This window comes from Ylistrum balloti, unplaced genomic scaffold (genome assembly GCF_031769215.1).
Source record: "Ylistrum balloti isolate Yb309-2 unplaced genomic scaffold, AGI_CSIRO_Ybal_v1 Utg370066, whole genome shotgun sequence".
Classification (NCBI taxonomy): Eukaryota; Metazoa; Mollusca; class Bivalvia; order Pectinida; family Pectinidae; genus Ylistrum; species Ylistrum balloti.
In genome coordinates, this window is record NW_026782111.1 from 32,309 (window position 1) to 176,487 (window position 144,179).

At 34.3% G+C, this 144,179-nt stretch overlaps 3 protein-coding genes across 3 annotated transcripts; 2 read left to right on the forward strand and 1 right to left on the reverse strand.

Annotated features, from left to right (window-relative positions):
* The first annotated feature begins 7,065 nt into the window (after positions 1-7,065).
* Positions 7,066-20,847, forward strand: LOC132549578 (centromere protein S-like). The gene is made up of 4 exons (XM_060213520.1): positions 7,066-7,110; positions 12,479-12,642; positions 13,658-13,724; positions 20,691-20,847. Exons 1-4 carry the CDS (start codon positions 7,066-7,068, stop codon positions 20,811-20,813), a joined length of 399 nt encoding a protein of 132 aa, XP_060069503.1. The 3' UTR covers positions 20,814-20,847.
* Positions 20,848-30,212: 9,365 nt separating this feature from the next.
* LOC132549613 (STE20-like serine/threonine-protein kinase) lies at positions 30,213-116,180 on the forward strand. Its single transcript, XM_060213560.1, has 21 exons — positions 30,213-30,551; positions 40,108-40,272; positions 45,296-45,494; positions 47,438-47,510; positions 48,262-48,338; positions 48,762-48,879; positions 49,662-49,743; positions 50,320-50,442; positions 51,123-51,230; positions 52,616-52,987; positions 53,751-54,557; positions 55,783-55,916; positions 102,071-102,194; positions 102,527-102,655; positions 103,568-103,711; positions 104,234-104,363; positions 104,566-104,690; positions 106,111-106,299; positions 106,533-106,658; positions 107,186-107,299; positions 111,944-116,180. The coding sequence occupies exons 1-21, from the start codon at positions 30,393-30,395 to the stop codon at positions 112,115-112,117; spliced, it is 3,672 nt and encodes a 1,223-aa protein (XP_060069543.1). The 5' UTR covers positions 30,213-30,392; the 3' UTR covers positions 112,118-116,180.
* A 3,558-nt stretch (positions 116,181-119,738) lies between these two features.
* LOC132549579 (uncharacterized) lies at positions 119,739-124,631 on the reverse strand. The gene is made up of 3 exons (XM_060213521.1): positions 124,525-124,631; positions 123,901-124,342; positions 119,739-120,944 (listed from the first exon to the last, which is right to left on the reverse strand). The coding sequence occupies exons 1-3, from the start codon at positions 124,629-124,631 to the stop codon at positions 119,739-119,741; spliced, it is 1,755 nt and encodes a 584-aa protein (XP_060069504.1).
* Between the last annotated feature and the right edge of the window lie 19,548 nt (positions 124,632-144,179).

Sequence of the window (144,179 nt, forward strand, 5' to 3'; positions counted from 1 at the left end):
ATTATGTTAAATGGTAAGCCTAGTAACTACTTTATTTTTGTCATGTCATGTTGTAATTCTTGTATACCTAATTTTCCTACAGTAAGCCCATGGGACCAAAGTTTTTGCTTAAACAGAGTTAGTGTATGGTCTGGTTTAAAATTCTGAGCAGTTATAATATGGGTTTTTGTCAGATAAATACGGTACTCTTTTCACATTCTCAAAAGATACAAAAATCACTGAACTGAATGAATAAGTAAATATTGACTGACTTCAGACTTGGGCTTATTGACAAGTAAATATGGTAAGTCTTATCTGAGGGTGTGGAATTTTAATGGGTCAGAACAAAGGCCTTGCAGAAAGGGAAAATTCTATATTTTGAGCAACATTTACACATAAGTAAGGAAGATACGTGGGTAAAGAAGCAAACAACAGACAAAAAAGTTTGTTACAACAAAGACATACTGCATAATTTTGAAATGCTTCATTGTTATTATACAGTGTGATGTTTTCTGTGTTTCAGCTGTATAACTTCTTTCACTGTCCTAAGTGTCAATTTGATGTGAAACATTGAAATCATATTTCATACCGGTATCTCTTGATGTTGACAAGGAAATTTTTGTTTATTTGTGTGCACTTCCTGGTGTGACTCTCAGTTGTCAGAGAAAAAAAAATTAATTTCTAACCCAGGGACCTTGTAGTTAGGTCTCAGCTTAGCTGGGTTCAACAAAAGTGTCTATGTCTGGTTTTTTGCTTAAACGGTGGTGGTCGTAGTGATTACTCCTTTCACTTAGACGACTTGGGTTTGATGCCAAGATATGCTGTGAAAGATATGTGGTCACTGACTAACTAGTCTAAATTATACTAACATTCTGTTTGACTTTCTCATAGCGGTCTAGATTTTTGACTCCAGAATTCAGAATAATTCAGACGAGAAGTTTGGTTATTCAATGACTATAACTGCACACTTTAATTTTATAACAAGATATCTAGACTTAGATGACTAGTGTTTGAGTTTCATTTTTAGTAATACTTAACATAATTTTACAGTGAATATTTATTGCCTTCATCCATCTTAGAATTACCTTAACAAAGGATTTCAAATAATCCTGCTTACCTTCCCCAATACTCATGTACAAACTCTTGTAAAACTTAACATCCTCTAACCCCTAAAAAACATATAGGTATCCCACATATGGTAGACCTTTTATCAGAAGCCTTTTACTGTAAAATCATTAATATTTGTGGGATGTTTATTTTCGTGTAATTTATGGTGACTCTTAATCTATGAATTTGTATGTTCATGAAATGATCAAATTCACAGCGATCATAGTACTAGTGGACATTGAGAGAAATATTTATCCATGAAATCAGTACAAATGAAAAAGCACATTTTCGTACAACCATGAAATTTGAGCCATAGGAAAATATATGATTTTACACTATCTGTAAACTTTGATTGATTCTGAGGATTTTAAAAGTGATCTTTCTGAGTTTAGACTCAATATTCTTGAAGTGATCATTCTGCATGTAGTTTGAAGATCTTAGAAGTGATTTTTCTGAGTCTAGATTGAAGATCTTAGAAGTGATCTTTCCGAGTCTAAACCGAAGATTTCAGAAGACCTGATAAAGACCTTAGCGTAATCCTTTATATTGACCGGAGACTGTATAACTCCACTCGTACCAAAAATAGTGGTAAGTTACTATTAATAAGTTGAAAATATAAAATTCTTGACCCTTCATTATTGCATTCCATAATTTTCATCAGTTCTTATTGTACCATAGCTGGTTTGTTAATGCTTTAAGCATTACCCTTTCATATTATTGTTTTTGACATTCTAAAAAAAATCCATACTACTGGTAAACACATCCCTATGAAATGTTTTTGCTGGTTAAAAAATAAGTAACATCATTTATTATATATGTTTCGTGTTGATGTATGATCACACTGTAAAGTTATTAAATGATTTCTAACATAAGCACTTTTTTCTTGTATTTTTGTACACATCATACATTCAAGGAAAAAAACAAACAAAAAAACTATGATTAATGACAAATTAAGTGACAGAGTCCATCAAATAGTGGTAAATATTTGTCCAGATAGATTTTCTGTACATATGAAAGCAGCTGTCTTCGCTTTTGTAGCCCCTTTTGGCTGAGTATAGCTTCATCACACTTTAATAGAGTGAATCGAAGGGAAGTAACTATCGTAGATCAGACTGCTGTCTTCGGGGTGATGCCTTGGGGACAACTTGGATTGAAACCAGAACACCGCTATCATAGATTTTAGAGTAAACTTTCAATCAAATGATATCTTGATCGTATGTAAATCAGTGTTTATCATTTCCACTAACACTGGAGTAGGGGAAAATGGCAGCCTGATAGAGCATAACTATGTCAAAACAATGACAACAACAGTCGTAAGCTTAACCCAGTTATTTGGTGCAAACATTTTTCTATTTGGCCTGTGACACGTTTACTTTATATGAAAATTGAAGATTCAATGTAATACAAGTAATTTGATTGGTCTAGAGCAGGTCTCTGGAGTAAAACTGGACCAATTGCTGAGTGATACGCTCCTTTGAAAATTACAAGGGAGCAACACTCCACTTCAAAGCAGTACAACAAACTGTTTATGGATCTGATATTTGTTTGATGTACATCAAAGAATCAAATAAGTCTTTTCATCTTGTCCACAATGTGTGCACATAGAACCTTTAGTTTTGCCATGACATGTTTCAGGGGTGCAGATAGTGATAGTGAGTGTAAACCTTGGAGTATCGATGACTCAAGGCCCAATGCTCAACCGACTGAGCTAATGTGGACCTGGATTTTTTTTCAGATAACACAGACTTTGAGTGGAAATATTCGGTCAGTAGCCTGTGGGGAAGACAGGCTAAGTTTGATGAAATGAATGAACTTACCCTTTCATACTTTAAAGGTCATAGGGGTCAAACGTGTTGAAAACATTTCTTCTGGATTCATGATAACCAAGAGCTCATTGTTGATGATATTATATAAAAAGCCAGAGTGAAGTAATATCGAGTTTGTTAAAGTTACAACCCAGGGGAATCATGATCTGTCCAAAGAAAAAATGAGGGTTGAAGGGATGGGATAGTTAAGACATAGGTGATGAATCCCGAAAATGTGTTTCATGAAAAGATCTGTGACTGAATGCCGAGCCCCATCCACTGTCAGTGAGATATAAGAAATACTGTTTTCTTTTGTGTGTAAATGTTCAAAGATTTTGTACCGATGAATTGTGAATGCTTTACTTGTGTGGGTGATCTTCAGAATTTGATTACAAATGAAATACTGATGAGTATACAGCAATGACCAGCAGCAGCCTGTATTTCTGTTCTTTAGTAACGCTAGCCACTACAAGCTAAGATAAGAGGTCCATGGGGCCTGTATTGCTCATCTGGATATTTCAGGTTTCACATCAAAAACTGTTTATTCACAATTGTAGTGTTACAATTTCAACAATGAAAAAAGAAGAATTGTGAAGTTAGAAATTAAATTTCATCAAAATATCTTCGTCCAAGCAAAAAAAAATATTTCGAACTTTTAGCTCTATCTCTCTTACTGAGTCTAGCTCCTAATGGCCGAGACCCAACATTAATACAAAATTGATTTTCTTTCACCTGAGGATAAGCCTGACCAAATTTGGAAGTAACGTTTACACTATGTTGTATTCCTTAATGGGTCCTGCCCCTCTGGCCCAATGGTGGTCATACCCACCACTTATGCAAAACAGAGTCCTCTTCACACAATGATGCTTCAGAGTAAATATGGACAAAATCCAATCATTCCTACAGAAAAAGACTGATTTTCCAGAGAATAATGCTGAGTGTTGGTAGATGTAAAATGTAGGTGAATGGACTTGTACTTAAATATTCGCTTTTGCTTCTAGTAACCATGACAGCAATGCCAAACAATAATTTCTAGTTTAACACTTGAACAAATGAAAATATACCAGAATAACGTCATTGGGAGAATATCTTATCATTTTGAAGACACGTGGGAGGGAATCATTGTGGAAGTGAAAAAATCTAAATCGGAATTAGTTTCGTCACACCTGCTTACAGAATCTGATTTTTAGAGCACCAGTTACCAATTGTGTTAACAAAACAATTGTAAATAATAAGATTTTTTTTATCCCTCCAGTCTTTTTTCGTCTTCATTAAAACATATTTGCAGGGTAATACCAATATCTACGTTCATTACAATATTATACAAGATAAAAATATCAGCACCGTATCCCGTTTTCCTTCTTCCTTTTTAATAGAGACCACTAATTGATCACAATGGCTACTTATTGAATAGCTACATGTTCAGGGTTTTTCGTCTTCGTGACTCCTGCCCGTCGATTGGACAATGCCTGGCGACGGGCAGAGTCACGGAGACGAAAAACAACCACCACTACAACCATCATCATCATGCAGGGTACTTAGACCATAAATGATGTCTTCGACAGTACAGTGAACCCTGTAACGAAGGCGACTGTTACACTAGAGGCGTATATCTGAATCCGATCTCTTACTGCACGTGTTACCTGATGTCGAGATCTCAACTCTCTCCCTCCTATCGATTGGTTTCTCATCTCCGATTGTGACATGTAATTTCCAGCGTATCTTTGTCTTTTCGTGCTATGTCAACACGAGATTTACACCGATCTATTTCTTTTGATATGATTACTTATTTTGGAGATGATAATTACGGTAGGTGATTGAGGACAAACAAATAATTAATTTTATCTCGCTATAACGAGATAGCATAGAGTGATAGTGGAATATCAAGACGTTAAATTAATATCACAAAGTAAATAAAACGAGATACTGCAATTAAAATTGTTATATCGAGATAATTAACTCGTTATGACGAGATTCTAAGTCCGGATAACGACATGTTATCTCGTTATAACTCGATAGAACTGATTATTTGGATGTCCTCAATTAGTCACCGTAGGTGTTGATCACACTCTGAGCGAAACTGTTTTTTTTCTTATCTATGTGCTATGTCCTCGTGTATTGATGGCGTTGGTGGAGAACATTTGGTTTTAATTAGGAACGTTTCCATTACACCAGCTCTCTGTCTCTGAGGGAAGGTAAACCTTCTTTTAATTTTTCCGTTTTATTCTAATTTCTATTTGATGAATTCAGCCGTTGTTGCACGCCGTTGTTTTCATTTGTCCTTGATGGTAATTATTATATTTGGTTGTGATAATTACAGGTTGATGGACGTCTCTTTATTTAAGGTACTTGAAAGATCTTTTGATTACTCCATTAACTCTAGGCCGATTCCGGTATGATTTGTTTGTTTTTGGCTGGTTATATCACCATGGGATCATGGACAGCCAATGTAGGCGTGATACCGCCGGTCTAGAGAATAGGGTTAGATAACCAAATCCATTGAATAAATTTGACGGTCTTCCAAAATGTTAAAAATACATCGATATTAAGAAAATTTAGGATCCCCCCTCCTCCTTATCTCTGTCCCCAACCTAACCAGTCCTACAGCTGCGACGCGCCTAGTTATATTAAGTCTTAACAATTATAGGTATTATGGTGGTATATATGGCTTAATACTATTTCATCTCTACTTACTGCAGTTATAGTGGCCGTAAACACCGTTAAATAAATAGATGAACAATCAAGGTACTTTTGAGTTGGGGTCTCCTCCTTAGAAGCTGACGGCTACCTCTTAAAATGACATACGGAGTACCTGTCGCATCCATCCAGAACAATTAAGGTAGCGTCTTGTCAAGGATACAACCACGTGAGCACATATCGATCAGTTTCTCAGCTTTCTGAGAAACATTAAACTGCCTGTATGTGTCTGAAGAAAAGCTCGCTATAACACGGCTTCCGAATGTTTCTGCAACTGTCTTTATTAGTGTTGATTGCTCCATACGGTTACAGTAGATGATTAACAGTGTCTGTGCCAAGCCATAAATGCTTCTGTTTGTCTCTTTTAAAATTATTTTGCTGCCACATTTGCGTCTGTTAAGATAATTTTGCTGTCAGTCTTCAAACCGTTTTATGAGGTTGTCACAAGTCATATTGAACGTTACTACTATCCGTGGTGTTATTGACGGTGATATGCATTTTAGTTTCATCGGCAAAATGTTTGGCAGTGCTGTTTACTGGTAAGTTAATGAAACATTGTCGGACCGATCACATCCAACTGAGGAACACCATTTAATTATAACATCTGACCATTTTGATGATTCACTTTTTCTCAACATTGTCGATATTTGTGCCGTTGAGACTAAAAGTATCTGACCCAGTTTAAGTCATTTTCCTTAAAGTTTGGTGTGGTCAAAATAGATGAAATTGAAAAAAAATGTTCTTCCCTCTATTTCTCAATGACGACAATCACTTGTTTTAAACACACGAATAGCCTTTTCCTAAAAATATGTTAGTCTTTGGTGAACAATGTGCTAGATTCCACGGACTCCACGGATATATATATATATATATCTAAGTTCGTGTGTATGTAAGTCTATGGTTCCATATGATATACTGTAAGATAATCCCTTACCATTTTCCATTACCCTTTTTATACAACGGAAGTCAACTGGCTAATTGATCTATAAAACACTATAATAAGCAGAGCAATTTCATCGTAGTAGAAATAGTAGTACTTTGGGGCTTGTGTGATAGATTTTTGATAGAATGAGTGTTTGTAGAGGTTTGCATGTATCTGAAAGCGTATGTGTCATGATGGCTTGAACGAGTGCGCGAGTCGAGAAGGAGGGTATATTCAGGATAACTAAAGTGCGACATTTATAAGTGTTTATTTTTAACAAGACAAAAAACATTCGTTTCATCTTTTAATCTATTTTATAAGAAGATTTGTTATATAAAGAAAGAAAATATTAAAAAAACAAAAATACACGAACGGAAAAATAAATGGTTTGTCCTGTCCTCGCAGAGCGTCGAATCTCCTTCTAGACCCGTCTTGTCAGATTCTTACCTCCCCTCTTGAAGAGTTCCACGTACCCGCGGAATCCGAAACAGACTTTTAGTTGTTGTTCACCAACACCACTCGTATATCGCATCTTACGCAGCTGTCTCCGGGAGCATGGCGACAGAGGATGATGACATGGAAAATCTTCAACACAAACAGGCAAGTTGAGCGTTCGTCTGTGACTTAAAGTATCACGCCTGTTCTTGCGATCGGATTTTGCCTGATGTAACAACACTAAAAATCCGGTATTTATACACATTCTGAAACCATATAAAATTGATGGTCTCGGTGTATAAAGAAAAGAAATTGTATAACTACTTGATTTTTAGTTAAAGCACATGTACCTCTGTTTACATTCCTGGTACAGGTGATTGTGGTTTATATTACATCACAGGTACTCAAATCCCGAAACCATTGTGATCGCTCTTTCAACATATAGACAGGTAGTTATATACAGGACCGTGGACTCCTACCCGACCTTTTCACATGATAAACACTACATAAACAGTCCATAGAAAAATACATATCAATTATTAAGTTGAAATATTTTGAATGAGTATAATTTTTTCTGTGTAATTTCCAAAGCAAGTCTGATACAATGTCACATTTCCTGACTATGATATGACAGTTCATTGTAAGATTGTAAGTGAATAAAAGCATAACCTAAACACTTATGGCTTCAGTGGGCATCCTGTTATTGTACGTGAATTTCAGATGCTGTCAGGTACTGGGGTTTTGATTCGGTTAATTTAGATCAGGGAAAACCACAAATTTATCAATAGTATGCAAACTAGTCTATTATATGCCAATTGGGGTATGGCTTTGTTAGCTGAAAGCACTTTAACCTTAGCTTTTTTCAATTTTTTGCACATGTCACATTTATTAACATATGAAACATCATGTAACTGCAATTAATATGATTTATTTGCATGTGGAAAAGTACCAAAAATCGCTGCAGTATGTGTAGCCTATGGTAAAACAGTACAGATATTATGGTTGCTTTTTGTTTGAAAATCATTGTCGGCTGAGCATTCTAGCAGTTCCATTTCTTGAAGGATTCTCATTAAACTTCATGCACTGATAAAATTATCTTGGACATGATGTTTGAGTTTCAGAGTTGTTGGGTAAAGGTCAAGATCACCATTAATATGATTAGAATATTATTGTCAGCACTCTACCAGCTTCATTCCTAGGGGGATTCTCATCAAGCTGAAACACTTATTCAGCATAAAATCATCTTTAACATGTTCAAGTTTAATGATTATTGGGTCAAGATCATCATTATTGCTTTTAGAAAATCATTGTCAGCACTCTACAGTCTCTTGTGACTTCATTCCTTGACAGGTTTTCATCAAACTTTACATATTGATAAAGTTGATCAAAATTGAACAATTATGAGTTTCTGAGTTGTTTGGTTAAAGTCACTGTTACTATTTTTAGAAAACTATCAGTGGCCAAACAGCTTCATTCCAAATGGAATATTGATCAAACCACTCACAAATGATCATAATATTTTGGAAAAGTTCTGGTTTCAGGATTGTTTGGTCAAGGTTTAGGTATCTTGCTATTGTTGGAAAATCATTGTCACAGTTCTAGTGGCTTAATTCTCTGAGTTTTTTTTTTTTTTTAATAAAAGTTCACATTCTTTTAAAGCACAAAATTGTACACTTAACTGTTTTTTTTCTATCTCCAAACAGCACCATCTTTATAAGTCATTACTAGTGCAGGACTTTGTGGGGTGTGGTAGGGGATATGCATATTGAAGAACAGCTAACTCTTTTTCCAGACAATTCCTTTTAGAAACTTTGGTCAGTTTCAGTGACACCTGTCATAAGTTGCATTTTTGAGGATCATTTGTTTATATCTACCCTGTCTTTACTGCATCCCTATGATATTAATGTACATCCATATTTTGTTTTTTTTCTCCAATTTTGAATGTTTTCAAATGAAAATTGTGAGCTTGAATGTCAAAGTTGTATGTGTATGCCTGTGATTGTCTGATGTATTGGAGCACCTGCCAAGAGTATTGGTTTTCCTGGAGTCTAATTTTCCCTGAAATTTTATACATACTCAATTTTATTATAGATTTGTTTTTATACTTCTCAAGGGTCCTTGGAGACCAAACTAGTGATGGTCAGTTTGATGGTCACTTTCACACTTGTCAAAATGTTTAGACTATAATGCAGAGAAAGTGGAAAAAATCTATTCTCAGTCTAGCTTTGATATACTTTTAATACATTTACCAACCCCCTTTTATTCTTTCATCCTTGTTTGATATTATAATAGATATTAAAGTAGCAACATTTATATTTACTTACATGTAGAACATGAATTCAACAAGTGCTTTTGAATACATAGTAAAGTTTGAGTTGAGAGAAAGAATTATGATGCTTTAAAAAAATGAAAAACATAAAAAAAGAGATATTGAGAAATTATAAACAAAAATTTGTTAAAAGAAAAATTAATGATATTAAGTATTACAGATTGAAATATTTGCCATTTATGTATATATATGTGTGTATAGTTGTTTTATAAGAAACTATCTGTCATATATATGCATCTTTTCATTGAATTAAAAAGAAAACCCTCAAACTGTTTGTAGTGGAGAACCTTGGATAGTTAGAACTTTTTGAAGTTTGGATCAGTATACTATTAAATCATATTAAAATTATTCTGTATCTCTTGTACCTGGAAAGTACCTGGAAAGGGTGATGCATGTACATAGTGTGGTGATGAGCAGTTCAATAGATCATGCACATGGACTCTAAGATAACAAAACTCTTGCTTTAGGCACGTTGGTTATGTATAGTCAATTTAGTCCTAGAAATTGGTTCATTCCTATTTATTTACACTTTTTAGGCTAAACGTACTCAGTACGCATTGCCTGTTGTGACAGCCTTTCAGACAAAATTTGCCGATCCTGGCCTTCTCATTGGCTGAAATATCGAAAAGAGTTAGAGCCCTCTAGCGACAATTTTCTGCGTAAATAAAGCCGCGATTTTTCAAATCGCTATTTTAAAAGCATCCAAAATTCGTTTATTTTTTTTTAATAACAATACGATTACTATATATTTCAATTAAGAAGCACAGTGTGGTTGAACTATTGATAAATTTTGAACAATATATTTTACGGAATTCTCGACATGATGTAAGCATACAGAACACTGTACGTGCGAGTTGGCGCCATGATAAGAAGCTAGCCTGGGGGCTTGGTTTTAATTATCAACTAACAGCACTTATAAACAAACAAAACTTACAAACAGAACATCAATTTTGCTTTAATCCTTGTCGTTGTGGCAAGATCGTCTTAATATCACTTTACCTCATTAGACGTCACAAAATTGGACTGTTCTTCCTACACGCACACCCGCCGATATGACACTTTTTATTCAGGATTTTCACACCTGTCGCCATGACACTTTTTCAAGTTTTTGAAGATAAAAAGTTTGCGCTTCGTAGGCTAAGTACATTTGGTGCTCATGATTTATGAATGATACATTTTTAATACTGTACTGATCATGATGTTGACTTTGTTATAACTTATATTTTTTACCTTTTAGTTTTATTTGATGAAGGTTGATTGTGCTGATTTCTCAAGGTTTGTTAATTTGTATCAAAGTTCCTTGAAATGAAAATATTCCTTCAAACAAAGCGCGTATAAAAACCCCACAAAATATTCATGTTTATTATTATCAATTAACTAAAACGAAATATTTCCATAACATGTTTATTCATTTAGCATGTCATGGTGACATTAGCTAATGCATTGGAGATCAGAAATAGTAGTAGCTATAGTGAAAATATTATAAATTTTGTATATATATATATATGGAAGTCTGGTTTAATCTCATAGAACTATGCCTTTATAGACATAATTACTGGAAGAAAAGTCTAACCATGATACTTCAAGGAAGTTAGGCATGGAAATACATTTAATGTAATTACTTACACTTTTATCTATTTGAAATGCTGTGTATACCTTATCTACTTTCCTCAACTGCAAATATAATTACAATAAGTAAGGACTATTACTTTGCAATACATTCAAAATAAAGAAGTAGGTATAAAGTCCTTTCTATTTGTTTAAATCCTCATATTGATAGGATAGCAATTTTAACATCTTTGGTATTTCAAAGGTTTTATTTAGTCAACTTCATCATAGAGCTATTTATCATTTGGCTTGTTGGCGATAAATATATGGTTGTGTGTATTTTGTTTGTTTATTCACATTATTGTCGTCAAATTTGAAATAGGAATTAAAGAAGATATAAAATCGCTTAAAATTAAGAAAAATAGCCTCTGGTTCTCTTATTTTAGTAATTTTTGCATTCCAAAGTGTAGGGAGTATGGGGAAAGTAATATAGCTTAGCGGTTATTTGTGAACATTTTTTAATACGTTTAGCCTCTCAGTACTTTCAGTACTTTGATTTCACTTAGGAACATGTGAGAAGGGAAATAACTCTTCCTTTGTTTTCAAATTTTTCTGATGTTATGACAGTTCAAGAGTGGATGATGTTCAAAATAGTCAAATATAAAACAGACATACCCTGATGCAGTGCTGTATTCTGTTTATTTAGTGTCTCTGTGACTTCTATCATATTTGTTGTCATCTGAAACCAAGATATGTATGTCAGATGGACCTCTCTATCGAAATGTCGTACACATTTTAGGCAGCTGGATATACAATAACTTCATATAGGCAGGATTTTCCTGCAGCTCTTACACAAGATGTTAGACATTTTGACTTGGAAATGTGTGGTGTGAGGATGCACATATATAGACTGTCAATATGCCTGCTGAAGGTGCAAGATTTGGAGGAAACTTAGGCTAGGAATTTCCTTCCTGGTTTATTAAGAATTGTAACTGTTGTTGCCTTAATTTTCTTTCTACCACAGCATTTGAAATTTTCATATTTTTTTAAAGGATGACTTTCACAGGACTCCCTTTCATTTACCTGTAATAGAAAAACTTGGGAATTTCTTCACTGTATACCCACCAATTATTTGCGTAGGCGAAGAGGTATTTCGTGCAACCTATGACTATTTGAATGTGTCTATTTTCAATCATTGTCATATCCTAAAAACCTTTCAACAGATTTGGTTCATATTTTCCCCATAGAATCATAACATTATGTTCTACACCTTATCATATCAAGGTGGACTCTGTAGTATTTGTAGGATTTTTTCTGGTCAGTCTAGAGCACTATTTCCAAAATTTGGATTAGTCCATTTATAAAGAGATATAATGGGTTCTCAAGATTTGAGTGAATCCCACAGGAAAATTATGTGTCCAGGACTCAAAGTGTTTGAGTCCAAAAATCACTGGCTCATCTCTGTCAAATTTAAAGATTACTAGCCAAAGGTCATATTTCACAATTTCTGCAGATTCATCAAACAATGATACTTGTATGAATATGGTAGCTGTGTCATTCATATCTTGGGTATATTTTTTAGTTAAACTCTGTGTTTCTCCTGTACATAATGGGGACACTCACTCTGAACATAAAATCCATGATTCTGTTCTTCAGAGATTAAAGGCATCTGTTCATCATACTGTGGTGAAAATTTGTTCAGAACTAGTACAGGACGATGAGGCTGGGATTACCATAGACAACTCAGTGAAGGCAGCTATAGCAGAAACCACATGGAGATATATTCAAGAGGTTACGCAGGATCTGGAAATGTTCGCTAAGTAAGTTTTCTATCATTAAAACCTTACAGCATCTGCAGTCAGAAGTTAATCTGGAATCTGGGGAATACTACTGTTTGTGAATAAAGGGGATTTTGTGGCTTAATATGAGAAATTGAGAACAGCATTTTTTTATGATTGCAAATTTGGAAATATAATAAGAAAATATAATTATATATATAGTATATTGATATTATTAACTCTTTTTTTTGTTGTTAGGGAATTTGCTAATATTCATCAGGGAAAACACTTTTTTCATATTTTTTATTTTTTTTTTTTTTTTCATTTTTCAAGGATTTTTGTATTAAAAATAATACATATACAAAACAAAATATTCATGCCTTCACACTTTCCAACTATGATCATCATGATCATCGTGATCATCATCATCATTATCATCAATTTATTGATTACATATCTCAAAGGGGATAACAAGCACTTTCGGGAATACTATCCTTTTCCTGTAGTAAAATTTGTCTAGATTAATCCCTGTCTGTCAGAGGGGTAGTTGGTGTTCAGTTGGTGCTGTGGTAATGCACTAGCATTTCATCGAGACACCCAGGGTTCAATGCCTCGAAGAAACATGAAAAAGGTATGGGGGTCACCTATCAACCACAAGGGGTTTTCCCCAAGGTACTCCAGTTTCTTCCAACAGGAAGACTCTTTGCATGCTCCCATTTTGCCTAAGAATGATTAATTCATTAAAATTAGAATAACTTGTTTTGCAATTGTTGAAAAATAATCATAAAGTTTGTGTTTAGTACGAGAAAGGGACAGTAGAAGAAAATTGTTCTTCTTTCAGAAAGATACTTTTGGTTAATTTTGGTAATGAGTATCCTTTGGTGAATTGGACTCGTGTTTTACTTAAACAAAAATGACTCCCATCGTGAATTTTATGATGCAAAATAATAAAATACATTTATATTTCTGTCATTCACAATGCTTTTAAACACAGATGAGCTTTAGAGTTATAGATTTATATGTGTTAATAAAATTCTACATATTGATTACATTTCAGACATGCAAAAAGAACTACCATTAATGCTGATGATGTCAAGCTTCTGTTGAGAAAATGTCCAAAACTTGTAAGTACAAAAGCACCTTACACTAGTGTGTATAAAGTCACAAAACATTTCAAGTCAAAAACAGGTGATATTCTGATACAGTTTTTACCAGTATGTGAATAAACGGTTCACAAAACATGTTTGTTTCTGTTTCACTTTTCATAATAACTGAATTTGGTTTCTTGGAAAAGACATGGAGTGTCTGCAAGTCCCCAAGATTTGAAAAGTTCTCTTTGTTGGAATAACCTGGTAGACTTTCTTCATATTGGTATATAATGGGATGGTATTTTCTAAAATGTTTAAAATTTTTGTGGTTTTACCAAAATGATTAAAATATCATTCCTCATGGAAGTCATGCAAATGAATGCTTGTTTTCTCTTTTTAAATAAGATGTTTTTTTTTCATGATTATATTCCAACTTCATAAACGGAAAATAAAAGAAGCCATCAATAATATCCTGTTGATATAATGCCAGATGCCAGGTTAAACACTGAGTGGTTGTGGTATATCGTATTTCTTTCACTCAGGTTAATTATTAGTCCCCTAACATAGAAACTTGTGGGGACTCTTGAGTCAGTGAAAATTTGTGAGTGCTCTGATGGCTTCATTCATTGAGGGACTCTCATCAAACTTCACACACGAATTAAGCATCAAGTTATCTTGGAAAATTGGAGTTTCATGGTTGTTGGGTCAGAGTCATTGTCCATTTTTTTTAAGAAAATTTATAGATCATAAAGGTGTAATAACTTGTAGGAGTCGATAGAGGACATGTATTGCTTCAGCAGTGCTCAGTAAGCTTTTTTTTTCAAAAGTTAGGAAAAACACAAACTTTGGAAAATAACTTTAGAAATTGAAAGAAATTATATACACGAGAAAAACACTAAAATCCAGTCTTGCAGCTTTTACTTGGGTAAGGTTTATAGCCTGCAAAATACAGTAACAACCAGGAGTTTATGTGACCTGTTTCTATCACAATAAAAGCTATTTTGAGGATGGATTGACCTGTTCTATGTTGTGATTTGTTTATATCATCAGTTTTGACATAATAATATCATGTTTAGTTCCACTAAGAATTATTCTAAATAGACAATTTCAGAAATATAGAGAAATATTATAGCTTATTACACACTAGGTACACAGTATCAATCACAACAGCTTCGGAGTAGTGTTTTGCTGTTTATTGCTAACCGTCAATCGGTTTTGCCCTCTCCAGGCTTCATCAGGACGACAATATTAAAATTTTTCAGACCTAAAGTACTAAAATTCCGGTACCCTATTCCATAAAACTCAACAATCACATTGGTAATAAGTATATGCGCGATAACTCAAATACTAATTCCCAATGTTTATTTTATTAGCCCACCATCTATTCAAATAGATGGTGGGTTATTCAAAACGCCCTACGTCCGTCGTCCGTCCGTAAACAATTATTGCTACAGCTATTTCTGGAAAAGTACTGGATGGATCTTTCTCAAATTTCATATGCAGGTTCCCCTTGGTCCCTAGTTGTGTATTGTACCTTTTTTGAACTGATTTGCATTCAAGATGGCCGACAGGTGGCCATCTTAGATTTTGGAAGTAAAAGTTTGTTACCGCTATTTCTGAGAAAGTACTGGATGGATCTTTCTCAAATTTCATATACAGGTTCCCCTTGGTCCCTAGTTGTGCATTGTACCTTTTTTGGACTGATTCGAATTCAAGATGGCCGACAGGCAGCCATCTTGGATTTTGGAAGTAAAAGCTTGTTACTGCTATTTCTTGGAAAGTACTGGATGGATCTTTCTCAAATTTCATATGCAGGTTCCCCTTGGTCCCTAGTTGTGCATTGTACCTTTTTTGGACTGATTCGAATTCAAGATGGCAGACAGGCAACCATCTTGGATTTTGGAAGTAAAAGTTTGTTACTGCTATTTGTTGGAAAGCACTGGATGGATCTTTCTCAAATTTCATATGCAGTTTCCCCTTAGTCCCTAGTTGTTCATTGTACCTATTTTGGAATGATTTGAATTCAAGATGGCCGACAGGTGGCCATCTTGGATTTTGGAAGTAAAAGTTTGTTACAGCTATTTCTTGGAAAGTACTGGATGGATCTTTCTCAAATTTCATATGCAGTTTCCCCTTGGTCCCTAGTTGTGCATTGTACCTTTTTTTGGACTGATTCGAATTCAAGATGGCAGACAGGTGGCCATCTTGGATTTTGGAAGTAAAAGTTTGTTACCGCTATTTCTTGGAAAGTACTGGATGGATCTTTCTCAAATTCCATATGCAGTTTCCCCTTGGTCCCTAGTTGTACATTGTACCTTTTTTTGGACTGATTCGAATTCAAGATGGCCGACAGGTGGCCATCTTGGATTTTGGAAGTAAAAGTTTGTTACCGCTATTTCTGAGAAAGTACTGGATGGATCTTCCTCAAATTTCATATGCAGTTTCCCCTTGGTCCCTAGTTGTGCATTGTACCTTTTTTGGAATGATTCGAATTCAAGATGGCCGACAGGTGGCCATCTTGGATTTTGGAAGTAAAAGTTTGTTACTGCTATTTGTTGGAAAGTACTGGATGGATCTTTCTGAAATTCCATATGCAGTTTCCCCTTGGTCCCTAGTTGTGCATTGTACCTTTTTTGGACTGATTCGAATTCAAGATGGCAGACAGGCAACCATCTTGGATTTTGGAAGTAAAAGTTTGTTACTGCTATTTGTTGGAAAGCACTGGATGGATCTTTCTCAAATTTCATATGCAGTTTCCCCTTAGTCCCTAGTTGTTCATTGTACCTATTTTGGAATGATTTGAATTCAAGATGGCCGACAGGTGGCCATCTTGGATTTTGGAAGTAAAAGTTTGTTACAGCTATTTCTTGGAAAGTACTGGATGGATCTTTCTCAAATTTCATATGCAGTTTCCCCTTGGTCCCTAGTTGTGCATTGTACCTTTTTTTGGACTGATTCGAATTCAAGATGGCAGACAGGTGGCCATCTTGGATTTTGGAAGTAAAAGTTTGTTACCGCTATTTCTTGGAAAGTACTGGATGGATCTTTCTCAAATTCCATATGCAGTTTCCCCTTGGTCCCTAGTTGTACATTGTACCTTTTTTTGGACTGATTCGAATTCAAGATGGCCGACAGGTGGCCATCTTGGATTTTGGAAGTAAAAGTTTGTTACCGCTATTTCTGAGAAAGTACTGGATGGATCTTCCTCAAATTTCATATGCAGTTTCCCCTTGGTCCCTAGTTGTGCATTGTACCTTTTTTGGAATGATTCGAATTCAAGATGGCCGACAGGTGGCCATCTTGGATTTTGGAAGTAAAAGTTTGTTACTGCTATTTGTTGGAAAGTACTGGATGGATCTTTCTGAAATTCCATATGCAGTTTCCCCTTGGTCCCTAGTTGTGCATTGTACCTTTTTAAGACAGATTCGAATTCAAGATGGCAGACAGGCAGCCATCTTGGATTTTGGAAGTAAAAGTTTGTTACTGCTATTTCTTGGAAAGTACTGGATGGATCTTTCTCAAATTTCATATGCAGTTTCCCCTTGGTCCCTAGTTGTTCATTGTACCTTTTTTGGACTGATTCGAATTTAAGATGACAGACAGGTGGCCATCTTGGATTTTGAATGTAAAAGTTTGTTACTGCTATTTCTTGGAAAGTACTGGATGGATCTTTCTCAAATTTCATATGCAGGTTCCCCTTGGTCCCTAGTTGTGCATTGTACCTCTTTTGGACTGATTCGAATTCAAGATGGCCGACAGGCAGCCATCTTGGATTTTGGAAGTAAAAGTTTGTTACAGCTATTTCTTGGAAAGTACTGGATGGATCTTTCTCAAATTTCATATGCAGTTTCCCCTTGGTCCCTAGTTGTGCATTGTACCTTTTTTTGGACTGATTCGAATTCAAGATGGCAGACAGGTGGCCATCTTGGATTTTGGAAGTAAAAGTTTGTTACCGCTATTTCTTGGAAAGTACTGGATGGATCTTTCTCAAATTCCATATGCAGTTTCCCCTTGGTCCCTAGTTGTACATTGTACCTTTTTTTGGACTGATTCGAATTCAAGATGGCCGACAGGTGGCCATCTTGGATTTTGGAAGTAAAAGTTTGTTACCGCTATTTCTGAGAAAGTACTGGATGGATCTTCCTCAAATTTCATATGCAGTTTCCCCTTGGTCCCTAGTTGTGCATTGTACCTTTTTTGGACTGATTCGAATTCAAGATGGCCGACAGGCAGCCATCTTGGATTTTGGAAGTAAAAGCTTGTTACTGCTATTTCTTGGAAAGTACTGGATGGATCTTTCTCAAATTTCATATGCAGGTTCCCCTTGGTCCCTAGTTGTGCATTGTACCTTTTTTGGACTGATTCGAATTCAAGATGGCAGACAGGCAACCATCTTGGATTTTGGAAGTAAAAGTTTGTTACTGCTATTTGTTGGAAAGCACTGGATGGATCTTTCTCAAATTTCATATGCAGTTTCCCCTTAGTCCCTAGTTGTTCATTGTACCTATTTTGGAATGATTTGAATTCAAGATGGCCGACAGGTGGCCATCTTGGATTTTGGAAGTAAAAGTTTGTTACAGCTATTTCTTGGAAAGTACTGGATGGATCTTTCTCAAATTTCATATGCAGTTTCCCCTTGGTCCCTAGTTGTGCATTGTACCTTTTTTTGGACTGATTCGAATTCAAGATGGCAGACAGGTGGCCATCTTGGATTTTGGAAGTAAAAGTTTGTTACCGCTATTTCTTGGAAAGTACTGGATGGATCTTTCTCAAATTCCATATGCAGTTTCCCCTTGGTCCCTAGTTGTACATTGTACCTTTTTTTGGACTGATTCGAATTCAAGATGGCCGACAGGTGGCCATCTTGGATTTTGGAAGTAAAAGTTTGTTACCGCTATTTCTGAGAAAGTACTGGATGGATCTTCCTCAAATTTCATATGCAGTTTCCCCTTGGTCCCTAGTTGTGCATTGTACCTTTTTTGGAATGATTCGAATTCAAGATGGCCGACAGGTGGCCATCTTGGATTTTGGAAGTAAAAGTTTGTTACTGCTATTTGTTGGAAAGTACTGGATGGATCTTTCTGAAATTCCATATGCAGTTTCCCCTTGGTCCCTAGTTGTGCATTGTACCTTTTTAAGACAGATTCGAATTCAAGATGGCAGACAGGCAGCCATCTTGGATTTTGGAAGTAAAAGTTTGTTACTGCTATTTCTTGGAAAGTACTGGATGGATCTTTCTCAAATTTCATATGCAGTTTCCCCTTGGTCCCTAGTTGTTCATTGTACCTTTTTTGGACTGATTCGAATTCAAGATGACAGACAGGTGGCCATCTTGGATTTTGAATGTAAAAGTTTGTTACTGCTATTTCTTGGAAAGTACTGGATGGATCTTTCTCAAATTTCATATGCAGGTTCCCCTTGGTCCCTAGTTGTGCATTGTACCTCTTTTGGACTGATTCGAATTCAAGATGGCCGACAGGCAGCCATCTTGGATTTTGGAAGTAAAAGTTTGTTACTGCTATTTCTTGGAAAGTACTGGATGGATCTTTCTCAAATTTCATATGCAGTTTCCCCTTGGTCCCTAGTTGTTCATTGTACCTTTTTTGGACTGATTCGAATTCAAGATGGCAGACAGGTGGCCATCTTGGATTTTGAATGTAAAAGTTTGTTACTGCTATTTCTTGGAAAGTACTGGATGGATCTTTTTCAAATTTCATATGCAGGTTCCTTTTGGTTCCAAGTTGTGCATTATACCTTTTTGGACTGATCCGAAATCAAGATGGCTGACAGGCATTTGGATTTTGAGAGTAAAATCTTGTTACTGCTATATCTGAGGAAGTCCAGGATGGATCCTTCTGATATTTCATAGATATTGGTTTCCCTTGGTCCCTAGTTGTGCATTGTACCTTTTTAGGACTGATTTGAAGTCAAGTTGGCCCACAGGCAGCCATCTTGGATGTCGACAGTAATACAGCACAAGCATATTGTCCATTATCCACCTGTAACTGACTGCTATCTAATAATACTTTGGGATCTTTTTCAAATGATATTTGCTAATAGGTGCTTAATAAAAATATCATGTGCCATCATTGAGTACATTCAATGAAGACCAGTTCATGAACATTTACAACACCTGTAACAAACAAAAAAAGATCTTCAAGAACTGAAAACAGATCCTCAAATGGTGGGCGCCAAGATCCCTCTGGTATCTCTTGTTTGGTGTACCAATCTAACATTCTCATAGCATAACGTCTCTATACTATTTACTGGAGTTCGTCAAGGCATACAGTAGACTTAGATTCTAACATATAATTGAATGCTTTATAGTCCCTAATCTCACTGCTTCCCTTTTCCTCCGGTATGGAAGGAATGGATCCTAATGCATCAGAGGTCTTATCGCTGAGAGCAAGGTCCTCTTTCGACATCTCCATGGCTTGAACCAATACCTGCCGGGATTTTGAGGATGGACCTTCCATAGATTAGTTGTTTACTGGGGACAACCCGGAACTTGACACGGTTCAGTTGTGCCTTTGTTAGGCATTCCAAAGGTCTCTTTTTTTCCTGAAGCCTTAACATCCTCTCTATTTTTGTCTGTTATTACCTCAGCCTCTACAGCATAGGTTGGATGTTCCTTTTTCTGATGTGTTAGGTAGTCATGATTTCTCCCGTAGGACCTCTTGTATTTGTACCATGTTCAAACTGCTACATGCATTGTGTTCACATGCCTCCGTAAACTACATGTGTAGGTTTTCCCACAGAGAATACAAGGTATTCTTCACATTTTTCCTTTATACTGTGTTTTGTTGGTTTTCACCATGTTAGCTGATTATATTTAGTCCTTCTGTTGCATTCTTAGGATACGTAAATCCTTATTACAAACTATTACCAGAAGTAAATTGTGAATTGATTAATTGATGCCTCAGATATTAAATAACACCCACTTATTGTGGTCGAAGAGATCATAAACAGCAAATCTATTGTGATATACTTACAATGTTTCAGCTGGAGCACATTTCAAGTATACACCAGACACATACTGAAAGCAGGGTGAAACAGAAGAAAAAAAGTACGACCAAGAAGAAAAGTAGCGCTGTACCTGTAGCTGACTCAGATGAGGAAAACTGATTACTACTACTGAACCAGCTCAGAAAACTGTTTATTGGTGTTGAGTCAACACTATTAAAAAACTCACACAACTCAAAGACCATTGAACAATTCTAAGACACTAAGTGTTGATGATACAATTTTGATAATGGTCTTGAATAACTTGAATAAGTTTTGTATACATACAACTAAACAATGAGTTACTGTGACTCATAGTTGACTCAATGAGGTATACTGGGAAATTCTGCCTTCATATGTAAAATTGCTTTGTTACCTCATGTACCCTTGAAAACAATGCTTATTTTATGTTTCACAGTGAAAATTTTGTTACATTATAAAATTCACCTGCTCCTTATAGGACCCAATAGTGAAGGTGAAATGGTGGGGAAAGTTTCCAAGGATGCAGTGCTGTAGGTGTTCTGAAAGTCATTTGGTGCCTGATGTAAATCTGGGTGCAGGTTAAAAACTTCAGTCTGGTTCTAGTATTATTGATTAATACAGATTTTCTTCCAATGATTACCAAGTAATTGAAAGTCTAGACACTTTTTCCCAGTTTGAATGTATGCCTTTGCCATTTAATGTTGTTTGGGAAGTCAAGGTCATTTTTACATCTACTAGGAAATATAAACAGATTCAGTGACATACGATGTCCTTGTCCTGTCTGTTTCATTTTCATGCTCCTCATTTTTTTGTTTTCAGAACATAACTTTGCCAACAGGTAAGCAAGGATCATGAAACTTTGTGTATACATTGAAAGATGTGCATTTTACCAAAGTTAGGGCCTGCGACCCCTTAATTACAGAGTTATTGCTAAGTAGATATAAAACTTTTGTGTCCAAAGCATAACTTTACTTTCATTTAACTAGGTTAATGAAACTTGGTGTAAACATTGGTTATACTAGGAGGATATGCAATGTACCAAATTATTGTCCTTTGTTTTTATTTTGTGTCCATTAGATTTTTTTTTGGGGAGGATTTATCATTTTTACTGATACCTTTGTTAATGAATATAGATAATAACCTTTATACAAAGATCAAAAGTTAGGCAAACATCATAGTTAGGCGAGTGTGTATTTAAGGAATTAAAGGTCAAGGTCACCAATTTCTATTTATAGATTTTGTTCAAACTGTAGGAAGTTGATCATTATATGAATTTTTTTGTTATAATAAATGCTTCATATATGGAAGATTTATATTAATTTGCTGTTAAGTAGGTAAACGTGACACATTGGCTGATATATATATATATATATACTCACACATACAAATTCAGGCTCTCGTTCTGTTTGGAACAAAAAAACCCAAATAATGCTAACATCAGGAAGGTGTTTTTGTTTGCTGAGACCTTAAATTGGACTTTATTATGTAAATGTGTTGTGTTTTTTTGTAAATTAATGTGTAGTCAATTTCCTGTCTGAACTTTATTTAATTGTTAACAATTCAGTTAGTGGTTTAAGGAATGTTACCTAGTATAATCTTCTGAAATTGAGATAAAACATTGAGACATCCAACATTGAAGTCATGGAATGAAATTACAGTTAAAATGAGACACCTATACATGACATACATAATGAAGATCAGGAAACTACGAATTTTCTTCTTTTTTTTCAGATATAAAAGTATATACAGAATGTTTGCCTTTTAGATGTTTTTGAAATGTCAATAGATTGTATCAGTTTTCGCTAGTCATCCAAAGAGTTTTGAATACATTTACAGATACTTATTTGAATACATATTTGGAATTGAAAAACGTTAAGTGAATACAAAATTTGTATAAACTCTTGAACAAGTGTTCAAAGAGGGTCTTTGTACCTTCCAGTGTATGATCTTTATTGGGCCTGAGATTTTACAAAAGCTACACAAGTTAGTAGTAATTTTTGATGCAAATTTAGATAAGATACAGTAGAGCTGAGAAATTTATAAAACTGCATCATACAGTTGGGTCATCCTTCAAGGACATGTCATTGATGCGAAGGGCCAAAATTTTGAAGTTATGGAAAGAAAAGTTAAAACCTAGGGAAGGAGCACTAGTCCCATTATTAAGTAAATTTCTTAATTTTCATGTCTGCTAATTTTAGGAGAATGTCAGTTACATGTGTATATTCTGAACCATATCACTTTTCTACTGTGGCATGCAGGCATTACCTTGGGGAATTGTCCACCAGTAATCTTGGGAGATTGTACAAAAGACACCATTGTATAGCACCTATTGATAAAAATTCAGATTAGATGTAGTATAGCCAAACAATAAATTAAACTGCATTATACTGCTGTTTGTCGTAAATTCATATTTACATTTTTTCCATTTAGATATTTGTTGTATGGCCAGTTATGTTACTTTAGTAATGGTGAAACAGTGCCAGGATTTTGTTAAAGGTGACCCCTAAAAATATTTCCATTTCCACTGAAGCAATGATATGAAAACAATAATAATGATTATTTTTAAAATCGTAAGTCTCAAAACCATTAATGATTTTCTGTTTTGTTTATATTATTGCAAAACAAACAACCATGAAAAATAACCTAAATATGAAAAAATGAAAAATCTCTCCACTTTCTCTTGAGAAACTGTATGGTGTGGCTCTGAAGAAAAAGAATTATCACTTCAACTATGAAAATTCAAAATTACTTCTGGGGATTCATAGGACATGCTGAACTTTGACCCTTACAGACAGTTTCACTTTGGAACACCAAGTTTTATTTTCGTTGTACTTTTTCAGGAGTCTTATGTAAATGTCTTTTTTGTTAATATAGTTTTATTGAATTGAAGGTTGGATTATAAGTATGTTGACAGATTGGTATTTTCTGGGTTTTTTTTCCCCAAACTTTAAATTTCATAATCCAAAATGGCCACTTTCATTCATCTTGAGGTAATTAAGAGACTTGGCATGTACATCTAGGACCAATTTTCGATGTGTTGCCAAAAGTTTCAAGAAGAACCCTTTCGCTTTTTTTGGAGAAAAGAAAAAAATATGTTTAAATCCAAAGTGGCCTCTTGCAGTCATCTTTAAGTATTAGTACTTATCATGCTAAAATATGACATGCACTGCTAGAACCCTGTTGAACTTGCACATGAAATTTCATGAGGATTGTTTCTGTATTTCTTGAATAAACAAGCACAGTATTAAAAAAAATCCAAAAGGCCATTTTCAGCCATTTCGAATAGCAGATCTTTTTAAGCAAACTTAAGACCCACATCATTCATTTCGATTGCTTTGAAAAAACGCCTCTTCATTACATCAGCAGAAATACCAGGTTGTCCCAATGTGGAGAAAAAGTGCATGTGGTCATCTACATGTAACATTTCTTATCAAAATAAAATAAGAACAACTAGGACAGTCCCATAATGATCATTAAAATGTCAAAATAGAAAAATATGGTCGCTTGCAGCCATCTTGAATGCAGATCATACTAAGAATATGGTACCACAACACGTATAGTTGTAGAAATCTCAGCCCATGCTAAACTTAAGTTTGAAGTTGTTAGATGTATCCTTAGCTAATTATTGAGGAAAAAGTGACCACAAAAAATTGTTTGAGATGGATTCAAGGGATGTCGCATTCTTACAATTGGAACCATGTTACAATCTTACGATAAAATTTAACATTATTAGCATTCATAAACCTACAACAACCAAAATACTTTAATATTTGTCAATAGCTTGCATTATCTAAAGTTTATAGCGAAAAGAGACAACCTTTGAAGACCTGCAACGATGAGAAAAACAAGAGGATGACAGAGCCCTATTCTTCATATAAAGTATTTACACAAAGTAAGTAATGAGAAAATCAAGGAATGATGAAGCCTCATTATTCATTCTAAGTATTTACACAAAGAACTGTATTGATGAGAAAACCAAGGGAAGACGGGACCCCATTCTTCATACTAAGTGGTTAAACAAAGAACTGCAGTAGTGAGAACACCAAGGGATGGTTGGGTCCCAATTTTCATACTCCATGACGTTGAATTATGTTCAAGGTCATAGTTGCTAAATATGTTAAAATGACTTATAACCAAACAGTCCAGGGTACAGATATTAGGTCTGTAGCATGCTTGGGCTTCAAAGTTTGATGATATAAATAACTTTGGCATGCTTTCAAGGTCACAACCGTCAGATATGTTAAAATGTTTAAATAACTTTTTCTCAATAACCAAAAGTTCCACTGTACTGGTATTTGGGCCTTTGGCATGTTGGGATGAAGGGCTACCAAGTTTTTTAAAATGAATTACCTTTGCTCACTCTCATGGTCACAGGGATAAAATTTGTTGAAATATTTAAATGACTTATTATCAATTACCTAAAGGTCCCTGGTGCTGATATTGGGTCTGTAGCATGCTGGAATGAAGGGCTACCACGTTTGTTCACCATGACTTACTGTCAAGATGACAGGTGCCAAATGTGTTGAAATGCGTAAGCAACTTCTTCTCAATAACTAAAAGGCCAAGGGTCTTGATATTGGGCATGTAGCATACTTTTTCAACAAGCAATATATCTGGAGTAATTGCATTTGTGTAGTGCATATATGAAGAATATGACTAAGTTTTATGAACCAACCAATGTCATATTTGTAGGCTGTAGTGAAGTTGAGCAATTTATTTTAGGCCTATTTGCCTCTTTCATATATAGGCCTTTATAGACAGATGGCCCTTAAGGCCTTTTTCTAACTTTTAAATGTTGGTCAAAAGTAAAGGTCAAGATCACATAAAATAGGATAGAAAGGTCTTGCCAAAAGGACAACACATTCCAAATATGAAAGCCATACCTCTCATGATGCAATAGTTAAGGTCATTTTTTATATAAAGGTATGTCAAATGTCACGGTCAAGGTCACATGGTGAAAAAATTTTGGTACCGCTAGAACATTCCCGTCACAAGAAACGCGCATGCATAAATGAAAGGCCTTCCTCTAACGGTGCAATCGTTATGGACAAGGTTAAAGTTGCCAACAAACAAACAGCACAAAACAATATGCCCCCGATCTTTCGATCTGAGGGCATAAAAAAATCGGAAAGATCAGTAATATATCTTGAGTATGCTGGTGTCGTGTGGGACCTCATCACTTAAACAAAATATACCAGTGTATAGATATTTCACCACGCAAAGGCTGTTTTTTTATGTTACAACTTTTGTATCCTCTTACAATATATCTGTATTCACCACGCTACTTTCACCCTCGTCCCTCTGAGACTTGTGGCCTAGTCTGTCTAAGTCGTTTCATGTCTTTATGGGGTGCCATTTTGGTATTTGGTATATTTTATGGTCCTGGTTGTTGAAAGGTTAGTTATACCCCTCTCCCGCAACGAAGTTAGGGGAGAGGAATACTGGAGTCTGTCTGTTCGAAGGCAATTCCTCTTAATTTTGAGGAGCAATTTCAATGAAACTACACAGGAATGTTGGCCACCATGCATATTTGTAGATGTGCATGCAGGAATTTTTAAATAGAATTTTTGGTCACCATGGTAACCATGTCACTATACATTTTTTTAAATGGAAATTTATTATCCGAACAATTCTTCCTAAGCCTGTGAACAGATCTCAATGAAACTACACAGAAATATTAGGGGCCATATGTGGATGTGCATGCAGTGATTTTATGTAATAGCCGTAACTCATCAACAAGTGGTGTAAAACTTGTCAATGCCTGTAAATGACACATCAGGTGTTTCCAGAACCGTTAGTATGGAAACATGATAGAGGCTCCTGATTGGTAGAAATTGAGATATTGTCCTATTGTGCTATAAATTTATATATCATTAAAAAAACATCAAATGTGATTTGAATGTCATTTGGTTGTTATGTTGAGTACATGAGACCTTTGATTAGACAGATCTTTCACTTCTTCCTAAGGCTGTAGACCGATTTCAATGAAACTACACAATGATATTAGGGACTATGTGTAGATATGCAAATTTGCATGCAGAAATTTGGGTTGCCTTTGGTAATTATGTCAACCTTGAACCTTTTTATTGATTTTATTTAAACTTTACCAAATGCTATAGCTTATAATAGTCTATGATTTGACAACCGTTACCATGGTAACACATTGGAGACTTTTGATTGGTCAAAATTGACTCAAAATGTTCTCCGATTAAGTTGAAAAATAATGTAAAAATATTAAGGGGATGACAAATACAATGGTACCATTTTCGAAAAAAAATGGTTGCCATTTGAATATGAAAGCTTCTTGGTGAATCTTGTTGTCAGTTCCAGTTAGAATTAACTATACAGTGCAGTAAGTGAAACACCCCGGTTGTTGCCACTGAAAAATAAAACAAAGGCGTTAAATACAGTGTTTCGAGAGAATTTTTCATCGGTGACACCCGCCATCTTGGTCGATTCAAACCGGTATCAGCCATGGAACCACCTGCCATACCAACAAGCATAAAACACGCTTTCATCAATAGTTTTACACTACCTAAATGACATCGAAACAATATGCATTTGCCTGGTGTTTAAAAGAAATTCTCGAGAAAGACAGGGAACATCCCCCATAAATAAATTTGCCCGTGAGAACATCTGTCCATTTTTCACAACCAAATAACTGGAAATTAATAAAAATTCAATGTCATCGATTCTTGCCTAACTTGGAGATGTCATGGAAAACTACATATACATCTGGCCTTTACCATTGTGTGATCATTTGTACAGTGGATGACTGATCATAGCCTTATCATAGTCGGGTACGGCTCAACGTCAAATGGCTGTTCACTTGACGGATATTACACTCTCGGTATTAAAAGGAAAGATTATTTTAGTTAAAATCAAAATACCGGCAAACAGCATGCAGCACTGAACCGAGTTGTTATAACATTTATGATTTTGTAGGTGAACCGACATCATCCATGTGGTCATCGTTTTCCTGCGAACCTCTGTCATTCATAACGATCATAAATGCTATATGACGACAATTTAATCTGAAAGTGTCCTTTGTCACACGAATAAACGACTTTTTACAGGAAGATAATACCATGATATAGCTTATAAACATTGTAGTGAAGTATTTGGAGCTTGACTGAGGTCTCCGATTTGCTCGGATTTCACTCGGTTTCCCGGGATAAACAAAAAATTAAAAATCTGGATTTTACTCAAACAAAAGTTTGAGATGAAGCTTGCCTAAAATAGTCAAAAGTTTGAGTTGAGATTGGCGTGTACACGTGTAGACTTAAATAAAATCGAAATGGATTGAAAATTGACTTAAAACTGATAATGTAAATGTTCAGTATTATTAAGATAGAAAAATAATTCATATGTTGGTCAGTTATCAAATTCATTCTCTTCTCGCGGAAAAAGAAACCGACACAAGGACAAGTCCCAGCTGACTGTCCCACGTCATTCAGTGATTGTCAATTTTGAAATAACAATCTGTACTGTTATAGTAAATCTGTTTTTTTTTTTTATTTCATCTTATTCTGTTCAGATAAATATAACACACATAATAGCGAGCGCAGCGAGCGCTTTATGGTATTGTGTGTGAGTATGATAATTCAACTCCAACAACCTGCCCATACGATCTACTTTAAACGGAAGTGTGGCAGGAACTTCATTACCCACAATACACTTGCCGCAGCACGCAATGAGAACTGCCGACCCGTTGAATGGATTAAAAATTGTTTTGACCAACAAAATATCGTTTTAAGCTCTCATGTAGAAATGAAATCATACTAAAAATCTTAAATATATCAGATGAATTTAACAAACATATACTTTAATGGTTTGAAACGTATATAACAAATATCTTGTTGAAAAATTGCAATTTTAACCATTCAAGATTTGAGCTCGATTGTGCTTCGATGTACCTGATCTCCGGTTTAATGTTCGAGACCTTTCGTCACTTTCCGTGAACGAGACGATGTGAATAATGCAGTTTGTTTGTGTAATATATTGTGGCTTTCATAAGAATTTTATTTAAAGATATATATTTATATTGATTTTCTTAATTACAATGTATAACAGAATAGCCTCAACAGGGTTTATAACTTTACCCTCTTTTTGCTACCAGGAAAAGTTAAAATTGCTTAAAGAACCGAAGGTTCTGAAGCATTTTATGATTTGTTAATGGACAGAACGAAAACTCTCAATAGCAAAGAGAAAAGAAAACGGCGGGAGAGAACATTGCGATTTTAATAATGAAAACTTGTTAAATATATAAGCACCACCTTTACAAATCCGACTAAAACTATAATATGTTTTCTTTCACCATATTTTGACAAAATCCTTTCTTTTTTTAAAGCAAAGATGATAGAAAGTCCTCTCTGCAATATCTGTAACTCTAAAAGGGAACCTCTTATGCATTTATTTTGAAGATCTTTTTTATCAATTGTTATAGTCTAGATATGTTGTCAGTGACTTTTTTAATACATTTATTGTTACCATTGAAACCGATGACCCTCATCAAAATTTCAGTTTTTCTGGGCCAATACTCTGACAAGGTAATTGCTCAAAACTGTTTACACTTAATAAGCTAGTAGACTCTTTTGCTATGGGGAAGATTGCCATTTAAATACTTTTTCTGTTACCATGGAAACATAGGCTAAACCACAAAACGTTTTTCAAACCAGCTATCTTAAACCATTCAAGGTAATTACCCGATATTGTACAGGCATCAAGCTAGTACTCTAGTAGAAGTTCTCTATTTCAATACTTTGTATAGGCATCAAGCTAGTACTCTAGTAGTTCTCCATTTCAATACTTTGTATGGAACAATTAGAAATAAATAGAAATTAACTTGTTGTAACATTGATATATATATGATTGTGTGTTTTTCTTTTAAACAGCTTCGCTAAGGGAAAGTGTCACATTTTGCGTTATCTTGTCGTCCTGGTTTTGTTCTTCTTTGTCTGCCTTCATGGTGTATGATTGTATGTGCATGACTTACTTACATATGGAAACTTTGTTATTTCAACTTATAAAAATCACACTTGTTGTAAGCAAGAGAGGGGTCTAACTTTGGGTGGAAACCTGTATCCTTTCTATCCCTTCGGGGAATCGAACCCCGAATGGCTAGGAAATAGACAGGTGTGTTACAACTGTGCCACCAAACCGCCGCCTGATCATGGTGATACAATGTTTTCTAGAAGAAGAAGATGTGTTGCTGCTGCTGCTGCTGATATATTGGTACATTTGTATGTGTCGATGTTTTATTCAAATCTTGCGAAATATACAACAAATAAAAAAAAACACGCTTCATTGCAAACATGGATCAGTCTGTCCAAAATGTGCACTTTCTTGACCAACTTGCGCTCGTTTTTAGGCAATGCCTACTTCATATTATATAAAGATAATTACCGGCCGATATCAGAAGGCGTAGCGTAGTATTTAGGAATAAAAGGGACATAACTTCTAGAAAGCACCTAAGCCGGAAGCTTATGATGTCATTTTCTTTCAACACGCATGCTCAAAGGGAGTAAATATGGCGACTTTCCGTTTAGAGATTTTACAGTCTGTCATATCCGTATCACAAAAAAAACTGTTTTACAGCAAACGATGAACTGGATTAGCTAGTGTGACCATCAGATCTATATATTTAACATAAACTGTGTCTAAGAATTAATCCAAATGTGACGGTACTCGACGAACTAAAAGCCACGTAGCCCTATCGAGATGTCATTTTTAAGCAGTTTTCGTAAACTTTTTCGTTTAGGTGGAGAGGAGACCAAGAAAAAGGAAGCTAACAAAAACATCAAACGGGACATAGATCCGTCACAAATTTGGGAGAAAGTCGGGGAGCTTGGGGACGGAGCATTTGGAAAAGTTTACAAGGTAAAATATTCGCATAAAACTTCTACGCATGGCTAATACTAAACATCACTGACCCATATTTAGTGTTGAACGAGTTCACTTGTCAAGTTGACACCGTGTTAAAATTGCATTTTGCCGGAAGGAAGATTATCATGACGTTCATGATTCTTTTCATAATTATGAAGTCCTTTTCTTATCGACCTTCATCCTGATGTAGATAAATTAATGAAAATTACAAATTGACATTGCAATGTTATTGTCGGAAACACATTCACTGACATTCACCGATACATGAATGGCAAAAACACGGTATTTAAATATTGGTTAACGCCCTAATCTTACCGTAACTTGGCCGAATACACATGGGCGTTGTAATGCTATTTTAGTGTATGATTCATGTGTCCTTTTTATGCAATTTGTGATATTAATCATGTAATAATCATGTGTAAAAGTGATCTTAGGCGTACATGCATGGTCTATACTATACTGAGACTGTACTGACAAACTGGACATTATGCATGCTTGTTTACACTTGAATGATTCCAAAACTGTGCCTGTCATTCCTCTTCTAACTAGGAAGTAAATGGTCTGTTGTGATAATTCACTACTGCATTTAATTCTAAAGCAAAATAGACTCTTTTTTTTCTTAAATTTAAAGGGAAGCAAGAAATAACAGGAGGTAGTAATAACTAAAAATAAGATATGACTGTCAACATTTCCTATTTTGAAAAAGCATGAGTCTCCCTAGTTTTCAATCCATATTAATTATCTAAGATTTGAATTATATTCACTAATTAGTAAATTCACTATAGCTGTCTTGCAATGCTTGAATCTATATTGAGTTTGTGCATTGCACATGCACCTGCTTGTCCTGCTCTAGCCGTAACACTGATACAGAGCTTAAATTTATTAGCATGATATATATGCATGCAGAACAGGACTTCATCATGTATATTTATAGTCAGATAATATTTTTTTTTTTGTTCAATTAATTGTTTTTCCTATCTCAAAGTGTTATGGTTTATTTCAATATATTTTCATGTTACTGGTTCTTTATCATAATCAGTATAATCTCAAGTATCAATTATAGCACGGTAATCAGGAATTTTTGGGATTTAGATGAAGAGAATACATTTGTCTTTCTGTTTCAAGCCAAAATAAAGCTTATATTTTAAGATATTGACCATGTTTTCTATTTATCTTGCAACATTGATGGAAAATCAGACTTGAAACTTCAACAGTTTTGTTGTTCAAACTGTGTTTACCTAATGTAGACGTAACACTGAATTTTGCCTTATGACAGATGCGCTGCATAGTTCCAAACTTCATTGGATATAACAACTATTGTATGAATTTTCATAGATCAACATGTTCAATACAACATGTAGAATTGCTTATTTCAACAACTATATATATTTCTAAACGTAATATTTAAAAAAAAAACCACATGTGGCAGGTACTGTTTTCTGACAACAGTTGTGCCAGTTGCAGGATAAATTTGAGTCTTAGACTAGTGCTTTTCCTGTAGGACCCAATGAAATTTTGCAAACCCACTGTTTTCTAAGTATTGGAACTCATTAAAATTTTGAAATCAGGTTCTATGTGAACCCAACACACTTTAAAAAACTCTTCAAAGATTTAATTTTGCAAGACCATGTGACATCATAGAAAGTGGATTTTTATTTACATCAACTGAGACATCCCCCTCCTCATATTTTTTCATGGAACAATAAGACCTGCAATCGATGGGTCTTGGTACTTGAATGTTTGTGTCCGGAATTCATGTTTTTCCAATGGGATTCATTCAAATTTGGAGAACCCATGGTATTTCTTTGTAACTGGACTAATCAAAATTTTGGAAAATGGTACTCTGGTCTAATCAGAAAAAAATGACAAAATTTGATGTGCACTAAGTGACAAAACAAAAACAAAACTGAGAAATGTTCTAAAGCATAATTTGTTTATATTCTGTTCTCAATGATTTCTTGATCAAACGCACGCTATATTGAATACAGTGTATGTATCCCATTGCATTCATACCACCATAGATGCAATATAAATGCTGTTCAATCCTTATAGGAAAACAAGGTTATAGTACATATTTGAAGAGTTGAAGATACATGTAAAAGGAGCTAAAAACTGCTTGAAATACTGCTTTAGAAATCATGATCATCTTCTGATCCATATAGAATTTCATATGTAAAAGAATTTTTGTTATATTTTTATCTTGCTTGAATTAAAATCCAAATCAGGTGTAGCATTTATCAAAACACAATATCCATTAAACCCCATGTGATCTTCAATATGTTGTCATTATTGTCTCTACTTGAATTACTTTTTGTCATCACATAACAACAGATATATTATAAAGGAATATACAAGTCTACCTGTGTTAAACATGCATCGAGTATCAGAATGAATAATTTATGTTATGTGTTACGATTTGATCAATGACTTTGTTATCAGGGGTCTGATATAAAAGATGTAGATCTTACTGTGAAGGCAAATATTTACTTAAGCAAAGCACTTGAGATGTTGTATATATACGTAATGTGCACATTACTGTGTAGACTTTTTATGAAAGCTATTGACTCTTTTCTATTTATTTAACAGTTATACATGTACAATAATGTAACTTTTGTCAGTGTTAGCTACATAATAGTGTTGATAAACTTGGTAATTACAGTAATAAGGTTTAGATGAATGTTATTATGTATTTGTACATACATTGTATGTAAACTATAGTCTTTGGGATACAAACATTTTATCAGTCATATGGTTGGTCAAGTAGATATATGATATCAACAACATACTTGGGATAAAACTTCCGCTGAATTGTATTTAGATAGTTTTAAATGAAAAAAAAAAAAAAAAATGAAACACAAACAAATGATACAGAAAGTAATTTTTGTGGGATTTAAAATTTTTTTGGTTATTCCAGAACATTATTTCCAAAATTTTAATGAGTCCAGTTACAAAGACTTATAGTGGGTTCTCATAATTAGAGTCCCACAGGAAAAGCATGAATCCAGGACTTAAATATCCGAGTCCCAAAAATCACTGATGAGAGAGAAAAAAATTCTCTTTTGTGTAGCTTTAGTGTGCTTACAAAGACCATGATAACATATATGACCTCAAGACATTCAAATTTGACATGATATATGTAGCTTATTGCTGTCCAGCTACTTGGTCAAAGTATATGGATATGGGTATTGTTTGTTTGCTGGATTTATGGACTCCTCAAGAAAAGCCAAGGTCATTATGAATCAAGGTCTCTTTGTGCTAGATGGTGGTTACATCAATCGTGTAAGCAGCCAACAAATTAAAGCATCCCATCTCATTATGCAGCCATCCAGAACAATTATAAAGTGTCTTACCAAAGGACAAAACCACATCAGCACAGACTGGTCCACCCTCCATACTCCAGGGGTCACAATCACTTTTGATCTCTGCACACCTTGAACATGTCATGGCAAAATTAAAGGTTGATTCTTTAATCTACATCTAACAAACCTTGAGTTTGCATTACAGAGTATATTGTAATGGCTTTTAAGGAAGGTGTCGTTTCTTGGTAATCTTCAAAGGAGCACGTCAGCCTGTGATTGGAACCAATAAAATTACTTCGCTTGTGTTGTGCCTTTAGTTTTGCCATGACATGTTCCAGGGTTCAGAGATCGAAAGCTATCGTAACCCCTGGAGTATTGAGGATGCGATTGGTCCTGTTTCTCAGCTTCCTGATCTAGAAAACCAATCTACTGTGGGTATTGTATCCAAGGTCAATTCTCACACCTGGGACCTACTCCTTATGAGGTTGCAAGGCCAACACTCCACTGACTGAATGATCCCTGATCACTTCACATGTGCTGAATAAATTTGAACTAGTTTGGGAATCAGGCAATTCAAAAGATTAGTACACTAAACCTTCCATCAGTTCAAGATGAATGAATTTGAGTTTGAAATTCCTAAGTTGATATTGCCCTAAATCATGAAGAAGTCTTAAAAAATGATCGGGTATTAAATTTGGTAGTGGTCCCTAGAACAGTGCTAACCAGGATTTGTAAACTTGAGTAATTAGAAATTGTCAATGATTATGATAATTATGTGAGATTAATAGATATGTATATATGAAAAACATAGAATATATAGGAAGTGGTGAGATCTTCAGCCCAATAAGGCATCTTGTGTCTTTATGATAGATAAAACTGCAACCCTTTATTTAAAACAAAGTATGCTCTAATTTACAGATGACTTTAGAGAGGAGAAAACTAAACTAAAACAGTGCACCTTTCATGGCGGGCACTGATTATGATCAAAGAAACTGTACTGTAGGCCCCATGGGCCTCTTATAATCTGGGTTTGCGGTGTGAAATATTACTCCCTTCATGAAATATAAGTACATGTAATACATATTGTGCAGATAAAAATGTAATGTATCTGTATTAAAAAAAATTGCTATGTATGTTATACACATAGTGGGTATGGCATTAGGTAACTGATGAAGATAATTAAATTATATTATGTACATGTATATTATCAGTATCTATATTAATTACCTAAGTATGCTATTGATCAAGTAAGTAAGCTGATGTGAAAATTGTTTGAAAAGCTCCATTGAAATCATAATATTCAAAATTTATAGTCATCATAATTCACAATTATCTGCATCTATAATGAAACAATTAATTTTTGCCTTCATAATTTATGAACATCTGCATCAGAAATCACAGGAAGAAGCTCCTCTAATCTGAGCTGTAATGAGGACGTGATAAATTATGTGTTCTCCTCAGTCTATACATTATAATTGCCTGGAGCCCATCAGCTCCATATATATATATACCAATGGATGTGTGTTTGTGTATAGATAGTACTTACTACATAAGACATGTTAAAAAACACTTCAGTGAACTTATGGTTAATGCTTTAGATGATGATGGGTTTTTGGACAAGCTTAAGGATGATACAGAAATTTAAGAACCACAAAACATCTCTATTGACTATTTTATTTAGTTTGAAACTAAACTGAATCCCATTTCACAAGGCGATACTTAATTAGGGGGCTAGAGCATGCATCTCCCTGCCTAGATTTTCACATTTCTTTTAAACAATTTTGATTTTTTTTCTCAGTCGCCTGGAATGTTTTAAAATTAAGGCTCTTAGCATCAATCACAAGTCCTTGAAGAATTTAAGAAGCTGTATGATGCAGTTTTATTCACTATTTAGCTTTTCTGATGAGCCCCAGAAGGATGAAAGTGCTATATGATGCAATCAATTATTTGTCTCTGTATAGTTTGAAATTTAATTGAAATGTGCTCTACATTTGAAATTCGCTTTTGTATCTTTCGTTCAATTTTTACATGTGGAATACATGATTAAAAAATCATTTATTTGGCTAGTCTAAACTAGAAAGTGTGAGAGAGAAACAGAATATGGACCTTTCAAATTACATAAAGTAAAAGATCAGATTCCAATTAATATTTTGATATAACAGCAGTTTAAATATGGGCCAAAGGTTTGATTTTATCAAAAACAAAATTGGAGAATTTCTAAGATCTTCGTTCTGTGAGAGAAATGTGTACCTGTAATAGAAATCACACAAGACCACTGTGTTATAGAAATATGTTCAGGTATCCTGAGTATACACTGTCCATTCATGTATTATTATTGGGAGCATTATCTGAAGGCGAATTTGGACGCGATAGTGTCCGAGGGTAACTTTGTCAGATGATTAAATTATTAGTTGAGAGAGATAGAAATGTATTGAGACCGCAAACACTATGTACACACTATGTATACACACCCTTGGAATTTATGATTCCGTTTAGACAGCTTAAACCTGGGAAAAGTTTGCAAATTGTTAAAGGTTTGTTATGATTTAATGACCTTGTTTAAAACTGATAGAAATTTTTGGAATGCATGTATCGGAACAGAATTGTAATAAAATGATAATATACATGTGCTGTCACTCCATATTTTGTCGTAACAAAATATTTTGAGTTGACCTTTGACATATAAGGGTTTTATACAATATGTATGTAAATGAGAAAACTATTTAAGATGTTACCCTCTCACGACTTTAAAACATGCACAGGTCATACATATTTTACACATGCATAATATGTATATATACACTTTGATGAAAGGAACAGCCCTTGTGCCATTCCTGTAACAAACATAGGGCCGTGACTCACATTATGATGTAATGTGCAGGTTTTAGAATTGATCAAGGCTTTTTCTGTGTAGTATCAATTTATATGGGATTTTTGCTCTTTGCAATTGGTTGGTCATCAGAGAATGAAACATTGATAGGGTTATAATTTACTAAATCATTTTGTTGTATATATATGTCTATAAATGTCTAGTCGTCGAAATCACTAAAACTATACATACAGTATCAATAGTAATAGTGTATACATGAATGTTTATCAAATCTTTTCTAGCTAAAAAAATCAGCTGTTTTATTTAGACCAGGGTCAATTTCAGGGTCACTCACCCCTATTGGTTGGATATTTTTAGTCTTTTTAAGAATCAGTGTAGCACATTACAAACATATTTAGTTTACATGTGCATATTTGACCTCTGAAAGCTTTGAAGCTTCATTACAGGGAATCTCTCTCGTCCATTGCATCAAAGATACATGATCTGAGATACTTAGATAGAGAGAATAGGGGAATTTCATGTGACATGTGTGGTATGGTGTGCGTATATACAGAGATACTTAGATAGAGAGTGTAGGGGAATTTCATGTGACATGTGTGATATGGTGTGCGTATATACAGAGATACTTAGATAGAGAGAATAGGGGAATTTCATGTGACATGTGTGATATGGTGTGCGTATATACAGAGATACTTAGATAGAGAGTGTAGGGGAATTTCATGTGACATGTGTGATATGGTGTGCGTATATACAGAGATACTTAGATAGAGAGTGTAGGGGAATTTCATGTGACATGTGTTATATGGTGTGCGTATATACAGAGATACTTAGATAGAGAGAATAGGGGAATTTCATGTGACATGTGTTATATGGTGTGCGTATATACAGAGATACTTAGATAGAGAGAGTAGGGGAATTTCATGTGACATGTGTTATATGGTGTGCGTATATACAGAGATACTTAGATAGAGAGAGTAGGGGAATTTCATGTGACATGTGTTATATGGTGTGCGTATATACAGAGATACTTAGATAGAGAGAATAGGGGAATTTCATGTGACATGTGTGATATAGTGTGCGTGTATACAGAGATACTTAGATAGAGAGAATAGGGGAATTACATGTGACATGTGTGATATGGTGTGCGTATATACAGAGATACTTAGATAGAGAGAATAGGGGAATTTTATGTGACATGTGTGATATGGTGTGCGTTTATACAGAGATACTTAGATAGAGAGAATAGGGGAATTTTATGTGACATGTGTGATATGGTGTGCGTTTATACAGAGATACTTAGATAGAGAGTGTAGGGGAATTTCATATGACATGTGTTATATGGTGTGCGTATATACAGAGATACTTAGATAGAGAGAATAGGGGAATTTCATGTGACGTGTGTTATATGGTGTGCGTATATACAGAGATACTTAGATAGAGAGAATAGGGGAATTTCATGCGACATGTGTGATATAGTGTGCGTATATACAGTAAAACCTCTTTTTAACAAATACCTGTCTTTAAAGACCATAATGAACATGTAGAAATTAAACATGATGATAAAAGATAGCTAAACTTGTATATAAAGGTCACTTTTACTATGTTCTATATTAGTGGCCATTATGGACAGGTTTGATAAATATACATTGTGCAAAAATAACCCTATGGCTGAAAAAAGAAAAATAAGAATATTTCCTTTTGGTCATGTTTGTGTATTAGATGGCAAACATATTTTCCATCTCTTGTTATAATTATAAACAGAGGATACTAGTGTTTGTCAAGTCTTAGACTGTGCATTGAATACATTCATGCATGGATCGTGAACAGGAAGTACACTTAAGCTTGATGTTTATGGTTGTGTACTTGAAAGTGAAGATGTTCATGTGTTTTTAAAGTTTTTAGAAGAAAACCGTACCAGTTGATGCATTGTCAGAAGTTTCTACTTTGAATTCAAGACATCTGAATATAACAAATAGGTTTTGGGTTTTTTTCTTGTGTCTTTTATTAGTAATTTTTATAACAGCTGTACTTGTTTGATCAATGACAATATATACGACAGACATCTTTTAATGAGCTTAAACACTGTAAATTAAATAAAAAATTGGTTTTAACATTACACCCAGCATAAAGGTACATATGCACATACACACTTATCCATCTATATATAAATGTATACTTGTGAGTTGTATTTATGTAAACAAATGAAACAGCCTGAAACGTAAAGGTCTCGTGCAGAAATTCTCAATGAATCCTGCCTATTTATACGTAATGTATGGTATTAGTTTAATTAATCGCCACAGTGATACAATATTCGCATGTACCAACAATCTGATTCAGATGTCAATATTTATACTGACTTTTTTTATTGAAAAAAGGATTTATTTAATATGTCATGAACAGATGTTGAAAACAAGAAATAGGAATATTTTTTCCTTTATTTTTACCTTTTTTGTTGGTCAACCTGAAGAAGGAAGGAGAGGGGTAAGGGAGGAGGTAATGTAGTCACCACAGTACCTGCAGTAAATTTAAAGGTTTCTTTTTAGAAAGTTTTTTCAAGTAGTACTGGATCAGAAATGTTAAGGGGCTGTACATCATTAAAGAGTTCAAGCATAGATATGAATTATTATCAATATGCCAAGTCGTATAACCAGACCCTTTTTTCGTATTTATAGGGCCTAGAAGGGATAAATTTGTATTGGTATGAAATGTGTCATCAATAGGCAAGGAGCTCTTGTTTGTAAGCAGAATTTAGTATGAAATTGAGAAATTACACTACAAAACATTCACCTTATCTGATTTGATTTAAATTTGTATGAATATATAAATGGGAAAATGTGATGCAGGCTATATGAAGGGTTGAGACTGTCATCAAATGCGATGCTGGGCTAAATTGTCCAAATGTATTTGTACATTTCTCAATAGTTCACAAGGTATTGCAACATAGTTACCACTTCAGTGCCTATATGTAAACATTAGAATGGTAAGCAGGACAAATTTATCTTTCAGTGGATTTAAGAGAAGACTGTATTTTACAGAAAGCCAATCATATTTTGATAAATTGCACTCATCAATACCAAAATGATAATAATAGAAATGATGGATACCAGTTTTATCAGCAATATGCCTTTGCCCGCAAATAAATCCCCTTCTTCATTTTTGCAGAATGATAAGTTCTGAGATAGTAAACAAAAATTAGTTAAGAAAGAAACTCTTCCCAAACTTTAATGCTAAACCTTTACACTAAAGGAGAGAATATTATTTTTGGATAAATACAGGATGTCGTTTCCTTCAAAATTCAGACTCTGGACTTCTGTAGATTCTTTGAAAGTCAAACATTTCTGAATTTTGTGGTCTGTTCTAGTACTGAATATATAAAACACAATTTGACTGTTTGTACTTACTTCAACTTTTTGTTATACAGGCTCTTAATAAGGAGACTGGACAATATGCAGCACTCAAACAGGTCGAGATCAAGAGTGAAGAGGAGCTGGAAGACTTCACCGTCGAAATTGATATTCTTTCTGAATGTCGACACCAAAATGTTGTGTCACTCTATGAAGCCTTTTACTGGGATTCCACCCTATGGGTAATTTTGCTGTTCTTATTCATCAAGTAATAAGCCCATGCCTGGTAATAAGCCCACCCATATATGCTCTTTCATTGCCCCGTAATTTATCATAAGCCCATCCTAGGATTTTTAGATAAAAAGATGTGTTTACCCCACAACTTATTGTAGCTTGTAATTCAAGTGATGAAGCTCGAAAGTTCAGTGCCTTGTTTTTTCCTCTCAATATTTTCTTTGTGTCTTGCCAGCTCACTTGGCCTGAATTCAAAGGACCAAAGAGCTTATTCTTTGGTCTGTTGTCTGTGGTCAACTTTTCCCTTTAAACACCTTTCCTCATGAAGAATTAGAATCATGATATTTTAGTAGAAAGTTCTTGGGATGAAGCCCATCGAAGTGAGAAGTGACATTGACCCATTCAAGGTCACAAGGGTCCAAATATTCAAAGAACTTCATCTAATGTACCAAAAATCCTAGAATCATGACAATTGGGTGATTGGTTCCTGAAATAAGGACCTTGATCCTGATTCAAGGTCACAAAAGTTAAATTTGTTAAAACACTCAAATGACTTCTTTTTTATGAACCATGACTTTGAATGATTGATGTGAAATATTAATGTATTTGTGAAAATCATCAAATACCAGGTGAGTGATTTAGGCCCATTAGACCTCTTGTTTTCAGTTGGTTGCTAATCTTGAGAGAACTTTCTTTTGTATCAAATATCCATAGCCTTGCTTGTTGGTTAAATTTGAAAATTAGCATCAATAATGAATGAATCAGGAAACTTGATAAAGTTGTGGTCAGTTTAAATTTCAGATTGGATGTCCTAACCAGGATATGTTAATTCTTATGAGAAGGATGTGAAAAATTGAACAGAGCTTGTGTTATACTGTACCCAATAAGCTTTAGAACTTATGTCTCCATATTTGATCAAGATTTACAATAAGGATATATAAATATTGAACAGAGAAATTAATCATAAAGCACCTATGCACTTCACCAAATTTTCCTTTTCCGCATTGATAAGCCTATGGATGCTGAAAGTAGTTCAGTGCTTAAATATATGTTTGCAAGTTGAAAACTATTATCAATTTTTAAGTCCTTTATTTAATAATGGTAATGTTTGTGCTGTGATGATCATAAAAATGTAGATAACATAATTTGATTTTGAAATAACGGATAAACTCTCATTCATTCATTGTAATAATTAATAAAGTATAATTTTCTCTGAAGACTAGCTAGCTGTATGGTTAATCAGCTACAAATGATCAGCACTCTTGAGATTTTTGTTCAATTTATTTTATTGCTTTTGCGAACTCAAGATGTCTGCCAGATGAATGAAAATTCTTGATATGGCCTCATTTTGTTATAATTGCAAAAGGGTCCATATATGTATATATAGACACAACACTGCTCGTAACAATGTAGTCAGCACAAACATGGTATATTATATCAGTCTTTGAAATGTTCCTAATTGTTGTGAAGTAAAGAAGCACAAACACTACATTATACTGATGGTGAAATTATTCTGTATTGTGTACTACTGGTAATCTGATGACAGCTGCAATGTTTAACAATTTAACAATTACAACAGACTTACTGTATTGTAACACTGTACACCGGTATAATTGAACTTTTACATGGTTTCTATTTAAATCAAAGGTTTTTAAATTATTATGATTGTTGGTATTTTTACTGTTTTGCTTAAAGTTGTAGCAAATGGAAATATTTTGTTGATAGATTTTAAAACAGGTTACACTTTTCTTTATCAATTTCATTTTAGCCCTACCATCACCAAATGGTGTCTATCCCAATGTCCATGGTCCATACTGAAACAACTTGTTTTATGGCTATTTCTGTAGAATTACGGGATGTATCTTTTCCAAATTTGATATAGAAGTTCCCCTTGATCCCTAGTTGTGTCTTTTTGATTATATTAGGGACTGGTCAGAAAAACAAAATGGTTGTTAGTTGGCCATCTTGGATTTTGATTAAATAAAAAGATTCTTATGCCTATTTCTTGAAAAGTATTGGATGGAGGATCACCATTTAACTTTTGTTTGTGGTTTCCACTTGGTTCTGAAAGTTTAAAGATCATTGAAGAGTTTCAAACTGGCTTAGGTTTTAAGCTCACCTGGTGCAAAGGTTCTCGTGAACTAAACGGCCTTGAGGCATAATATTTCAATGGCATGTTCCCAGGATGAAGCCCAACCAAGTTTGTGAAAAGAAATGACCTTGAATAATATTCAAGGTCACTGGTTGATATATATATATATAGCTGTAGACCCATTGAGTATCTTTTTTTTTTCTTTCATTTTTTACTATAATGCAGTCATCGTCGTCGCCTTCATCATTGCCAAATTATGAAGTGTTTGTTTTGGAAATTACTTTGATTATATAAACAAATTGTATAGATAAAGATTGTATGTTTTATCCCATGTTTCAGTATTGAAAAACCAGCCATTGTAGTTTCATTTGCTTCCTGTTTAACAAGACGTATTGAATTTGTTAACATGAATCCGGATAGGGAATGTGAAGAAGGAACTTAACCTTTAGTAAATTGATGTGGTTTGTTAGTTATTGAGACATACACAAAACAATCTCAAGATCTATGGAGGAAACTAGATAAGTTTGACACCAGTTTGTTCATTATGTCAAGAATAATACCTCAAACAATGGTGTATACACTTGACTTTCAGTGTTATTGCCCTTTGTTCCTTATTTTGTCAAGGATACCGATGATACTTCATACAGTTATTCAGAGTTATTGCCCTTTGTTTACTGTTTATCGCTTATTTTATAGTTGGCATTATGATCTCATTGAAAAGGTATTCTCTTTCTTGGTGCGATATCAATTTAGTTGCTTGTTTATTTGTGTGCCTAGTGGTTTTGTTGTTATAAATCTAAGTCTGGAAGTTATTTGAAACTATGACACTATTTACCCAGATTGTCGTCCATGAAGCAGTGGACATTTACACTTCACTTACCCTTCATATTTCATGTTCTATTGCTTTATTGATACGGCATTTAAATTAACATGCTTTTTCGTTTTGAGATGATTATTTGCTCCAGCTAACCTTGTTCTGTTTGTTAAGACAGTATGTGCCTAATGAGATAGGAACAGTGTCACATACTGATACCAGGTCCTAATTGGCCGTGTAATATATAGAGTTGTAGTCCTTTGTAAAAAATTGATCTGTTTGGCATGGCATTTTTGAAATTTCATTTTTTCTCTACCAATTTACTTATAAATGAAATTGAAGCCGTCTTTGAATTATCTGTGGAAAAAGTAGAAATCTGTCATAACATGTTGTATTATGAGATTGAAGTATACACAGTCCTGAGGCATTGTAGACTTAAAATGTGTTTTGATGGAATTCATTCAAAATTTAAAAACAAATTTTTCAGATGTGAGTCATATCATTAGATTGTGATGCAAGAATAAGAAAGTTTTTCATAATTGGAAGTCAAGTTTGCCTTCTATCTATAATCATATATTAACAAAAACCTACTGAATATAGTTTAATCAAAATTTTACAATATACCAGATACACAGAATAAAAATAACCTTTTTATTCCAAAACAGAGGTTGATAACAAAGTTAGGAAGTATTTGACTCCTTTGTCAGAAATATAATGTTGACAAGTGTTTTGGAGAGGTAATTGATGCAACAAACTGGGCCGAAAAACATTTCCTGGTGATTGTAAAAAATATTTTCATCATATTCATGTAAGGAAGATACATGTAACTGATATTGTATGGGTAATGATTTCAATAGCTCAGTCCTGTACAGCATTGTCCTATGTAGGAGATTATACCAGGTGTGGTGGTTCAACACTCCCTTCCCATTGTGGGTTTCTCAGGAAGCCAAACAGTTTGTTTTGTTGTGGTTGTGTCTGTGTACATAACATATACACTTAATCACAATTGCTATGGATAACATGCATATGCCTTCTGTATGTTGTTCACTGGAGTAACGACCAGAGAGACTCCCTCCTTAAAATGACTGTGACTGCAAGTTCATAGGGTGATAAACCACAATTGAAACAAAGAAACAATTGATATTTTATATCATTATGGTCTGAGAGAATAATACCCAGTTCTTAACATAGCTATAACTTATGTAAGTAACATGTTCATCTGAGGTGGTAGGAAAGATTTAATTTGATTGCAATATATTCTCCAATCTTTTTAGCATCATTGTTTGAAAAGATGCTAAAAAAAACCCCATTTCATAAACAACTCCAGAACAAACCATATTGTTAACTGTTTGAATTTGAACATTTTGATTTAACTGTATAATTTATAATACATACTGCTGTATTAGATTTGTTCATCTTTCTAGAAGGCAATAGATATCAGAGATTGCACCGTTTTGCAGATTCCCCCCCCTCCCTCCCTCTCCACTTCCATCATGGCTGTTAATGATGTAAAAGTGGAATTGATTGGCTTTTCAGAAGAAAAAGATAGGTCTTCACTGGCTTTGATTTATAACAAGGTAGTTTGGATTTGTTGAACCAATAGTGAGAGCTCCAGCTCCAATAAATCATTTATAGTGTTCCTATATACTGTATGTATGTGTGCAAATTTAACTGTACTACTTTAAGCCAAAAATTGATTTTGTGTTCAAAGAAAGTACACTGACGGTACTCCCTGGTCAGAAATTACATTTGTTTGACATTTAGATTTGGTTGTTTTGGAGTTTTATCTTCTTGTAAAGGTCAAGGCCATATAAAGATGGTGATGATGGCTATCTTAAAGTGCTTGTTTTCTGAAATATCACAACTTGTAAGTCATATCACTTTATACTGTAAAATCATAAATTTTCGTGGGGGATTTATTTTCGTTGATATGGAAAGTGTTCTTAATCCACAATTTCATGGGTCCATGATTTGTTAAAGACTGATTTAGGGTTATTTATCTACAAAATTAAGTGTCCATAAAATAGATATTGCAATAAATTGATTTACCTCTAATTTTATATTTTCTACTGAATTAACAATGTTGGTTTAGAATGTAAAGGATGATTTTTTCTTATTTTTTAAGATGTACATCGAATTTTGTGGAGGAGGTGCCTTGGACAGTATAATGGTGGACCTTGAGAAACCCCTTACAGAAAAGATGATTCGCTATGTTTGTCATGAGATATGTGTGGCACTGCAGTTCCTCCATAAACAGCATGTCATTCACAGAGATATCAAAGCCGGCAATGTTCTTCTCACGCTCGACGGGGAGGTCAAACTGGGTACATGTTGTATTTTAAGCATCTGTAGCATTATGGCATATGGCCTGGTCTTTCATCAAAAAAAATATAAAAATATGGATTGTTGTTTTTGATAGAACTTTTTTCATTTGACAATCAAGACCTATTGATTATATTTATGGGCGGTAAAACAAGCGTCCCTCCCTTGATTCTGCACCTCTTTTTATCCTGAGTGTTGTCTTATTTCAAATCATCTGTCAGTGATCCTGAGCTTACTCAGAAATGTTTTCAATACAATAACAATTCTGATTGGAACAAATTTTGGCAATTTGCTAGAGTCTCATAAATCAGCAAGTTTGGGTGGACAAGATCTGAAACATGGGATACACATCAGGATTGCTAGTCAGCATTGTACCTGTCAGTCCCAATCTTTAACAGTATTAGATAAGGTTAGGCTTACTATTAACAAAAACGTGTTATCATTTGTGTTAAGATAAAGTGTTTCATTCAAATGTTTACAAGGGAATGATTTCTTAGAATTATAGTTTTTCAAAATTGAGGATTTAAGAATAAAAAGGAAAAAAAAACAGAAGAAAGAAGGAAAAATTGTGGATTGGAAAATTAAAAAAATATAAGAAACCTTAAAAGAAAGAAAGAAAGATAAAAAAGATATATAAGAAAGACTGAAAGAAAAAAAAAAATTAAAAGAAAAAAAGATTAAATGAGACTTTGAAAATAGAAAAAAAAAACTGGAAATGAAAGAAAGAAAAAGAAATGTTAATTCTGCTCCAGTACCACTTTCTATTGTTATCCAGGAATTTGTGATTACATACTGCTGAAAAAAACAACCTCACCAGAGACTCTTGTCTGCTACTTAATCTTCTAATTATAGATTAAGAAAAATCATCCCAAGGTTTATTAAAAAAAAAGAGAGTTGATAAAACCTATAGTGCACCAATCATGTCATTTTGTTCTGCTCTGAAATATGATATCCCAAATCTCGCTGACCATTGGTCAACTGATTACATTACATCTATTTATAACTGATTAATATGCTGACATAATTTGCACATATTATTTATTGACCTTGCTCGTGTCAGTCCCTCAGAACATATCTGATGCCCAACCTTACATGCTGTCAACAAATTAGTACCGTACATCTAAAATTTACTTTGTAACTTCCTTTCTATGTCCAGATGGCCTTCAAAATAAATAAAATATGTAAACAAATATGAACAGAGCAGTCTGTAGGTTGTCTTGTCTTGTAAATCGTAATTTAAGTAAATCAAAATTTTGTAAAGTATAGTGATATAGATGGATATTGCAGACAGTTTTTGTATTGTATTCATATATTCAAAAGCATATTGCCATATATAACAAGGTAATTTATTGTCAAAGTATTTTTTCTAAAACAAACTTGTACATGAGAAAGCACTAGTTTAATTAATGCAGTGGTGTACAAAAAACTATATAATATTCAAGTGTAATAACACCACTCAGGTTTAAGATTACATCAAACAAGTTGAGTTGGGGTTTAAATAAAATTTTTAGACAAACTGTCTGCCATTAACAACCTTCCCCCCCCCCCCAAAAAAAAAAAATTTGTAGAAATTTGCTGCAATGTATTGCTACTCTGAAAATTTGATTGCAATATATTGTCACTTCACAAATATTGTGATATAATCGCCCAACCCCTAATACTGATATGAAAATAGATTAAAAAATCAGTGTATATTAGTTATGACTTTGGGCATCTGCAATTTTGCTGTTTAACAATATTTGTAGATATACTTACGGATGTAAAGCAATTTTTCATTGACAGAAGAGAAAAATGATTAAAAGCTTCCAGCTTGTTTTCCGATTCTCATTTATATCTATATTTCTACATGTATTAAGATTTGTGATGTGTATATTTAGAAATAAACACAAGAATATTGTTTACACTTATAAAAATCGTTTTATGATCTTTCTACATTATTCTATAGCTGATTTTGGTGTGTCTGCCAAGAATACAAGAACTGCGCAGCGGAGGGACTCCTTCATTGGGACCCCCTACTGGTAAGTAGTAATATTTTAACATACTGTAAACTTAGAAATGTACACTAAATAGGTATACTGAAGTTATTCACCATTGTGTATGAATTTGGGTAGTATTACATACATATCTAAGTATACATTAAATGCACGAAGGTATATTGGTTAAAGAAGGTACATTGGATGCGAAAATAGCCCCCTTGCATACAGTTTGCCTATTGAAATCATGAAATTAATCTTCCCACGGAAATAACACCAATTACCAGTATTCATTCTGTCCTGTGCTATACATATGCAGGGCTGTCGATCTGCCAGATTTGGGGCCGATATTCGACCCCATTCCCAATGCAAAATAGTATCTTTTTTTCCCAATTTAGACCCCAAGTTTTCCCAATTCTAAGGAAAACGCCATTATTTTTCCCAATTCAAAGGGCCCCAGGCCCCAGTCCCTAAATGGGGTGTGAGAGCCCTGATATGGCATGTTGTGTCATCATCGGTGATTTCATTTCTTTTGGCAAGTTAATTCTAAGATCAATTTAGAGAAATTATGTTTCAGAGTTCAAAGTTCAAGGCCACCATTGATATGTAGAAAACCATCAGCAAATTTGTATAAGAATTGAGGCATTTGTCTTGTAGACATCTTCTTATAAGGACAAGGGATTTATGCACAAATTATTATTCTTGGACAAGTTGAAAAAAACAGAAAATGGAATCACTAGTAGAATACTGTTTTGTTCTTAAAAACGTTTTATTAAAATGTTTTCTGTGTTGACAGGATGGCGCCAGAAGTTATCATGTGTGAGACCCTGAAGGACAGTCCATACAACACCAAGGCAGATATTTGGTCACTAGGTCAGTATAAGACATGTTCCTCACAGTATAGTGTTACAAAGATAAAAGTGGGGCCATGATAGCTCAGTCTGTTAGAGCCTTGTTCTATATAACCTCAGACAAAGGTGCATTGTTTGACACTTATTACCTGTGGTGGTTTGTGCTTCTCAGTAACCTGAGAAATGGACCAATCTATGCTGACATGGTTTTGTCACTGGGCAAGACACTATACCCCAGTTGCTCTTAACATGTAACGGGCCTCCCATAAATTTTTCAGTGCAGTAGCCATGAGCTGCTACAGGGAGATCCCACCTGAAATTGACCCGGGCTGTTCATGGGGCAAAATAACTAGCAAACAAGCAAAACCCGAGGAGAAACAACTTAGAAGTTCCAATCAGTGTTAAATATTGTTTATCTGTGAAAATGATGATGTTTCTGTTACAGGTATTACTCTGATAGAGTTTGCCCAAATGGAGCCACCCAATCACGATATGCATCCAATGAGAGTTCTCATCAAAATCCAGAAGTCTGACCCGCCATCCCTTGCCAAACCGTCTCGATGGTAAGTACCTGCACACAGGTTTGTCTGAACAATTCTGTACAATCATTTATTTCCATAGGATATTTGTTTGGTTATTTCGAGGGCACTCTTTACTGCCATAGCTAAATTTAAACATTGAGGAAAGAAATTCTTAGTCTTGTCTGATTTCATAGATAATATTAATCCATTAATTCAGGTGGCCATGAAAAAGGATATTTTTTGAGAAACATCAAAATTTTTGCATTTTACAGAAAATGAATTGGGAAAGGGTTTGTATGAGCCTATCCTGCTTCTCGAATTGTTTTCCATCTGATTGATTAAATGAAAGATCAGAAATGGAAAGAAAATGATATAAAAGTTAGGTGTAGACTATACCAAGTTTTATTTAAGAATAATTGCTGTGTTATATTTTTATAATTATAAGTAATGTAAGTTACTCTCTTCCAAAATGAAAATATTTGTACTATTTTGGGAAATGTTTATGGACCATCAATCAAGTACCCAAAAAACCATGGAAACCATTTGACTGAAAAAAGTTTGAAAAAAATTTGACTTCTGTCATTTGTTACAAGTTAAAAAGCATGTACAATGCTGATATATATAGAGGCCTTTTTAAGTCCTGGCTTGTGTTGAAACACATTAACTGATTGTTTTTAAATTCTAAATTTTATAAATGGTTGTCCATGTTGGTATATGTGAGAATGACAGCTGAATAATTACTTGTGAGATATTACACATGTTCTAATGAATACACTATATATTAAAGACAAGTATCATCTTTATGGATCATGTATTTCTTGCAGGTCTAAAGACTTCAAGGATTTTGTGAATATGTGTTTGGTGAAGAACCCCGATCTGAGACCTACGGCTGAAGAACTATTAATGGTAAAGTCAATTTCACATGTCTGATTTAAAAAAAGAAAAAAAAGGAGAAAAGATTTTGTCCCCTGAAACTGTTTGTTATCACCATTATCATTTCCCATGAAATATATACTAACCAGAAATCGCAATAACTGAAATGACCTACAAGAAGAGTTATTTCCCATGGGTAATTCTATCATTTTATTTTTTTTTAGATATTTTGCCATGGTTATCAATATTGTGTGATTTGATTGAAACATATTTTACATGCGCGTTGTTTGTGATACTATAAAATCGTTAATTTTTGTGGTGGCTTTATTTCCTCAAATTCATGGGTACTCTAAATCCGCAAATATATATGTCTATGAAATGACGTTGACATAGATTATATTACATGTACTATTGAATATTGTAATCAAGATTTATCCACAACGTCAAGTTCCAACAAAAATGTATATTTTGGGAAGATCATAAAATTTGAACTCCACAGAAATATATGATTTTACAGTATATCGTTAGTTTTGCCATAATTTTTCTTATTTTTACTTTCCCTTTGTGATTTGATAGTTACACCTGTAAGATAATTCCTGTGTTATTTAGCACCCATTCATCCGTGACTACACCGACAAGTCAGACCTGGTTGACCTCATCCTAGAGGCTAAGGCAGAGGTCGTAGAGGTCATTGAGGACCTGGGTGAGGATGAGGATATTATACAAATGAAGGTAAGCATGAAGATATGGCACCTAGGAAAAGCACATCTCAGCACGTCACGTCTACCAATCAGTTTAAAAGTACAGTAGTCTGCAGCTTTCAAGACTAGATATAACGCATCGTGCACCAGGTACCTTCACTATCTTGGGAACTTCTACGGAGTATTTGACTCAGTGTCTACTGAGTTACCTCTGTTGAGGATGGACGTGGTTTCCTAGTGTTTCGATAAACAGATTATTTTCTCCCTTATATTTTCTGAGCAGTTGATAAGTGGGTATTATGTATCAATGTACGTATGAATTGGTAAATCCTTTGGGAGATTTTAATGTATTCACCTACAAGGACCACATATGTATGATCTTTAAAGTTATTTTGTTTCATTTGAGATTTTATGTAAAAAGCAAATGTTGAATATTCAAATTTTCTAAAATCTCATATAAAAAGGAAAACGTATCAAAAATACTTTTTATCACTTAACTAAAAAAATACAAGTTGACGGGATTTGAAATGAAAATGAAGAGGATATAGCTGTTTTAGGTAGCTGTTTTGTTGCACCATTTACAATTTATTTTTCAATGAAGCTATTTTTTGTTTTTATTTTATTGGCAGTAAAATTTGAAATATTTTGTTTCTTTAATAATTATGTTAGGATTATATAGACTTTTCTATTTTGTTTCCTTTTTTTACATAGAAACACATGAGTGATGCATCGTCTATATCCGACCTAGATAATGTATCCGTTAGTGGAGACAGCGACAAGAAATCTCCGACTCCAGAACGGGTGGTGATTCCGGAGAAGGTAAAATGCATAAAAAACATTGCTCAGTGATATAACATGCAAACCAGTATTTATAACATAAACACATCTCATGCTTATAATTCACAGCTTTTCTGCTGATTTGTCAAGAGGCCATAAAAACCAACATAAAGCCAGTTAAATAAATATATAATCATGGTTCATAGAGATTGTAATAAACTTTAGATCTTAATGTCATTTTCAGAAAGTTCTGGAAAATAAACATATTCTAGAACAGTTCTGGAACACAATCTATAATTATTATAAATTCTGGGAATTTATATACAGAGGACAAAGATGTCAACTACTAATTTGATTTTTATGACAATATAAATGTTTATTGTTAAAGTAATAAGTTTGTGGATTATCCCAAAAGTTTGCTGTATTTGTGTGTTTTTTTGTTTTTTTGATTCTTGCGAAAAAAAGGGGGAAAAAAATGTATTTTTACTCTTTGAACCAATAAATAGCAAATGTAAAATTTTTGGGAAAGACTTTCAGTAAGTCCTCGAAGGTCTGTATAAACCATTAAGTATTGTTAAATAAGCTATATCTTATATCTTATTTATCAAAACCTCACACTATTTTCGACTTTAGTGTACAAAGGGTGATTGTACAGCCGAGAAAGTTGGTTGATTCCTCATTATTTTGTACACTACATACCTCAGTGGTAATTCACTTCACACTTGTCATTTGTCTGATGACGGTGACCATGTAGTTATTGAACCATCACACTCTGATCTTCTACTGGTCGTGTTATAAAAACTTCTATTCTGTTGACATTACCATTAGAAAATATTCTGAAACACAATCTCAGAAACATTGTAGCTTGTTCACAGGTCTAAATTGTGGTGATTTTCTCTCAGTATGAAAAAATTAGATCAACCTTTCGTGCATACTTGATATGTACCTGATTAGAAAAGCAAGATGACGAACAGTAGGCTTGCATGCCAGTGATCTGACCTATAGCTTTTCAATGCTTTACTCACATACTAGTGAAACTGATTTCAAAGCTTTGATATATATACATAAAGCACATCTTCTATATCTAATTATCAATTACCTAACTGGTATGGAATCATTTCCTCCTGCACATTAGATTCCTAGTTACTGATAAGTTCATGTATCATTTTTTCACATGGATCAACTTGATACTTTCTGAATTGTGGAAATTTCTGTCTGTATGAAAACATCCAGTCTTGCACACAATTGACACATTAGTGTGACAGATGACAAAAACACAGGTAGTTTCCCAAAAGTAAGTTGCATCGGCTGATACCCTGATGTAGTTTTACATGTTAAGATTTAATTTAAATGTATATATACTTAACAAATATTTTCTGAGATGGTGTTTTGACATAATGTTTACCCCATATTGTTCATATGTAAAGGAAAAACCAAAGCCAACGGAAACCAAACCACAGCCCAAGGAAAAAGAGCAAGAACCTGCAAAACCAGAAGAAAAAGTACTGGAGCCAGAAACAGCAAATCAGATTCCAGAAAGCAAAGAAGAAGAAAGTCCTGAAAAACCATCACCAGAACTTTCGCCACGTAAATCTCCAGCCCCATCACCGCCAAAATCTCCTCCAAAGTCTCCTCCGAAATCTCCTCCGAAATCTCCTCCACAGCCATCTCCGAAACCATCAGTAGAGGAGATCATTAAAGTTAAGGAAGAAGCTTCACATTTGAATCAAGATATTGATTCCTTGACGAATGAGTCGCCTGACCAGGAACTCGGTCCTAGCAGTGACGAAACGTCAGAGGTAACGCGTCTGTCTCTGATATTGCCCAGTATTACTACAACATTATTTCTTCAACCATGTATGGGCAACGTTGAGATGTTTACTTTGAAAACCATTTTATTGCTATTGATGACAAGCTTTCATTATTATTTGCATATATAGCATAATATTTTTGAGCTTGTTTGCTTGAAATATGAAATTCCATTTTGTAATCAAATATCATATTTATTTTAACCTTGGTGTAACACAATAAACATTTAATTATATAGTGTATGCAATCAACCTGATGTATACCATAAAATAATGACACTAAAAAGTTCAACCAAAGTCTTAAAAATTCAAAATGAAATATTCCTTAAAAATTTGGCAAAAAGGTTCAAGCTTTGGTTAATTCAGGAAAGGGAATTTTTAAAGGAGTTTGTTGGGTTATTGGATTGTCATGGATTGGTCAACAATCAAAATCTGAACATTCATCGTGTTGAGTTTTTTTTGGTGTTATAAATTTAACACAAAAGAAAGCAAATTGTCCTAAATAAGAGTGCAAGTAAAAATTGTGAAAATCATGTGTTTACTCAATTAAATGTACTCTGTTTTAAAGCATTAACTTCTATATTTTAAATAATAGTCTGTCCAATAAAGGCATATTTATCAAAATATTTGTATACTTTTCTATTTCTTTGTGTCATAATTATCTTGGTGACTGATTGCTTTTGTATGAAATGTAAATTTCTTTTTTCAAAAAAACAAGTAAATCTTCACATTTTTTTTTCATTGTATTTTTTAGACGGTAAGTCCTGCAAAAGACAATGTTAAACCAGACATCACGCCGACAGTTAATGACATCTTAGAAGGTCTTATCAATGAGGTGATTCGATCTGTGAACACACAACCGTCGGTGCCTAGCGTTGTCCTGGATACTTTCAAAGATGTCATTGAAGAAGCACACCAGGAAAAACTTGCAGAGGAAGGGGAGGAGGATAAAGAGCATGAATCTCAACAGCAACAGGAAGAAGGAGAGACCAGTTATGAAATAACTGATATTGATGATGCTTTACAAGACGAGGAAGAAAAAGAACCAGAAAAGAAAAAATCACCGGGGCACAAAATGATCATTGACATATCTACCGGCAAAGCCAACAATGTAGAAATTAAGAAAGTTGGGGGAAATGTTTCTTCAACAACACAAAATACTAGTAAAGAGAAAGTAGAAGTAGAAATTCAGGAAGTCAAGGTCACCCTAGGTGATGATGACCAAGGAGCTCAGACAAGTAAAGATAGTAATAAAGACGATGCCTCAATCACTATTAATGGACAGCCGGTTCCGACATCGGGGATGGTGGTGGGCAATGGCTATGCCATGCCCGTGGGCGAAAATACAAACAAAGAAATGGTAACGAGTGCTGTGATTCCACAGACAGATCTAGATACATTTGAAACCAAAAATGTCAAAGATTCCAAGAACCGCCATATAGCAGATGTGGATGATGACACACGTTCAGACACAGGTAGTGTAACCACTGTGGACAGTAACGAAGATGTGACCAAGACCGCTACAAGCCGAGCTGCTAAATCACATATACGCACTCGTGGGGTAAGTTCTTAGTGGTTAAAGAATGATTGGAGGGAATTCCAACAATAAACCCTTCCTGGTAACAATATTAAAATTACACTGTAAAAATCCTGTAAATTATACATGTCACCCTGACTTTGAGTGATAAGTAATGTTTTTGTCCCTAGCCCTCACCTATTTGTTTTCCTTCTTAAGAATTGGAAAAAAATTTGTGTTTTTCACTCCAGTGTTTTTTCTGTCTGAAAAAATCATTGGGTTTAAATTTATTTGATCTTTGTCTGAAAAAATCATTCAGTTTGAATTTATTTGATCTTTGTCTGAAAAAATCATTGAGTTTAAATTTATTTGATCTTTGTCTGAAAAAATCATTGAGTTTAAATTTATTTGATCTATATTAGTTATTGATATTGTATAATGTAGGTAAAAACTGATAGATGGCAAAAACATATTCGTCAAATGCTACCATGACTAAAAACTGAAGTTGAAATTTCAGTTAGTTTCTAGGATTGCATAAACTTATAAATCAATTATGAAGAAATGAATAAAGTTGTGTCTTATTTAGAGAATGATAAAGTCATGATTATTTAGAGAATGATAAAGTCATGATTATTTAGAGAATGATAAAGTCATGATTATTTAGAGATTGATAAAGTCATGATTATTTAGAAATTGATAAAGTCATGATTATTTAGAGAATGATAAAGTCATGATTATTTAGAGATTGATAAAGTCATGATTATTTAGAGATTGATAAAGTCATGATTATTTAGAGAATGATAAAGTCATGATTATTTAGAGAATGATAAAGTCATGATTATTTAGAGATTGATAAAGTCATGATTATTTAGAGATTGGTAAAGTCATGATTATTTAGAGAATGATAAAGTCATGCCATATTTGAAGATTGATAAACTCATGTCTTATTAGGAGATAGATAAAGTCATGCCATATTTGAAGATTGATGAACTCATGTCTTATTGGGAGATAGATAAAGTCATGTGTTATTTGCTTTTACTCTAAAACATACTGATTTTACTCACAATTTTTTTGAGAATATTGATTATAATAAACAGTCATTCTCAATATATACCTGGTAAAACCTCTAGAGCATTTTTTCACCCAAATTTTATGGAAATAAACTTTTCGGATCTTCAAAGGTTATTTTCCTTTGGTTTATTTTTTACATAAAATTTCGCAAAGTTTTGGAATCAAAATTGTAGGTTGTTAATTCACTTTGGTTTCTCAGGAGACAAAGAGTCACTATAGAACACTGACCAAAACAAGGAAGTACATGAGGGATGGGGTGGAGGTCGTCAGTACCACTCAGAAGGTCATCGACACAGGCGAGGAAAATAAAAGACGAGAGGAGTTCTATTGCAGGTATGTCATGTGTTCTTTTCTTGCATGTTACTTTGATATGCGTTATTGGAGAAAATGACAGATTATTTAGAAGATTTTAAAAACATTTTCCCATAGGAGTTATCTACCTTGTGTTAAGTATTAGTCAGTCTTAGATTCAATTTTACAAGATTTTATTTGTGGAGGCCAAAAATTGATGGATATGTGTGCATCTTTGAAATTCTTTCTGGTTTCTTAGTTTCCATGCCATGACCTAGACATATTTTGGATAAACATTGTTTAAGTTTAAATTATAAATATGAACAAAATAGTTCCTTCATTGTCCTATATTTTACATTTAAGCATTTGACTGTAAACTGTCAAGTTTTGTCTTTTTGGCTTCATCTTTCATTTCAAATCAAATGACTACTAATAAGAAGACATTTTAAATCTCATGTGATTTTGTCTTTCCAGTAATGAAAATTTTCATTTTTGATACAGTATTCAATTATTGTACAAGTACTCCGTTACTATTATGTAAACACTAGTTACTAGCTTATGGTACGGTGTATTCAGATTGTCTTAACTTGATTTTGAATTTCTTCTGCTTCTTCTGCTTTGTTAGTTAAACATGAGATGAAATCACTTACTTTGCCAATAGTTATAGATGTGATTTAAATTGTTTAAGACCTATTCAAGTCTGTAGGATTCTATATCTGTTACAGTAAATTATAGTAGTTGTCACACGTTCCATGGTTTTCATATTTATTTAAAGTATCTCAATACTTAAATTTTACAACCTCAGATATTTCAAAAACATTTTAAATACAAATTTCCTTGCTCAGGTTTATAGAATACAAACATGTTCAATTGAACAGCCATGTTGTATCAGAAGCTGTAGAGTAGATGGCGCCACTGGCATGCAGTTGATAACACAACAACAAATGGTTAAATTTATGTCTGAATTTATTTTTTGTAAATACATCTATAATGAAACATATTTTAATGTCTTATGTTTGTCTTCACATTAACCATGTTTATAGAAATGTTTAAGGATTTAACAATGTGTATGTACAACTGATACAAGTAGTGACAAGATTGTATACTCTAACACAAGTAACTCAAATATCGACGATATACAGTTATGGACTTTTGATGAGGTTGATACATGGTTTTATTAACCCAAGATAATAAGTAACAAGTGAGACTTAGATATGGAAGGAGAGTGTAAATATTTAGTTTAGTATTACTGTATGTTTATAGCAATTTCATCACATTACATTTCATATTTTGAGATTTCCTTTGATATGTTATATAGTGAAAAGCTGTTTTAAATTTTCACTTTTCTTTTTTTTATATAAAAGTGGATATTAGATCTTGATAATGAGTAAATGAGTTTTCATCTTATGAGATTTTATGAAACATATCTTGAAAATTTTTTTTGAGACATGTTTTATCAAATCTCATATGTATTGACAACAAATTTAAGATACTTATATCACATAAATGTTATACTTTGATAAGTTTTAAAATGAATATGTGAAAGAAAAACTCAAACAAGTGCAGAAATTTTGTCATGCTATTTTCAATTTATTATGTAACGTTGTTGTCCGGATTATTACAATCAATTTCTAACAGGCTGGAATATAGAATGAATCAAATCTCTAGGGTATATAACATAAATGCAGTATTCAAAAATATTTCACAGGCGAATTGATTTGATAATAGGCAGATTGCATGATCAATAATATATGCTATCCTTGGTGGTCCTTTGGCTGGTAGATTTGTACACTCCCAGCAGTGGAAATATACCTGTGATGTGATATACCTTATAGAATCAGATATTTGACTTGATAGAAGTAAAATGTAAATAGCCAGTAACCCTTTGGACCTGGTTATGTTTCTGATGATTTATAAAAACTGGAGTATTATTACAGTGATTTTTAGGCTCAGATATTGGGGTCTCAGACTCATACTTTTCCTATGAAACTCGCACAAATTCTTAGAACCCACTATATCTCTTGTGACTCGACTCATCAGAGTTTTGGAAATGGTGCTTTGGACTCCTCAGAAAAAATCCTGGAAAAAGGTATATGGAAGACTTCGTATGTCTTTCCATAAACTGAAGACGTAGTATAAGTCAATGAATTGAGCTATATTTATGCACAAAATCAAGTATTTATGAAATAATATTTTTTTTTCAGAAAACCACGAAAATTAAACCTCACAAAAATATATGATTTTACAGAACAGTCTTGTCCCAAGAGCCCTTGTTATTCTGAAATGGTGGACTGTTCTGACTGAACTTCATTTAATGATTTGTAAAAGTCATTTTATAGATGACCCTCTTTATTCATATAACAGTATGTGAGTTGTTCCCCTTTAATCTGAAAAACAGTTTTAAAAAATGAGAAAAAAAATATATGAAATTGGCACGGTTTATTCAAGGAAGATATTAATCTTAACTAAATGGAAGGCCATACATTCCTATAAAGTATTGTAATGGCGATGAGATGGCTAGACACACGCCTATGGAGACATATTACATACTAATAAAGTGACAATATCGGCTCTGAACAAGATGGATATTTCGTTTTGTCATGATTTCTGTTCATTGTGGTCTTGGAAAATCATGTCCAGATAACAGGTTATTAGATCACATTTTTTTGTTTTGTTTTTGTTTTTTTTTCGTTATCTTCTTTATTGCAAAGAGTTCAAAATAAAAAGATTTTCAAAGAATGATGATAATTGATGCAAAATTTACACAGAAAGCAAGCTCCTGTTTTTTTCACTGACGTGAAAAGAAAATAATTGACACTACTTCTCTGGAGAAGGCATGCCGCAGAGAAATTAGATATGTATATAGAAGTGGTCTGGAGTCCCAGTGTTTCCATTTAGAAATGCTGTAATGCTGGTGGAGACATCCAGCATTGTTAGTTAATGGCCCCAGAGAGGAGACTTCCAGACATGGCATATACATGCCAGAAGATTCCAACTGTCTATGCTACGATAGACAAACTTGACATGATGGGAAAATAAATAACAAAAGAAACACCACAATATTGAATGTTGACTTTACAGACAAAGTACAAGTTCCTGGTATTCATTTTCCTTAATTGTTGGTTATATTTTATTTATCTTTCGTATTTTATGGACAAAATCCTACATTTTACAAAATGTGATTGAAAAACCCAGGACAGTGCCACAAGGTAGCATATATATATAGTAATTCATTCAAAGTCTTGTCTTGATTTTATATGTAGCATGGCATATACTGAAAAAAAAAAATGGGATTCACGTAAGAGAAAAATAAGATTCTTTCTTGCAGGAACATGCCAGCTATTACCTTGCTCTTGCTCACAAAGAAGGCACATGGTGGCTTACATTTGTGTTAAATACAATCTCTAATAGTCATTCAACTGATGACACATATATGCCTGTTTGGCTCTGTTGATATATAAGCCTTGATTATCAGCTCTAGAGACACAGGTTCAATTCATGGTTTGGTGTTTTCCCCAATCCTTTACACTTTTTTTACCACCAGGTGGCGTAGTTCATCAGCCTGTTTTATGAAGCCATGGATTGTCAGGCAAGATTCATGTACATGGTTTCAATTTGTGGTTAGTGTTTTTCCTTGCCACATGCTTTGTATTACCCATTAGTATAGGTAATATGAAGGATATAGACCAGAAAATTTAGAGTTGAATAAAGCAATGGTGCAGTTTTAGGTACTTAATTTGTATCTATATCACCTGTATGTTGTAGTTTATCACATAGGTAACTGGCCTGTTTTACTATGACATCAGAAATAAGTCACATCTTGATGAAGTCACATGATTGTCTTGGTACATTGTATTTTCAGATATCAGCAGCATCAAAATAAATCTATCTGAAAGGGCAAGTAATTTAAGAGTTTTAGCTTATTTTCAGTAATAAGGGTTATATGATAATTAGAATCTTGCACTTGTGCCAATATATTTATTAAACTTGTTTATAATTTGCCCTGACACTTGCCTGAGGGCTCCTGACATGTTAAATGATTAAAATTTATTTCCAAACTACAATGATGCTCAATATTTAGCATATTGTGCAGAAAACCTGTCTTAGAATAGTGTTAATAGTATTGTGTGACTTTTATAACTTTTGAAACTTAATTTGTTTAAATACAAAATCTGTTGGTTTCCAGTTCGAGAAAAAAGTTTTAAATAAATGAAATAAGAGAATCCTGAAAGATGTAAATAATCGGCATTCATGTACATTCTATGACGTCATATGTGTTTTAGATTTTCAAATTAAACGTTGTTTATGATGACCTTTGTAATTCCTCAGCTGAGCTCAGGGACAGTAACATCGGATAAGGTTCCAACTAGGAGTCTCGGAATGTGAGGATGATAAAATAGCAGGCATTTTATTGAGAACTTTATATGTCTTGTCAGCAAAAGGCAGACCAATTTAGTTTGGAGACGTTTTCCCATCAGATACAGCATTTTCTGTATAAACAGCCGCAAAGGATTGGCCGCCTACAGACAAACTGAGCGTTGAATGTATTGGTTTTAACATGCAAGAGTTTTATATGTAGATATCCACATGTTGTTAAAGATATTTTTTGTCATCCTCTCTTCTGATGGTTAATTTTGTTTTGTGTTTTTTGTTTTTTTTGTAATGACCAATTTAATTGATTCATCAGTTTGTGTTTCTGCTTCACATGATGAAATTGTCTTTTCTGAGAATTTTCAATTTCTGAGAATTTTCAATTTTCCAGTAAAGAAAAAAATCAAAGCTGTCATTTAACAATTTTAATTAAATGCCAAAAAATTCATTTTTTTTAAAATTGATAATTTCTCCAATGCCTATATTTGTACCTTGGTAGTGATTAATTTTTCTGTTGCACTCTTTTGTCAGTATAAAGTAACTTGATGGTTTCTCCTGTTAGAGGCCATCAACAGTACTGTATAATTCAGTGGGATAGCACTATAAAGTTTGCTTCAGTACTGCACTATTACAGGATGGCTTACATGAACATATCATAGCCTTCCACACATTCATCACATGTACTCACCTCATATACTGAGGAAGTCTGTTCTTAAATGACCCTAGCTAGCCGGCAATAGGACTTTAACTATGTAAACCAAACTTAAAGGAAGTAAAGTATTTACTTTTCTAACCCTTAAAAAATGAAAAAAAAAAATTTTGGTCTACATATATTCCGAAAACTGGTACATGCATTCAAATTAATTAAAATTAATGAATTAGCATTAATATCGTGGTAGATGTGTGGATAACTGGGGGGGGGGGGGGGGGGGACATAAAATCACTCTCATGCAAGTTAACATTTATGAATTGCAGAAACTACACAGAGAGACTTTAAATTCTGTAGATTCTCTAGGTCTGTTTACTGCTAATTCCTTTGTTTATGAAATTATCAGAATGAATGTCAGGCTTAATGTTGGGATATATGACTCTCATTTATTGATTTTGCAGAATTAACAGTTTTATCTGTGCATCTTGAAATAGTGAAGAAGATATGCAACAGCTAATTCTGTTATCAGCTCGTCGTAAATGAGATCAGATTGAGTATTCCTGGAATTAGAGTGCATCTAAAGGTCAAACGTCATCTGAACTCTTAAGATTGTAATGTGAGGAAAGTTTGGTGTTAGATATAACAATTTTTTTAAGCCCAGGGGGCAAACATATTAGCTCAGACTTACAGTCGGTGATGGCATTTTTACAGATTGCTGGAAGAATATCCATGGCTATAAGTGGGCATATAACCAGTTAGAAATTTATTTGAAGTTCATCTACTGAACTGCAATAGATAGGGGCATGTTTATTACATAATTACCAGACTGAGATTATTTGAAATTTTTCTACTGAACTTCAATAGATATTGGTGGAACAACTAACTATGATAACCTCACATGGGCTTATTTGAAGTTCCTCTAATGAACTACATTTGATAGGGATGGGCTTATTACCAGACATGGACTTATTCCTAGGTAAAATGTAGTAATAAAGGAAAATGATCAAGAAATAAATATGAATTAAGTAAATGTTTCTTAGGAGTGCTGGCCATTTTCTTGTGTTGAGTAATATACTCAAGCTTATACTCCTTAGAGAGATGAGATCAGAAATTATGTGATTCTATCTGAGTAGTTATTAGGGAAGTCATTTAGTGGATACAGACTCTATAGGGATATAAGTGATTTATATTAATGACTTGTATTTTTCTTGCTGACTCTGCACTTTTTGTGTACAAGTAAAATTCTTTCTTGTAATATGGTTTTGGACAGCTTCCCAGACTCGGAGACAAACTTGAGCGCGTGTTGGGTGAATATTTTGAAATGTTACGTGATTTACTGTCGGCTGGTAGGTGACCTTCGCCGACTGTGGTAAAAACGACCAATATTGACGAACAAACAGATGAGTCATACATACACCGCACCACTCCGTCAGCATCAGTTCCGCCGAGCAAATCTCCAGGGTTTACATCGACACCTTTCTGCTGACAACTGCCGGAACATCAATACTTAGGTCTCCTCCATATATAGAGTAGAACTCTGTTATAATTCAGTTGCAAGCTTTTATTTCAGAGTTTCAAATATTAAGACATGTTGCAGAGCATTTGCTGTGCTTCACAATTATGTCATTTTGTTCTCTTGATTTAAGGAAAATTACACTTACAAAGACACACTTAAGTCACCAGTGAGACAGTATCTAGCTTTTCAATAGAAGCACATCATTTAAAGTGAACACCTTCCTGAAAATATCCTGCAAAAAGTCTGTTTCAATTAAAGCATTTCTCTGTGGAAGTTAATAGTAAATGGTTATTTTTAAAAAATCAGTTATTTTTAAAATCACAAATTTCAAAATAATGGCTTTGTGACATTTGACTACCAGCCTCTTATTTTCTCACCTTCTGCCACAATAATGGAGATCTTGTTTGCTTTTAGTGGTAAATAGTTGAAAGGAAATGATTCAGAAATCTTTCATTCATAAACCACAAAATTCTCTGTTCAGATATCATCCCCAGATTTGATTCAGTGCTAATTAGTGTCTCCTAATTATGACACTGGATCAGACTTTCAATTTTAAAGCCCATCCTGCTGTTAGTTGAATCCTATCTCAAATCATTTTTTGAAGCATTTAAATATTTTCTTATAGGGCAAAAAGCAAAATTTTGGGTAAATCCTTTTTTCAGAGGATTGAAATTGATTTTTGAAAGTGATGTTAAAAAAAATGTATCTCAATTCTCATTTAGAAATGTGACTTGCATGATATGATGTCCAATTATCATACTTTCATGATGTCACCTGGGTCATTTGACACAAATGTCATATGCAGTGTGTATAATTACTAAATAACATTGGGTTATTGTCCATATGGCAGTAGTAAGTGATAGTTAGCATAGAAACGGATGACAAATTGATTTATTCTCTTAATGAGTTATATCTGTAATAGGACATTTTGTGCATCAGAAATATTTTCAGAAATTCTGACATTTGAAGCTTCATAAATAGGGAGAGAAGAGAGAATTTCAGTAGAATGGAGATAGGGAGGAGCAGAGAAATGCAAGGGGGGTGGGGGGAGGGGGAGGGAATAACGTTACTCATCATTACAATTTATTTCTCGCAAACAGAATGGCATCACTTGGGGACAGACTCCAATTATACCTCAACTATAAAAGATTGAAGTGTTTATTTCCAGAGTTCCTATTGTCTGAGGGTCCGCTGTTGGCTAGAGGTACAGATATTGATTTTTTCGACACCCTTGTCTAACGCGATTAAATCACATGCCAGTACTTTCAAGCAAATGCTGAAGTTTAGAAAAGACACCTCTTGCACATTAACAATTGTGGAACATTGCTTCTCCTCGCTAAACTCTGACCTCTAACGCTGAGAACGAGCGACCATGCCATTAGTATTGTGCCCTTTTGCAGGTCTCATCCAATGATTCATGCTGGGCGCAATGAATCAAGGTTTCCTAAGACTGCTTTTGTCTGCATGAAGATTGATTCTGTGGTGAAGTCACTGAAATGGCCAATCTTTGAGTTTCAGCTGACAGAAAAAATTCTAGTTTGCACTTAGTAGATTGGATATCTGTCATTGCCATTTGGTTGCATAATTTAGAAAGAAAAAAGGAAATATCTTGTTTACTTTTATCATTAGCATTCATATGAAGCTGTAAATCTGGAATAGCTTAAATTAATTGATTTTTTTGTTTTTTTTTAAAGATAGATACAATTAGTACAAATGTGTGTGAACTTACGAAATTGCATCTATCGGAAACCTTTTTTTTTCTCTTATCTGAACACAATTTGTAATGACATTGACAATTCTGTGATGATTGGTACTTTTAATGCATGTGACATTGACAATTCTATGAGGGCTGGCTCCCTCAATTTGTATTACATTGACAATTCTTTGAGTGCTAATGCCTTCATTTTTTATGACATTGACAATTCAATGAGGGCTGGCTCCCTCAATTTGTATTACATTGACAATTCTATGAGTGCTAATGCCTTCATTTTTATGACATTGACAATTCTATGAGGGCTGGCTCCCTCAATTTGTATTACATTGACAATTCTATGATGGCTTTTTCCTTCTGTATGTGAAATATTGACAATTCTGTGATGGCTAGTTCCCTCAGTATGTGAAAAATTGCCAATTCTGTGATCGCTAGTTCCCTCAGTTTGTGAAATATTGCCAATTCTGTGATGGCTAGTTCCCTCAGTTTGTGTTTATGAAATGTTGACAATTCTGTGATGGCTTATTCCTTCAGTTTATGAAATGTTGACAATTCTGTGATGGCTAGTTCCCTCAGTATGTGAAATATTGCCAATTCTGTGATGGCTAGTTCCCTCAGTTTGTGAAATATTGACAATTCTGTGATGGCTAGTTCCCTCAGTTTGTGAAATATTGACAATTCTTTGATCGCTAGTTCCCTCAGTTTGTGAAATATTGCCAATTCTGTGATGGCTAGTTCCCTCAGTTTGTGAAATATTGACAATTCTGTGATCGCTAGTTCCCTCAGTTTGTGAAATATTGACAATTCTGTGATGGCTAGTTCCCTCAGTTTGTGAAATGTTGACAATTCTGTGATGGCTAGTTCCCTCAGTTTATGAAATGTTGACAATTCTGTGATGGCTTATTCCTAGTTCCCTCAGTTTATGAAATGTTGACAATTCTGTGATGGCTAGTTCCCTCAGTATGTGAAATATTGACAATTCTGTGATGGCTAGTTCCCTCAGTATGTGAAATATTGACAATTCTGTGATGGCTAGTTCCCTCAGTTTGTGAAATATTGACAATTCTGTGATGGCTAGTTCCCTCAGTATGTGAAATATTGCCAATTCTGTGATGGCTAGTTCCCTCAGTTTGTGAAATATTGACAATTCTGTGATGGCTAGTTCCCTCAGTTTGTGAAATATTGACAATTCTGTGATGGCTAGTTCCCTCAGTTTGTGAAATATTGACAATTCTGTGATGGCTAGTTCCCTCAGTATGTGAAATATTGCCAATTCTGTGATGGCTAGTTCCCTCAGTTTGTGAAATATTGCCAATTCTGTGATGGCTAGTTCCCTCAGTTTGTGAAATATTGACAATTCTGTGATCGCTAGTTCCCTCAGTTTGTGAAATATTGACAATTCTTTGATGGCTAGTTCCCTCAGTTTATGAAATGTTGACAATTCTGTGATGGCTAGTTCCCTCAGTTTGTGAAATATTGACAATTCTGTGATGGCTAGTTCCCTCAGTTTGTGAAATATTGACAATTCTGTGATCGCTAGTTCCCTCAGTTTGTGAAATATTGACAATTCTTTGATCGCTAGTTCCCTCAGTTTGTGAAATATTGCCAATTCTGTGATGGCTAGTTCCCTCAGTTTGTGAAATATTGACAATTCTGTGATGGCTAGTTCCCTCAGTTTGTGAAATATTGACAATTCTGTGATGGCTAGTTCCCTCAGTTTGTGAAATGTTGACAATTCTGTGATGGCTAGTTCCCTCAGTATGTGAAATATTGACAATTCTGTGAGGGCTTATTCTTTCAGTTTATGAAATGTTGACAATTCTGTGATGGCTAGTTCCCTCAGTTTGTGAAATATTGACAATTCTTTGATGGCTAGTTCCCTCAGTTTATGAAATGTTGACAATTCTGTGATGGCTAGTTCCCTCAGTATGTGAAATATTGACAATTCTGTGATCGCTAGTTTCCTCAGTTTGTGAAATATTGACAATTCTGTGATCGCTAGTTCCCTCAGTTTGTGAAATATTGACAATTCTTTGATGGCTAGTTCCCTCAGTTTATGAAATGTTGACAATTCTATGATGGCTAGTTCCCTCAGTTTATGAAATGTTGACAATTCTGTAATGGCTAGTTCCCTCAGTTTGTGAAATATTGACAATTCTGTGATGGCTAGTTCACTCAGTATGTGAAATATTGCCAATTCTGTGATGGCTAGTTCCCTCAGTATGTGAAATATTGACAATTCTTTGATGGCTAGTTCCGTCAGTTTGTGAAATATTGACAATTCTGTGATGGCTAGTTCCCTCAGTATGTGAAATATTGCCAATTCTGTGATGGCTAGTTCCCTCAGTTTGTGAAATATTGACAATTCTGTGATGGCTAGTTCCCTCAGTTTGTGAAATATTGACAATTCTGTGAGGGCTAGTTCCCTCAGTATGTGAAATATTGACAATTCTGTGATGGCTAGTTCCCTCAGTATGTGAAATATTGACAATTCTGTGAGGGCTTATTCTTTCAGTTTATGAAATATTGACAATTCTGTGAGGGCTTATTCTTTCAGTTTGTGAAATATTGACAATTCTATGATGGCTAGTTCCCTCAGTTTGTGAAATATTGACAATTCTGTGATCGCTAGTTCCCTCAGTTTGTGAAATATTGACAATTCTATAAGTTCACAATAACCTTAAATAACTGAAATGATACCTGTACTTAATGTAACACATTTCTAGGCTTCAAACTAACAAACAAACAAATAAACAGGAAGTGGTTTAAAAGTCTCTGATATGAACAGAGAGTTGCGTGATTACATACTTCCCACAAATGACTAATGGATTGGTTAAAACCTTCCTCAATGGTCAGGGGATAGCGATCTTAGTTGCTTTTTGGTGACCTTCAGTGATGAGGGAATACTGTAATATCATACATTTTCATGGAGCTCTATTTTGGTGGCTCTTTATAAAAATACTATTTCATGGACACTTTATTTTTAATAAATATAGCTCTATAAATTTACTGATAGTTGGTTTAACATTTTGTGGACATGAGTTTGTACATTAAGAATACTCACAAAGTCCAGGGAATCAAATCCCCCTACGAAAATTAAGGATTTTACAGTAGAACATTCACTCCACTTCACAAAAAGTAGTGATGGGAAAACTTCTAGTATCATAATCAATAATTGGATACACAGAGTCGATCAGTTATCCATTGTAATCAGTGTCTAATGTGTTAACTGCAAAATAGCGTAAGTTGTTTGTTTCTTTCATTGAAAATTCTATGAATTTTTCAAATGCCTTGAATCTGTTACTTTATTAGTATTTGTATTCTATATTGAAAATCTCTGATTTCTTGGCTTCTAGTTGTAAAATGATTTCAAATGGAACAACTTTACACAGTCATCCCTGAACTGTCGTTGTGATTCTGGTTTTTCATAGATATTTGAATATCAGCCCACCACAAACCAGGGGATTGTTTATATACTATGTACTCGGATTACAAAGCTTTGTATAAATCCTCCCTGACATAGCTCTCCTCTCAGAAAAAGGTACCCAATTCAAAAAGCCCATATAATTACGTATCATTTTGTATATGTAAATTAGTGTTTGGTGATAGATATCCAATTACTAGGGGCTTCATGAATTTTTTATCAATATTTAACCATTGATTTTTTGGATGTTGTTTAAACTCTTAGACTGTACTGTATTTACCCTGTAATAAGCCCAAAATTGTCAACTCATTACCTCTGATTCAGGGGGTGGGCTTATTACAGGACACCAATATAGAATTTGTTGGTGATCGTTCTGAATTGCAATAAATATATATGGGATTATCACCAGGCATGGGCTTATTGCCGAACAAATATGAGAGAAATTACACCATTCTTTTCGTTGTCATGGATCATAAAAAATCTCAATCAATAAAATGAGGATTTTATTGCACTTTGAAAGCGAATGTCCATGGGAGCTGTGCAAATTCCATAAAAGTTGTAGCATGAAATATGAAGCCCTTGATTCTGATTTAGGGGCATGGGACCACAGAGGTGACGATAGCCATGCCATATAAGGGCAGACATCTGCATAGCAGTCAGGGAAAGTTGTCCTTTTCGTTATAGTAGCTTGGTTTAATGTGATACATGAAGCGAATTCGTGTCCGCAATCTTCCCAAGAAGGATGAATGGGTTTTGTTGCCATGCTGTTCTGCATCAGCCTGTGACTAATGGTTGAAGGGCCATTGCAGGGTTAGCAGGCCGTGTAATAGAATCACAAAACACTGCTGAGGTAATCACAGCATCCAAAATGGCTTCTTCATTGCTGTTCTGTGTATCATTACAATCAGGCTAAATTAGATTACATCGTCAGCGCTCGTGAAAGATGGAGCGGGTGGACGGGGGTTCAATCTTGTTGTGCAAATTTTTTCAGTGTTTATCAGCTTATAGTGGATTTTAGTAATTTTTTTAGCTCTGTTTAAGGACAATTGTTGTTATCTTAACGAGAAATTCATAGAAGATTCATTTTTTATTTTGAGTGGAATTTTGAAAGTAAATTTTAAAAGATTGAAATAAAATTACTTGTGTTTGACGCTATTCATTTCCAATGGTGTTTCAGGTAATAATAAATCTGTGTGAAAAGTATGATAATCACTCAATATAAGCCTTTGCCTGCTAATAAGCTCACCCACATCTATAAAAGTAGGTTGGTTGTAAAATTTTATATGGGATTACCTCCAGAAATGCCAGAGTGTTACATGTTAGAATTTAATCATACTTCACACTATATACTGAATTAAGGCACCTGCATTTTTACATCACTATACAATTTCTATAATATTGAATTTATGTCTCGGTGTATATGTAGAGTTATAGCCCATTCTTAGTTTGAGAACTATGTTGAATAATTTTAAACTAGTTTATCAAATTACCAAATATGATTTTGAACTATCAATTACTGTCAATTTTCAACCTTTTGGTATGGTTTTCTGTATGTTAGAGTTTCATTAAGAAACCTTGGAAGGTGGAAATTGTTTGTATGCCTTGAAGGTGGAAAACGTTTATGTACCTGGAAGGTAGAGAAGGTTTATGTGCCTGGAAGGTGGAGAAGGTTTATGTGCCTGGAAGGTGGAGAAGGTTTATGTTCCTTGAAGGAGGAGAAGGTTTATGTACCTGGAAGGTGGAGAAGGTTTATGTTCCTTGAAGGAGGAGAAGGTTTATGTACCTGGAATGTGGAAAACGTTTATGTACCTGGAAGTGGAGAAGGTTTATGTGCCTGAAAGGTGGAGAAGGTTTATGTTCCTTGAAGGAGGAGAAGGTTTATGTACCTGGAAGGTGGAGAAGGTTTATGTTCCTGGAAGGTGGAGAAGGTTTATGTTCCTTGAAGGAGGAGAAGGTTCATGTACCTGGAAGGTGGAGAAGGTTTATGTTCCTTGAAGGTGGAGAAGGTTCATGTACCTGGAAGGTGGAGAAGGTTTATGTTCCTTGAAGGTGGAGAAGGTTCATGTACCTGGAAGGTGGAGAAGGTTTATGTTCCTGGAAGGTGGAGAAGGTTTATGTTCCTTGAAGGAGGAGAAGGTTCATGTACCTGGAAGGTGGAGAAGGTTTATGTTCCTTGAAGGTGGAGAAGGTTCATGTACCTGGAAGGTGGAGAAGGTTTATGTTCCTTGAAGGTGGAGAAGGTTCATGTACCTGGAAGGTGGAGAAGGTTTAGGTTCCTTGAAGGTGGAGAAGGTTCATGTACCTGGAAGGTGGAGAAGGTTTAGGTTCCTTGAAGGTGGAGAAGGTTCATGTACCTGGAAGGTAGAGGAGGTTTATATGCCTGAAAGATTGAAAAGGTTTATGAGCATGAAAGGTGTAGTTGGTTTTTGCACCTGGAAGGTGGAAAAGATTTATTAGCATTGAAGATGAAGAAGGTTTATGTGCCTGAAAGGTGTAGAGGGTTTATGTGCCTGAAAGGTGGAGAGAGTTTATGCACCTATAAAGGTGGAGAAGGGTTATGTGACTGGAAGGTGGAGAAGGTTTATGTGACTGGAAGGTGGAGAAGGTTTATGTGACTGGAAGGTGGAGAAGGTTTATGCAACTTTAAGGCAGGGAACGTTTATGTGCCTGGATGGTGGAGAAGGTTTATGTTATAACACCTTGGTTTATTGATATTCTTCATAAATTTTGTGATAATAACAACAAGGATGGTGATGATGATGATGATTGTGTTGTGCGTAAAAAACTCACTCAAAACAATCATCAATTTCTCTTATTGGTTTCTGAAAAGTCTGGCCTGTGTATATATATGATAACTAATTCTTTACAGGCCCCAAGATGAAGTGAGTCATCATCTTGGTCAGTGCAGTCCTGGACAGAAATAGCATTGAAATATTATGTTATCAGATTGAATGTCTAGTGTTGACACTGAAGATATTTTTCAATCAATTCCATCACTGACTTATTAAGTACAGCTTTAGCCAATGAATGTCCAGTTCCTTGACCACACTGTTGTCCCTATCTATATCATGTCCATGATTTCCTCCTCTAAGGTGAAAGTCCAGCAGCACTAGCGGTCAGTGATCCCTATGATAATCTACAGTAGGAACAGCGGTCAATCTATTCAGAGATAGCCACCAGTATGGTTAGCCTCATGGTTAACGTGATGAACCATAATGCAGAATGGTCAGTAGGGAATTCAATTTTGGTCAAGGCAAATGTTCATGTCCAGTAATGTCAGCCACCTTTATGGAAAAGAATGTAGAACTATTTCCTGGTCACCAATTTCATTAAGACTAATAGAAGAGGGAAATTCCCCGCTTAATGGACTCAATAGATATAAGGAGGGCAATTTAAGGAAAAGCTGCCTGTTCGTAGTGTTCTATGGAGTATAAGATGGAGGTAATTGTCTTACAATGATGAATTTAAGCAAGAAAATCTACAAAATAAAACAGCAACTTTGTGATACTGACGTCATTCTTTCAATGTGAACTGTAGACACAGCATTGCAAGAAGGTTTGAAAGGCAATTGCTTAATTTATGATTGTGTCAAATCTGTTTTATGAGAGTTATTAAGGTTTTTTTTCTTTATAAAGGGACATTTTTTGTTATCATTTAGAGTGAATGATCTTGAAATATTTTTTCTCTGAGCTGTCCTAAAATTAAGTTCTATACCAGATAAGAAAAATCTCCAGTTGAAGAATTTCTCCAAAAACCAACGTCTTGCTGAGTTTATATGCGTAGCGTGGTTCTTCTACTAGGTTTCAGGAGTATACCATTTGGTGTATTGAGTCCTTTTAAAACAAAGTAAACTGATTTTGTAGAAGAGCATTTTAGAAAATAGGATTATATATCATTAATTAAAATACAGTTTCAAATGTGATGTGCATGAACCAAAAATGTTAAATAATAGAATTGTATGTCTTTCCAACTTAATATTAAAGGGACACTTAATCCAAGTTTTATAAATATTTTTTCCTGTCAAAAAATTTTTTATGGAATACATTTTTTACTGAATTGCAAGGAACTCTTAAAAGTACGACCAACATTTTGTATGTATATACAAAGGAACTTTGACCTAACTAACATATGTAAACCCGTATCAAGAATGTCAACAAAAATGGCTTTCAACCGGAAGGGGGAAACAAAATGTGTTACAGGCTCTCACAACTATTGGAGACACAGTAAATTGATGTGAAAAAATCCTAGAATCACTGTTGGACAAAAATATTAGAGATAAAACCTATTGTATTGTGGGTATTTAGATAAATGATAACCCTGAGAAAGATTCATATTTCAGTATCATTTGGATCTGTTTACAAGCAACTTTGTTCCATCCAGAGGGTGTATCTTTTCGCACTGTATGACGATTCCTGCTTTCCCAAAGTTTAAATTGACCACAGCAGACAGTGGCTACAAAGTACGTAACTTTAATACACAAATGTTTACATCTGGATATGTATATTTTTTGTTCTACTGAAAGTAAGAAAAGGATGGTTGACTAGACTGTCCATTTGATTATTCTTCTTTGATTTCAGATGATAAAACTCAGAGTTACAGATCTGTGTATGGATTTAGGTTTGATAAATGTTTTTTTTTTCCAAAATGAATGTTGACATCTGTGAAACTGGAGGAAAGAGTTCCATTAACTTTAAGAGATATGCAATGATAAAATATTCTGACCAGACTACAAGCAATATGCTGGATATTTCTTTTCAGCAGACCATTTCCTGCTTAAGTCTCTTCTCAGACACGTGATATCCTGCAGTCTTAACAGTTTTTAATGTTTTATATTCTGATGATGTATCTACGCAGACAAACATCGGATTATTACAGGGAAATTTAATGGCTTTAGTTGATAATTCTGAATAGCAATTGATATGAGTGGGCATATTACAGGGAAATGTGATAATATTTGTTGGGATATGGGTGGGCATATTACAGGGAAATGTGATAATATTTGTTGTGATATGGGTGGGCATATTACAGGGAAATGTGATAATACTTGTTGTGATATGGGTGGGCATATTACAGGGAAATGTGATAGTATTTGTTGGGATATGGGTGGGCATATTACAGGGAAATGTGATAATATTTGTTGGGATATGGGTGGGCATATTACAGGGAATTGTGATAATATTCGTTGGGAGATGGGTGGGCATATTACAGGGAATTGTGATAATATTCGTTGGGATATGGTTGGGCATATTACAAGGACTGTGTAATAGTATTTGTCGGGATATGGGTGGACATATTACAAGGACTGTGTAATAGTATTTGTCGGGATATGGGTGGACATATTACAAGGACTGTGTAATAGTATTTGTCGGGATATGGGTGGACATATTACAAGGACTGTGTAATAGTATTTGTCGGGATATGGGTGGGCATATTACAGTGACAGTGACAGGGACAGTGTAATAGTATTTGGGATATTTGTAGGCGTATTACAAGGACAGTGTAATAGTATTTGGGATATTTGTAGGCGTATTACAAGGACTTTGCAATAATATTTGTCGGGATATGGGTAGTAAGCCTTTATTACAAAACAGCAACTGATATGGGTGGGCTTATTACAAGGAATTGTAGGATAAATACGGTGTATATGGTGTCTGAGGACATTGGATTGATTGCAGATTGCATGTTTAATTACACAATTGTAATTCAATAAAACCAGGTTGGGCAGTAGAGCTGCTTTAGCTTTCTTAATGAATTCTGCTTACATTGCAAATTTTCATCCATGTTGTACTTTACTTCATTTAATGTACATCTTTCCAAAATAGAAAAGTGTTTTTCTGCAGAAGAAATGTGTCTTGTTTTCTTAATCGATGGATTAGTGCACTGATAGGTGACAAAGCTTGTAAATTGAGAGGTAGATGGTTATAGTACGAGAAATATATGGTTTGTAGAATTACAGTTTTAAATGTACTTTAACCCTGATAGAAAATAACATTCTAGTGTAAAATTAGAAAGTTACTTGCCCAACTGCAGTCATTTCAAGGGTAATTGGTGGGGGGATAGTGCAGTAGTGATGTACGTACGCTTCAGGTATTGCATCATGATTCGATTACAAAAGAGAGGAAATGGAGGAAGCGGGCCAGGATAGTTTAGTTCCTTATTGAATGTATATAGCTATGAAAGCAAGTGTCCATGAAATGGTAATGCTTTTAAAAACCACATTAAGCAAATGCCATGAACAATATTATTTTACAATGAGGCATTGTAAGAAATTTAATTTTTAAACCAGGCTTTGTGTTTATTCCTTATTCAAGTTTTTGACCTGATGTTTCATAGGATAGTTTAAATACAGTTAAGTTCAAAAGAGCTTTTTATTAACATAGCTACGGATTTGACAGTTTGTTAGTATTTCCAAAGTGGTCAAAGGCTCATGAGATTAATTTTTTATGAATTTCCATCATGGTGGATAAACATTAAACAAGATTGAGTCTGTCACTGTAGGTTTTGTATTCAAGGTCGCTGGCCACTGTGTCATGCTGTTGTTTCCAGACTTGTACATTCTTACAAGGTTATTTGGTGTTTTAGGGCAGCTCAATCTGACTTGGACAATGTTTTTGTGATGGACAAGGTCACATGAATCTTTGTAACCTTGGTAAACCAATTATCTTATCCAGACACATAAAAATGAAGTCTCAAGGGTACGCTTTAATTTTACGAATTTGCCGGACACAAAATTATTCAATATATTGAACTCTAGAAATCTAAGGACCCGCAAAATCTAATTAAGCTTGATAGGAATTGTCCTTGGTTGATATTTTGCCTATAAAAAAAATCCCAAAAAATAGAATAAATCTGTTATCATAAAAAAACATACTGTATACCGCGAAATGTTTGCCTTTTTTGTCCATGAAGCGGAGAGTGAATTTTAAAATGGGATGAAAATTTGTTTTACTGAAATAACACTTTTATATTATCCTCGGGGCAAAATAAACATGAGACGAATTTGTGTATAGTGATACGAAGACGAAAATAACCTGGGAGGAAGATATCCTTCTAAACTGTATTTCAACACAAGAGTGAAAATATGTACTGAAAGCTTGTGTAATGACTTTTGTGAATATTATTTGTCAATTTTCAAAACTGTGTTGAACTAAACTGGGTTTACCTTAAACACTGTATTATAATTAATTTTTGTGGGCATTTATTTTCGTTGATTTCAGTGAATTCATATGCCCATGAAATGATAAACAGTTAAATAAGATATTTCATAAACACTAGTGAATTATCTGTGAATATCATTTATCCATGAAATCAAGTGCCAATGAAGACATATTTATATGGAAAACCACAAAATTTGAGGCCCACAAAAACATATTATTTAACAGTACAGAAACAATATTGATTTTAGTATTACAGTTACAGCTCATGTCTGTGAATAATTTAAGGGAACATTTCCGATATCACTGTGTCGTTAACCTCTCAGATCCTTCATTTATATTCCTTATCAAAGTCTTAAAGCATAGACCGGGATAACAGTTATCATTCAAACACAGTAGCTAATGACTGACAAATATTTTGATTCTGATTCTGTATCAAGTCAATCACCAGCAGTAACAGTCAGTGGATTGAACAATTTGGCTCCGCATGTCCTGTAATGATAGCCCTCAAAATAAAAAAGATCAAGGTTACATTCAGATGAATATAAAGTCATCAACGGCACTCAAATTAATTTTAATTGTTTTCCTGTCTTCCAAGACTGTTTTTCCATAATTATCCTTTGTAATGGATATGTAGATTCAGGGATCTGATGTTTTGTAGTTAATCATTTAGCGAGATCTGGGTCAGATTTGCTGTTTTGTCAGTTGCCATGTGTAATTTGACCCACTTTTGATAGAATTGATCGATATGACAACAATAACAAGAGCCATTTCTTCTTGTGTTGCCTGGTTCTGTATATGGATAAATGTGATCTATGCGAGTAACAAGCCGTTAAGATTTACTCTGTTAGAGTCTATGATGTTACAGATGTTGTTGGTTGCTTGTTTTGTCAAAGTTACCGAATTTAGTATTGCTCTGATAGGATATAACAGCTTTTCACTGAAATGTTGCGGTGTGTTCAGCAAATGGAACATTTAAACAAAAATCATTCAATCAAATTTCAATAAATATTTGAATCCTCTTTCACTTTTGGTTTGAAATATGCATTAAATTTTATTCATAAGATTAAGCTAAGATACTAAAGTACATCTCTACAATTTTCAGAATAAAGAAATTCATAGTTTGTAAAAGAAACCATGGATTGGAAATATGTCTGGCAATTGAAGTGGTAGTTATATTGATGTATAGTCCCCCTTTAGACCACCATCATTAAATGATATGCTATTCGAAACGCCCTTCATCCGCGGTCCGTAAACAATTTTTGTTATTGCTTTTTCTTGAGAAGTGTAGATTATTCCCAAATTTTATGTGTAGGGTTCCATTGGTCCCCAGTTGTGCCTGTTTGAATTTGGGGCCATGATCCAAAAAGTAAAGTAGTATTTGTTTGTGATTTAACTAAAAACCAATAGCTATGGGTGGGCTTATTACCAGACAGACTTAGTTCAATATATGATGATTCAAATGATGATGCATTTACAATCTGATGGGGACTGTCACTTTGAGAGGTTTTGGAACAGAACCACTCCTAGAATTACTTGGATGATGTTCCAGCTTAAATCAATTCCTGTTGTATGGTTGTAGTATAGCTATTTACTTCCAAAGACTTCCGTCTCAGACAGATCTGTCCGTATCGTTCTATGAAGTTACGGAATTCCAAGCACACCATATAGACATTAGACACATATATCTCTTGATCAAAGAGAAATGGGTTTCAGATCATTGATATGTTTCAGCCATTTCCTACACAGACTGTATAGTGAGTTGTGTAAGGGGAATAGATGCTTTTATAACGATGTCTGTCTCCCAAATTTCTTGTTATCAAAAAAATACTGGAAATATTGTAAATTTAAAAAAAAAACAGAAACAAAAAAAGTTGTGTAAATTTCATAAATGAAAGGTTTTCTAATTTGATATAGTGCAAAAGTTTTTTGAGATTAAGTTGAAAATTTGTGTATATTTTCATCATAATTTTATCAATATGCAGAGCTTGACATTCCCAAACCCCTTCCCCCTCCCCTTCCCCCTCCCCCTCCCCCTCCCCCTCCCCCTCCTTAGTGCATTGATTCTCCTATAGATTGTCCTGATTTTTCACAAAATGTTTTCTAATTTCTATTGATATATTTACTAGTACCTTTTTTTCTGCTGTCGAAGCTTATTTTTCAATTATTGAACATCTCAATTTTTTCTCCCTTTTCCCTCTTTTTCCCCCTTTTTCTGATATGTCTGATAAGTGTTTGAGGTGATAACCAACATTCTTTTTTGTTATATTGCTGACTTGTAGATGAGAAAAACTACAATGAAAATCAAGATAGGTAAAGACATGCTAATATTTAGGATTATCTCCCCTGACATATTGTGATACAGGAATTCTTGTTGGTTGTGAATCTGATACACAATAGACATTGACCTTGATGTTATCAGGCGACCTTGGCATGGAGATTCCTAGTGACCTCCTGGTTCTTCTGTATCATAGATGTTACTGCTTATTCAGGCCTGTTGGGGAAGAATGTGCTGATTGAATTTTGTAAATAGAAAAAATCCTCCTGTTCTTGGAATCTTAAAATGATTTGATTCAGCAAATATTTTCTTTTGAAAGTTTGGTTTCATTGGTGCAAAATTAGTTTTTCCCTTATAATTTGGCAATACTTCTTAAGTCCTGCTCAACAGATGGTGATGGAATTTGGTACATAAGTATGAAGGTTACAAAGTGGACAAAGTTAAAAGGTATGAAGGGAAAAACCATTTGGGGAGAAGGCCAATCTAATGGGAGGGACTTCAGAGGGAAACAAATATTTGTCTTCATAAAATACATAGCAGAGTTTGAATTGAAGATAGGATTTGTCATGTTTGAATAAATTTGATATGAAGCAATCTTTGTCATGTTCATGATATAAATGAGGTTTTGTTAAAAAAATGATGAAATTTTGTTTTAATTAGCTTTATTTACTTAATATGTTACTATTTTGTGTTCAATAACAATAAATATAGGGTTTATCAAGGTAGACATCAATCAAATTAATTTACATGTGTTCACGCTGAGACGGAAATATTCTGAAGAGAAGAAAAAATCAGAAACACAAAAATATGTTAAAGTTGTTAACAGCAATTTGTCATTTATTCTGGTTTAGGGTCGCTGATGAATGTGAGAAATATTAGTGGAAATTCTTTTGGAATCCATGGCTGTTTGGAGGTTTGGGGGGTACATGTACTAAAATCATGTGGTGCACATACATTGTACTTATCCTTGGGATGCTGGAATGTGCACTCTCTGTTGCAAATGTTTGTGCATTGCATTCAACAGCAACAACAATACTGTACACGACAGGTGGTCAGAGCCAAGATCAGATAGAAGATAAGTTGTAATCGGGGATTCACTATTAGCTTAAAAGCTGCCGTAGAATTTCTAGGCAGTATGCTGACATAGTATATTTTGTTCTATTGAAAAGAAATCTTTTCCTTTCAAAAAAACAACACGTCCAAGTGCATATGTATTGGGTGCTTTTACACAGTCTTTCTTCTAACACATCCATTTCTGCCTCAAAATTCCTGAATTCATAGACTGAAAACTATACAAGTATTAAAAATTATATCACGGTACATTAAGATGGAAATTTTACCATTTTCCCATGATGGTTTATTTAATACGAGCCATACAATCCCTCATATTGTGGTAGTTTTAGTCAGCCATCATCAAATCTCCCTTAATATCTGTGGTGTCCATCCATAAACTATCCTTGTTATCATTATTTCTTCAGAAGTATTTGATGGATCTCTCTCAAATTTCATATGTAGGTTCCCATCAATCTTTAGTTCTGCCTGTTTGATTTTGGAACTGATCAGAAAAACAAAATGGCACACAGGCAGCCATCTTAAATTTTGACAATGAAAGTTGTTATGGTATGTTTTTTAGAAGTAGTGGACAGACACATCTTTTTCAGATTTCATTTGTAAGTTACTTATTGTCATTTGTTTTGCCCGTTCGATTTTGGAACTGATCAGGAGATAAATAAATAAATAAATAAATAAATAGCCAACAAGTAACCATCTAGAATTTTGCAGTTCAAGATTAGTATTGCTATCTCTGACTGGGATCTCTTGTACTCACAATTATTTTTTCTGTGAAATTATTCCTTACTTTCTTGATTTTGTTGTATTATATGAAACAGATACATCTGTGGGTTTTTATGTTAAAGTTCTATATTAATCTTTTTTCTGATCGCTATCTTTTTATGTGTTATCTTATGTATAACAACATTTTGGTATGCACTTTTAGAATATTCATATGGAAATAAAGATCAGCTCTGATATAACTCACTACAGTTCCAGGAAATATCTACTGGTTTGGTTGGATTTATTGTCAGTTAAATGGAGACTTAATTTTATTAATCTATCAACGAAAGTTGACCGACAAGTAATGTAGTTTGTACAACATTTAGTGCTTGCAGTAAAATATTCTTTTAGACATCTGAGTATAAAGTGATGGAAACTGACGAAACATAATTCTGTTTCATAGCAACATAAAAAAAGTTTATTGCGATATGAAATGTCGGTTCACAGTGTAAATTGTATAAAATTTCTGTATTTTTGGAAAGTTTTTTTTCATTATTTGCATTATTCCTTTTTTCACACAGCTATGTTTTATTTATTCATAAAGAGTAAAAATGAAATTTACATATATTCTATAAAAGGAAACGAAGTAACGTGTAAGGAATGATTGATAAGTTTTTTGTTTATGTTACTTCTCCTTCATGTCTACATTTGATCTCCTTTTACCAGGTTAATAACCATTCAAGAAAAAGTAAATGACAAAACAAAAAAAGATTATGTTTGTGTTATATTTGAGATTTTAGATATAAAGCAATGTTTTTACACACAGTATTAGGATCATTATTAAGCAAACAATATTGCCATAATTTGTCCTAAAACCAGCCATCATCGTCTCGCTTATCTGTCGACAAAGTGACCATTTTTGGCAGCTTTTTCTTTAGCCATCCTTTCAGTTTACTCTGACTTTCGACAATATTGATATGTCTGTGCCATGATCACACATTGTGATTCATTATCAATACCAAATTTAACAAATGTCTCGCCTAAAAATTGCGGAATGATTCACAGTGTGTCAGCCTACTTGTGAAAGCTTAGTACATGGTGTTACTTGTGCTAGGTTTCATCTTAGATGTTTCCTGGTTTTGTTGCTATATAAACCTTTCATTTAAGTATTGTCTATTATGGTGCATCCCGTCATGTCATCATCAGTTTTAGAGAGTCTAACCTTTTAATAATATCAGAACAGCTAGCGTATTTCCTCTTTGTTAGGATAAATTTCAGACAATATTGAAAGTTTTTATTTCAGAACCAATTTCAAGTATTGTGCTTTAGTTTTGTGACACAAATATAGAAACAAACAGACCATTCTCTTCCTGGCTACAGATCACAATATACTGGCCTAGTCTTTCACATGTAGGTGTGGCCGATTCTCGATAATTAGTGGCCTATACTATTACTGTTTTTCTGGTTGTTGTTGCAGCAAACATCGTCAATATGAAAAAAGTTGTCAACAAAAAGCTTTGTCAAAGTAATTGGTATCTATAGTAAAGTTATGTACAACTTATGTACAACAAGTTATGTGCAAATAAGCCCGCTTCCTACTTGTGGTCAACATTTTTCCACTGGGAGAGGGGTGACATTTGTGAGAGTACAAGCTGATTCCTCTATCAGCTTGTTGAAAATCACAAACTGCCAGGGATATGAATTTGCATCAAACCGAACATGTCAGGGTCTTTACCTAAAACTATGTTGGCCAATGCTTTAAATAATCATACTGAAAGAACTATTGCGGGTGGCCCCTGGGGTGGCCCCTGGGGTGGCCCCTCTAGATCCAAAGCCACATAAATGCAGATCATTGAATAACATGATACATGGATTTTCCCACGAAGTTAATTCTACTTGTCAATATGTACAAGTCACTTTACTGTAAACAGTTATAATGATATTACAACAAAGTAGATTTAGAACCACTTCTATGATGAGGTCATCCGGAGTGTCGTTCAGAAATTTTAACCCCAGATTTATATTTGATATGTACGTCTTGTTTATTTTGAAAGATTGTTAAGTTGATGTATGTACTGAAGTCAGAGGGTGTATATGTGTGTGTGGTGTAGTGTGGAAAATCCCTTGTGGTATAATTTAACTATTCTTAATTGGGAGACATATCAGAATTCATAAACGTTAAACAAATTAATTGTTTTGATCAAAGTTATTACCACAATAATGTCCTTTGATAACGACTAGCAGAAGAAACGCCTGTAGACGCAGTGTCTCACAGGGAAGCAGACATATGGTTATGGAAATTGATAAGTTACTTATGTGTTAAGTAGCTGTGTAGACTATTTATGTGTGTATGAGGAGTCAATTAGCGACATAGAACCCCAGTGGGTTTCCCCAGCCCTCAAGTACATTGGTGGTCAAGTATATATGTAACAGAGAAAGAGTCATAAGGGACTGACCAGGACTATGGCATGACCACAAAAGTGTGGTCATCTTGAAGGAAATGAATTAATGGATTTTTACTAGATGTTCTAAATACTTACTTATACTGTATTTTGGATCATTACAAATGATTGTAATCAGAAAAACACTAATGTGAAGTGGATAAATTTTGTGTATTACACTGCTGAAATAGAAATTGTTCAGTTAATGATCTTTTGGTCTGAAACAGGAATATCATACATCATAATTACTTTATTTTATGGTTTAAACAACCCTGTTTTCTTCTTTTTCATTTGATGAAGTCTTTGTTTTTTATGTATATAAAACCATTTACCAAGATATCTTTGTAATTTCTGTGTGTCCTCATCTTTCATATATATTACCATTTATCAGTTGTGTTTTTATTTTTTTTCCAATTTCATCATCTTGAAAGGCTCCCTCTGAAGACAGTGAATTCTTCAGAATGGACATAGTTAGCATATATACCAGTGTAGATTACATACCTACTAGTATTTATTATAGAAACATTTATGGTCGGAAAGTGTTCGGCTTGTTGGCACATCTTCTCTATATGTGAGAAGAAAATGTGCAAATTTCAGATTTTGAAAGGATTATTCAATCCACAAAAATTAAATAATCACAAAAATTCATGGTATATGGTATAATTATCATAGTCTTCCCAAGTGGATCAGCTTGACGCCAATGAATGCTTTGAAAAGCAATGCAACAAATAGGCAACTAATATGTAATAGAGTTCCTGATTAATGAGCAGTAATTATGAAGTTATATATACATGTGACATTACACCTTTTCAGAAATCATATGTTTCGCCTGGATCTGAGTCAGAAATTATTTTCTATGACCCCTGTGATGTAAAGAGTACCTCATATGATTCAACAAGCTAATGACCGCGTGTATTAATGATAATTACCAGTGATCAATGAATGCTGACTATAAATAGTTCTATATACGTATCAAATAGATTTTAATATGATAGAATTAGAGCGGATGGGATATACGTCAACATAAATGATGACAGATTGTAGATATTTATAACAAAAATATTCTTATAGCCAGAAGATCTGAGATTTATGACAGAAACATTATAAATACCGATAGTTTTCTACTTTTCATTATACATACAGCTCTTGATATCAGTTATTAAAAGTACAAATAGTATGTTATAGGATTTTTGTCTTTCTGAAAATGGTTTAAGGTAGTGAGTAGTAGTATGTGAGTTGTCGTGTAATTGTAGTATGATTGTCATGACACTGATGCTCCACTATGTCTTCAGTAAACATGACATCATGATAGGAGCTCCTCACAGCAACACGACATGACATGGGTATTCACATGAGTAGAAATAACGTCATGAGGGCTTCTCACAGCAACACGACATGACATGGGTATTCACATGAGTAGAAATAACGTCATGAGGGCTTGTCACAGCAAAACGACATGATATGGGTATTCACATGAGTAGAAATAACGTCATGAGGGCTTGTCACAGCAAAACGACATGACATGGGTATTCACATGAGTAGAAATAACGTCATGAGGGCTTGTCACAGCAGCAGGACATGACATTGGGTATTCACATGAGTAGAAATAATGTCATGAGGGCTTGTCACAGCAACATGACATGACATTGGGTATTCACATGAGTAGAAATAATGTCATGAGGGCTTGTCACAGCAACATGACATGACTTGGGGATTCATGTTAGTAGATATATTGACATGCTGAGGGCTTGTTACAGTTGGGAGGGGCTTACTGTTTGTTACAAAACTTTTTAAAGTAAATTTTGTGTAAATTGCAATTAGTGAAAGAAGGGAAACACTTAAAGCAGATGCTGTGTGAACACAATGTGTAAGAGAAAAGTGAATTGGAAGGCATTACAAATATTTAAAGAAAAGGCATCTAAGCTTTGATTAACAGGTGTGTTCATGATTAGTACAGCATATCCCATCCCAGCATGCAATAGCCAAATGTTTCTAATGGAAGTCCATGTTAGTGTCTGCGGAAATGCGTAATATTACATGTGTAAATATTGATACATTTAGAATGATTTACCTGCCAACTAAGTAATGCCATTTATAATCCTACAAAGTCATGAGGGAAGCCTTGTCAGCTTAACAAAGTAGGGGGAAGAAGGATGGAAAAAAATGATCTCATATCAAAATATTTCTTATTTCAATCTCCAGGATTTTGGGACATTGTTTGAATTTTTTGTCTGATTACATAGATAGTTAAAAAAAATTGTGTTATTTTCTGATATTCATTGTCAGACTTTGATTCTGTGATTAATTTCTTAATTAAGCTGACAGTGCTTAAAAATAGGTGTTCTGATAATGTATTGACCTTCAAGCTTACATAATCTCCTTTACAGCAAATACATACACACTCTGCTTCAGAGGCTGACTGGCAAGATATCAGCAAATATTAGGGCAACTGTAGTCCTACTCAGAAATTTACACCTACACAATGCCGTGGGGAGTCTGTAGTTTGGAAATAATTATGCACGGAATGTTATTGAGAAATATTTTGCAGGAAAATCTTGATGGAGAAAAATAATGATGAACAGGATTGGAATACTTTCATGGTTCCAAACAAGTGGAAACATCAGGTGGTTTGAATTCTTTATAGCATATTGACATTTTAAGATCAGTAAATTGATTTGTGCTTAAATTCCCTTTCAAATTTTGGAACAAATAAAAATAATTGAAATATGAGATCTTTCAGCTTCTGTTAAAGACAACACAGATATATACAGAAGTGTATTTATTTTTTTTTAAACATATAAAAACTATTTTAGCTTTCCAAGTTGAATTTCCATCACAATTGAAAAAATTTGTACCAAACAAAAGAAATTCTTGGAATTACATATTTTACATGTATAAATTTGAACCATAGATCAAAGTTTAAAAAAGAAATAGAAATAAAAAAATATAAAGTGTGAATTTTTATCAGTGGTGCTGAAAAGTTCTGGAGAACAATTCTTAGTATAGATGTAATATTGATCAAATAAGGAACTCAGAATGTTAAACATTGTAAATTTAATCACTATTAATGTAACATAATTAGTGACTAATTATAGCTTCTAATATAATGGTTAACAGTTCATAATTACGTTAGTAACTATTTGGGTATAGCAAAGATGTATTGAACTTTCTTGTTCCAAAAATAACCTCAAAAACACTGATGAGTTTGGTCTACAGAAACAATGGAAATTAAATTTTGTAAAATCTTAACAGCGTGTGAAAAAAAACATATTGATTCTTTTTTTAGCCCTTGTATTTAAGTTCTATTTATAGATGTTTCAGAACACCTCATGACCTTCAACTGAAAGAGTTATATTTTTAAAACTTAATTAGCATATACAGAATTGTTTAAAATCTTGAAAAAAAATCATGAATGGCCAAAAGACAATAAAAATTTCATGTTGATGATTATTTTTAGAAAAAAAAGTGTTTTTCTTGTCAGCAGATGATAGACAGACACAAAGATCAATGATTAGCAGTTGAGCACAGAATTAGAAGCTATGTGTAGTTAATTGTGAAGCAGCAACTTGGCATCATTGAAAAACATTTATGTCCTAGATCTAACTTTGTGATTTGTCTTCACTTGGAACATCCTGGCACCCATCAAGCATACAAATGTTGTTATCAGGAAATCTTCTGTTGTCTCGTTTTTATAAATACATTGTAGAGTTTGAGTGGTAGATCTGATAAATACTTTTAAGAGTTTGAGTTTAAGATAATTTCATTGTAGATGAGATAAATACATTGTAGATCTGATAAATATATCGTAGAGCTTGAGTTGTAGATAAGATAAATACATAGTGGAGTTTTGAGTTTTACAAAAGATAAATATTTTGTAGAGTTAGAGTTTTAGGTAAAATAAAGTCATAGCAGAGCTTGAGCTTTATATAAGGTAAGTATTTTTAAGTGATGGAGTTGTAGATAAGATAAAGTCATAGCAGAGCTTGAGTTTTATATAAGGTAAGTATTTTGAAGTGATGGAGTTGTAGGTAAGATAAAGTCATAGTAGAGCTTGAGCTTTATATAAGGTAAGTATTTTGAAGTGATAGAGTTGTAGGTAAGATAAAGTCATAGTAGAGCTTGAGCTTTATATAAGGTAAGTATTTTGAAGTGATAGAGTTGTAGATAAGATAAATTTATTTAAGAGATAATGTTTTAGTCATCTGTTGCTGGTAGATTCCATACTTCACATGTTACAGTTTTCATATACATGATAATGTCGGGAAAGAAAACCGTTGAAAAGTTACGTTACTGGAAAGGTTGTGTGAAATAAGTTTTTCTTTAGATTAACTCAGGTTGATAGTGGAGAATGAATGTTTAGAAAATTCTAGTATAGTTCAGAAACTGTGAAATAGATTGGAACCTCAATAGCAGATGGAGACATGACTATTTCAAAGATTTACGGTTGCAATATTCTGCAGGATTTTCTTTTGTTATAATTGGAAATAAATGGAGATTACATTGTCTTTTTTGTGTCATTATTTCGACATTTTGTTCAATACATGAGCAAGCTGCGTCCTAATGGAATAAAGATTTTCACATTCTATGGATTTTTCTACCAAATTTAAAACACCGAAGGCATTCAGTACAACATGCGGAGATGGAGCGATGACATTTTCAACACATTACAAGTTTCTGTAAGGGTGAATTTCTTAACACACCCTGTTCCTGCTGAACTAATGGCAAGGCTTTCATACCAGTAATTCTCCTCGATTGCATCAACTTATCTAATTTGTTGGCCTTTTTCTTCAGGAAATGGATTTCTCGAGATTTGATGCTTCTTGCAATGAAAACCACTGTCGGAATGCAATGGTGCTGAAACTGTGCAGCCTGTCTCTGCATATTGATGGAAAAGGGGGTATTGATTCCATTTTAGAATAAGCTTATAATGCATAGGGATGTAAACACCAATGATGATACATGATATACCTATTCCTCAATCGTTCTTAGATTTCTTTTTTTGATGGGTTGTCCTATATGTTGTAAACAAGAGCCAAGCTTAATGTTGCTTACAGACAAATTCTTTCCTACAGTCGATAAACTCTGCTATTTTGCATGGGTTTGTTGTCCATGTATTTTCATGTTATCTGGCAAGGACAATATTATACAAGACTCTTTGCAGTATTGGATGAAGATATCGCTCCAAAATCAGTATGAACTTGAATATTTCTTTGGCATTTGGCTTTTCTCCACATCAGTGAAATATTATTGTGAATTGATACATGACCTTTTCAGATATGGCCAAACATCTGTAGCTGGACAAGAATATAAATTTATTGCAGGGGCAGATGAAGAATTGTGTCTGTACAAATAAATGATTCTAGTTTCAATCCATCAGATAAATGTTGAGAGATGAGATTTTCTTCGAAAGATTGTTGGTGCAGTGTATTGATATAGTGTCAAAAATTGAAAAACACTTTTCCCAAGTTGAAAGACATTCGGGATGGGCATCAATCTTTAAAAGGAACATTCTGATATTGAATTGAACTGTTTTTTACTTTAGCCACACAAAACTCATCCATCTTAATAGAAACTGGTCTGTATTTAAAACATTATCTATGTTTTTAACCCAAAATTTTACTTATTCAGCTCTATTACATTTTTATGCTTCTGAAAAATACTGATAAATTGATATTTTTACGTCAAACTTAGTTTCCCAGAAGTAATTATGTTGATCCGTGTATGTCAATGTTTATGTGAGAAAATCATTTCATTTGTGCCTGTTACAAGAGAAGGAAATAGCTGTTGGCTTTACTGAAATTGGAATAAGTTTGCTGCAGCCGACAATGAACGGCCAGCTAATTGTAAGCGATAATCGGTTCCGTGACATTTTATCCCATCCTCATAGTAAGAATACTGATACCAGGGATCGCTGTACCAGGAAAAATGATAACTGCCTGATGAATAAATGTAACTGGCTCACCACGCAATTATTGTTCCGTATCAGCTGGTGAGTCTTCGTCACAGGCCACTAACTGGGACAGGAAAACTTGTCAAAATAGTGTTTCACTTTTCCTTAATAAATTTGTGTATAATATTTATTTCTAAGAAATGTATGATATTTAATATCTTGATGGCGAATTAAGTTTATTAATTTAGATTATTGATGGTATGATAATTTCTAACAAATTTAATCATATGAATTTAAAATTAAGTTTAAAATTATTTTTGTAGAAGAAAATATTTTATTAACATTGAAAATTAATCGTAATAACAAATTTAAAAAGAAAAAAATGACAGTGGAAGCAAAATGAAATTTAAGAAATAATTGATTGAAAATTAAGATTGAAACCTGAAGCAATTTGTTGAAAACACTGTGAAAATTAAAATTAACTATAAAAATTGGATGACGGCAATTTGTTAATTTCATCTAATTTCAAAAATTAATAGAAGTTGGTCAATTCTGTATGTAAATTGATTCATGGAGGCAGAATGTGACAATGTCATACATGTGTAATTTAGTCAGAGATAAAGTGATGTCTACAATATGGGTACAAAATTTGTTTCATTCATGAATGTACTTGAACAGAAAATTTCCGCAAAACTAGCCATTGACATGACGTGGTAAGTAGATATGACCAATGAAAAATATTTTGTGTGTTTACTGAATGCTCGTGACATCACGGACAGGAAAACCCCCTCAACACATGCACTGGCGGTTGGCTAGAGCTAGCATCATACTAGAGAGCTCCTAGCCTCAGTGTAGGAGGCAGAAACACACAGTGGCTCAGGCAACACTGCAGCTTGACGTTAACATTGTCAGAGCAGACTTATTCTGTGGTTGGTGTTACTGTCTTGGCACCAGGATAGGAACAGGTCCATATAGAATTTAAGGATATTGAACATAGACAATATGGTTTTAGTAAATTCAATCAGTTTGTTACAAAATGGAAGGAAAATGATGCGAAATTACAGGGATTAAATGGAGCTGTTCAGGAACCAGTGTTGTGTGAGCAGACGGCACGTTTATAGTTTATACTGATTCTTCAGCCAGTGGCTTTGCAGTATTGTTGTTTTCACTTTTTCTTCCGGTTTGGAATTCCTGGAGTTGTTCCAAAAGAATTCTTCTTTGAAAGTGAAGACAAAATGGAGAAAGATGTATGAATAGAAATCATACATTATAGTAACAAGTGGACTGATGTTGATAAAATATTTGAAATATTTATTTTAACAAGGAAAAACAATGTGATTTGAAATACATGTAATATACTAGATGTGGCGAATTCCAGCTTTCTTTCAGTAAACTGGAAGGATTATTATTGTAGAGTTGTTGGATTTTTCTTTCATGATTTAAGAATCTTTTAACATTCTATTTGGAATTTGATGTAACAAATCCAGAAAATGTTTCGTCGAAGTGTGTGTAATTCATCTCTTTCATTAATGGAGTTGAATAACCATTACTATCACCATGGAAACCAGTTACAGTTGTATGGCACATGTTTTAGTCGAAATAGACAACCTCACTGGTCAGGATTTCCCGAAAATACAACGTTATATAAAGGATCTGATTTCTGTTTGTCAGGACCAAATTATAATCCACCATTCACTCCTTCAAGTCTTTCCGCATCTACGTCTGTTGACAGTTTGAACAGCGCAAGTCAGATATATTTGACCCCTGATCTGAGTTCGTGTAAACAGTGTTCGCTGTCACTTTCGTCAGAATCTGGATTCAGTAGTAATGGATCAGGTTCAGGGACAAATACAAAACCGAAATCAAAATTGGACAAAAAAATCTACACACAACCTCCTTTTCATCAAAACCTGGGATTTGATCTCTGGAAAGATAACCCAGACCATGACAAATATAACACTTTTTCTGTCTCGGAAACGGAGGTTACACAAGTTATAGAATACCTAGAAAATCGTCTTTCAATTCAAGGGGAGGGAACTTCAAGTAGTCCGGAAATTACTGACAATGTTCGAAATGCTGAACAAGAAATGGGGCCTGTTTCTCCAAAAGTGACATTTGTTCTGGATACGTACTGCAACATTTATATGTTCGGGTGAGCATGATACCGTTATTGTTTTTTGTTGTGTCTTATTTACAGTTGTCTCCCCCTGTCTTGATCCAATATTGAGTTTTCATATTATATGGCTTTGAGATTTTATGTGATAATAAGATTTGGTATGAAATTTTCACTTTTGTATCTGTAAGTTAAACCATTTCAAAAAAGTGAATATTTATTATCCTCAAAAAATAAAAAGCCAGCAGAATATTCTTTATCAGTGGGAAAAAATTCATTGCTCATGTTTCCGTATTCCTTGTAATGGTTATATAGACTGCTATGAATTTATGACCTCATCAATTCATTCCTAATCTTTGTGGAGTGGCTGTGATGGATGCAGACATTCAAGTTTCCTTGTAACCTATATCTGCTGTAAGCCATAGTTTCTGACAAAACAAAATTACTGTCCTAGAATGTGTAGGTTTCAGTTTTTTTGAAAATTGATTTTTGTCAAATCTCTTTCCGGAGAAATGCTATAGGAAAGCGCTACTGTTGTAGTTTTAGACGATAGAAATGGAACAAGGATTGACGTCATTATGTTAAGTTGTGTATCTTTTATAGCGTATTCACTCTCACATATGAGACGTATTGGTACATAAATGGGAAGCTGTAAAAGACATGCAAGGATTTTTTGGCTCAGAGATAGAAAAACATTGATCTCAGAGTCAGACACTGACTGTGCAAAATGCTTTGTAGTAATGTACAGTGTTTACGTGTTTCAAGCTATTGGAGCAGGTCTCCTGACATTGACAAATTTGCCTCAAATATAGTTATATTCATATCTTGATATATAGCATCATAACAAAGAAGACTTGCCACTGAAAAATAAACTTCAAGTATGCTTTCTGTTACCCTGTTAAAAACTGTTAGTGGAAATTTTGTTTGTTGTGACTATTTTTTGTCCTTGATGACCTCCTTGAAGCTGAAGGTCATGATTTGACCTTTTTTGTCTGTTGGTCAGTCTCTCTGCCTCTTTCTTCCTGGCTAATATTTCAGAAAGTGATCTGTCAACACAGTAAAATTCCAATAAGCTTATGTATGTCCGTTCATGATCATTTTTTGTCCGTCTTTTTTCATTCCACAGTGTGTTTAGATGTAAATATCCTATATAATGACTTCTGAGTTTGTAACTTTGCTGTATCACCCCATCCAGATATATTGCTGTTCAGTAGAACTATAAAAAAATGGTATTTCCTTGTCCAAGTCCATGCCTACTAACTTTTAATTTGTCTTTGTTATTTTGGCCCCCTTGGGCTTTTTGCTAAATAATACAGTAACTATGCCACCATCACTAAAGAAGTAAAAAATCTTCAGTGAAATCATTTCGCAATAGAATTTATTAATTTTGATGCAATTCACTATTTATTTATCCAAATATGTAGACTGTTCTTCTTCTCAAGATTCTAAATTTCACCAGTCTTTACTTGATAACAAAAGTCAGGAATATAGGGTTTAGTAGATTTGTTAACATTGATCTCAATCTGCCATTTCTAGAGGTTAATCTTTATCATGGTAATTGTTGGAATGGTTATAAGATATAAGATAGAATGGATGATATTTTTGAAATGAAAGCTTAAAAATTTGATTAAGATTACTATATGTACAAATGACTTACTGCAGTCTCTCTGATCCAGAAGAACAAGGAAATGACCCCTTTCCATTTTACCAGATCTGAAAGAGCTGATAGAGAACTTGTGTGTATGTAATTTAGAATCAGATAAAAAATTCCTGGTGTTTTTTGTTTCTTTATATCATCCATTGTAAAAATTAAAATGGTTTGATACATGAATTTCTGTCAGGGATATCAGAAGTTTGGTTGGGTAAAATTTTTTGTAAGTTGTATTAACTAAGGGAGCAAAGATGGGAGTCAAAAAGTGGTTGAAATTGATGTGAAGGTGAGAGTTATGAGCGATAGTTAGGGGGACAGGGTCAGGTCTAAAAGTCTATTTTTTCTTAATTGGAAATAGAGATGGGGGGAGGGGGGGGGGCTTGAAATAAAAGGGAAGTAACTCTGTAATGAAAAAGTGGAAATGCTGGGAATAAGTATTATGATCTATTGGTTATTGGTAATGAATACATTTTACTTGCATGTGAATGATAATCAAATTGCAGACTTCATAGCTTAGAAAAGTTTTAGACATTTGTAAACAATAAACCAGGCCTTTCAAGTTAGAGGATAGAATATATAAAAGCATCATAGCAAATTTCAACCTTTCAGTATGATAATTTAGAAGGCAACTATGCTATATTGACGGAAGTGTTAACACTGTTTCTCACCAAAGGTAATATCAAACATGCTCAACACTGCAGAAGACTATTAGGATTTCAGTTTTACTGGCATCTATAATCAGAAAAGTGAAAAACTATTTCTCCTGTGTTGCATGTGAAATAGAAGTATATTGAAGTCAGTGATGGTGGCTTTGTTGCCAAAATTGTTTTGAAATTGCAGCATTGGCGATCAATTTGTCCCAATTACGTTTGCCGTCAGAAAATCTTCCACATATTTGATAATGTTCCAACTGGGCTAACAGAATTGTGATAGTTTAACACTGCTTCAGAGAAGGCATTGATGGGTTCATGTTGAAAGCTGCAATGCAAATCGGTTTTCTCAGGATAAAGAGTAGTATAGGTATGTTATTAATTGCTAGATAAGGGTGTATAGTGCCTTTGTATAGCATGCATTTCATTTCCGAAAGAGACACACTTTTTGAGAAATTTGGAAATATTTTATGAATGAGGGTTTTTAGAAATACCTCAAGTATTCCATACAAAACAGACAGAATGAAAACAACAACAGGCATTTTACATAGATTTTCCTTATTTCTTTGTGTACTGTAGTTGAAGAAATTTTCTCTAAAATTCTGAATAAGAGAAAAGTAAGGCTTTTCGTAGTTTTGTTTTATAACTGTTGGTAAAGAACATTGTAAAGTCAGTTATCATAAGCTGCATTCATCTTCTGGATTAAAAGAACTGAATATTTGCAGTGTCGTTACAAAATGGTTATTTTGAAAAAATATGATTATTGCATGTGATGTGGATAATTACATTAAATGTAAGTTTGAACTGATTTATATATTTATAATTGCAACAGAATTTATCTCCTCATTCATATGTAATGCATTTTTACATACAATACCTTTGACTCAAAAATCACGGGATGGGCTTAACACAGGAAAATAAGCTCAGGGCTGACAGGTCTCTGACTGTGAAAGTTAGGGGATGGGCTTGTTACAGGACAGTATGCCCAGAGGGTCAATACATTACCACTGACTTTGTTGATAATTTGATTATGTCTATCCATTTCCAGTTTTCACAAATAAATTTTAGATTTACAATTCAATTCCTTTATCATGAGTAGAGATTTGCATTTAATGCTTTTTCGTCTACAAATGTTGCAACACTTAAATGATTAGGATACAGAAATGGATAAATCATGTTATTAAATATTGTATGTATACTGTATCTTTGTCATCACAATTGGCTTTTTTGTGTATTTATTTATTTATTTATTCATATATATATGATATTTCAGTGTGATTGGGTGGGTTATCAATAAATATGAATATTTGGAGACAGTTTTCTTTATCCACTTGAAAGACTGCTGAACAAACAGTGTACATGGTGTGGAGAGATATCTGACACCTTCGGTGGCGATAGACTAACTACTTGAAATAGGTTATTTGACGAGAAAACATGCACGCTTTATATGAGAAATTTTTCACTTAACAATTGACAATTAATGTCCTGGTTATATAAACATACTAGTTCGTGGTTGGGGAATATTTTGTCAAGGTTTGATAAGTGATGGCTGACGCCTGTCAAGTGTATTGGGTATGGAGACTGACTTCAGGGCTGGTGATGAAGGTAGGGTTTAGGTACGGAGCCTGACCACGGCTCGTGATGTGAGTAAAGAGCCTGAATTCCCGGCTCATGATGACGTAGGGTTGATGTAGGTGCAGATCCTGGTCATGGCTCATGATAGAGTTATGGAGTCTGATCATGGCTTGTGATATATAGGTACTGAGACTGACCATAGCTGTTAATGTAGGTACTGAGCTTGATCATGACTTGTGATGTAGATACAGAACTTGACCATAGCTTCTGCTCTTAGATTTAGGTATGGAGCCTATAACCATGCCTTGTACTATAGGTACCAACTGGCTCAATTGATGTTATGTACAGAGCAAAATGTGATGTGGTTTACAGAACGTGATTATAACAGACTTAAATCAAATAGCTCCTTTTTCTTGGACAGATTTTCTTACATGATTTTCGATTATGACAAAGCATTGCCAATAAGGGAGAATTTGAATTAACAATATTCTCAAGTAAACCAATTTAATGTTGTAATTAGTTTGAAAGTTTCATTATACTGACATGGTAGAACAAAATGTAAAGTAAATATATATGTATACTTTATTGTTAGCATATTCCCATAATACTTTATTGACTTTTAACGCTAATAATGAAATATTACTAGTATTGTCTGTTTCCCATGTTTTGGATGTCAAGAATAACAGAAGAATGAATTTCATTTATGCTTTGTTGTTCGATTCTGATGCTGAAAATGGCCGTTCAGACTACAAACTAAGCCATCTAAAAAAAATGACTGGTAGTTGGGATGAAAAGTTCTATAAGAGTGACTGCTTGAACAATAAAGCTGTGAAGTTCAAACACAGAAAACTTTGATGCAGATCTATGAGTGTGGACTTGTCAGCTTAACACTGAAGCTTTAAGAGTTCAAGACAACCAAATGAAATAAAGATATTTGTTCTGAAGTTGGAATTCATTCCAAAAAGAATATATTGATTGGTCAAGCATATACTGTCATTTTTTGAAGTCCAGGCTGTTAGCAATTGTGATACTGATGGAAAAGTACTTGATACAGAAAGACTGTACAATGCGTATAATTGTAGAACTATCTGTGAGTTTTGCTGCTGAAGATCTGAATTATTGTTTGCATTATCCAAGCTAACAAGAGCGTTGTGAAGTACTGGTCGTATCAGAGTCTGGAGACATGAATCTTCAGTACAGTATTGAGGGCACTGTGGGGTCGGGAACAGTAGGGTCATAGATGAAGTGTGTGTTTCCTGTATTGGTACTGGCGATCCCAATATTCTTCAGAACTATATCAACTTGTTTGTGTTTACCTAGCTCCAACAAGTCTATACACACTAGCATTGATACGAGATTCTTGTGTACTCATATGTAATCAATGTAGGGTGACTTAATGTCAGATGGGAGCAAAAATCTGATAATGTCCAGATCTTGTCCATTATATGACTGATGCCAATCAAGCAGTTGTGTATTCTGTATGTTAGTGGTTGCAGATTAAGTGATGGCCGAGATATTAACATTACATGATATAAAAGCATTCAGCATGGCCTGGGCAGTATTGTTGGTGGAGTATCGCTAACAGTGGTAGTTTCTAGACTTAAGGGTCATGTCTGGTCAAATCTTGACCAGTGCAGTTGGTCAGACATTAATTATGTACATATGTTCTGCCATCAGTTATAGAATTCAGAGATGTTCAAGCATATCCAGAAATTCTGTGTATGTAATCGGTTTCTAGACGAGGTAGGGTCAAATGTGGTCATACAGCTCATACTTAATTTAGATAGGTCCATCATGTCCAGAAATTCTGTGGGTGTATATATCATCATTAAGACTTTCTAGACAGGTAGGGTCAAGTATGATCAAACACTTACCAGTTTGGCCTGTCTATACTCATTCCTCCATCCATTACATAATTTAGAAGTGATCTGGAATGTTCAGGAATTCTGTGACTAAAGAGTGAAAGACATTGAGATTTTGGGTCTGTTAATTAGTGTGGTGATTGGGAATATTGTAGACTTCATGTTTAAGCTTTAATGTCTAGAGTTAACCATTGTGGCATTGTCTATTCCTGTTTTTAATTCATTAGAGTGAGAGACAATCCTGTAGGACTTCTGGGCTGTTAGTAAGTGTGTGTAGACTGAGAGTTTTTAAGTGTTGAACTTTTTGTAGTGTTGACCACTTATTGCTGGTTTTTATTCAGTATCAAAAATAGAATGAAAGATGATGCTGTGGGATTTTGGGACTGCTATTAAGTGTTGTGACAGGGAGATTTCTTGAATGAATGGTTCAGTTTTGTCTGTGACATGGTCTATTCCTGTTCTCAGAGAGTGAAAGATGATGCTGTGGGATTTGGGGGCTGTTAGTAAGCGTGGTGACTGGGAGACTTATAGAGATGTGTCCATTAGATAAAAATATCTCCCACCTGGTGAATGGCTCTTCTCTGAAAGCTGTATATCATTTGCTAAGTTGTTACATGGAATTGTTGTTGGCAGTTAGAACCTTGAGGGTCCCTAGGTCGAATGAGGGTAAAAGTTAAAAGGATGAATGGATGCTGACCAAACGTTTTCAGAAACTTCTGTTTTACTATGTCAATTTAATGATTTCCCTACCTGTAATATAACATTTTCTGGAATCTTGTATCTTTGGGTAATCCAAAGTCAGTCTGAAATTTCTGGGTTTTTTTTTGTTTTTTAAACATTATCTTTTTATTTTTTTCTGTTTTTCTTTTTCGAATTTTTCTTTAAAAAATTTCTCATAGTGTCTTTGAATTTTATTGAATCAAATTGTAATTATCAGATCTATTTCAAGGAGATTTCAACGCACAATATCCTTAAACATTAAAAAATACATTGTTCCCCAGGTATTAAGACACTTTCGCTTCCTTTCTCAAAAGAAATATTTTTGACCAATATGACTTGTAGTAAACTTTTATACATATTAACATTGTTTTGACCGACAAACCAGTGTTTAAAAGATACATTTCAGCAAACTTCATGAACTTCTTGAAGTCTTTCCAAAAAAACTATCAATCTTCTCAGTTAAGTTTACATTGCACACTGGAGAAATTATCTACTTAAAATAAAAACAAAAAAAGATCCCCTCTCCGCCCTCCAATCCAATTCATTTGGATAAGGGCATTTTCATCTCATTTTTACGGAAAATCGATTTGTTGAGAAGGAAATTTTACAGCATAAATATATATTTAGTAATTTGGCGATATTATGAAATATATCCATTTAAGAATAGGGTCCAATATTCAGCCCCACAGAGCCCCAAGTAATATCCTAATCCCAAATATGTTTGTTTAGTTTCAGGTGTCTCACAAAAGGTTTTTTTTACTTAATCTGGCTTTAAATTTAAAGTCTGCTTTATTGGCCCTGCACACTCACATGATCTGAAAATTACGAGGAAGTAAATTGCTGCATAAGAAGCTAAAATACGCCCTAAATTCCGATTACATCTTTGTAGTCTGCTATTTCCAATATGTATGTTTCTTCATGACTGTTGTAGTCTCAAAGATCACTGCCCAGATAGTTTGTAGTGTTAATTTTCAGTTTTATTACAAACACGCCCTGTATTAATTAAATCTGAAACTTGATAAGTGGATAATTTATCTGTTATACTTATTTAGAGATTAAGGAGAAGGTCACTACAGTGTGGGATAATATAGAATGGTGGGAGGGTCTCACATTTTTGACAGTAATAGTATTAAGTCATAATTTCTCATTTGAAAGAAAAAAAGCCATAAAATTTGTTATGTAAACATGAAACAGCTTAAACTTCAGCTGGTGTTTGTCAGTGATGTAATGAAAAGTCTGTTGATGATAATATATATATTTTTTTTCTATTTCCTACAATATAAAGCATTTGTGAAATTTTGTTTTCTAATCATTGTGCATACTGTTAAGAAAGAATGAAAAGAACAAGAAAAAGATTGATGTATCCATAAGAATATGATCTTGCATAACTTTTTCACCATTGAACCAGTAAAAAGGAAATTGGCATTAAAAGAAATAAATAAAAAAGAGCTTATCTTTTATAGAATGTCTTAATCTTAATGAATGTCAACAGGTTTTCATATTTTTAGAATCAAAACATCAGAATTAGATACAAAAATATCCAAGGAAATAGTTTTGCATTGAACAAACAATAAGCCTCAAAGATTTCTCCAAATTGCCTTGTGTACCTTTTGGTATCCAAGCAAAGAGCACGTACCTGTAAATATATTCCATCAAAATATACCACAGTATTGATTCTACACTATGTCTTTTGAAAAAACGAAAAAAAGATTTTTTTTTCAAATTAGAAGTTGTCATGATGACATATAACACAAAGCCTTGGTTACTACTCGAGATCTACGATTACGTCACCATAGTTACAACTCCCACGTTTAACTCTATCATAGCAATTTTTTCCTATTGATCAGTAGTCATTCTCTCCGAAATATTTGGAAATACCACTTGCTGACTATGTTCCGAGACAGTATGTGTGTTTGTGTGTGATTTAGGCTGTAGATTAGAGTGATTTGATATGTAAATACATCTTATACATGGAGTTGGGTAATGAATATATTTTATGCCTGAATTCGTGGTCATATAATCCTACATGTTTGATAAGACACACTCTAGAACAAATTTACAATAAAAGTGGCAACAACACTTAAAATCAACAAAAATACAAAAATAGAAAATTTGTAGGTATTTCTAAATCATATAGAAATATTTCATTACACACATTTGGTCATTTACATGATAAGAACACACTATAATTGGCTTTGACTTGTCAAAGTCTGGAAGTCGTTACAGGCTTAAGTGAAACAGGGTCCTTATCTGCTTGTTGCAGTTTCCACAAAAATGAGAAAATGATATAAGAATGCAATACAGTCTTGACAGTTCAATTAAGAAGCCTCCGAAAGAATAAACAGAATTTTACTAACAAAATTAATATTGATTCTGTATTTCCTATGGTCTGGTTGCAGATCATGGAACTGACATTTCAGAGCCATGACCATAGATTTCAGTCACAGTATAAAATCAGAATGGAATCATGATTTTGATGAATTCGATAGCATGTTTGTTAACAGTACATCAATGTCAGTATAAAATCAGAATGGAATCATGATTTTGATGAATTCGATAGCCAGACCATGGAACTGACATTTCAGAGCCATGACCATAGATTTCAGTCACAGTATAAAATCAGAATGGAATCATGATTTTGATGAATTCGATAGCATGTTTGTTAACAGTACATCAATGTCGGTCTGGTTCCAGACCATGGAACTGACATTTCAGAGCCATGACCATAGATTTCAGTCACAGTATAAAATCAGAATGGAATCATGATTTTGATGAATTTGATAGCATGTTTGTTAACAGTACATCAATGTCAACAGCCATGTCAGTTCTGAAATTTGAAATTGAAAGATAACAACATCATTCAATTTTAGACTCTAGATATTCATTGAAAAGAATTATAAGTCTTCATCCATTTTTCATGGGATTAACCATAAAAATTCCTGGGCTCATACAAGATTTATATATTCCCTCTCCCCACATCGAACTGACAATTTGTACTAACCCTCTGCTACATGTCGGTCCCCCTGGAATGTGTTATAGTTGGCAGGAGATTCAGGATGTTTGGCTCCGTCATACACATCCTTTCATCACCTCAGAGTCATCTTCTGTCAGTCTCCATCAGAACCAATTTCTTCAAACAAATTCAACGGAAACCTGTAGATTCAGACTTTGTGCATATTATGTATATATGGCTTCAGTTTCATGACTTTGTGGTTTCACATTGTGTTTTATACTGTATTCTTGTAGAATCTCAGAATCAAAACTTGAAAAAGATCTTTCCTTTTGAGATACTGTTACAAGAATATCAATGTAGATAAACTCAGAATTGGAGCTTTTTCATTGTTTACATGCAGATGGTGAAAACGTTATATTTTTTCTATATATTTATATCTGTTACAGCTTCTGCCAGAATTGATTTGTTGGTAACTGTGGTGCTTTATTGCAAAATAGAGGAAGTTAAGAAATATTCAAACTTTTTCAGTTAAAAATAAATAAGATTTTCATAGAGACTTGTTTACCAACCTACCGTTAGTTTTAAATTTGTTTTTTCCTGACACAAAAAGAGAATTGCACAGCTGTAGGCTTAAGCTGTAAACTCTCTTGTTGTGTGAAACTGGCAGAATTAATGTTATAACGTTATACAATGTCATCCAACTATGTAAAAAGATCAATGTAAAATTTGCATGAGAACATTTTTTTGTGCATTCGTGCTTCTGTGTAAGCTTTTAGTGATTAAATGTTAAGTTCATGCATTGTTTAGTTTAACCGATTTCTTAAGGCATAAAATCGGAAACAGTTGCATACAGTACATTCTATATTTGTCCCTTGAGACACCCAGGAATGATCCAGTTCAACTTAGTTGCATTGTGATGGAAGATAACACAAGTTTGATCTTTCATTTATACTCCACTGGTACATATCAGTTTACACTTTTGGGCGTCAGTCCATTACCTGTGTCCATGTCACTAAAATTCAGGATATATTGGTATATACCCTTCCAACTGTGAAATTTTATGGGCATGTACCTCTTAGTGTCTCACATAAAAAAAAGCACTGTTACAATTTATACAGAGTTATAGTCCTTTGTTTACCCTCAAAACCAACTCTGAACTGGTGATTGGTACTCAAGGTTGCTTGTAGAACTCTGTTCAGAACAGGCCTTTAGTTCTCGGAGAACAAACACTCAAGGCGCAACGGTTAAAGCATTTTGAAATAATGATTCATATATGACACATTTGAAAGACATTTGAAATTTTAATGCAAAAATGACATATTTCTGTGGCCTGCTTGAGATTCAGAAAACAGTGGTAGGTATAAGATGGATCATCAATGCTTAAGAAATGAAGCCCATCATCTTTGTTAAGTTTTTAAGCCTTACACACAACACTTTGTGTTAAATTCTTTCCTCATTGCACAAAAGATTTTAAATAGTGTTGACTTTACCAAAGACCTGATGTGACGAAGTCAGAACAGGAAAACTGGCAATCTACAGTTTAAAAGTCTTTTTACAAACTGATGATGTAACAAATTCAGTCAGGCAGCATAGTGATGATGTAACAAATTCAGTCAGGTGGCATAGTGGTGATGTAACAAATTCAGTCAAGCAGCATAGTGATGATGTAACAAATTCAGTCAGGCGACACAGTGATGATGTAACAAATTCAGTCAGGCAGCATAGTGATGATGTAACAAATTCAGTCAGGCGGCACAGTGATGATGTAACAAATTCAGTCAGGCGGCATAGTGGTGATGTAACAAATTCAGTCAGGTGGCATAGTGGTGATGTAACAAATTCAGTCTGGCGGCATAGTGGTGATGTAACAAATTCAGTCAGGTGGCATAGTGGTGATGTAACAAATTCAGTCAGGCGGCACAGTGGTGATGTAACAAATTCAGTCAGGTGGCATAGTGGTGATGTAACAAATTCAGTCAGGCGGCATAGTGGTGATGTAACAAATTCAGTCAGGTGGCATAGTGGTGATGTAACAAATTCAGTCAGGCGGCATAGTGGTGATGTAACACAATTCAGTCAGGTGGCACAGTGGTGATGAAACAAATTCAGTCAGGTGGCATAGTGGTGATGTATTCACCTTTCATCTAGACTGATTCCCTGAATGGATGTAAAAAAGTAGGAGGGGCTCACCTGCTTAATCAGATGGGTTTCCTTCAGGTACTCAAGTTTCCTCCCACAGTCAGACCTTCATGAGCTTCCATCCAGACCAACAAGAGAAATTAGTATAAATTGGAAAACTTATTTCACAATGGTTGGAAAATAATGATAACATAAAAAATTCAATCTATATATGAAAAATATTATTTAAGTCAAATTATTTCATTTTAAGATATCTCAAATTTTAAACAAAACATTTATTCTTGGGGTCCAAATTTATTGACATAAACAGGAGAATTAGATTCCATTGTAAGACTTACCTTTGGTAAGTATATGAATATTCCCAACTGTAAAACGGGTTAGAATTCATTCTGCTTGTGTATCTGTGAAAGGTGTTACATAATACGGTACAATTTATTGTGTTATCAAGGTAATAGAGTTTCACCTCTCCACGATACTTTATAATGATTCTGAGTATTGAATAGTTGGTTAGGGAGACAAACCAACCCATATCTCTTGCTTAACGATTATTTATGAAGTAATTAGCACGATCTGATCATCTTGTGTTATCTTATCAGCTCCTCTTAACATTAGATCGATATTTTTAAGGGTTGTTGAGTCTCGCACACTGAGGAATGCATACACTACTTTAAAGCTAGTGTTGCTGTGGTTATCATACAATTTGAATGTTATTTCTATCTGTCAATAATCACAGTCATTCAGATGTTTTACAGACCTTTGTTAAAATAGTACATTTTCATTCTTTTGGAAATCACATCAGTCAAAACAGTGAAGTTATCCCCCTCCCCCATTTTATTTTAAGCTACATGAGCAGATATTCTTGTGTTTAGAGAAAATAGATGCTCTGTTGTAGCTGCATTGCTTTTGGCAGTGGAGCACTTTCTATATTTTCACGAGTTATTTCCCCTTGTTCTTAGTGCAGTGATGATACCTGTTTTCCTCTGTGGTTTGTGCCTGTCATCAGAGACATATATGTGTTATATATGTCTCAGCTGTCATTAGATAAAGGGAAATTGAGATTCACACTTGACATATCCATTATTTCCTGACAATCCTATATAACAATTTTGACCTTCACAACAAACAGTCAACTTCCAAAATAACAAAGTTAGAAAGAATGACACTTTGGCAAAAATGAACTTTTCTTCAAACCCTGTCAGTCTCATTATATCCCTTACATATTAATTTACTAAAATAAGATATTTTGAAATGATTTCTTTGCTGTAGAGAAAATTTTAGGTATATTTAAAATTTTACTGATAGAGTTATTTACCTTGTGTGTTACAGGAAGCAGGACCTGCGGGAGCTGAAGATGCTCCAGAAGCAGGAGAACAAGCAATACCAGGACTTGCTTTACAAGGCACAATGTGCGAGAGAGGGACAAGAACGCCGCTTCGATATAGACATGCAGGTTCGTGTTTCTTTACCTACTTCTCAGAAGCTGTAATTATGTACCAGAAATCATAAAAAAATATCTACATCTGAATCATCTTTTCTTCTTCAGGACATCTCTGGATGATATTTCATACCATTTAGAACACTTAAGAGATATCTATAATGTAAGAATCGAAAGAGACAAACATGTGTAGCCTAGATGTCTCATATGATTTCTGTGGAAAATGCATCTTTTTTACTCCAAACTTTTGACAAAACTGAAAGAAAAAAAAATCATTACAATATTCATATGATTAATGAAAGGTAAGAAAAAAAATGTTTATTTTATATATTTTTTTTTCTGACCAGAAATTGGTCCAGAACTATGATCAGGATATGGAGACATTGACAAAACAGCAGAAACAACAGGTGGAGAGGGCAGAAACGACACAACAGATGGATATGAAGTCTGCTGGCAAGCGCATCAAACTGGAGCAGGTTAATTCATTTTAAAAACTTTCATTGTCCAGACAAGTGATTAAGGAATAACGGAATGTGTGTCTGATACAACTATATATAGGACAGATATTCTAAATTCAGAACTTTGGTTGCGGCTCCCTGCTGGGAAATCCCATCATATCTTGAATCAAATGATCTCAAGTGACTTTATTTCTGCAGTGATTTGGAATAAAAAAATTCTCTAAATGTCAGAATGAGGACATTTCTAATAAGTCCATGTTTCAATGATTTGATTAAAAATGCTCAGTATTGAAGTGGAATTGAGGATGTTTGTGTCTCAAAAATAGTATTTTTCCGAAAATTGATATTAGAAAGTCCATGATATCACAACTTAATTCAGGAAAAATTCATGAAATTTGGTCTTTGTTATAAATTTATTATCACCGAAATACCAGTTCAAAATGTCAGTCATGTAATCTGAATTCTTTATTTATTTTGATTATTTTGTTGTCAGCGTAAACAGCCCTACATAAACAGACAGCAGACAATATTTACGAGTATTTTACTTTCTTGATTATCATTGTTCTAATTCTGATACTTTTTTTATTTGTTAAACATGCATTTCGTCCTCCAATTCCTACATACAGCTGCTCCTAATTGGCAATAACACCAGCATGTTTCATGTCTAAAAGCATCACAAAAAAAAAAGATGCATTTATTAAGATGTCTTAAGACAATACAAAAGATATGGGAGCACTCTTTTTGTGATGTCACAAGATATGAATACTGAAAGAGTTCAACTGTATAAAAACCTTGACACGTACAAAATTATATCACATGTCTCAACTTTTGTCCATAGTAATTTCTCTGATTTGTAAAACATGATGGGATTTCTTTCAAGCAAATTTTGATATATATCAGTCACAAAATTTGAATTTTTCTTTTCATCAGGAAAAGGAATATAAAACATTTAAAGAACAACAAAAGCAAGAGATGAAGCTGCTGAAACAAGAACTTGATTTGATGCCCAAAGACAATAAGAAAGAAAGTGTGAGGAAGAGGAAAGACCAGAAAGAGATTGAGCTGGCAGAAAAAGTAAGTGGAAGTCAAAATGGACGTAAGCTTGGATCAATGTTTTACAAGTTTCAGGACAAAGAATTGGCTCTGTGGTGTTAGAATGTCAAATCTTCAAGAGTTGTATGAATAGAGAAAATTTTGGGATTATGGAAATTTTGAATTTTTCGAAAAATGAAACAGAAAGAGAAAAAATCTGTTGTTCAAGTTGATTATGAAAGGTTCAGGGGTTGTAAGTTATGAGGTGGAAAGTTTAGGGTCAAATGGATAGTTACTAGAATAATTTAGGGCTCATAGATTGGGGGTCAAAATGCATCAACATAGATTTTAAATGATTAAGGTCATAGAAAGAAAAGAAAAGTAAGTGGCTATGATGAATAGCTATGAAAAGATTATAGGAAATAAAAACAGTCCAATACGGGACAGGATTAGTAAAGCAAGGGAGTTAACTCTAACATTCAACATAGATGTTATCACTTGTTTAATAAGACAATGTTTTGAAACCAGAACTGGTTTAAATAATAAAACTGAACTTTGTTACAGGAGCGACAGTTCTTTGAGAACCAACAGGAGAGAATGGAAAAGCACATGAAACAGCTTTCAGATACTCATCGCCAGAAGGTGGCGCTGTTGGAGAGTCAGTTCCTACAGCAGAAACAACAGTTGCTCCGATGTAAGTAAACCTCTGGCTATCTGCTTCAGGCCTCTACCTGAAGTAGATTTTTTAACTGTGAGAGAGACTAGACTTTAAGATATAAATGTCTGTTTCGTGTTTTACCCAGAAATTTGTTTTTTCAATGAATAGTAAGGCTATACAGATATAATTTTTTATCAATCATCTCTCTCATCGTGTTTTCTCCTCATTTTTCCTACAGCCCGAGAGTCTGTTATTTGGGAGACAGAAAAACAACAGCTCCATGAAAAACACCAACTGGCGAAGAGTCAATTGAAAGACATGTTCTTCCTTAAGCGACACCAGATGCTCACTCGTCACCAAAAGGTAGATAACTCTAAATGAATATTTCTTTTGTTCTGAGATATTTTAAAGAAAGATGGCATTAGAAAACATACATATTGGTCTGTTTGCTGTTCTATGTAAATGGATCACCCCCGGTTCTGTTTGCTGTTCTATGTAAATGGATCACCCCTAGCTCTGTTTTCTGTTCTATGTAAATGGATCACTCCCCGTTTCTGTTTTCTGTTCTATGTAGATGGATCACTCCCCGGTTCTGTTTGCTGTTCTATGTAGATGGATCACTCCCTTGCTCTGTTTGCTAATCTATGTAAATGGATCACACCCTTGTTCTGTTTGCTGTTCTATATAATTGGATCACACCCTTGTTCTGTTTGCTGTTCTATGTAAATGATCACACCCTTGTTCTTTTTGCTGTTCTATGTAAATGAATCACTCCCTGTTCTGTTTGCTGTTCTATGTAAATGGATCACCCCTTGCTCTGTTTGCTGTTCTATGTAAATGGATCACTCCCTTGCTTTGTTTGCTGTTCTATGTAAATGGATCACTCCCTTGCTCTGTTTGCTGTTCTATGTAAATGGATCACTCCCTAGCTCTGTTTTCTGTTCTATGTAAATGGATCACTCCCTTGCTCTGTTTACTGTTCTATGTAGATGGATCACTCCCTTGCTCTGTTTGCTGTTCTATGTAGATGGTTCTCTCCCTAGCTCTGTTTTCTGTTCTATGTAAATGGATCACTCCCTTGCTCTGTTTACTGTTCTATGTAGATGGATCACTCCCTTGCTCTGTTTGCTGTTCTATGTAGATGGATCACTCCCTTGCTCTGTTTGCTGTTCTATGTAGATGGATCACTCCCTTGCTCTGTTTGCTGTTCTATGTAAATGGATCACTCCCTTGCTGTGTTTGCTGTTCTATGTAAATGATCACTCCCTTGCTCTGTTTGCTGTTCTATGTAAATGGATCACTCCCTTGCTGTGTTTGCTGTTCTATGTAAATGATCACTCCCTTGCTCTGTTTGCTGTTCTATGTAAATGGATCACTCCCCTGTTCTGTTTACTGTTCTATGTAGATGGATCACTCCCTTGCTCTGTTTGCTGTTCTATGTAGATGGATCACTCCCTTGCTCTGTGTGCTGTTCTATGTAAATGGATCACTCCCTGTTCTGTTTGCTGTTCTATGTAAATGGATCACTCCCTTGCTCTGTTTGCTGTTCTATGTAAATGGATCACTCCCTTGCTGTGTTTGCTGTTCTATGTAAATGATCACTCCCTTGCTCTGTTTGCTGTTCTATGTAGATGGATCACTCCCCGGTTCTGTTTGCTGTTCTATGTAAATGGTTCACTCCCTTACTCTGTTTGCTGTTCTATGTAAATGGCTCACTCCCTGTTTATATGTATTCCATAGTTTTGAATCACTACCTGACATCCTTTAATCTTAATGTGTACAGGAAGTGGAGCAGATGAAGCGCAGTAACACCACTAAAGAGGAAGAGATGACAAGCCGGCACACGCTGGAAAAGAAACGTCTCCCGAAAATCTTAAAAAGCGAGGCCAAAACACGTGCCAACATGTTCAAACAGAGCTTACGCCTTAGTACCATTGGTTCACCAGAGGACGACCGTGCAAAAATGAAACAGGTTAGTATGCATCACTTTATCCATTTCAAGGTGATGTTTAGGTGTAATACAGTTTTATTTCATGTGTTAGCAGGCCAGTTAAATATTTGGTACACTATCATTTGGAAACGTGACTGGTAAGAAATCTGACATTGTCTGATTTTGTTTTTGAACAGAGGACGGAACAAAAGGAGATCCTGGTATTTTTTTTTTCTTTTGATGAATTTCGTTCATTGATTTTATGCTTATTCCAGTTTGAGGAAAATGAGAAGAAGCGGATGAAGGCAGAACAACAGCGCCAGGAACAGAAACACAAACGGCAGTGGGAGGAGCTTGTGTTCAGGAATGACACCAGTCTAAGGGAACTGGAGGCCCTACAGGTATCAACACACAATCTAAAACGGCACCAGAATCTCAGAAAATTTCAAATTAATTAGGTGCTAACATCAAACTAAGAATATGAGGAGTATAAAGGAATATACCACTGATCCAGTTGTGTTGCTTTAAGAAAGCTTTGCCGAAGATTTCGTTCTACTGTATTTTTATTCTTAACATAAGAAGACATTAGTCTGTTTTTTAAAAGAAATGAAAAGCAAACAAACAAAACTATTGAAATTAAGCAAAAAATATAATTATATTCTGAACTTAGAGTACGGTGCACAAAACTTGGTGTTGTAAGGGTAATATTCCAGACATGTTAATTACAAATGATGCAAAAAAAAATAAAATAAACTCTCTAATGTAATTGGTCAGAATATGATGTGACGGTTTTGTAATTTTGAATTTGAAATTGAAACGGTGAAAATTCTGTATGATTGTAACTAAAGTGATTACAGATAAGGGAGATAATATGTAGGTCATTATATTCCATTCATTCTCAAGTATTGCATTATTAATGTAATTTTAGGCGGAGAAACGAAAAATGTTGATGGAGCACGAGACACAGAAAATTAAGGAGTTGGACGATCAGTATGCAAATGAGCTACGTGAGTGGAAGAACCAGCTTACGCCGAGAAAACAGGTAAAGACATCTTCTCACACTACAACTGTAGGCTAGGGTTGAAACAAATAGCGGCTTTTCCCTATGTTTTCTTTTCTTATTTTTAGAGCTTATTTGCATCAGTATTTGCTTTTGTAGTGAAATTTGTCTTTTTGTAAACTTCTTCTCTTCCTCGTGGTATTTTCTTAGAAAAGATTTAGAATTTCTACCTAAAAAAAAAAAAATTGATTCTGTTATGCTTGGCTATATTGATACCGAAAATGGCAGTTCTATGATGACTGGTTGATTTATCTGATATGATCTTCAGGTAAATAATTTTAATAGGGACTGAAAAAAAAAAATCAAAATGTTCTTTTTCATTGAATTCTGAATGTTTTTAATTAAAGTCTACAAGTGGCGAGCATTCTGGAGGGAAGGCAAGAACAAGCAAATGAAGCAAATGTTCAGAAAGTAACAAAATATTTGTTTTTGTGTTTGCAATTTCATATTTCTTTTTATAATCAAGTACTTCTTTCAGCCTTTGAATTTTGATGTGATGTGGCTGTCAAAATTCATATTCAGTTGTCTGGAATTTAAATTTATCATGTCATATTTTCATGCACTGAGTGTTTTGTATGGCATGTGCTGTGTATTTTATCTGTGATCTGTTGATTTACATTATATTATAACCCATTCTTACATAATATTTATGTAACATATAATTTATGTAGTAAATTACGATGCTATCCCGTTATTGGTTAGTGTTAAAATTGTTTATTGGGATTGTCACTTTTCAACAGTATTAGATTATTTCGAAAGAAAATAAGCAAATTTTAGACCAGAAAATAGACAAGGATGTGATGTCTTATTTTTGTTTCAAAATCAAGAGAAGTCCAAATATTAATTTTTCTAGAACTTCTTGGCAAGAAACATAGAAAATAAATACCTGGAAATTTTAAGTGAAAGGAATGGGCCACAAAATGTTAACATTTAAACTAGATCATTCTTAAAACAGGGACAAGAACATCAAATAAATTTCATTGTAGAGGAGAAATGAACATTGTGTAAATTTGAAGAAAGAACATTGAACCCTTTTCAGTGGAGAATTTTGAACCGAAGATGGAGAAGCGGTTACCTGTGTAATTTAAGCACTGATCACGATATTCATTATTTCTCACATATTCTATCATTATCTAACACAAAGCTTTGAAAATGCTTCAATCATTGTATAGAGAGAAGTAGCATATTGATGTTTTCTTTTCTTCGTAATTGTTAGGATAGGTTTTTGAATTGAATATCTATCATGGGTGTGACATTTCAATTATTGTATTTATACTATTTTGGTATTTCTTAACTTCTGTTCAGAATGGCTTGCAACTTTTCATTCTGTCATTTTGTAGTGCAAAGTTTTCTGCTCTTGTGCAGAGATACTGATGGTTGTGTCGTTTGTTTGTGAGAGTAATGTTATGAGAAAAGATGTCATTTTCTCCGGCAAACTGATGATGTAACAAACAATACATGCTCACAAGAGAAGATAACTCTACATTACAAGAAGCTAGAATATTGAATGCACTGATGCCAAGCATAGCACCCAACACTTTCACTTGTGACTCTCGTATCAAATACGGACTGATTTTAAAATAGACAATTAATATATATTGCTTGTAAGCATTATTTATTTGTTTATTTATTTATTTATCATAGAATTGCTCGAACATATACAATAGCCTGAAGAATGAACTAGCTGAAATTTACACTTTAGGCCATTCTGCAATCACTTTAATTGTACAATTGTAATAGTTTCGTTCAATGTACTTTTTGAAAAGACAGTCTCACAGCAGTAAACAGCTGTTGACTTTAGATGATGTCATTATGCTGTTCTGTTAACCCACTCTGTAACAGAAGATAACTATTAACTAATAGGGATAACTTACATTTGTTTAACACACCAATTTACTATGTAATGGTACACTACTTATTTCATGTTGTTCAAAACTAATCGAATTTTTCGCAAAGTTATTTTCTTGCATTGAAAAGCTAAGATGAAAATCAGAAAATATATTGAATGTATTGGGGAAAAAAATATTGAGGGGAAAAGGGAAAAATATTATATGAATTGAATGGTTATTTATTCAGAGTCAAATTACTGTAAAACCATATATTTTTGTGGGGCTCAATTCTCATGGATTCTTTATTTTGTGGATAAATATAGCTCATGAATTCTTATTGTAATTTTGATATTTTGTGGACATATGAACTGGTGGATTAAGAATATCAAAGTCAACAAAAATTAATTCCTGGACGAAACATTCGTTTTTTGAGGGGGTGGGGTAATTGGTATAATTGGTCCTAAATAACTCTAGTTGTTTATGGACTGTGAATAATCAAATAAAATTTTTATAAACTTTTCAATTAGTTTTGAACAACCGAGTTCAGCTGGTGTACACACCAAGCCTTATTATGGGTATTAATTTGATATTTATCCAAATGGTAGATATTGAAAAAAAAAAAAAATCACAATGAAGTATCAAAATTTTATGTGCAATTTTTCACAATGGCTGAATTTCAGCAAAATTTGCTTGCACAAGTCATTTTACAGAGTCGTAAGTACAGAATGTAACTCGTCCGATTTCTGGTGAAAATTGTTGACTACTTTTCCCTTGCATGCTATTGGTTGAAAGTTTCCAAGTTATTTCATATCATATGACTGCTGTCATTTTGAAATATAGTAATATTTTTTATATTGAAATAGTAATTTTTGTTTAAACCAAAAAGAAAGACTTTGAAAGTGAAGAAAAAGAAAATTTCAAGACTCCTTTATCCTTTTGATAATGGTGTGTTCTCAAAAATTAAAAAAAAAAGAAACAAATAAAACAGAAACAAAAAAACCCACAACTTTTGATAGTACTGTTATTATCCTGCAATATGCCCAGCGGATGAATACATGACCACTGACTCAAATTTGGAGGGGGATGGGCTTATTACAGAACAATGGTACAATATTTCATTGCATATCTACCAAAATTACTATAACTGGAGTTGTTGGACATGGGCTTATTGTTGGATAAATACAGTGTTTTGATGATCAGGTTTTACAATCAATACATCTATTAAGATGTTCTAAGTCATATGATGAAAGATTATTTGTCAGTGTAGGTCTAAAATGAATTTATCAAACTCTGATGTTGGGCACATGTTCTACTTGTAACTGATAAGAACATCGTTTGATCTATTCCATCCTTTAGATCAACACTCCCTATTGATCCTTTAAGTATATCACACTTCCAAGTAAAATGTCTCTGTTCTAACACTTCAGCATTATCTTTCTCTATTTCAGCGCAAACAAAATTGATAAAGAAGATGGGTTGCAGTCAAATATCAAAATAAATAAAGATAATTGAATAAATTAAAAATGTGGGGGAAGTTTTTAAAACCAAACCCAGTGTAGTACCAACTAATGGAAAAGAGATAAAAAAAAAAAAAAATGAAATAAAAAATTAAATATTGACAGTGCAATTTATTTGTTTCTGTCAATTTTTTCCACTTCTGTTTCGAAGATTTTGGATAGCTATTTTTTATAATGCTCATGTCTTATCAATTTTATTGAGAATATATTCTGGAACCCATCTTCAAAACTTTTAGAATTGAAATGATTCTGTTGTTTTGATTACTTTTATGTTATTTTGATTTGTTTTAGCTGAAGATTTTAGTGAGTTTTAGGAAATGTTAGCATCAATTGATGTGACGAGTATAAATTAATTTGATTGATATGTATGTTAGAGCTCAAGGAAAAGAATGATTAGAATTAGCTTCATTTTTTATTCATTGTATATGTAAAAATACTTAAATTTTATCTTGTATAAAGGCAAAAAAAGTATTAAACAAATTTACTAACTAGACATTTGTTTCAGAAAATTATTCTGTATAGTTAAATGAGGCTTAGGGAACTAGTGTCTGATGTTGATATCTTAAATAGCACCTTTACCTGACAGTATGTTGGTGTATGATTGAATGTTATTTTGCATGTGTGTATGAAACAACAAGGTTACTAGTATGGTATGACTCAGATTTTCAATCCTGTTGGTTTGGAGAAAACAAAAAAAAAGGAATGGAGGTTCCCATAAATCCCTTTTCTGAAATAAATAAATTGGAATTTGGTATGGATGTAGATGTAGCTGGATGGGTACTAACAATGTTGAATAATTTGAGAGGGAAAAAAAAAACAAAAACAAAAAACAAAAACAAAAAACAAAAACAGAATAATTTTAAAATATGATTATTATGTTGATTTCCTCTATTGAAATAATACTACAAATATTGGCAAAAATTGATTTACACAAAAATTGATTTACACAAAAATTTATTTTTTTGAATTTTAAAAAAAGTCACATGTACATTATAGTTGTACTGATAATGATTTTGTTTTCACATCAGGAATTACTTTAACATCATTATCAAAAAGTACTGTAGAGAAATAAAGAATTTTATATCATATTTAGAAATTACTAGTGGAAAAAATGGATATTTTAATATTCTTTTTTATTGAGTTTACTTTTGTTTATTTTGTTAGTTTGAAAGGATACACCCCATGCAGAAGTCAGCATGTATGTACTTTCAATTTTTAATGTTACACTAAAGAGATCAGTCTTCACTTAACTTCATTTCTTTTTGTTTATTTTCATGCAGAAATTGGAAGAAGAATTCCAGAGACAGAGGGAGGAACAAGAGAAATTCTATGGTACTGTTCTGATAACGGGGAATGACGGAGGGCATCAATCCGCTCCTCGATCACAGCCCAACAGTCTCCGTGGTAACAAGGAGGATGGCGTGAAATCATCCAGACATTCGACTGTGATATGATAAACTGAACTAGTGTGTGTCGCTTAAGCCTTTCATTTGACTCTTGATGGGCTGGAACCACAGATTAATGTGTTCTCTTAAGATTTTTTTTTTTAAAATCGACAAGAGTATTGCTAAAAAGGAATCAGTTATTCAGAACTGTTGATACAGGAATTTTGATTGTTTTGAAATGTAAAAGAAAGACTTTGTAATGAAGGCAATTGTTTAATTTGAAAGAAAATTCAAATTAATCTGATATGTTTGTTTTCTGTATAAAAGGTAAACGTTATGCATGGTCTCAGTATGTGACTTTTAAGTCTACAAAGTGAATAAGGAAAAGACTTATGCATCTAGCTTTTTATTTGTGTTGGACTAGTATGTTATGATATAAGTTTTTACTACAAAAGCAATTTAGTTTGTTTATTAATGTAGGACGATTGCTGTGAGTGCTGAGACAGTAAAGTGTTGTCAAGTGTTGTCTCCCTTAGTTATTGGGATTGTCTCCCTTTGTTTATTAATCATTTATTGGTATGATAGAGTTTGTAATGTAATTTGATATACATGTAGGTGATTATTTGTTGGGTTCTCATAATCTTTAACTCTCTTTTATCAATTTCACTTGAAGAGAACATTTTGTTACTGTTTTTTTGTGCTTTGGTTATGTTATATACACACTATGTATGTTGTTAAAAAATGATTTTAAAAGTTTAGAGGAGATGTCTTTTTCATATGAATGATTTTCCTCTGTTTCCTATACCAATATCTACCAGACTGTTTGTAGTGTTAATAGTTTACAAACATTGATAAAAGTCTCCTTCAGTTACTTGAAATTGTGTCAAACAAATTTAAAACCTTGAAATCTTTTTTTTTGTTTTTTGCTTGAGGTCACAAATCTTGTTTCCTTGACATTTTAAAGCTTGCTTTACATAACAAAAAAGAATTCAATTTTGTCAGTCACTGATTAGCAATGGACAAATTCACTTACACATGGAGTCTTATTTAACAAAATAAAAATCTGAAGTGTCATGCTCAAGTATAAGGAAGAATTTTTTATTTATTTAAGGTGAATAATTCCTAGGACCGAATTCGCCTTCTGTCTGCATTCATTATGCAAAAACAGTAGTCTTTGCACAAACAATCAAATTTAAAGAGAAAAAAATGCAAATGGGATGAATTCAAATAAGTGGTGTATTTTTTCCTTCTTAGTGAATTTGTTCAGTTTAAGACTGTATTGTACAACATTGTGAAGAAAACTAGTTTAATTTTCACAACTGTGGAAAGCTAGCAAATTTTGTCATGTTAGAAGGAAAAATGCAACTAGAAGATAGTAGAATGAGGGATAACTCCGTTAAAACTAGCAGAAGGTTACATAAAAAATTAATTACGATCTTGATACGGAAAATCTGTGATACAACAGCTATTTGTATATGTTTGTATAAGATAACTCATAATTCCTTATCACATATAAACATGCAAAATGAATCCTAAATGTCAGTTTTATTTATTTCAGAAAAAAAATACTCGTCAATATTATTATAGGAAGTAATGATCAAAACTGATAAGTTTGTATATTTTGTATTATTTTGATATCTTATTCATTAGAAGATTAAAAGTGTAGAAATAGGTAGGTGATTTATTCCTGATACACTGCATAAACTAACACACAAAACAATCACACATTTTATATTAGATAATGAGATGATACAAATAGTGGTTGATGAAATTTCATGGAAAAGGATATTTTATTATGAGTGCGATTTGTAAAATTTTGTTTTTTTTCATTTATTTAATTTTTTTCATTGAGGCATTTAAAATTACATGTATGGGCAAAAATTGGTTCAGAATTGAAAGAAAGTGACAGATATTTTGTTTTTAGAAACACATAATGTATCCCTAATGAAAAATAAAATTAGAAAAAAAAAAAAGATGATGCACCTTACACATACATGTACATATTGTTAGTGATGTAGGCAATGAATGTTTGTTACTGAACAATGACAGTAGTGAAATATAGAGAAATACAGTGAAATGTATAGTGAAATACATTTATATACAGAAATATAGTGAAAATTGCAGATATTTTGGAAAATGTAAAAATAATTGTTACAGTACAATTTTGAATCTTCTTCATGTAAAATATGCTATGATTTAAATATACCTTTTATGTAACCAAAAATGAAGAAAACTAAATTCAATTTGCAGTAATTTTGTCCTTGTCTTTTAGCAAAAGATAGATGTCTTGAATATGCCGATAAACCTGTTTTTAAAAAACTAAATGAAATTGTACTTAATTTTTTTTACATTTGAATTTAAGTTCAGTAGCTATGTGTTAGTTTAAGGTAAATACTATGATTATGATATTTAATTTAAAAAGTAAATTGTGATATAATGGAAAATAACAGATCTACAGAACATTCCACAAAAATGATTAGAAAAGATATTTATTTTACTAACTAGGCTATTTAATTACTACCCACCCGTTAGAACGATTGTATCTGTATACATCATAAAGGGAAAGGAGATTTTATTTATCTTCTGAAGATGCAGGTTATCCAGATAATTCAACGCTTCATCAATACAGATTATGTAAGCACATCTTCTCTTGGTTGGATGAATACCTTGATGTGATTGTGAATTATTGTTTATAACTTATGAAAAAAAAAATGATGTATCAAATTCACGGATATTGTGTTAGTTATGCGATTTGTGCAATCCTGGTGTACACCTACTGTTGTTTGGTTCTCTATAATTCTGAGAAAAAAAGTGACAGAGAAGTGCCATATACTAACTATATATACAATTTTTTTTCGTCTTCGTTTTTATAAAAGTAGATTTTAATTTTGGAATTATTAGAAGATTAATAAGGGAAAAAATTGAATAGTATTAATACATTGTGTAAGATTTATAATTTTGATGAAGGTGTAAAAAAGAAAAGAAAATACATCAAGTGTTTGGTACTTCATATTGAAAATATTGGTGTAAGGAATGTTTGTTTGGCCTTTTATAATTATTAGTATTATTGTCATAGAGTATGTTTATTACAGTGCTTACAGAAACCGCAAAACCAATGTACATCTTTCTTTTACAACTAAATTCAATTCAGGTATAAATAAGTATCTGAATATTCCTTTTGGTCCCTCATAATGGATTCAATAATGCTAAGAAAATGGGCAAAAATATTTTTGTGGCCAATTAAGCAAGTGATATTGAGTCATTTCAGTAGCTCGGTATTGCATAGAAATAGCTTTTACTTGCCTTTCAATTTCAACTGCAATAATAATCAGAATTTACAGTAAAGAATGGTTTTCTGGAGGAAAAAATGTTAAAAGCTGAAATCTTTTGAGGCCAAATAATATCTTTTAAAAGAAATTTTGTTTTTTTTTCTCGAATGCTTTTTTAGTTTATGTTATCAGCTTAAACCAGTTTGATTAAGAAAATATCAGCAGTAGCAGAAATCTGTATCGTGTAAAGGGTAAAAATGATATATTCATGAATAATGTACAATCTTTTTTTTTTATTTGTTTCATGATCATTTGTCAGTAAATGTACCAAATCAAAATATTTTGAGTAAAACATTTACATTTGATAGCATTGATTGACAAAGAAAATAGTTCAGAGAGTTTTAAGGTGTACTTTAGAACAGCTTGTCACCGAAAATTTTATTAATGCAAAATTGACACTCATACCTACTATTGAAGTAGAAATTTGTTAAGCCTTGTAAAGTCCTTGCTGACACTAGTGTCTCCGTGCTTAATGTTTATTCAGATTCAATACATAGTTGGTACGGTGTATATTTGATTGTACTTACATATCTACGTTGTATGTTGTATATATTTATATTTAAATCACCTTGTCATCTTTGTTCAATCCTGAGTGAGATGTTATACTGCCTATAGTTGTTATGGAGTCAGACATTTCTAAACCGAATCGTGCACACAATATACACACATATGCCATTTCATGTATTAATGCATTATAACTGTTATAATATCACACTTAATTGTTTTCACAAGTCATTGTGATGAAACGATTATTATTAATAAAATTTACCAGTCTGATGAAATAAATTTTATTTCAATGTCAATTATTGTTGTCTGTGTTTGTCCCACGAACATACACTACATATGTATTTGGTTTTGAATCTGTGCTGTGAGTTGCACACCTGACATAAAGATTGAATCTTGTTTGTTTTCATTTCATGTGTGATTTAGTAAACAAGTTAAGAAATTTTTTCCCCCTAATTTTTGCTAGCCTTTGTGCAAGCTGATATACAATATATGTGATGAGATTCACAAGTCACATATCAAATGGAAATGGGTTTAAGATTCTGTTTAGGACATGGTTGATTATTCAGACAAATAAATGGACATTTTCTTGTCACACTTGATGTAATTTTAACTCTTTAACTCAAGGTAGTCGTGTAATGAATTGTTTTAACCAAAGTGTAATAATGCCTCAAATGAAATGGTGTCGCCATCTTTGATACTCCAGAGGTACCGCTTGCTATCACTCTCTGCACCCCCGAACATTTCCAGGCAAAATTGAAGGTTCCATGTGTGATAACTTGTGGATAAGACAAGACTAGCCTAATCCTTTAATGGACATCAAACAAATCTCTGGTCACATAATGGTATGTTGTATGTACTGGCATTAAAGTTCAGTGTTGCTCCAGTTACCACAGGTACATGGAAAACACCACAAGGTATGCTGGAGACAGCAGCTCCACAAGGTGTGCTGGAGACAGCAGCTCCATGAGATTCATAGACTGAAGCACTACAAGAGAGACCATACACCATGAGGTACAAAGACAGTAGAGCCAGGAGGTACACAGAGGCGGTAGCGTCAGGTGGTGCACAAAGAAGGTAGTGCCACAAGGTACATGAACACAATGATATCACTATGAGGTACACAGATGGTAGCCTCACAAGGTACATAGACATGTTAGTGCCACGAGTTACACATGGATGGTAGCTTCAAGAGGTAAAGACAAAATAGCAATAAGAGGTACACAGACACTGAAATGCCACAAGGTACACATAGTTGGTAGCACCTTGAGGAACACAGAGATGGTAGAACCACAGTCCGCAGGCATATTAGTGCCACAAGGTACACACACGGTAGCGCCAGGTCGACGACAATTGTTTTGTAAGTAAATGTATGAATGTTGTTCTTAAAACATCGGGCCTTTTTCGTTTAGATTTTTTAATTTTCCTCCCAAAATTCCCAACTATCTTGAAAGGTTAAAATGAAAAGGTATATATGTCTTGTTTGAAATTCCAAGAATTAGTAATAGCAGGGAATCGCTATATGGCTGAAAAGTGTCAAATTTGAACCCTGGATCATTTGAATAGAATTCTACCCGTCACTCAACAGTTTTTATACAAACTGCACGTGCTCCAGAAAAAATGGCGGTCATGGCTGGTCGACGCTCACAGGTGTTGTATACGCTTCACCTGTGTAAGGTACAAGAAAAGAAGTGTATATCTTTAGTTCTCTCGTCCCACCAAGATAAACTTTCATTTCATCACGGAAAGTTCATCGAAAGTTTAAGCAATAACTGGTCGTTCCAACCGGTCTACCTGGAAAGTTGAACTCGAATTCAACACTTGTACACCAATTACAAAATTGGTTGAAAAGTAGCTACGACCATCCATCAACATCGCAATATCGATCAATGGCGAAATCCAAATGCCAACGTGCGTATCTGTTTTTAGGCTACCGTACAAAAGACTGATTAAAGGATGTGTGTCCGTGTGTCTTATTTTTATTTTGTCATAAGCCCCAGCAAAGGCTTTACACGTTGGTATTTAAATTTGCAAGATCGTCATGACTTTTTTTTTAATATGAAAAAAACTATCGTGTCTTGTTCCACCATACTCAATACCAAGTGAACGGCGAGAGCAGGTCAGTAGCGTACGGGACAGACCCTGCGTCTGCATGGTAAACCTCAGTTTGTCGTCCGATTATATGATATTACGCTCGCAATACAGATGGATCTAGTTGTTTATATCGTGCTTTTGTCGATTTCGTCGATTCTGTTTCATATTATGCGGTGATTTGTTTCAGTAAAGCGTGACGAATATCGTTTGATGATGATAAATTGATAATAGAGGTAGATTGTTTAACTTGATATCGACAATGTGCATTGCATAATGTATAGTTTGTAAGTATATGAATAATCCATGAATACACGTGTGTTCCGATGTAGAATTTCACCTGTAATTAGTGTTACGGTCATTGTTTACATTTAACTGCTGTATCCATGTATATTGATTCGTCCATTTTTTAAACGAAGAAAGTAACCCGGATTTCAATGTCTTCATGATAGAAAAAGGTTTGATATTCAGATACACATGTACTCGAGTATTTTTGTTTTCTGACAAAACTTTGACGATCTCACCAATTCACAAATAAACGCCACAGAAATAAGGATCAATATTGGTATTCACCCTTCACATTTGGACTTTTAAGTAAACAGTCAATTTTCCTACAAACCATTCTTGTGTATGAAGTAGAACATATGGATCGTGGGAGGTGGAGGATGATAACTTCGTCAGACAGGCAGGTATTTTGTTTCTTGAATAAAACAAAATCATGCAAATGTTTTACAATGACTGATTAGTTAAGGTTAATTACGAGGATAATCCCCGAAGCCGCAGTTGTGGAGCGTCGAAAGGTGGCGTTCTTCGCAGCAACAGGCCGTTAAGATTATTTATATGACTATAGAAGAATCGTTTAGCTAATTACGTATCCATGAATTTCTAAAATACAACAGGCAATAAAGAAATAGAAATGAAAATGCAAAACCCATTGCATTTTAATTTTCTTAATTGCGGGTTAGAATTTTAATTTAACTTAATTTAAAATCACATAACTCTTTACGAGGCCGACACGAAGTCCATAGCATTTGGAATTTAAACATTAGCAGGAACACGGAGAGAACATCGAGCAATAATAATTCCTACACAATACGTATCAGGAACGGCAACTGTGTGGTTGAGATTTTGAATACATTCTGACCACCCAGAGTTACTTCCCTTCATTTCGTTCCTACCGGCTAATATCGTCTTGACTGAAGACACGATATCGCAGCTAATATTATGTGTGGATTCCGTTAAATATTTCTTCAATGAATTATTTTATTTTAAGTCTAATGAAATGTGTGACAAGATTGTCTATCTAAAAAGATTTTGGTTCCAAGACGGGATAACAAGACATCTGGAAAAATAAGATAATAATTTACTTGTTAAAAAGGTTGGTTTAATGTATTTAAAGTTATACAAATGCAACATATTTTCGATAAATGCTCGCTGTATTATTATTTTTTTTAATTTTGATGGTACAGCGATATATGCTTGCACATATTAATAGTTTCTCCAGAAAAGACAAATTATCAGAGTTATTTCCGTTAAATCCCTTTATTAGAGTTCTTCTCGTTTAACGCTTTCTACAATGGACTTTTGACCTTTGACCTCTTTCTCGCATGATTTATGTTAATTTTGTTACATGTTGTGAAATATTTGATAATTCAACGACAAAAGAAAAGTGTTTAAAAATACAATATCTAGTGAAAATTTAAAAAAAAAAATGACTAATGAAAGAAGAAGATATTGCCGTGTTTTTAAACGACAAATACATAATATTAAACAGATTTCCCTTTTTTCCTTATTTTTTGAGAAACCCTTCTTTCAACGGGAAAATATTCAGGTGGTGCCAGCACGGGCCACGGGAACATATGATGGATTGTATATCTTGAACAAGGATTCAGTTCGGAGCCTCTCCAACAATATAGACCAGAGTCACTGTTCCGAATGTAAGCTGCCATGATACCAAACCCACTCTCGGTGAGAATCAGTATATCACAATTGATCAACGCGTAAAAATCCATCATCATTTTAAGAAATATATCTTGTTGGTCAAGATTTTTTCGCTGAAGAATTGCATCAATATGCCCAATTTTACCATCTGTGTTGACTATATTTTTTGGATAACGATTTGTAGCCCTTTTAACAACTCTGTCGTCATCCGTTGCTATAAAAATATCATACACATTTTTATCTAAAATATCCAAGAAATTCCACAAAATTTCCAGAGGTTGTTGATGCCTCGGAGGGTCATTAGGGATGGTTGGACTTTTCCCAATACGAATATGAGCACAAGCTGTCTTAGGTCTATACCGTATTTGTGATTTTAAAGCGCGGGAAAGTGTCTCAGATGGTTTGAATAAATAATTGTAGAGTTCCTTATAGATGTCTGCAAAATGCAACTTTGTTATCCACGGAACCTCGCTTCCAATGTGCGGCCTCGATCTGATCACATCTGTAAAGTCCCAATTCATGTGTATTAAATTAATATGACTTTTGAAGTATTTTGTTAAATTCTTTTCACCAGAAAGATATTTCTTTGCTCGCAACGATTTTCTATTTAGGAGAACATAATTTTTTTTGTCTGTTTTGACGAAATTACTTGAATTATATCTCCAGTCATATTCTTTAGGAGCCAGAAAGTCGGCAAGAAGGCAGGGGTTGTTATGGTGAATTAAAAACTGTTGTTTTGTGATGAGTGATATTACAAAGACAGACAGAATTCCGGACAATCTGTCCGACCATCCGCCACAGGAGTGATCTTTGCTGCATGCGTAGACGATGAATCCATTGTTATATGATTTTGGTACAGAGTTTAAAAGTAGTTCATGGTTGGTGATCAAGGAGAGAGTTCTTGCCTCATCCTGTGATTTAGCTGAGGAAATGGCGTCATTTCCTTTCAGGATCGTCTGCAATGGCGGCAAGTACCAGTACAGGCAAAGCAACGCTGGGTATAGCACCAGTAGGGAACAGTTCAAGAGTCTCTGAAAAGACGAATGAATAAAAACTAAAATTAATGTTAGTACGGCAGACACAAACGCCAGAAAAACAATTATATATATAAAAGTGATCTGTTGAAATGATGTAATGTTAATGTTGGGTTATACTCAGCTTGGAACCAAAATTTAATCTAATGACTGAATGACTGAAACGAACATACGGCAGATTAAGCTCGCTCACATAATTTGCATATCCGCCATCTTGAATTTTGAATATACTATAAAGGTATAACAGAGAACGGATGCATTTTCAAATTAACGGGGCCGGGCACATTTACACCAGTCAATTATTACACCTGACACCATTCGAAATGCATTGATATTAAAAAATATCATTATGTTATCTTTTCGAGGTTCCCACGAGAATCACAAAACTGAAGATCTTCGTCGTCATGTTACAATATGGCATGATTTCCCTGTTTTCGATGACTTTGGATGACATCACTGGGTTGTATTCTTGAGAACGGCCAGTTTCACCGTATGTAGTATACAGAACCGGCTCTATATTTACAGATTCCAGAAACAATACCAAAGAAGCAGATTGAAAGGTTACTGAGACCTTTGAAATGGTCAATAATGCATTTGTGCTCCAAAGTTGACCTCCAAAGTTGACCCCCAAAGAGGTCAACAACGAGGTAATTAGACTTATAACTTGCAAGAACGGTATGATGAAAAAAAAAAAATCACCAGGTATTCTTGACCCGGTGTCACCGTTCAACCGTTTTTCTTAACAATAATTAGATAACTGCTGTATATGAGGCTATCAGAAGGGCTATCACACCGAGCGTTTGTAAACTTATAAAAAGTCTATCACATTTCAAATGTAAATGTGACTGCCGAATTAATTTCAATAACTATTGAACAAGTGCAGTTGTTGAATAGATAGCATAAATTTACATTTCCTATGCATTAAACTGCATTCACATTATTTTACAAATAAAAAGGAATGAAGTATTGTTTCGCCACTAATCTAATATTGGAAACAGAGTAAAAAATAAATAAAGAAAATATATTTAAACCTACTCTTATCCTGTTTTCCTGCTTCCCGCTTCTCAAGTTTCGCTGACGTCACAAATATTTTGACGCCGTTATTTCATGAATATTAATAAGCTGAGCAAGCCTGTTTCTCTAAATTTGTAAGGGGTACAGATGTCATGCTGTAATGTCAAGAATAAATGACAACTTTGGTGTTTCCTAGGAAACCGAGAGAGAAAGATGTTATTTCTCTTACACTTGGTAGACTTCAAGTTACCATGACATGAAGTTATGTTTTCGTAACGGCAGTTTGGTTATATTTTATCTCAAAGAGTTATCGCCCTTTGTGCTTTGAATTATTTCAATCCTAAGGTTTAATTTAAACATATTTATTGCCACAAAATGAACAAGTGATTAGGTACAAGTTATTGGAACTTATCGACACCTTCTCCAAATATGCATTTTAAATGGCATTACAATACTGACAATACAAATATACAGTGATTGTTACAATTTTTACGTCAATATCCAGACTAACATGAAGGATGGTTCAGTGAAACACTTTCAAGGTTTGGATCGTGTGGTGACTATAGATATATTTGACATAAAAAAAGAAAAAATGCATTAACATGTATGAGGGCATCAAAAAATCATTTATAATTCATACTTAAGATTAGATCACTCGTAAGATTTGCTCTTGATTTACATGAAATGTCGATACCACTTGACAGAGATTAAGATTTCGTTATGTTTTCAACCCGTCGCTTTAAAACTTGGCATGCTTTTATTTACCATTAGAACATATAGCATCGTTTCTCTTTTGTTGAGTTATTGTTACTACTTCGATATTTGTTTTCTTTCCATACAATTTTTTTTTCTTTGGCATTGAATGAGCATACATTGTTCCGCCCCGCGGTATACTGTATAAGTATTGCCAATAAAGTGTAAATATCTCGATCTAATGCTAACGTGTGACCAAGTTTTCCTGCCAAGGACTGTGTCAAATATTTGTTCTAACCTGAGATATTGATTGTCAAATAAAATTATTATAATGGGTAATGGGACAACTGACGGAGAGAAATTTATAAGAATGCGTGTGAAAAATTAACCAGCAGTGAGAAATATTTTTCCTTTATATTTTAAGGTTACTTTCCTATGAAAGTCCGTTTATAGCGTGATAACTAACTGGTCAAACGGTATATCAGCCTCGAGAGGTGTGGCAAGTTTATTTAGGAAAAAAATACACTGAAGTGACAAGAGATAAAGATGGGCGTTGTATTATACTTGCATTTCAACATGAGGATTATATCATAACTTTTGGCACGACATATATACTGTCGAAACTCGTTATCTCGAAATTCAAAGGACCGTGGAAAATACTTCGACTTATCCGTATTTCGACTCAAACGAAGTGTATGAATAAGGTTGACGATATCAATTTCCTTGCGTTGATTACAGTTGGACGAAGTAGGGCTACGATAGCACGCAAACAGCATAGTATAATCTGATATTTGAGATGGCAGTAAATAAACAAATGATTTTATCCTACTTTCTCATTTCATTGTTAATGATATAGAAGGGAGAAATCGGGACTCAACTGTACGTACTACTACCAAGGAAAAGAAATTTCTTCATAAGTCGATGGAACAAGAATTAGCATGAAACAAGTACAGTAGGAATACACTGAGATTTTAATTGTGACGACCCAAATGATATTTACTGGTCTCATGACATACTATTGAATGAGGTCATAGAGGAGCATGCTCCTATGAAAAAGAGTCGTAATAGACCTAGCAGACTGCCATATAGGAATGGTAACTTACGGCGGGCTATTCACAGGAAATGCATGTTTTTTAAATAAATATTGTAAATACAAAACTACAGAAAAGTACAGGCAGCATTGCCTTACATATTCTTTCCGCCTTCTGCAGATTTTTCCTCCTATCCCTCAGTGTAGCTCTCAAACCAATGAGTCCAAGCTGTTCTTCATGGTTTGCCTTCTTATACTGCCTTGTGATGCTTCTGATTTCTCTTTCCTGAGAGTCTCAATCTCTCGCTGTCGTCTACTGCTGGTAGTTTGTTCATTGCTCTTATTGTCTGCTTTGGCTGTTCCAAACCATTCTTTACCAACTGTATATGCAATTTTTGATAAGGCTGCTATTTTCTTATCCACGTCTTCAATTAATGTGCCTTCCAGAATCTTGTCCAAATCATCATCGAAGGCTTCCCACTGTTTGTCGTCGGCTGGTGGCCATTTCACTCTGTCCCTTCTAGTCAGTGACTGCCTCCCTGCATCCACCTGAGGAAGATTTGTGTTCACTGGTTCCTCCCCTATGCTGGACTGTGTAACATCAGGAAGTAAGAGGTCCTCAGTACTGTGGTGTTCATCCTGACTGATCCTCCTCCGTCTGACCAGTTATCACTGTGCGTTCTGCCATTAGCTTCACAGACCCTGTTTTGTTTCAATCCCGTCAGGTTTTTGCAGACTTTGCCACACTGACACCTTGTTTCTGCAGTAACAGAGAATATTGGTCAGGGGTTGGAAAATGTAGATATGGAAACACACAACAGTATAGTTAATATTCAGAACCTTGTATCCTCTTCTTCTGGTTTCTCCTTTTCCCCCGTCACAGATAGTGAAGTGCGTAAAGTTTTATCCAAATTGCCAAAGAAAAAAGCTACAGACGTTGACGGCATATTATGCAGAACTCTGAAGTCTTGTTCTTGTTCCTGCTCTTTCGAATTTTCTATATCAGCAAGTGTATTTTTCCAGACCGTTTGAAGTATGCTCAAGTGACTCCAGTTTTCAAGAAAAATGATCCTTTAATCAAATGTAATTACAGACCAGTCAGCATTCTTCCTAGTATTTAAAAAAATTGAAAGAATTCTGCATGATCAGCTGTCAACATTTTTAACAACATATTTCATCCCTTTTTAGCGGCCTATAGGACCGGTTTCGGATGCCAGACCACCCTGCTGCGCATGATGGAGGACTAGCGACAGGCCTTGGACGGTCACAACTATGTTGGGGCCATTCTTATGGATCTTTCCAAAGCCTTCGACTGTCTTCCTCATGACCTGTTCCTCAGGAAGCTCTCATCTTATGTGGTATCGACTGAGGCTGTTAGTCTCATGAGTAGCTACCTAGGGAACAGACTGTATTAAGGAGGCTACTTTGTACAATTGTGTTGATGATAACACTCTGGGCTATTTTAACAAAAGTATTGAAAGTCTGAAAGAGGTGTTAGAGAATGGTTTGAAAGGAATGGCATAAAAGCGAACCCAGATAAATTTCAGTCAGTTCGTTTAGGATAGAAAGCCTTCCATCACTTCAGAAAGCCTTCCATCACTTCACAATAGGCAATTCCACCATTTTTATTGAAGTTTGATAAACATATCTCTTTTATTTGTAGACAAGTCTCCAAACAGTTAGCAGTTTTGAAGAGGATTGGACTTTATCTAAATCTGTTAAAATGTTAATTTACGAGAGTTTTGTATTGTCGAATTTTAATTACTGTCCCCTTGTTTGGCATTTCTGCAGCGTCTCGGCAACAAGGAAAATGGAAAAGGTGCAAGAAAGGGGCTAGACACAGAGTTTACGTACGCATAATATATATATTATGCGTACTTTAGGAGTTGTTGTATATATATATATATTTATACACAACAACTCCTAAAGTTAAGAAAATTAAATCATTTAAGGAAATTCTTACAGTTAAATCAAATTATAATATTATAATCATATGATTTAAGACGTGAATATTTCATTTTGAAGTCAAAATGACGAAACATTACAATTAAATAGCATGATAATGTTGTAGGATTCTGACGATGAAAACTATTGAATTTAATCTAAAATCCTCTATCTTATGTGTTGTATTATTTTGCACTACACCTTAACATATTTCTTAAATCATTGAATTATAAAGAGAAAATACCTGTAGCCTATAGATAAATAAATGAAGCGCAAAAAGAAAAAAAAATAACCGATGTATTAAAATGAAACTCCAGTGATTGTTGATATTCACTTACTCAGAGCTATGTTTTGATGATAGCTTTGCTGCTATGTTTAAATGAAGTTTATATTATAAAATTCATTCCGTTAATTACATATAAAAGCTTTCATTTCGAAGATATCAAATGTACTTCTATCAGCAACAGTATAACTGTTTACAAACAACAGTCAGTCTTAATGACTCATCGACAAACACACATTGCTGCCAGTTGTACCTGTTCAGCGATGGGACTTGGAAAATGTCCTTGAACTGAATTTATGTGCCATTTTTACCTAAAAATGACAACTTCTAAAATAAAGTTTGGATAGCGGGATAGAGCAGCCCCCCTCCCCCAACCCACTCACACAAACATCACACACACACCTACACACACACACATACATACATACATACATACATACATACACACACACACACACACACACACACACACACACACACACACACACACACACAAAACACAACACACCCCCCCCCCCCCCCACACACACACACAAAAACACACTACACTCAGCCCGCAACCATGAAGATACCTGGACACGAATAGTCACACAGACACTACACAAAATCCAGTATTATCATATCCCATCCATAAATCAAATTAGACAAAAGATTATCATTATGTTACGGCTACGGTCGCAGAGGTTACAACTTTGAGATGATTGGTCCAACGACAACACAATACTTAACATTGTTTTACATTGAAGATAGACCGACAGTGTGTATAGTACATACCTTTGCTATACCTGACTGCGTAAAACACGCACGAGTTTGGCTTTGTATAATCAAATACACAATCGTATCAAAATATATATTTGACAAACCGTTTTTCATCATAACTTGTGACATGTACACGCAGCATATCGGCTAAATAACAGGGGCTTGTCACGAATTTTTAAACCTTTGTTAAGTTGCTTAGTTGGGATCTCGTAACAAACCCTTGAGCTGTATGCCTTGAAATGACGTTATATTTCTCGACATAGGATCGAACGGTGATTTCTGAATTTTCTTCATGCCACTGTAGTTTCAATTCTTCATCAAAAATATGATGTTTTATTTTCATTAAAACCTTTTTGTTAAAAGATTACACCTTTTTCTCATACGGATCCCTATATACACATGTACTGTCCTTAAAGCCCCAATATACGTAACATTCACCAAAAATTTAGTGTAGAATCACACATGATTATTGAGATATTCTCTAAGATGTAGTTAGAATTAAGTTATTCAAACAATAGTTACCACGAATTTGTGCATAAAGTATTGATATATACACACACACCCGTATATTTACGTATATTGGGGCTTTAAGTAAATGTAAATCTATGTAAAAATGAAATTAATTGAAAGTTGTGGAAGGACGTATGTTGTAATTACGTTTGTCCTAAACATTTGTCTTTTGTTTGTAATGAAATAGATTTAGACTACACTAAGACTTTTTTGTTAGTAGCAATGTAAGCAACAACGAAAGCGCCCATCATGTGTAATTTGTAAACATTATCAAGAAACACTTGTATTTAAAAAAAAATACTTACATTTTTGGTAAGGAATACATATTTTTCCATATTGTGTAAGGTGGTATGAAAAAATGTATCACTTGAGTATTTTCTCCACCAAGGTTTTCTATAGCAGTTCACACACCTAAGGATTGGACGTTGTGGGTATGAATGAACAATTTGTGTCTCTTTAAAAGCAATTAATTACTAGGACAAATACCTTTCTAGGTCAACATCTGGCTTTGTCCATTTAAATCCCTAACATTGGTATGAAGCGTTATGATAACATGTATCTGTAACCAGGTGTACTTGAACCACCTAGTCCTGGGCTTGTTCTTCTGGGACCACCTAAAGAAATTTTATCATATTGTTATTCATTATTAAGTCGTAATTACGAGATAAAGAAGTCGTATTTAAGGCTCATTACCCGAACACCAACTCTGCCAACTTGAAAGAAAGGTGTTTATATAGAGAATCTTTTGAAGCTAAAGTTATAGTCTGTTTCAACTAAAAATTTAAACTTATTTTGTAAATAGGATACTTACATATCAAATGAAATAGATAAAATTGTAACACAATTTTTTTAGCATATAAATGTATCATAAAATAGTTAATATTTAATATCATTATTCATTATTTAATTGTTATCAAGTAAGATGATGTTTGATTAATAAATAAAATCACATTGATATACTGATGTCAGCAATTGAATTAACTTTATATTCATACATGTAATAGTGAATAAATATGCACATTTTAGCACTAAAATAAACTATTATTTAAAAGAAACAGTAAACCCCTCAATGAAGCAGAAGTAGCATTGACTCGTTTATCTATGACAATACATTATCCACTTTATCTAGACATTATGTCCTTTTGCAACCTTTGATAGTCAAGTACTAGATAAGTCTCTACTAGAAAATACAAAACACTCTTTCCAAGATGGAGAAGCTCGAGTGCTGAAGCAGCAGGGTTGAATGGTACCGTCTGCGTCTCTCTGAATCCGCCTGATGTTCTGTATGTCCTTTAGTGTCTGGATGATGGTGTAGATGTTGGGGTGGGCATGCAGTACATTCTTCTTCAGTTTCCCGTGCCAAGCTTCAATATGGTTGGTAATCCTTGATCCCTCTGCTGATGATTGTTTCCAGGTTGTTCGATCTCTCTCTATCAATTACCCTGTGACGTAATCTGTAGATGACAACACGGGATGTGGGATGTCAGCATTGTCAGCTTACTCAAGAGTTTGTAACCAGACATCCTCAATGTGGCAGAACAGCAGCTCGGCGTACAAGTAGTTTGACGTCATGGTTGTCACGGTACAGTGTCTGGAGTCCGATTGACTGGGCCTTTCGCCCAATGCAGTGGGTGTAGTGAAAAAACATCCCAATGTTGTCTACTGTCGAGAGGGATGCTGAACAGCCTGCGGTCGAACGTCTCCAGAATGTCCTGTTGCCGCTCTTTCGAATCTGTCTGCACTTGGATCCATTAAGCCAAAGGTTCTGTCCGCCTTTTCTGTTGGTGATGAACTTACGTTGATCTGAGCGTTAGCCATCCTGTACTTGTATCAAACCACACAGATAATAATATCACTCAAATTAAACACACCTTACACAAAGCTGAAACAAGTACAAGATTAACTAGCATATATAACAAAAGTTATGATAATTTACACTAAACTGAAAAAGTACAAGATTAACTAATATATGTGTGACAAAAGTTAAGTAATAAATCAAGCAATGAGAAATTGATGCTTCAAAGTGCAGATTGAAATATGACAATTCTCCAAAATGTACTGGGCCTTTATTTTTCCTATTGAACAGCCTGGGACTGGAACAGTTTTATATTTGATTCCTTTATTTTACAGGTTATGAACAGTTTTCTGAATAGTTATCAGAACGTGATTACTGATTTACCTGTACAAGTTACCTGTACAACAATTTTGCACCAGACTATAACTCACTATCATTACAGCTGACCTCCTATGTAAACACGTTGTCATAGGCAGAGTTGGTGTTCAGGGAAGACCCTGTAATTACGAGAAAAAAGCTCGTAATTGCGACATGTTCTGCCTCTAAAAGGTTCATATCAGCACGCGACATAGTCCGCCTTGTGTGCTTCTGATCAACTGTCAGAAGTCTTGGTACCAAACGAGCTGTGAGCTTTCTCATTGCAATAATGTCCTCTCTCCTGTAAAATCACAACTGTACTGGCTATACATCTGTCTTTACCTAGGCTGTCAGCCATAACAATATCATGGACTTTATTGACCATTTCTAGGGTTGCAACAGTGACGGTTCATCCCCAAGGCTCTGCCTGTTATGCTTATATTGCGTCACCCACCTATTCACTGTAGCATATAAAGGGGCATCATTCCCAAGTGCTGTTACCATATCGGTATGGATATCCTTCGGTACTAGACCTTTCTTATGCAAATATTGAATCACTACCTACCAGCGAGTGTTTCAATTGTATAAAAATCACTTGACTTGCTTACTTTAGAGTACCTCTCCGACATAAATATACCAAATGACACCACGTCGGGTACACAGCCGTAAATAGTCAGGGAATGGGGTGGATATGAAAAAGGACATTCCTGCTTAGCTTCTTCTATACAAGGCTCATAACTTATCAGTCTGTCGTCTTATAAACTGATAAAACAGTAAAAAATGATTCTTACTTTTATGATCACAATAAAAAACGTGGTTATATAGATATTGGAACAAAAAAGCATTTATACCATCAATAAAAATGAATTAATTTAAATGACAAAGTATCATAGTTTACAGCTAATTCCATACTAGATAATTAAATAAATGAACAGATGATATTTGCTGTAAAGATAAGTTATATGGATTTGGTTGATTGTCCAGCATGTGATCTTATCCTACAAAACAAATCTCACACTTTTTGGAGGTTACAAGGCTCCATCCATACAGATGATTACGTTTAAGCCAAAGAACGTGATGGGAGGGGCTATCTACTGTGTTTTATCAATAAAAAGTGTAAAAGCAAACAAACAAAAAAAACAAAACAAAAAACAAAAAAGAGGGGAAAAAAGGCAAAACAACAAAAACTCCAAGCAAACAAGCGATCAAACAAACAAGACAATGTACGCGCAAAAAGTGTAGAGCTTTCAGGTATCGTAAAATATAGGACGCCGGAGCATCACCATATTTTAAATAAAATATGGAGAAATGTAGGATTTTTGGCATGTTTCACTAACAAATGTAGAAAATTAGATTTTCAGGAAATCGTATTCACATGGAAACATTATGTAACAGTTTCAAGAAAACTGGGCGGTTAGATGTGAAAGGCTAGAGACTTTGTCGGGCACATATCTTCTGGCCAACTCAGTGTTTAAAATACGGAGACGAATATTACTATTTATTTAAATGCGAAAACGAATTAGTAAGAGAAAAATATTTACCAAAATATTACTTTACTTACCCAAGTCATATCAAAATGAAAGGTTTGTTTAACATATTCAAGGTTGAAATATTTACATGAATTTGTAGATAATAGAAAAACTTGATAAATTGTTGATTTAAGTGTTCAATTTAAGCACCAAATTGTTAATACATGAATGCGATAGTTAGTAATTATTACTATCATTTACAGAAATTGTTGTCATTGTACCTGTCATACGCCACGTATCATGTAAATTATATGTATGTGACCTCTTGTTACACACTTACTTAGTCAGAGTGACTGAATAAAACCTTGGAATAATATGGACAGAGGAATGTTGTTAGAAGAATTGTAGTCTATTTCAAATGAGTTTACCTGTGTTTAACCTGTGTTTTTACCTGTTTTTACCTGGGTTTTACCTGTGCTTACCTGTGTTTAACCCGTGTTTTTACCTGTGTTTACCATTTTTTTACCTGTGTTTATCTGTGTTTTTACCTGTGTTTTACCTGTGTTTAACCCGTGTTTTTACCTGTTTTTACCTGGGTTTTACCTGTGCTTACCTGTGTTTAACCCGTGTTTTTACCTGTGTTTACCATTTTTTTACCTGTGTTTACCTGTGTTTTTACCTGTGTTTTACCTGTGTTTACCGGTGTTTAACCCGTGTTTTTACCTGTGTTTACCATTTTTTACCTGTGTTTTTACCTGTGTTTTACCTGTGTTTACCTGTGTTTAACCCGTGTTTTTACCTGTTTTTACCTGGGTTTTACCTGTGCTTACCTGTGTTTAACCCGTGTTTTTACCTGTGTTTACCATTTTTTTACCTGTGTTTACCTGTGTTTTTACCTGTGTTTTACCTGTGTTTACCGGTGTTTAACCCGTGTTTTTACCTGTGTTTACCTGTGTTTAACCTGTGTTTTTACCTGTTTTTACCTGGGTTTTACCTGTGCTTACCTGTGTTTAACCCGTGTTTTTACCTGTGTTTACCATTTTTTTACCTGTGTTTACCTGTGTTTTTACCTGTGTTTTACCTGTGTTTACCGGTGTTTAACCCGTGTTTTTACCTGTGTTTACCATTTTTTTACCTGTGTTTTTACCTGTGTTTTACCTGTGTTTACCTGTGTTTAACCCGTGTTTTTACCTGTTTTTACCTGGGTTTTACCTGTGCTTACCTGTGTTTAACCCGTGTTTTTACCTGTGTTTACCATTTTTTTACCTGTGTTTACCTGTGTTTTTACCTGTGTTTTACCTGTGTTTACCGGTGTTTAACCCGTGTTTTTACCTGTGTTTACCTGTGTTTAACCTGTGTTTTTACCTGTGATTTTTACCTGTTTTACCTGTGTTTTTAGCCTATACTGTAAACGTCTGGGATAAACGTTACACCAAAAAAGGTGGCACCTGTTTTCAGTGCAACTTTACACCATCTCATGAGATTACACCACGGGTGTAAACTCACGATATTGGTGTAAAGTTACACCAAGAAAGGAGGCAGCTGAGTGACCCGTTTTTTTCGCAGCTAAAGCCCTGTTCATTAAGCGGTCAGAACGATTCGTTCAAACATGCATCTATGTACTGAAAGCATATGGCTTAACTGATGATGGTGGCTATTGCAAATACAGGTTTTGCATTTTATTGTAATTGTCCATTATATCCGACAACAAACCATTAGGTATGTCCACATTTCATAAACCCGGGTTTAACAGGCAAAATCAAATGGCATTCAACGTGACACTACGTATACTGTACCCAAAATGCAACGCTACCCAATATTTTATCTTGCAATACGGAGGACCGCAACGTTGTCCGACGGAAATAGGCCCACATTAAAAGTTAAGTGCAGTTTGCTCTTGGTGTGGAAATAACAAACATGTTAAAGTGAGAATTTAATTTATTGTCCGAGTGTCCCTCACGGTGTAAAGTTACACCAGAGACATCTCTGCTTACGCTTTCTTTGAATATGGTGTTAAGTAATCACTCCTTACGGTGTTAGGTAACACATCTAAATGTGATTTGTTGTAAAGGCTTAACATGTAAAGTAACACTTCTCAGAGACGATTTGGTGTAACGTCGCCCCGTGCGGTGTAAGATAACACTACTCGGTGACGATTTGATGTAACGTCGCCCCGTGCGGTGTAAGATAACACTACTCGGTGACGATTTGGTGTAACGTCGCCCCGTGCGGTGTAAGATAACACTACTCGGTGACGATTTGGTGTAACGTCGCCCAGTGCGGTGTAAGATAACACTTCTCGGTGACAATTTGGTGTAATGTCGCCCCGCGCGGCCATAAGATAACACCTCTCGGTGACGATTTGGTGTAACGTCGCCCCGTGCGGTGGAAGATAACACTACTCGGTGACGATATGGTGTAACGTCGCTCCATACGGTGTAAGGTGACAGGTTTCAGTACTGATTTGGTGTAAAAGTCATTCCCTTACTGTGTAAAGTAACACTTTTCAGTGAAAATTTGGTGTAATGCTGCACCAGTGCGGTGTAAGGTAACATTAAAGGTATCGATTTGGTGTAAAGTCACCCCTTACAGTGTAAAGCAACACTTTTAGGTGAGATTCTGGTTTAAAGTCACTCTCTAACGGTGTAAAGTAACACTTTTAGATGAGATTCTGGTGTAAAGTCACTCTCTTACGGCGTGAAGTAACAATTTTAGGTGAGATTCTGGTGTAAAGTCTCTCTCTAACGGTGTAAAGTAACACTTTTAGGTGAGATTCTGGTGTAAAGTCACTCTCTTATGGTGTAAATTAACACTTTTAAGTGAGAATCTGGTGTAAAGTCACTCCTTACTGTGTAAAGTAACACTTTTAGGTGAGATTCTGGTGTAAAGTCACTCTCTACCTGTGTAAAGTAACACTTTACGGTGAAAGATAACACATTTACACCAAATATCGGTATACTATACATTTTTCTTTGTTGTGATTAACTTTACATCAGAAAAGGTGTAACCATAAATTTTACACCAAAATAGTGAATTTACACGTTAAGAACACCATATAAGGATGAACGTAACACTAAAAGTTTACAGTGTGTACCAGTGTTTGATATCTTATGAAGTTATAGGAGATTTGTGGAGAATTAGACAAATGAAAGTTGTACATGCTTGTATCCTATCTTCATGTTAGTACTACACAGAAAGTAATGAAAAACAAGATGCGTGTATGAAACACTATGCCCCCAGTTACGTCAACATTCTAAATTAGGACATTAAATATGTACTGTGTAAGGCAGGTGCTAATTGCATACATACTTTGTGAAACTCTTACAGTGCAAAAGTTAAGGTCAGTACTTAAGTTTTACAAATGTAGGTAAAAAGGTCACGTTCAAGGTGACAAGATTAAAGAGTTTAATAATATCGGAAACGTCTTGTCACAAGGAACACACATGCCAAATATGAATGTCCTATGCAATAGTTATATACAAGGATAAAGTTATGACAACAGACAAAGAAACAGACAAACAGACAGCACAAAAACAATATGCCACGGTCTTCCGATCCGGGCACATAAAGAATAATTTTTAATGTTTTATTATATTTAATTTTTTGGTATTGGTATTTAATTTTTTAAAGAAAATTTCTTTGATATATGACATGTCTGAACCAGCATGTAATTTGTTTTTATGAAAACAAAATCTTCATCTTCTATGTTTTTTTTATTATGCATAAATTACAAAGTAATGGTATCCACAGCCAAGTTGAGGATATATTTGTGTAAAACAATCTGACTCAATCATTATAAAACTCAAAAATTAAAGTCTGAAATAGATTGCTTTCACCTTTCAAGAAAAGGTAGAACGAAGATCAAGAGGCACCGTCTGTTTCAGGACGTGTCTTATACATGGCTGTACCATACAATGGATGAATGGCAGTTTAAATCCGACAAAAAAGACAAATTTGTCGATATTGTCATAGAATAAGTAAACAAATAAATAAGTAATTACAAGTTGACGCTGGATCTGAGATAAACGCTATGATGGACGATCAAGAAGATAAAACAAATCATAACCAGCGTGGGGGCAAAGTGGAAATGGAAGAGGTTTAGGACTTAACCCTTATGGCACTCCTAACATCTCGAGAAATATGTTGCATGCAGTCAGCCGACACGCACGGAAGCTCCAAGACACGGGACGTGCTTGCAGGTGAAAGCCAGGATATTGCATGTAGAATGAAAGTTCGTATAATACAACCAGTAGAAGATTAGTGTATGGCGTTTCGATAGCTACACGGTCGCCTTCATCAGACAAATGACGGGATTTAAGGATATTGCAGATCTGAAATTCCAAATTTAGATAAGTACCAGCTTATTTCCTAGTGTGGAAAGAAAAGTTAGCAGTTGATTGAGCAATAACAGAGAGCGTGAATGAGGGGGTGCTATCGGGTTCCGTCGGCACATCTCGTAAAACAGTGGTTTTTTTCTTTATTCAGAAAATGCCGCCGTTTCTAGAATTAAAATAAGTTTGAGTGAAAAAAAATCAGCCATTATAGCACTGGGCATCCTCTTGTCTGGCTTCTTAAAGTTTACATGAACGCGTTGGGTTTTGACATCATAGACATCGGTATCTTACGAAAGGATGTCTTTTGATATCTATAATCACACACGTGTCATTATTATACAGCGGACAACACAGCTAAAAACCACAGGGCGGTCGGGTATCACAGCTATATAGTTTTATCTCAAGGGAGACAACCGTGTCAGTCTTGTTGAAATTTCTATCTGTGATTACACTTGTGTTATCCTCAGATCAAATGCCTTGGAGTACTTGTAGTAGATTGTACTTTGATGATTAACAATAGAGAATTATTTAATTTCCCATTAAATATCGTATATATTTCACGAGTAAGACGAAACATTTATAGTTTTCTCGAATTCGCAGCACGATTGGAATATATATTATGTAGTTCCGTCACACGAATGGAATATATATGATATTATTAACATTATTTTTATAATGTTTTTAAAGAAAAGGCAAGGTAAAGAGCCGATCCAAACATAATTCAAATGTGTCGCCATTTTGACAGATTGGCTGATTTATTTTACTAATTTATGTTGTTATTGGGCAAGAATCGTTTTATTAACAAAAGTACTATCGCTCATCCATCCTTTGGAATTTGTACAAAATGATTAATAGGATGAATGACCAATGTTACAGTTACCTTCCTTACATTAACCAACGCATTCTCGGCCCCTATCGGCCGCCAAACTTATCGTTATACTATCTACTAACAGCGTGAAGAGAAGGGAGGTAACCATCGGACATCAAAATGCCACAAACGTTGCTGTGGTGCACGCGGTACTACACCTTTAATGGATTACGACAGTTTTCGATTTTATTGATACAAGGATACATATTTCATATTCCATATTCAAATTGAGTATGATTTGTAGAAAACATGTTAATTTGGAATAAAATATTTCGATTAAGCACAATCGGAACAGAACTACAGTAATACATTTGTGCAATTTGGTATTTTTATCAACGTGGCATTTATTCTTTTTATGTAATTTATTCACGAATACATCATATATATATGCTGTATACTTTATCTATGCCTAGGAACATTATACTGTATTCATGCACTGTTTCAGTCCGATTCCTGTTTCGGTAATTATAAAGCTACGTTCTTTTTTGGCTTTGCTTTTTCCTATTAGTAAAGACAGTGAAAATTAATATATATATAACTTATATATAAATTACATATATTTATATGTATATAGATGTAACTTAAAAATGCTTTGTGTATCGATAAAATATTTGAAAAGAATAAAATCAATATGACAAATCTATTCCGCTAACATATTCAGGCCTAACGGCCATCTTCAGGCGATACGTTAGCGGAATACATTTGTCGTTCTGATTTTATTCTTTTCAACTATCTTATATTATTATGTTATTTAGTTTAAACATATTTTATTGCCAAAATAAATTTGAACAAGGGAATTGGGCACAAGTTATTACAACTTATTGGAGCCCTCTCCCATCATACATTTTCAAATACATGCTTATACAGATATAGGCTTAAACATAAATTATACATATTAAGCATTCGCACACAGACATAAATACATCACTGTGTAAGAATCTTTAAAACCTTTTGCTGGATTTAATGAAATTTTGCACATGTGTAAAGACAAAATAGTTTAGGTCCTCAGAAAGATCAATACTACCAAACAAATGAAGCTCTAAATTCAAATCTACTTCTAATTCAGCCAGATTATGAAACAAAGTGCGTCTTTATGTTATAGAACTGTAGTGACAATGTAGTAAATCCCACTTGCATACATGCCATGATTTCGTTTCGCAAGTGGGATTTTTAAAAATACCTTTAATTAAGATATTTACATATGTGGCTTAAAATGTAAACTATTTCTGTCGATGGCTAACTCAAACAGGCTGTATGACAGGCTTATTCATGTCCAGCGTTTATATATATCTTCTATCTGATTGTCAGAATATGACCGTATTATAGATCAATTAGACGCTTAACTCCACTAGTCTCTGTTAGTATAGCATATATAGACAACAAGAGTTTTTTCGTTTGGTTGAACAAGACTGCATGACTGCCAATGACACGTGGCCTTAAAGACTACAATATGACTGCCAATCACACGTGGCCTGAAAGACTACAATAAAACTGATACCTATGCGTTCTGCTGTCCACGGGAATGCCTCCCACAGGATGGACTGTAGCGATAGTTTGTAATAAGACGACGGTGCCTGAGAATATCCAGAACTGGTCGCTTATATTTGTACGTGGGCGTTTCCCTACTAGTCTAGCTGACCGTGTGGGAACAATATAACGAACCATCTATATCTCCTTAAGGCACGTTGTATATTGATTTAACAGTATACAAATATTGTGTGTTTAAGCTTACGCCTTTCAGCCTCAGAGATAGAATTAAGATACGTAGTCAATTTGAACAGAACGAGTCTTTGTATATAAAGAAAAACACAGACCACTTTTTAAATTCTGCACCAATCATAAAAAATATGCAAGGAATGATACGTCATTGTTACTATAGATAGAACGTCATTATCTAGCCAATCACTTTAGTTCCCTTGGCTCAATGAAATCCAAACTTCCTTCGGGGCTCCATTTCACTGAAGCACTATATTGAAATTGCTTTTCGGGTCAAATATCAACGTCACTGTTGCTAGACGCTTCCAAGAAAATAGTTTTTACACAATAACTAGAGCTAACACATGGTTAATCAATTCAAACATCTTTCAATGTCAAAAACACTGGTTTTGAGTCCTATTTCAAACAAGGCGTCTGTCAGTGTTTCTATACATAGATACGGGTAATCAAGTGCTACCTTATTACACATGACTTTTTAAATGTGCTGTTAACTTGGATGTGTGTGCCTGTGTGTTTTTCTCTTTCTTTTTTTTTCATTTTTTACTTTTATATCTTTTAAAACATATGCTTAGAGCATGACTAGGTAACATGAACGACTATTAGAAAACATCCATGTATACTTAAGTCTATCATCAGACTTCTTTGTTCATAAATCTAGTTTCGGGGAAAATCGATGTAAAACTAATTTGGTATAGTTTGATATGAAAATCCAGTAAAAATGGGCAATTTGATCGTAAAACAACGTACTGGAACATTGTTAAATTTATGGAACACGGAGCTTAATGTACTGTGATCGTTTGTACTTTACTATGATACAAACGAGAAAACTGAAGGCGAGAGTCTTAATGAACCGACGTTGTTATGGTGACGCTCATGTCTGTTCAAAGTGTAAAATTTGCCAGTGCCTACACCTCTGAGATGCCAATAATTCGTCACCCCCCCCCCCCCCCTCCCCCGTACCCCCACACAACCTCACACCTCTCTCCTCCATCTTCCTCCACCCAACATACCCCTCCCACACTTGCTACCAAGCACGCGCAGTAGTCAAAACTAGGAAAGGATTGTCGAGTTATCGACCGCAGACTCAAACTCATTATTCATTTTAGAACTGTTCCATGGATATTTTTCCCTGTGGTGTGCTTTAAAGATAGTTGATAATTTCCTAGAGAACATCTGTTTATCTTTAGTATTTGTTTATCAAACACAAACATCGCTTAGTGTTTCGACAACCTTTCTCCCTAACCTCCAATATGGTTATCATCATCAGAAATAGAACATCCTGATCAGTCGTCAGCGATATAAAACAAGGGTCCTGTTTTCAGGTGCTCAGCGTTCATTTATTAGCTCACTAATGCCGAAGGGCCAAGTGAGCTTATGGCATGGTGCTGTGTCCGTCATTTGTCCGCCATCCGGTGTCAATCGAACGTCTGTTGCGGCTTCATATTTTTCCATAAAACAACTTCTTCGAAAAACTCATATCGTATTGAAATAACAATTTAATGGACCAGCAAGTTCTCGAAACTTACCAGACCATTAACTCTACAGATGACACGTGAAGAATAATTGTGTTTGGCTGAAAGATTCTTGAAAGCATTCATGGCGCCGATGTATCAGAGTCAACGCGATTTGTTGGTGAAGCTTTAAACATCAAGAGACCTAGTACCTTGGCTTACTTTACGATCGTTTGTCCATTTTTGTGCAGCTCTGTACCAGCTTTGCTGGTGCTGCCAACCTAATGAACCGATCCTGGCGAGGCGTCGTAACCTCCGGTCAGGCAGTTCAAGGTCGGACGGAATTTCTGTCCATTACGAGGGTCGTTGTCGTTTATCGCTTGGACCAGTTGAACCAGGGTTGCATGATAGTTAATGAAAAAATGACATACCTTCTGATCTTATTTTGCTTTCTGGCGAATGTCGACTCAGTCTTGAGAGGCCTGTATCAATATCTTAAGGTCCGTCCCGATTTATGCCCGAGATGTTATATTTAAAGTGCCAGTGAACCTGTTTGTCCGAAGTTACAGACAGTCCCTAGCAGTCTCAGAAAGAAACCCCATTAATATCTTGCTTAAGGCCGCCAGTGCATTTTCCACAGACTACTGGTGGCTTCCAGGTGCCGGTAACTGCACTGTTGTCTATTACGTGCATTGCTACTTAGCCTACTTATTTTCACGTAACTACAAATGATTTTCTATTCGGTTATCTTATCAGAACCGTTAACCTGCAGATCAGTCGATGTTAGCGAACTACCGTGTTGACTTAACAGTTCAAACGGTTTTACTGTAAAAGTGTAAATTCTGTTTTCTTCATTCTATAACAAGGTAAATATACTAATACTTCAGTTATACAGTTCTATTACTCGCTCTTACAACAAACCTGTACACGGTACGTACCACTGTATCTGTATGATGTGGCATCACTGACATGTCCTAAAAGGACGAAACATATGTATGATGTAGCATCACTGACAAGTACTAGAAGGACGAAACAGCTGTATGATGAATCATCACTGACGAGTACTAGAAGGACGAAACAGGTGTATGATGTAGCATCACTGATGAGGTCTAGAAGGACGAAATATCTGTATGGCGCATTTTGATGTATTCATTGTTTGACTCTACTGTTTCCAACTCGAACGTTCTAATAAAAGGTGCTATTCGCGTCTGTCTTTTGTCAAACTTTCAAATGATAAGCCATTCTGAAGTGTCAGACATATCATATTGCTTCAGTTTGACTTAAATAGAACAATTTGACCTTAACTAAAAACTATTATTGAAACGTTGACTACAATCCCGCCAGCAGAAAACCAACACTTTTCTCTCGCAGTCGCGAACTAACCTTCTGTCGTACGCCAGACAAATATTTTTTGACCACAAGTTAAAAAATGAAGCAAATTCGTCAGATGTTTCCGTTGAACCTATCCATATCATCGCCCCGCCCTCACGCGATAGCGGTTACCAGTAGTCTTAGGATAGGCCCCGAGAACTTCGAAGGATATTCCGCTTCGCATGGCTATCTAGCTTTATCGATACCGTAACAGGTTTGTGGCGCAATGTTTGAATCACAGTCTTCGAATTTCATTTCCTTTTGGATGACTTTCATTGGGAGCAATATACATGGACGTGAAAGTTGTCTCACTTATAAAACACAATGACAAAAGATACTTTAACTGAGAAAAAATAGTTCCTTTCAGCGGAAGGATCGTGTTTCGGGTTTTTCTTCGCAATTTGTCAAAATCGCATATCTTCTGTTCCGTTTGATAAATACCCGTTTTGGATGTTTCTGAAAACTACATGTAATTATTCATTGTAAGAAAATGAGTTTTTTTTTTGTGAAGTAAGGCAATCTGATTCTTAGTCACACAAAATGTAACCACAATGTTGGGCTGGTTACATAACAAAACATTTGAAAAAATTAAAAAATAAAAAGAAAAAAACCAAACAAACTCTAAGCAAGATCGTTTGCAAGCTTGCAGACAGTCCAATCTCAGTAATTTTAAAATACAAAATCTTTAAACTTTCATCTGCAAAGCAATTGTAATTCGTGTATTTGCGTCGTCGAAATGTTAGGAGACGCATTTATTCTGATCGATATCAAAGCTACATTTGATACAGAGAGTGATACCACAGTCGTTTCCTGATTTGTTCTGTCGAACATTCCGTGAAATCTAGTTTCAAGTTTCGTTAGCCGACAAATATGTGGGACTGATACAATTCTTTACAGAAATCACATGTCGATAATAAAATCTCTTTGGCTGCCTTCGTTTTAGAAGGTAGCATATAGCCTTAAGTATAATTTGCTGAAAGTATTCAAAAAGAAAAATGAAAGTTGACACAATGGTTTTGACGTTTTGATCATAAAATGCAACCTGCTTGTAGCCTTAAATACAACGATACTATCTATTTCCTAATTTGAGTTAATAATTTTGTTCCAAAATTCTCCTCACACTGATCCTTAGTATTACGAATAGTGTCTTCTATGATGAAACTGACTAGCTAAAGTATTTCGTTGTACATATTATGTAATAGTCAATGTGTTTTTTATTTGTTCAAAATTGGACATGGTTTTCTAATTAACAAGTCATATTGCTTAATTATACGATGCCCAAAACAAAATGAAAATTTTCAATTATGTTGAAAAAAAGAAAAAACCAAATTGAAACATAAAACAAATTTTCAGTGCAGCTGAACTTCTGTTCGAAATTAATATAATAATTGAGTTGGAAATACTACAGTGTCGACTGCGTTTTGGCTTTGCGAACTTATTGTACCTAATAGAAAGGCCGCCAAAGAGATTTTACTGTTAAACAGTTATTGACCTGTTGAGGTTTATACGGGTAATTATTAGTCTGGTAAAAATGACCACGGGAACCATTTTTGTTTCATTACAAATTCTAAATATAGACTGTGAAAGCCAACGTCATCGTTTTTCAATGTTTTTGCTGTTTGTTAACAGTGATATTTTGTAGATCGACGTCCGAAATACCGCCTAAACGCTTCAAGCCTGGCAAAACTGTCGTCTGCCATTTTGTTTGTTACAGACCGATGATCGACAATACTTTTTTTTGTGATTGGTCAAAAATGCCATACAAAATTGTACAATTTTTTTATGCTGGAGTCCTACCATATTTAAATAAAATCGGATTCACAGAAAAAGGTTGATTCAAATTGAAATCGCACATTGTGATCACATTTCTGGTGCCGTGACCAGGATATTTCAGAACCAGTAACTTGCCAAGTATAGATTAGGATATCCTTCTTGTAGTAATGAATGCTATATAGTTATATCTTTTAAGGCTGGTTAAATCATTTTTAAGCAATTTATAAAATTATTTGATGTGAAGTCGATAAGATTATGTGACTGTGACCTACTTCATCGGCACTCTCCCATAATAAAACCCCTTCCGCGCTTACATCCCGGCCAATAAGAGTGATTAGTATAAGTTGAAATAACTTGTTTTGCAAATGTTGTAAAATAAAGTTTATATTATTAGCATACACTATACACTACAAGGATTTTCCTGCAAATAAAACCAGGCTTATCACTGAATAGTGTGACAGTGTGACTTGAAGGCAGCCTTCTTTGAACGACACAATATCCTTTAAACAGTCTGTATTGTATATAGTTACTACATGCAAATGTATATGTAATACAGATTGTTCACTAACTTCGAAATCGTCCCGAGGTCAGAGTTCAGTCTAGAACTGAATGAATCAAATAGCAGGAGTGAACTGTATGAACATGTACGAAATTTATGTGACTTTAACAAGGAAGGATTAGAATTGAAGTGACCGAAAATGAAATATTTAGAACAAAATTGACAGAAACCCGGATACTGCAACGAATCGCTCTTATTAACTCATAAAAAATGACAATTTGATGGAAGACCAGATTCAGTTATTATATCACAACCATGCTGATTGGACAGTTTATCACAACCATGCTGATTGGTCAACTGTCCGAAACAGAAGCCAAAACGGATATCAAGGCGCATGATGGCCATGTCTGTTTGTCAGTGAGCAGTTCAAACATCCCTGCCAAGATAATCGATTTTGATGACAGCCCTAGGGAAGATTATACAATTATCACCGCAGTTCAGAATTGATTTGACAAGAAGAAGAGAATTTGTGAATGACACGGGGATGTTTTTGTGGGTCATTGTTTTACGACGAATCGGTTTATCGTTTCTAGAATTCCGTAACAACCGCTTTTGTTAACCGGTTTTTATATAGATCATATTTTATAATATCCCATTTAACTTTTAAAGGAACAATACAACATTTTATTACAAATGTGTGGAAATATATAGTTCTATTATAAACAGTTTTAATGTGTGACCGTCAATGGCTATTCTGAGCCACCCGACGTCGACACCGCATGATAGTCGTCATAAGTAGATCTCTCGCCGACACAACAAGACCAGACGTCGACACAATGTAACAATCGGCATCACTAGCAGCTGACGTCGACACAATGTAACAGTCGGCATCACTGGCAGCTGACGTCGACACAATGTAACAATCGGCATCACTAGCAGCTGACGTCGACACAATGTAACAGTCGGAATCACTAGCAGCTGACGTCGACACAATGTAACAATCGGCATCACTAGCAGCTGACGTCGACACAATGTAACAGTCGGAATCACTAGCAGCTGACGTCGACACAATGTAACAGTCGGCATCACTAGCAGCTGACGTCGACACAATGTAACAATCGGCATCACTAGCAGCTGACGTCGACACAATATTGACAATCGGCATATCTATCACATGACGTCCGCACAATGTAACAAATATTATTGCTAGCACTCAACGTCTACGCGACATGAGGGTTTACTGTTAATGAGTTTCCAACAACAAGGGGAGGTAAGTTTGACGGATGACGGATATTAAGCAACACTTGTTTTGTTACCTGAATTATCCAAAGTAATCAGATATAGGCATTTCATGCTAAGAAATCAA

Bases quoted from the DNA above. Each gene is read 5' to 3' on its own strand.
- LOC132549578 (XM_060213520.1), top strand. From the start codon at position 7,066: ATGGCGACAGAGGATGATGACATGGAAAATCTTCAACACAAACAG. The intron at 7,111-12,478 runs GCAAGTTGAGCG...TCTGTTCTTCAG, and splicing joins AAAATCTTCAACACAAACAG to AGATTAAAGGCATCTGTTCA. The intron at 13,725-20,690 runs GTAAGTACAAAA...ACAATGTTTCAG, and splicing joins TGAGAAAATGTCCAAAACTT to CTGGAGCACATTTCAAGTAT.
- LOC132549613 (XM_060213560.1), top strand. From the start codon at position 30,393: ATGTCATTTTTAAGCAGTTTTCGTAAACTTTTTCGTTTAGGTGGAGAG. The intron at 50,443-51,122 runs GTAAGCATGAAG...TTTTTTACATAG, and splicing joins AGGATATTATACAAATGAAG to AAACACATGAGTGATGCATC. The intron at 106,659-107,185 runs GTATCAACACAC...ATGTAATTTTAG, and splicing joins GGGAACTGGAGGCCCTACAG to GCGGAGAAACGAAAAATGTT.
- LOC132549579 (XM_060213521.1), bottom strand. From the start codon at position 124,631: ATGCCGTCAACGTCTGTAGCTTTTTTCTTTGGCAATTTGGATAAAACT. The intron at 124,343-124,524 runs GTTCTGAATATT...ATAACTGGTCAG, and splicing joins CCAGAAGAAGAGGATACAAG to ACGGAGGAGGATCAGTCAGG. The intron at 120,945-123,900 runs GTTTGAGAGCTA...TCGTCTTTTCAG, and splicing joins AGAACAGCTTGGACTCATTG to AGACTCTTGAACTGTTCCCT.